Genomic DNA, 144,179 nt, shown 5'->3' on the forward strand with positions numbered 1-144,179 from the left:
AAAGAAAGGAAAAGGAAAACAAAAGGGTAGGGGAGGAAAAAGAAAAGAATATTTGCTGGGAATATGGCTCTGGGTTGCGCGTTTTAGGACCACCCCAGGCAATTCCCGAAGTTTCACAGGTGCTACTACACAGGGTGCTCTTGCCCATGACATTTGGCTGCCCTTCTGCCCGTCCATGGCTGGGTCTCTCCATTCCACCTCTCCATCCTCCCCCTCGGAAGAGCCCAGATACAGCTCCAGCCCAACCTAACCCCCCTCCAGTGAAATCCTCAGAGGAATCTTCTGCTTTGTGTGCCAGGAAGTGTACCCTAGGGAGCTCTGAGACAATTTGCCATGTTCCAGTCATTTCTGACCAGTGAGATGGGTCGTGGGCCAGGAGGTCCACTTCTTCGCACTGACGGCAGTTTCTCAACAGACACTGTTCCCACCCATCTGCCAGCCATCCTTCAGCTCTGCTCTGGCACTGCCATCTTTATTGGTCACAGGTACAGACAGGTTATTCTAGAATTACATGTGCCAAGTGCATGAACCTTCACAGCCCAAATCGTGAGCCTGTTCAGGGAAAGGCCGTCTGAGTGCCCTCCCCTGGAATGCCAGCTCAGTGCACAACTGGTACAGAGCGACTCAGTCCCCGCTGGTTCCCTGTCCCAGCACTACTCTCCAGCATCTGTCTTCATCTCTCACCCCGGGGTTGGCTTATGGGTCAGGAGGACCCAGGAGAGCAGGTGTTTCACTGCCCCCTCAAAAAACTCTCCCCCAAGAGAACAGACTCCTAACCAGTCCCTCCCCCACCTAATTCTAATCTTATTCTAATTATCAAAGCAATATCTTTTCACAGTAGAAAACCTGGGAAGCACAGGAAATGAACTGCATTATTAAAAGTGTATTTTCAACAACCCTATTAAAAAATGGGCAGAGGACATGAAGAGATTTAGATTTCTCTAAAGAGGACATACAGATGGCCAACAGACATATGAAAATATGCTCAACGTCACTAATCATTAGAGAAATGTACATTAAAACCACGATGAGATATCACCTCATACCTGTCAGAATGGCTATCATCAATAAATTAACAAATAACAAGTGTAGGCGAGGATGTGGAGAAAAGGGAACCCTCGTGCACTGTTGGTGGGATTGCAGACTGGTCCAGCCACCACGTAAAACAGTCTGGAAGTACCTCAAAAAGTTGAAAAGGAACTACCTTATGACCCAGCAATTCCACTCCTGGATATCCTTCCAAAGAAATCCAAAACACTAATTCGAAAAAAACATGTGCACCCCTATGTTTATTGCAGCACTATTTACAATAGCCAAGATACAGAAACAACTGAAATGCCTATCGATAGATGATTGGATAAAGAAACTGGGGTACATTTATGCAATAGAGTATTGGCCATAAAAAAGAATGAAATCTTACCATTTGCAACAACATAGATGGACCTTGAGAATAAGGATGGACCTAAGTGAAGTAAGTCAGACTGAGAAAGACAAATACCATATGATCTCACTTATATGTAGACTCTAAAGAACAGAATAAATGAACATACAAAACAGAAATAGATTCAGAAATATAGGAAAAAAACTGTTGGTTGCTAGATGGGAGAGGGGAAAGAATGGGGAAGAAGGTAAAGGGATTAGAAAGAGCAAATTGGTAGACGCAATGTAGTCACGGGGATATGAAATACAGTGTGGAGAATATAATCAATGTCGTAAAGATTATGTAAGGTGCCAGATGGGCCCTGGACTTCTCAGGGGGACCACTTCATAGACCGTGCAGATGCCTGACCACTGCGCTATATACCTGGAGCTGAAGTTAAATAATATTGTATGTCAACTTTAATTAAATATATATAGTCATAGGATGTGGAGTATAGCATAAGGAAGATAGTCAATGTTATTGTATAAAATGTCAGAGGGGTGGTAGCTTGGAGGAGGTGGGTTATCACTTTGTGAGGGGTGTAAATATTTAACTATTATGTTGCTTCGTACACCTGAAACTAATAAAAATAAAAAGTCTATTTTCAAAAAACCTCTTCTGCTGATTTCAATTTCATTCGTTCATTTATTCGTTCGTTCATTCATTCATTCAGCAAATACTTGAGCTAACAGTTCTCTCCCAAAACAGCATGAGAGAGGGAGAAAATAAAGGTCCCAGAGCACTTGTCACTCTGCATGGAACTACATGTTGATTTCAATTAAATATATATTATATTGAAATGTTCCTTGGACTCCTATTTCATCTTGGATGGAAAGACCCATTAACAGCCATTCCGTATTTCCTTTGTCCATTTAGATTCAGTTGTATTCCGAGCTTCCGACTCTCCTGGGCAGGGCACCGCACAGCTCTTAGTGCACACCCTGCTGCTGTCAGCCACGCCGGAGTTTTCCTTCTGCTGAGGGCTAAGAGGTTTGCGATCCCAAATGCTTTCTTTTCTTATAAAAATCTCTTCGCCCAACTTCTGCTGAATGCACATCAGGCAATGCATTTTCCTTTGAGCAGCGCTCTGAAAAGTGAAAGGTATTGTCTCAGGATGGCGCCTTCAGATTTCACTGCCAATGCTGCTGTAGGCATCTCTTCTTCTACCTGCTGTTTTTTTTTTTCTCTTCGAAATTATGAAAACAGGTATCAATTATGACTTTAAAACAATTGTCATTTAAACGAATGGGAATCTATTCCAAAGAGAATGTGAGCAATAGTGCACGTCTCCTGCCACCCCCACCCCCCACCATCTGATGCTATTGTAACAAGGAGCTTGGGGTAGAAAATGAAATCACGTCTCTTTAATGCGCTCTGATCTGTTCTCTGTAAGGGTGTCTTTCTTCCCTAGTGCCACCTGCTCATGCCAAGTTCAAGAATCCGAATGATGTTCACTACCCTTGGCCCATCCATTTCCAATCCCGAGGGGAAAAGTCATGGGATCAGTCTATTTCCTTCCAGATGGCTCTTTGTCCTCTATGCAGTGTCTCTCTCTCATCCCAGAAAACTTCCTGTCTCAGGAATTTGGGGTGGGAGGTGATTCAATGAATCTCATGCCTGCAGAGCCCCAGGCTTCCCCCCAAAATATCCTGTTATAACTTTCCACAGAGTACTAGGCATTCCAGGTCCTGAAGGGTCACAGATAAGTCTCCTTAGTGGCTATGCGTCATCTCCTTGGGTCTCAGCTAACCAGGACTTAGTCTTGGCTCTAGCACTTATTAGCTGTAACCTCTGGGATCACCTCCCTGAGCTCCAGGCTTATTATCCATAAAGTCGGCGCAAAAAGCATATTAAGAGTGGCGGGCAGCCACTCTCAGTCATGGTTCCGGGAGCAAGAGGGACCCCATGTTCCCTGCCTGAGTTAGGAGTGGCTATCCCTAGGGAAAGGAGCCCTGCTGGGGAAGCAGATCTCAGAGCCTCAGAAAGCCGGGTTGCCAGGGAGGGAGGCGTCCACAGCAGCCATCACCCTGTGCTCCTCCCAGCACAGCCAGGACCAGAGCACCCGTACACCTGCGCTTGTTAGGAATGGAGAACCTCACCTCACCCCAGTGGTCTCTGCATTCAGAATCGCTGGGTGGGGCCCGGAATGTGTGTTAACAAGCTCTCCAGGTGACTCTAATGCACACTGAGGTTTGAGAAGCACTGTTCTAAAGCATTCCATTTCATCTTCACCTTACCCCCCACCCCAGTCATTTTGTACCAAGGAACGCTGAGACGTAGACCCGAGAGACCAGGTCTCGGGTCTCTTGTGGGCTGTCATTCAGCATCGCCTTTCAAACCTGCTCCAAGATCCTCTGTAATTATCGCCAAGCCAGCTCATCTATGCTACCCTTCTCCACAACTCCCCTTGCAAGATTCTGCTTCAGGAGCTCCCCATGCCATGGCTTCCAAAACAGCACGCCCAGCATCCCTCTGGCTTTGCACGACTTCCCTCTCCTCCCTGCTGGAGCCCACAAGACTACATCCTTCTGTCTTTCTGTGATGCTGGTCCCTTTTCCTGGACCCTCTCCTAATCCCCTAACACCATGGTTGTGCAGATGGACGAGTGTAGATTCAAGTCCTGCCCCACAATGGCTGTGTGATCCAGGCAAGTGACTTAATACACTTGAGACTCTATTTACATCTCTGTGAAATGGGGATGACAGCACCTATCCCCCAGGGCTGTTATGGGGGTGAGATGAGTTCCTGGCTCATACCTGGTATGTCCTGGCTACTCAGTGAATGGAGATGACCATATTGGTAAGGAATTCGCTGTCAGGAGATGGAGAGGAAGAAATAGAGTCCACCTCATGACAGTATTTACAAGGGAAGAGAAGGGGATGCAGGCACTAGAGGAAAATTAGTCAAGTGAATTACGCTTCAGGTCCTACAGCCAAACTCCCCACCCCTCCCCCACTTTCACTGAACAGATTTCTGCTTATCAACCAGATGGGTGCATTTCTCAAGACTGAGGACAGTGTGTTTTCTTTTATATGTCACCTCTCCAGCCCTGAGGCCCCGAAAACAGTCCCCAGCCCTAGACATGGATGCTTAAGTAGGCAATGGGTCAGTGGGGTAAGGGGGTGTGCTGTCAGCCTCGTCCCTGGTACACGGGGCTCCTGGCAGGTAGAGATGCCTTATTGACAGACCCATATTTGCATGACAGTCACATATTCATCCCCCAAATCTTCCTGCAACCCTGGCACAGCTGTGGGAGCTGCAATGAGGAAGGAGGCCATTCTTCCTGGAGGAAACTTTCCAGGAGTTTATCAGTGCATCCTGTCTGTAGCTCCAAGTTTCACCTGCTCCACCGTTGTCATCAGCTCCATGGGCTGTCCTCGTCACCCCTCCTTCAGGGTAGGGACTGTGCCTCAGTCCTCTGGGTGTCCCTAGGTCCTGGCACAGAAGATATGTCCCATGTATGACACAGAAAGCCCCCCAGTTCCAAGTTCTTAGTTTGGGGGCGGGGGATGAGTTGAGGGACGAGGGCACCTGAAACTCGATCATTCTTCCAAAGACTCTGAGCCCCAGAGGAGCAGCCTGAATTGCAGGGCAGGTTTGATCTGGGGATCTGACCACAAGCAGCGTGCGCCCACAGCCGTCCCCATGGGAACCGTGTCAGGCAGAGCTCCAGCTCAGAATAAGCAGCTTGCCTCAGGCCTGAACCCGGTGGGGGCCGACGTGGGCACAGGGCTGGCTCAGGCCACCCACAGCCCTCCCCTCAGGGGCCCAAAAGGGGCTGCAGCTGCAGGGACCGGGTGTGTAGGTTGCCATGGAAACCAAGCTCCTCTACTTCCCTGGTGCCTTGGAGTTCTGAGAGGGAGCCAGACTCCACAGAACACCCTTACCCCTGGGCCCCTCCTCGCCCTCTCAGCCTGTGTCCAGGTCACATCATGGGCACAGAGACGGATGACAGAGGCTTAGAGGGGCCAACAAACTGGCAATGATTCTCTCCCTTCCACCTTAGCTGACCCAGTGGTTCCTGGGGATGGTTCCTAGGGATGGTTCCCGCCTGGAAGGAGATGGCTTACCCAAGGAGCAGTAACCCAAGAAGCCAACACATCTGAGAAATTTTTTTTTTTTTTTAAGATTTTATTGGGGAAGGGGAACAGGACTTTATTGGGGAACAGTGTGTACTTCCAGGACTTTTTTCCAAGTCAAGTTGTCCTTTCAATCTTAGTTGTGGAGGGCACAGCTCAGCTCCAGGTCCAGTTGCCGTTGCTCGTTGCAGGGGGCACAGCCCACCATCCCTTGTGGGAGTTGAACCAGCAACTTTGTGGTTGAGAGCCCACTGGCCCATGTGGGAATCAAACCGGCAACCTTCGGAGTTAGGAGCATGGAGCTCCTACCACCTGAGCCACCGGGCGGGCCCATGTCTGGGAAATTTTTGGTGTCAAGAGCCTTGGAATAGGAGAACTTGAGTTCTCTCCTTGTCCTCAGACTTCACAGCTGGGTGTCATTAGTGAAGCCTTCCAACCTCACTGCGCCTCATTTTCCCACATAGAAAATAAGGATAATTTGATCCACCAGATAGTCGTCAGGTATCATTATTCAAAGGGAAAGTGTAAGCTATAAAGTCCTCGTGCTTATGGGGGATTGTTACTACAGCAGGCTGAAAACATAACCTGTACTCAAAAGAATTAGATAAATCCAAGTGCTGATGAATTAAAAGGAGCAATTCCTTTATTCCTTCAATAAGTCTTAGCTCAGTGACTTTGTTGCAGAATCCAATACCGGAAAGAACCCAAGTGGCACTCAGAGAGTTAGGAGAGTCAGCTTTATTACACCGGCGGGCTCAGCGGGATCCTTCCCAAAAGGCTGAGCCCCTAGCAAGGTTTTGAGCAGGTTTTTATGGGTTGGGGACTTCCTTGAGTCGGGGAAGGGGTAGGTGTTGTCTGGTGATTAGCTCAAGGTGTGGCTTGGAGGGGCTTATGCGGAAGTGGGCAGGGGCTTAGGCTGGGGCCTTCTCTCTTCACTTAGGCCACCATTTTAGGGGGTTAAGGGGGTTGTTGCCACAAAGCTAAGTGGTCGGTTCCACGTGGCAGGGAACCATTTTAAGGTCAGTTTCCCCATCACCTTTCTATCTAGATAGGCACGGTGCCAGAGGCTGGAGACCCAGGGATAAGTCATGGACCCTGCCCTGAAGGGACTTCAGCCTCAAAAAAGGATTCTTTGTTGACCTACTGTGTGTCCAGCACTCTGAAGCTGGCCAGAATAAGCGTGGTCACCCTTTTCTCCAGGAGCACAAACACTGCTTCTTAGAGAGATGAACACAAGACAGGTATCTACAAAACACAGAAGGCAGGTGGTAACGTAATGGGGAAGACTTTAATGGGTGTTTTTACTTGTCACAGGAAGTTTCCTGAGATGAAACATGAAACGAGAAGCTTGAGTCAAAGGGGATGAAAATTGGTCTGTGTCATAAAATTCTCTGGTTGCCTAGATCAAAAGAAATCTTTGCAAAATATGTTGCTTTCTGGAAATAATTATTTTCCTAATATACTAAAAGTGTCCTGAGCACAAATTCCAACATGTATGTGTGGCGGGGGCGGGGGGGGGGCCAGGGGAGAGCTTTCCCTCACATTCAACAAGCAATTCTCTGACACTAGCTGAGTGTCCTACAATTCAATTCAATTCTGACTCTCTACCTGGAGACAGAGTCAGATTCCACAAGCTGGAGGCTCAGACGCACAAGAATGCCCTCTGCTTCAGACCCAGTCGCAAGCCCAGGTTGTAACCTGTTCTGACCAAATGGCTATAAATCAGAGGTTCTATTACTGTTTCTAGAGTGGCTCACAGAACTCAGGAAACCCGTTGACTCACTAGATTACAAGTTTATTGTGAAAGGATATAACTCGTATAGCTCAGGAACAGGCAGATGGAAGAGGTGCAAGGGGCAAGGTGGAGGAAAGGGGCGGAGCTTCCACACCCTCTCCCCCAGAATCCACATATTTGGAAGCTCTTCAAACCCTTGTCCTTTTGGATTTTTACGGAGGATTCATTAAATCATTGGATATTGGTGATTGACTCAACCTCCAGCTGGGGGTGGGTGATGGGGGGTGGGCTGAAAGTTCCAACCCTCTAACCACTCGGTTGGTTCTCATGGCAACCAGACCCCTCCTTAGGTGTGGTCTGAAAGTTACCTCATTATCATAACAAGAGACAGCTTCATCACTCCCTTAACAGGAAATTTCAAGGGTTTTAGGAGCTCTGTGCTGGGAATGTAGACAAAGACCAAATATATATTTCTTATTACAAATCACATCGCCTTTGCCTTTATTAATTTTTAACTGCTTATATTCTACCACCCCCCCTTTAGAATGTAAGCTCCATGAGAGCAGCGCTTCATTTTGCATTTCTGTAATCGCAGCACTCATCATATACACATAGCAGGTTCTTATTAAGTGCTAGTTAAATAAGTAAATAGTAGGGAAGACAGGCTTTAAACAAATGGCTTGGAGAAGTGTTTTATATCCTCATCGATACAAGAATTTCACTCCCTTTATTTTTCCTATTGCGATTGGTCGCCCAGTAAAATCCTGCCATGATGCCTTAAGTGAGACCGAAAAAGTTCATTCGTGTAGAAAGTGTTGCATTATCATGAGGCTTGAAGTGAGCCAGCTGCCAAGGATGAGAGCCACTCACTGATTGCTGTCTGTCGGAATTTGCATCACTACGGGGTATGTCCTCACAAGACACATTATCATGGTCATGTTCAGAATCCTTTGTTCAGTTTCTGTCTCCCCAACTAGAATGTGGGCTCTTGGCACACAGGTGATGCTCAGGAAACATGTGTGGAATGAATGAAAAAAGTAATTCATGTGAGGGTGTAATGTGAATATCTACCCTGGCTTGAAGGGCCAGGAAATATCTCATCAAGGAAGTGATGTTTAGTCTGAGGAGTGAAGGAGGAGTAGAAATTCCTAAGTGAAGGGGAGGGGAGGAAATTAAATATAAGAAAATAAGAAGAATCATCCGCTAAGTCTCTGAATTGGAAGAGAGCACAGTGTGTTCGAGCATCTGAAAGTAGCCCAGCCTCACTGGCGCATGGAAATGGGGGGGGCGGGGGGGGTTGTTGCCACAAAGCTAAGTGGTCACGGAGAGCTCATCAGCCCCTCCTGGGATGTGGGCTTTCATTGTGACAGCAATGGGCAGAGAGTTACAGGGCTTCTGATCAGATGTCTGTTATAAAGAACATTCTAGCCGCTGTGTGGAGAGTTCATTGAAAGAAACACTGTCCTGCCTCCTCACCCCCCATGGAGCTCTGCAGCCTCCGTCTACCCTTTCCACTGAGCTATGCTTTAGAGCAGGGGTTTTGGCTGCTCTTGGCCCATCCCTCAGAAAGCTGCCTCTACAAGGAGAGGTCAACAAATTCTAAGAACTGAATCCTGACCAGAAGAAGCTTCTTTTTTGCTTGATTTAGGAGGTTTCGAATAAATAAATTGTAATTCAATAAAGCATCCAGCCAGTTTTCTGCAGTATAAACTCCCATGCCAGCCCAGAGTGAGCCAGGTGGGCACAGAGGTGTCGGGATGGGTTGTGACCCCTCTGTATCACTTCCCCTGCCCTCTGGGTCCCATCTGAGGAGGCCATGAGGACGGGTTCTTTTCTCCTGCTCTTTTCTTAAAACAAATCTCAGGTTTCCGACATTTGTTTTTTCTTTGTAATATCATTTCAAACTATTGTTTCATAAGACCTAGCCTATTACTGAGTATGCATCAAGAATATGAAAATTACTCCAATGTGGTTTTCAATTAAATTTCTCCAAAAGTCAAAAAGTAAACATTTTAGGTTTTCGTTGTGGAAGGGGCACCAACACATTTGACTGCACGTGAGTGTTTGTGGTGGACAGAGGACCTGGGAAGGCACCTGTGCATCGCTGGCTGGTCAGAAGCTGCGTGTCCTGCGGTCCACGGCAGCCTTGCCCCAGGCTGAGAGTCTGTTGGGAATGCGGGAGGCGTTGTTATCTAAGTGCAGCTTCTTTGCTTCCTCAGGTTTCAGCATTTCCCATGAGATCATTTAAAATCACATTTGTTACTTTACCATCTAATCACACATAAGCTTTTCCCCCGCAACCCCCGCCCTGCTTCCATCCAAGGAGTGCACTTCTGGAGCACCCACAGCCCGGGTGGAACACGCGACGGGAAATGGAAATGGCACCCAAGAAAACACGATTTCTTGTAGTTCCGTGAGGTGCCCATCAGACAGGCCGCACCACCTTCACTGGGAAGGACGAGACAGTGGAAGTCTTTGCCACACTGGGGGTCTCAGACTGGCTTCCCCTACCAGAGCCGCTCACTAGCCTTTCGGCAGAACAGACGTCAGATGGAGTTTCTTCTTCCTGCCATGCTTGAAAATTAAGCTGAGCGGGTGTTCCAGGAGCTCATGGTTTCCAGGAGAGGCGAGCTGGGCTAGAAGAGAGGATCTCTTCCCTAGAAGACAAGCAAGTCTGAACGGCAAAGGTTTGGCTGTGGGACTCGGGAGCTGGTCTATGGCTAATGGTGTAAAGATACATGCTTGGGGTTCTATGGGAAGAACTACCAGTTTTCTGTCTGAGCCAAAAATGGGGCACATTTTGTAGGCTGTTTGACTAGGTGACCTTTTCAAAACACCCATAGTTCTTAGAAACATAATTGCTATTAACCTATTTGTATAGAAGACTAAACCCAAAAACTCAATTTCTACATGCCACATCAATGTCCAGTTTATGCTCTTCAAAGAGTCTCATTGATATAACGAGATGTATTATTAGCAGGTGTGATTTCAGAAATGTTGGTAACAGAGGTGAAATATCCCAGGAATATTGATGAAAATGATAAAACTAAATTTAAAAAATGGACATAGAAAGTGAAAAATCCGTGGTCTTTGGGTAGGAGATGGTACACCCCTTCAGAGATCAATTTTGCCTCAAACTCGAGGTAACAAGGACTCTTGTTAGAGAAGTAAGGGTGAGGTTGAAAGCAGAGGTTTCCACTCTCGGTCACACATCAGAATAAACTGGAGAACTTTTTAGAAACACGGATTCCTGCACCCCATGCTAGGCCTGCTGAATCTGAATGTCTAGGAGTGACAGCTAGGAATCTATATAATTTTTCAATACTCTCCAGAAAATTCTGATGAGCAACAAGATGGAGAAACCCCTGTTTTAAGATTGTAGTGAAAAACGACAGACGCAGGGGATCCAGGTGTTTTCCAAGCTACAGTGGGGCATTTATACATGTGCAGAAAGATTGCAACAGGTAGGATCAAAGCCACCCATGCTTTGTGTTTAGCCCCAAATCCAGAAGAATGACTCAGAAGTTTCTGTGGTTCTGGCTCTGTTTGACCTTTTTTCTCCCATAGCTCAAGCCTACTTATTGTAAGTTTGATTCTTGGTCATAATTTCCTCTTTAAGATTATCTGATTGCATTGGTGCCAGAGAAAGAAAAGATTTTAAAATGTAGTTTGACTCAGCTTTACTGGACTTGCAAAATAAACAAGTAGAATCAACCACGTGTATGTATTTTGAGTAATAGAAGCTAAAAGGTTGGGTTTTCTAGCCACATGGTGTGGGAGGAAGGTGGAAATGACACAGGGAAATGAACTGCTTTTAGTCTGACAGAAAAATTTGTTTTGAAATGGTATAAAGTTGGCTTGAAATGTTAGGAAGATTTTTAGAGTGGTCTTAAAAAGTAATTTGCTGGTTCCCCGTCCATTCACTTGGCAGTTAAGTAATGGCGGTAGTAACGATAACAATAATGAACAAACATTTAAAATGACATCAGCATTTTTTCATAGGCCTATGAAAGAGCATAGATCTGCAAGGATGGTTTGGAGAAAATCATTTGCAGAAGGAAATGGAAAAGGAATCTGAGAATGGTCTGTAATGGTAAATAGTGGATAAAGAGTCTTTCACAAATAAATACTGCCCAGGAAGTGCTGTTCTAGGAGGAGAAAAAACAGTGACCACGGACTTTGAGCAGGTACACAATCACGTATTCCCTTGTCAGAGCCCGGCCAAGTCAAGACGACTCGTGAGACCTCAGCTTCTCTAGTGAGCGGCAGCCCCACACTTCGCACTAGCTTCCCCTTCCTCAGGACACAGACTGGTCCTCAGGTCCTACATGCATGCGAATACCATGAGCTCGGAGCCCACGCCTCCTGAGCCCACGAAAGAAACACTATCCCTTCCCTCTCTGGGATTGTCGTGCATTTTCGCATACATTCCTCATCCAGGGTCTCGCCCTTTCTGCCTAGTCACTTCCTGCCCAGATCCTACAAAGTCCCGGTTAGAGGACATTCTCCCACAGGGCGCAGTGTCCTCTCTCCCTACCCCTGCTTCTGCCTCGCCTCTTCATTTTTCATTTATGTTCACTTGCATGACGCACGTCTCCAGTTAGAGTGGTGCATCTATTTGTCTCTCTTCCCACCACAGTGTGAGTTTATGAGTGCCAGGGTCTTAGTCTCCTTGACTTTTGTACCCCCATCAAAACTTGGTACACATTAGCGGCTCAGTAAGTGCTTCCTGAATAAACACCATGGCGTGGTGTCTGGATCACATGGGAAGCAGATTCAAACATGACAGTGCCTCCTCTTTCCTTTCCCTTCAAGCAAATGTGTTCTCTCCCTTGCCTGCTGGCATCGATTCTGAGAGGCTGAGAACTCTTTGTCCTCGGGGAGGCTGTCGCTCTGGACCGTCTTGCTCATTAGATCCCACAGACACACTCTTCTTGCTTCACTATTCATTGTCGTGCATTTCGCTGGCTCTCCAAACAGCACTAAAGCCGTGTTTTATGAACTGGTTCAGAAGAACAGGAGGAGGTCACAGTGTTCACCGCCAGGTCTGGAGGACAATGGCTAAGAGCACAGGCCTGTGAATTGGGCGGGACCTTGATTATCCATCCTCTCAGCTACGCTATTTATTGACATGTTCAACAACTCTCCCTCATCCATTTATTTCCTCAACTGCGAAATCGCCATACTACTACCTGCTTCACAAGATGATTGCAAGCTTTAAACAGGGGGATGTATAAAGGGCTTCGCCCAGCCTATTAGTGACTGTTCCTATTATTATTTAGTCTGATGCCCTCATTTTATAAAGAAACTGTGACCTGAAGTTTTAGGTTCAGTGACTTATTCAAAGTCACGTAGCTGGTTACTGGCACAGGAGCAGGACCCAGGTCCCCTGGCCACAATTCAAGGCGTTCCCTGAGCACCACATGGCTCCAAGGTGACAGGAAGGGGCCCCTGTTGGAGATACTGTGTTCACATTCTGTAGGGAGGGACGGAGGCACTTAAACCCAACACAAATGCGTCAGCAAGTGTGAGTTGACCTTGCATTAAACGCAGCCCTAGGAGAAAGGAGGTAAAGCGAGTATTTATTATTAGTAGTATTATTATTATGATTATTATTTTGAGGCACTCACAGAGCTGACCAGCAGGACAATTCAGGGATGCTTCAGGGAGAGGAGAATTGAGGGAATCCTTGAACAGAGGGTGGGTTAGATAGATGGAGAAGAGAAGGGGAGGTTACTGCACAGCAGGCCCAGTGACATAAGATTAGTGACACCTAGAAAGTGCTGACTCAGATGACAGAAGTCAGAATAGTGGTTACCTCCACAGGGGGCAGGATAGCCACTGGGAAGGGACATGGGGGAGTCTTCTAGGAGGCGGGACATGTTCAATACCTTGCTCTGGGTGGCAGTTACACAGGTGTTTGCATGGCTGAAAACCCATCAAACTAGAAACTTAAAGGCTAGTGCACTCTACACTTCGTGCATCCCTCTTAAAGAAATCACCAATGATACCACTCCCCAGGAATAATCAGTGCGAATGTTTTTATTCCTTACCTTCTGGGCAGGAGAGAGAAGCATAAGGACTTAGGTCTCCAATAGGCTCTGACCGGGGCTAAGCCAGCCTCAAGGTTTAATGCCTTTTCTGTAGAGATGGGTGAATAGTAGGTTTGGCTCAGAACGTCCTGGTTGGCTGTCGGGTTCAGTGCTCATCCAGGCACTGCACTCTATCTCCTGTTCCAGTCTATTCCAGTCTATTCTAGCTTTGTGGGAAATCATATGAACGCGAGACTAAGGGAATTCTGGGGAAACTGACAGCATCAGTGCTGGAGTATAAAAAGCATGGGAATACCTGGGCTGTGCCAGCTCTGCCTGTTTCTAGCTAGAGTCCTTTGGTAAGATCCATTATCTGCCTGGGTCTCAGATTCCTCACCTGTCAACTGGAGATAACGGTACTCCAGGAAGACTGTATGGGTGCTCTAGTCACTATTCTAAGCACTCATTTCATTCTCATGACTACCTTATAGTACTATTACTATGCCTGTTTTATAGATGATAAAACTGAGAACAGAGAAGTGATGTAAACTTCCCAATGTCACACAGCTTGTAATTTGTAGTGTGGGAATCGAAACCCAGATAGTCTGGCTCCAGAATCCAAGAACGTAGCCATTGCACTATGCTGCCTCTCTACACATTGGTTTCTTAACCAATGGGAACGATTTTGTTGTATGGGGGAGAGATGTGATCAGTGTAAAAATGTGTAAAGAAGATTTAGAGGACTCAAATATTAGATGCAATCCCACAATGCATTTTGACAGATAGGAAACACTAAGCATATGCCACATCGTTTTTAAAATGTGACAATTCCACTGAGACACCCTTTTTACCTAATGACAATATTTCACATTGTACGCTGTGCCAGGCATGGAGGGCACAGAGATGGGGACATAATAAATTTTGTTTTTGCCCTCACAGGACTTACAATCTAGTGGGGCAGACACATATTAAACAAACACAGAAATAGATATAATTATAAGCTGTGTTAAATGTCCGCAAAGAGAAGGATTCTTTGGGGGATCATCTTGAAGGCCCCTAACTTGGAAAGGCATAATCAAGGAAAGCCTCTCCGAGGAAGTGACATGTAAGCAGTGACCTAAAAGGAGATACTATTTTTGTCAGAGTTTGCCTTTTGGAAGCCAAATTTGAAGGCCAAATAAGAATGTGACTTGTGGACAAAAGACAGATTTTTTCAACGTCAGGAGCCATGCAGCAGCCCTGGATTTTCGGAGTACCCTTTGCTTCCCTGGAATAAACTGATGGGCTGCATTGTATTGTTTGTCATTTACATGATATTCACAGTGCTCTCGCCTTGGAAACTTGTCCAAAATTCTTTTCTATCTGTCAGAATTTGCATATTTTTTCTTTAGAAACTTAAAAAAGAAAAAGGGGGATTATTGTTCCGGAGAGACATATTTGGCTCTAAAATAATTAATGTTTAAGAAGAAGATTAACAACCATAGAATTGCCTTATGGAAAGGGGCCCGATATAGGTGCCCTTGCTTTTAGTATGTGTTCAGCCAAGGTCAGACAGAGAGAACAAGGGCCCCAGGGGGAGGCTCAGCCTGGGTGTGCATTTGAGTGTTCTTCAGGGAACCAGAGCCCAGAGTACACTGCGCCTCTCCCAGCTCGAGTTCGTGGCTTTCATCTTGTGACACATACAGTGCTAAAAGCACCCTCCCAACAGCTTCCTCCAGGAAGCCTTCACCAGCTTCTCTCCTATATATCGATCCCTCCCTTCTTCAATACCTTGAGGCATTTGTCTTTATTGTTAACCCCCCGTGGTCAGAACCACACAGTTTAGTCTGTATTTGTTTTTCTAATTATTTCCTGGTTGTAAGCGTTTCTTTTGTCCCTGAGAAGACTCAGAGGCCTCTTGACATGGCTTCTTGTTGAGATGGAAGGGCCTCAGTTTACACCTAGACCAATCCCCTCATTGCACAGATGAGAAAACTAAAACTAATACCAAAGATGGAACGTGCGTTTATTACAGACCTGGAGCTGGGAGTCCAGTCTCCTGACTTCTAGCCCTGTGCTCATTCGTCCACACCTCACCATCTTCCACCACACCTAGTAATGCTAAATGCACAGTAGGCCTTCAGCAATTGCTGTGAGTGAAAGCATTTTTGAATATTTGACAGAACGAGGACTAGCTAAGTCTTCATGAATCACTCTGCAACCAACCCCCAGCAGCTCAGCTGGGCACTTCCAGGCTGTGGTAGTTTCAAGAGAGAAGCCCCTGAACACTTAAAGGCACAAGGCCATGTTCACATTTGACTGTAGCCAAGAGAACACAGATCTGTTGCTTCTCATTCTCTAGGGAGCCAAGAACCAAAATATGAAGAGCAATCCTCTTACCCCTCAATCCTCTTACTGCATCCGGAAGGCAGCTGAACAGACCAGTCACGTTAGAGAGAAATGCTTCTGCCAATTACGTGATCAAACCCAGTCCTGATGTTTGCTATTGCAGTCAGCCCGTCTTTAGGGAACATACTTTGCCCTTAGTTAGACAAAACCTTAGTTGCTTAACAAGATCAGACTCAGAGTGAGTCAAAGCCATAGTGTTCTTCCAGATTCATAAGGCATCAGAACTCACAAATGTCACCTCAGAGCATTTTGTCATCCTCCTGGGTGCTAACTGCTTCTCAGAGACAAAACCAAAAAATACTCAACATCAGAAAACAAGTCATCAGAAGGGCTGAATCCAGGTCACCTCACTCCCAAATCATAGTTCTTTACATTGCATTGCAATGACTCTCTCTTAGTAAATGTCACTGAATTCTCCTTCAGTCGCCACCCCCATTTCAGTCTTCTCACCTCCAGGCTCCTCTTTGTACACCAGAGAAATCCAGTCATGCTCAGCATCTTTAGGAAGTGGGAACAAGTTTTCACCCTAAGGTCCAATCAGGCACATTGACCACAGAAACACTGGACTGAAGGGTTAGGGGTCACCTTCATGGTGATGCTCTAAGATAGCCTGTCTTTGAGAGTCAACGTCATTCATTCATTTATTCTCTCAGTCAGCAACTATCTATCGAACACTTACATGTGTCACATTGTCCCAGGTGCTAGGGATAACTCAGGGGAAAAGATGGACAGGATCCCTGGCTTACTCTCTAGCATAGCAGCAGACACTGAAGAGATAATTACTGAAATAAGTGGTCACCATGAAAAAGGCCGCTGTGCAAATGAGTAACAAAGAAAACTAGTTTAGTTCAGAAGGTCAGGAAAGGCTGCTCTGAAGAAGTGATATTTAAACTAAATTGAAGGAAAAATAGAAGACAGTCAGGGGAAAGGGATGGAAAAAGTATTATTGAGAGAAAAAAATGCATGTGTGAAACTATCAAAGCAGAAAGGAACTTGGTGAACCTGAGAAACTGAAAGAAGACCAGGGTAACTACTGGGGGAAAAGCCAGGGAAAGAGGGAGGTAGAAGGAGGTGATGGCAGGGACCTGATCACACCAGGCCTACGAGCCACGTGAAGGAGTTTAGACATTGTCTGAAGAGCTTGGGAAGCCTTTCAAAGGCATAATCACAGGAGTGATATGACCAGATTTGCATTTTTAAAAGATTATGTTGGTTGCTATGTATGTAGGCAAGACAGAGTATGCAGAGAGACCAGTTAATAAGCAAGCATAGAGGCCAGATAAGAGATGGCTGTGGCTTGCTAGTTGCAGCACATGTGGGGAGTGAGGAAGAGAGTGTCAATGGGTTTATGATAAGAGCAACTAGGTGCTTGATGGTGCCATTTAACAAAACAGGGAACAGGGGAAAAGCTCATTTCGATGGAGGAGATATCCAAAAAGAACCAGCAGGGAGCAGGTCTGGCACATAAGAGAGGTTTGCATGGAAGGAAAACCATGGGAGAAGATTAGATTTCCACCAGGGGATGTAGAAGAGGGGCTAGGACAGAACCCCAAGAAACTCCAATATTTAATGGCCAGATAAAAAAGAAACCTTCAGTGAAGTCTCAGATGGAGCAAAGAGAGGGGATTTCAATAAAAGTATGTGGTCAACTGTGTCCAATCCTGCTGAGAAGTCAGGTAAGTCAAGATCTAAAAGTTTGTCTATATTTGGTACCCTGGAGGTCATTTATAACTTTGTAAAAGCTTTGGTGAAAGGGCTGGGAGAGATGTATTAGAGTGTATTGCGACGTAATGACACATATTAAAGGAAGCATTTGTCATGCACCTTCTTTGTGATATTATGTCATTTAGTTAAATCTAGCTAAATCTGATGCTAGGGGACCCCAGCATCCCTAAAAATCCTTAATTGATTATTAAATTGACCACCTAAATTTTATTGTCTACCAGGACTTTACAAATGGCAAAAATTGTCCATATGCTGATTTCAATATTCTTGTGGAATCAAGCTTGCACTTTATCTTTACAAAACCTTTGGCTTAACTTAAATAAACCTGAAAATGTTAAGCCACAGTTTAAAAAATTATAAGAACTCACAATGCTTTCCAGTCACCGTCCCAAGAATTCTGAAGGTCTGTTAGTGGTATATTTTGATAGGGTCCTGAATAGGACAGGAATTCTATTGGGAGAGGGTATCAGGAATAGGAGAAAGGAAGTAGATTCTATATGTCTTAAATAATAACTCTTATCTACAGCATGAATCCCCTTCAAATTCTTGAATCTATTGTAATTTGTATTACCTCATTAAATAAACTTTTATTTTGGGCAGCTGAAACATATTCAAAGGTATTCACGCACTAAATAAAGATGGAGGATGGAGAAGAGAGTGGAAACATTATGAGTTTTTTTTATATTGTATTTAATTGCAAATGATCTCACATGTTTATTTAGCTTATATGCTGAGAGCTAGTGGTGTGGAATTGAAATAGGCTAAGTGGTACCGGCTATTAAATAGCATTGTAATGGGAATATTAAAGTCTATATTGTGCATTTGTACAGCACTTAGCTTACAAAACGCTTTCATGTACATTACTTGATTCTCTTCAAAACAGTGTCAGGTTAGCCGGGCTGATGTTATCACGTGTAGCTTACAAATCATAGAAGTGAGGGTCAGAGGGATTCAAAAACCAAGTGAGTGTCAGAATTCAAGCTTCCTGTCACCAAGCACGGTACAGTTTTGATAAAACCCACACACTCTCTCTGGGTTTTTTGAATAATTATAACTCAGAGTCTCTAGAGCTGACACAATCAAACATCCTGAGTTTCTGGGTCCACAACATTTCCAGACCATGTGATAAGGAACTTGCTTTCTTCCTTAGTGACAAAAATGTTTTCCCTCCTTAGGATCCCATTTTCAATAGGTTTGGGGAGATGGTAGGCAAAGACCCTTAAGAAAGGAATACCTTCCTCCTCTTCAACTTCATTTGGATCTCCATTCTGGTGGGTAGAGATGTTTTGATTTAATGCCTTTCAGGCACTTCCTTCCCCAAACTTGCAGATTTCTTTCTTCCTTCCTTGAATTTCTCCTTTCTTCCACTTTAGCCCTCACAGAAACTTGGCTATTCTCAGCATTTCAGCCTGGTACTCTCATTCAGCACTACATCAGTTATTCACCAAGCCCCACAGAAAACCATTCCCACTCAGTTTTCATCCATCACCCAAAGCTCTTGTTCAGAACCACGGACAGCTCAACGCCATGCCAGACACTGCCTTGCTCCTTCAGAACCATAGGCAGAGCATACACTTTCCTTCACACTGTAAGTACTTTGGTGGTGCTCCATCCCTGGACAGCAGATTGGCTAGCTATTAATCTCTGGATCATTCGGAGGTAAATTATGTTCGGCAAGGATTCCACTGCCTCCACTCCTTTAGCACCAGGGGCAAGTCAGGACTATTCAAATTCAAAGACAGTTCAGTGATATTTGTCTGGTGCCACAGATAGCTAAGTCTCAATCTCTGACTACCGGGCAGGATTATGGATAGTGTGGTCTCACCTTCATCATCACAAACAGATTATTACACTTTCCCAGTGGCATAGCTACTCTAACCTCTATCTCTTCCCTCATATGTCCAGTGCCCTGTTACTCCAATCAGATACCTAACAATAAAAGTTTCAAGGCAGTGGACAGCTCAGCTACACACGTCAGTACCACTGACTATCTGAAATGCTGATATCTCAGGGACTTCTCTAAGTCTTGACTAGTCTGTCCACATCCCCCAAACCAGGGGCATTTAATTCCATGTTCCCATTAACGTGGAGAGCCCAGCAATAACTCGTGCTAAACCTAGCTCTTGCTTGCTCATTACATGAACTAGAGAGCCCAACCATACTCTCCTTCCACCTTGGAGAACAACATTTATCCAAATCAGGGTGGATTTGGCAGAACCCTAAGCCTTAAATTGTTATTAAAGAGAAGACACTTTTCTCGTAACATGGGATATGGTCAGTTTCTACCCACCCGGGTCTCACAGTTCAGGCACTTGTGTTTTCTGTGTCCTGTTTTCTCCAAACTCTATCCTGGTGGCAGATGAAAGGCTCTAGCAGTGTTCAATAAATATCTGATACATACCTATTCAGGATCCCTTGAGTTTATTCATTCATTTATTCCTCAAATATTTTTGATCACCTAGTATGTGCCAAGCAATGTTTTCAGCGTTAAGTGTTCAGCAGTTAACCAAACAGACAAAATCCATAGCTTCAGGGAGCAAAAATTTTAGTTGAAGAAGATAAATCGTAAGTAAATTAAACTAAAATGCTAATATTAATTGGTTAAAAGTGTTACGAGAAAAAATGAAGAAACGTAAAGGGATATAGAGTGGCCCGGGTTTGTTATTTGGGAAAGGATGGTGAGAGGAGGCTTCCCTAACAAGGTGGCGTTTGAATGAGTCACATGGTTATAAATGGGAAGAGAATACCAGGTAGAGATAATAGCAAGTTCAAAAACCTTGAGGTAAGAGTGTTCTTGGTGTGTTGAAGAAACGACAAGGTAGTCTATGGGACTGGGTTGCAGAGAGCAAGGGAGAGAATGATATGAGGTGAGCTCAGAGATCAAGTTTATGGGAACACACTTGAAGACATATTCTTAGAAGATCATACTCACTGCTTCAAAAAGTATAGACTGCAAGGATTTGAGAGGATGCTAGCACTGAGACATGCTGAGAACATATATTAATAGTAGCCCCAGCAAGAGATGATGGTGAATTGGACTACGGCGGTAGTAATGGAGGTGAGCGGTAGTGGTTTGGTGACAGCAGTGGCTGTGATGAGAAGTAAACAGTTCAGAAGCAGGGTCACTGGAATTTTCTGAGGAGCTAAGTGTGAGATTTGAGAGAGAAGTAATCGCTAATTCCAAAATTTCAAGACTTGGGGCCTGAGCCACCGGCAGGATGAAGTTTTGACTTATTGAAACGAAGATAACTAAGGGAAGAGCACATTTGGGATAAAGAAGTTGAAAGGCTTTTTACATCTATCAGACATCCAGGTGAGGACTGATGGAAGGACAGTTCAATATAAGAATTTAGAATGTAGGTGAAAGGCCTAGGCTGGAGATGAAAATTATATTTGTTTAAATGTGACTCCAAACTACCCACGTTGTCATCAGAACTTTAGTCTTGTTCTCCTCTGGAAAGTGTCTTCCTGGAAAGCTGGCCAAGAAAGTTGTCGGAGACCCAGAGCTACATTTATGTGCCCAAACGTTATGGATTTGTAGCTTATTGACCAGTGTATCTACAGAGTCTAAAACAATGTCTGGCAAAAGGGAGGAAGATTTGAGGCCGAAGAGCCATAAAGGAAGACCTCTACCTTTCCATCTTAGAAAATTGGTGATGCAATTTATTAAGATAGAGCACATAGGAGGAGACGTTGAGATGGGAGGAAATGGAGAGATCATGGGAGATAATGATTTTGAGGTATCTATGGAGCATTCAAGGGTATATATACAAAGACTTTGGATTAGTGGGTCTGGAGTTCAGAAGAAAGGTTCAGATTTAGGAGTCACCTGCATGAAAATGGTAACTTCGGCTGTATAGATGACGACAACCATGAGACGCACGAGAAGATGTTATTCTACATGGGATGGCAGGGGGCTCACACTTTCAAATACTAATCAGGCTCTGAAAAAACTATAATTACCTGTTTGCCCTTGTCATATATGCCACACAGAGCCAAATGTTGTATTAGTGGGGAAAGTCCTCTATTGGAGTCTAAGAGCTTCAACGACCTAGATAAAACAAAGAGGCTGTTCTCTGAGGCCCCTGGAAATCTCACCACGTCTGCATCATACTGTTCAGTCTCTGCCTCTCTCAGATCCCAGAGCCATCCAATGATGACCCAGTCAGTAGGATTCCAGGACTCCTCCAGCCAGCCAGACCCATCCGAGAAATGGGGCAGCACTGCATATGGAATCACAAGACTCAGGGACAAACTTGTTTAATCCAGTTAATTAATGTCTTTATAGCCTAGACTTTATATAGACTTTATATAGACTTTATAGTCTTTATAGCCTGTCTTTAAGCACAGACGCTTCTGGTTCTTAGTTCTCTTATATGTAAGAAAATACTTTCTACCTACTCTACAGGATTTCCATGGGGATTAAAAGAGATCATTACCCCCACTGTTGTTGTTGCTGCGGATTAATAAATTGAGTAGATCTTCTCATGAGGCTCAGCCATCTTTGTGATCAACTCAGACTAGCTACATGATCAGAGACACATTTTTCCAAAGAACAACAGAAGCTGGGAGAAAGGACACCTGTTCTGCTAAGATGTTCTAATACCCAATTCCAATGTGTAGGGAGGAAAATAGGGGTGTTCCTCACACCACAAAGGAGCAATTCTTCATATATCAGCTGTTCTCCTATATGCAACTCAATTTTGACATCATCTACCTGGAGATAGCGTAAGATCCCATAGATTAAGGGCTCAGTTCTATAAGACTGCCCCCACCCTCACCACCACCCCCCCACACACACACACTAACTTCAGATACCAATTGCAAGCCCAGGTTGTTATCTATGCTTCTGACTGACCAGCTACACATTGGAGTTTCCAACGACCCCCCTCCCCACTTCAGGAAGCCAATCACAACCCCAGGTTGTTACCTATTGGCTATAAATCAAAGGTTTCCATGACCCCCTCCTTGTGTTCAATTAATTTGTTCATAGAACTCAGACAAACATTTTACTTACTAGACTACTGAATTATTATAAAAGGATATAACTCATGAACAGCCGAATGGAAAAGAGCTGGGGTATAGCACAGGGCATGGGGGAAGGAGTTTGGAGCTTCCACGCCCACTCGGAGGGCACCAGTCTCCCCAACTGTCACATGTTTACCTACCCAAAATCTCTTTGAATTCTGTCCTTTGGAGTTTTTTGGAAGCTTTGTCACATAGGCATGATTAATTAAATGATTGGCTATTGGTGATTGAACTCAATCTCAGCCCTTCTCCCCTTCTTGGAGGTCTGGGGTAGGACTGAAGATTCCAACCCTCTACTCACGTGGTTGGCTCCATTGGCAACCAGCCCCCATCCTTAGGTGAGTCTCAAAAGTCAACTCATTAACATAACAAAAGACAGTTTTATGGCCCTCATCACTTAGGAAATTCCAAGGGTTTTAGGAGCTCTGTACCAGAAACAGGGCCAAAGACCAAATACATCTTTCTTATTATAAATCATCATATCACACCTGCCCTGCCCGTTGTAGTCTCAGAGAGACCCTCATTTGCATCTTTATTCATATCCACCTCCATATAACAGTCCTGAGTCTGCTGGCGCTCTCAGACTATAGGTCTTGACCAAAAACCAAGCAAAGCTATTTCCATCACCAGTGAAATAATTAATGTGAAACATCTGTTTTCTGTTCAATCACCTTAAGTTTATCTCGTCTCTTCTTAGAAACTGCTCACTCACCAGAGCTAGAAATCCACGTTGAGATGCTTCTATGGCCCCAGTGGGTCCTCTTGTAGCCCAGCAATCCCAGACACAGAACAAATACCTACAAAAGCCTGATCCTCAGAAACAACAAAATTCCACTCTTTGTTTCTGTTACCTGAGGTAACAGGTAAGCTTCCTGATGAGGTTGTTATCCAGCAGTTGCCCTAATTCTGACAATCGAAGGGAGGAGGTCCCAAGAACTGCCCCCACAAAAACCTCTGAGGAATCAGTTTCTTGGGATGATCACTCAACAAGAACACCTCGTCACTTGATGTTAGTTCTCTTCTTCCCTAATATTCCCAATGCTAGCTTCTGACCTGCCTCCAGAATCCAGGAAGAATTTCGCTGAAGGTTCAGAGCTATGGGATTCAGTCATCAGATTTCACCCTGATCCTATAACCTAGACCTACACTCAATCTCACATCCACAGAGGTTTCCAGTGCCTCTCAAACACACAACATTTTCAGCCGCTTCATCTATGAGCTTGTAAAAAATGACGCTTCCTGGGCCTCACCTCAGACCTATTGAATGAGAATCTTTGCAGGCGGGGTCCAGGAATCTGCATCTTAACTAGCCCCCTCTGTGACTGTGATGCAGCCAGCCCAGAACCGAATTGTGAAGCGGCATTTGAAGATCTCTGCACTAGAGCAGGCGGGAAAATGACATTGTCCACAGAGCCAGTGGTTACTGCAGAGAACTAAGAAGATAGATGCTTGTTGTTAGCGCTTCAGATCTAGCTTTCCTACGGCACGTAGGGAAAATGCCCCAGAGATACTGCTCTACCCATCTGTGATGGCAAGCCATCCTGTTTTTTTTCCAGACTAGTCCTAGTCCTGAGAACATTGCAGTTCACAGAAAACCTAGGGAGTCATTGGAGCACCTTCCAGTCTCAGAGACCCTACCTGGCTGCATTAGAGACCACGTGGTAGGTCAGGATTTTGCAAATTTACGGGACCAGAGAAAAATTTTATTTTTATTTCATTTTTTTAACTTTTTTTATTTATTTAAGTGTGTTTTTCCAGGGCCCATCAGCTCCAAGTCAAGCAGTTGTCTCAATCCAGTTGTGGAGGGCACAGCTCACAGTGGCCCATGTGGGGTTTGAACTGGCAATCTTGTTGTGAAGAGCACCACGCTCTAACCAACTGAGCCAACCGGCCACCCGCAGAGAAAAATTTTTAAATCATCATGACCTGCTAAGTCATCAGGCTCTCAGGAGATGTTGGTGCACTTAGATTAAAATGAACAGCAAAAGTGGGCTCAGGAATCAATTGTCTAAAGAAATAATCAAAATCTTAGTCATATGATTCTTTTAAAGAAAAACTTTGTATTAGAAGAAATAAGCAACCAATTAGAAAAATTAAATAATTTATTTTATTCAAAACAAGAAAAAAATAGAAATACGCTGCAAGCTGGAGAGCATCAAGCAGACGGCACACTCTCAGTTGGCAAGTGCAGCGGTGTATACAGGAGCTGGGCCTTCTCCTCTACCTATCTGTCCATGTCACTTCTTAAAACGCTCCATTACATAATAAAAAGAACAATAAAACATGTTAGCGTCTTCCATACTTTTTGACAAATGCATTTCAATGGGAGAAATTTTACCAGCATTGTTTTTCCCGCAGACCACCTATACACAGTGCACTGAAATTCTGGGGGGAATGAAGAGTTAGACAAGTCTTCTCTGAAGGCTCTGAGGGGTGACACTGGTGGATTAAACCTCAGTATCCTTATCCTTTTCCTTCAGTGAAACAGTTCTGAGACCTTGCTGCCCACAAGAGTAGTCTGATCATGAAAACACTATTGGCTTTCTTCTTTCTATGTTAGTTTTTCACTCTTCTCTGAGTTTCCTGGAATTAGCTCTCAAATAAACTATTTGAACCTAAATGTTTTTCTCAGGGTGCCATATAAGAATCACTGGACAGTAGATGGAAGGAGAGAGACCACTGTCATCAAGAGACTCCATAGTCCAGAGCTCTCTACTGATTGGAAAGTCTTGGGAGAAGGACTAGGTCCCTCTAACTATGTCACACTTGTGAGCATAATTTCACTTCCCAACCCTGAGAACAAGCATGTCCTTAGCCAAAGGATTTATGGCAGCCCAGCAGAATTATCATGGGCATGTAGCATCAAGTCAGCTTCATGGCTGAGCTCGCTTGGATCTCAAGCTCCAGGCCTAGCACCTGGATTCTGGCTTAGACCTGTGTTCAATCCTCAACATTGCAGTCCAGTTTCACTGAGGAAGTCCTTGCATTATTCCTCCATAACTGAGTCCTGGGACTCAGATATGGCGCCAACACATAAGTATCTCTTCTCCCCAAAGAAGAGAAAGTTAACTTAGCTCTTATTCCTCAAAAGGGAAGGACAGATGGGATTAAATCAAGTCAAAAGTGTTTGAGCAACCATGGCATGAAAACATCATGTTAATCAGTACATAGAACTTCCAGGGAAGAAGCAGGTAGAAGATGGGTGCTGCATCCTGTAATGTAGGTTAACTTTGAAAAGTTCCCTAAGAGACAGAATAAGTACAAATGGGCAGAATGCAGAGAAATGGGAATGAGGCAGAGAAAGTTTCCAGAAAAAATCACAGAAAGCACTAAAAAAGAGGGATGGCGTCAGAGGAGTGAAAGCTTTTCCCAGGACCATAGGACATAGGAGAATTGGCAACAGCCAGCAGGGTCTCCATCAGAGGGGTACTGGATTTTTTAAGAACTGCCTCTGCCACCATTGGCTTGACTTTGGGGTGTGTTAGCTTAAAAATTCACTACTAGACAAAATAATCTCTTTGGTTCCTTCTATTCCTGTAATTGAATTTGTAATTTTTGATGTGCTTTTCCAAACAAAATGTTCTTTGGTTTTTCAATTTAAAATATTCAAAGTGATGAAAAGCAAGGACCTACAACCAAGACTACTCTACCCAGCAAGGCTATCATTTAAAATTGAAGGACATAAAGACCTTTCCAGACAAGAAAAAGCTAAAGGAGTTTGTCACCACCAAACCAGTATTACAAGGAATGTAAGACAGAAAAAAAAAAATCTAAATTATGAATAATAAAATGGCAATAGCTACATATCTATCAACAATACACACAAACAGAAAGTAAAGGGATGGAAAAAGATATTTCAAGAAAAAGCTAAAGGAGTTCATCATAAAATTAACAACAACAAAAAAAACCCAGAAATAAACTCATAGATACAGAAAACATTTTGATGGTTGCCAGATGGGAAGGTGGTGTCGGTGAAAAAGGGGAAGGGACTAAAAAGCACAAATTGGTTGTTACAAAGTAGTTATGGGGATGTAGAGTATAGTATAAGGAATATAGTGAATAATATTGTGAAAACTACATATGGTGTCAGAGGGGTATCAGATTTGCTGGGGTGATAGATGGGAGAGGTTTGGGGGACAGAGTGAAAAAGGTGAAGGGATTAAGAAGTACAAATTGGTAGTAACAAAATAGTCATGGGTGTGTAAAGTAAAGCATAGGGAATATTGTCAATGATATGGTAATAACTATGTATAGTGTTAGGTGAGCACTAGACTAGTCAATCAGGGGAATCACCTCGTAAATTATAGAAATGTGTTAATCACTATCCTGTATGCCTGAAATTAGTATAAAATAATATGGAATGTCAACTATAGTTGAAAAATTTAAAAAGGGGGTGGTGGAAGTGAAGGGGAATAAGAGGTCCAAATTTCCAGGTATAAGATAAATAAATCATGGGGATGTAATGTACAGCATGGGGAATATAGTCAATAACATTGTGATAGCGTGGTACGGTGTCAGATGGTTGCTGGACTTAGCTTTTTTCGGTATATAAATGTTGAATAACTATGGTGTACTCCTGAAACTAATATAATGTTGTATATTAGCTGCATTTTTAATAAAAATCTTTAAAAAAGAAAAGCAAACAGCAATTACAAATCGGGGGTTTATAGAGAAAAGACAGTGAGTTATGGGAGCTGAAATGAGCATCCAAACAGACTTCATATGGCATCAGAAATGGAGGAGTTATCTCAAATCCAAGGTTTAAAGAATGATATAGCGTAGGGAATAGAGTCATTGGAATTGTAACAGCTATATACAATGTTAGAGGGGTAGTAAACTGGGGGAGGGGCTATCACTTTGTAAGGGGTACAAATATCTAATTATTGTTTTGTACACCTGAAACTAATAATAAAAAAAAAATGATAGGGATTTACTCAGGCTAAGCAAGGTGAGGGAATAATTTCAAGCAAAGGAGATGGAACACAGAAAGTCCTTACAATGAACAAGAATGGGTCAGATTCAAGGGGGAACAAATAAAAATAGTGTGGTTGGCAACCACAATATTGGAGAGGTAAGCACACAGTCTGAGTTATCTTGGGTGCTGCGGGCAACTTTAGAAGGATTTTAAATAAGGATGGAATACAACCAGATCTGAATTTTAGAAAGATCATTTGGTTACAATTGAAGAATTTGTTAGAAAGGACTAAGGAAAGCAAAAGAACACGTAGGAGATCATCGGGATGACAGTGGCTGGACGACTGGTATGATAGAGAGGTTAAAGATACACGGAGAGAAGATACTAAGGAGATAGAATCAATGACACGGGATACCTGATTGGGTGTGGCAAAAAAATCGAAAAGAAATAATGATAATACCCAAGTTGTGGGCAGGCACAGAAATAGGCTACTTGGTGCCATTCACAGAAGGAGAGAGGCTTGGAGGAGAGGCAAGTACTGGAAAAGGAATGGAGAGATGATTATTAGCTCAGTTTGGGACATGTTGAGTTGGACATGCCCATTAGACATTCAAGTGTAGATGACAAATGGGGGGTCTCAGACCCAAAGACATAATGAGAGCTAGAGATAAAGACTTAGGAGTCATCTGTGTATAGATGAGAATTAAAGACATGGGAATGGGTGAATACTTGAGGAGATTGTGTCAGACAGATCTGAAATTGAGTACCCGTCCTGCCATTTATTAGTAACGTGATCTTGGTAAAGTTAACTTTGCCACTCTGGTTTCTCATTTATATATTAGAGATAGTACCTTATAGATTGCTACAGTGATGGATAATGTGGTAATGCATGAAAATTGCTTAACCCACTATCAAGAACATAGTAGAATCTCTGTAATGCTAGCTCTGATCAGTGCTGTTGATGTTCTTACAATTGTCATTATTCCAAAATTTTAAAAGCATTGACAATCACATCTGGGAGGAAGTGTGAAAGAAGAGGTTGAGAAGGAAGAGACAGAAAGTTAGAAAAACCAAGAGAGTGTGTCATAGCAGTTGAGGAGAGACCATGTTTCAAGAAGAAGAAAAGTGGTCAAAACAACCAACGGGACCAAGATAAGAACTGAGAAGCTCCCCACACCCCCAAATTTAACCACAAGAAGACCTCTGGTGTTCTTGCAAGGAGGCATTAAAGTTGAAGGAGATTTGGGAATCTCTAAATGCTGTTAGGAGGGAGCCGAGAGACAAGTAGGGAGAGAGAAATGAGGTAGTGAGGGGACAAGGCCCAAGGCACAAGGAAAAGAATGGCCTCAGCCAGAAAGAGAGGTGACAGGAGGAAAGGAGGGCAGAGAAGCGAGTAAGGAGGCTTGAGGGCATAAAGTTGGGGGCATTGTTTTCTTCATGAAGTACAGAACACGGTCATTGTCTTAGTACAGGGAGGAAGAAGGACTAATTTTAAAAGATGGACAGTATTTGAAATATCAGACTAGAAGAAACTGCTAACTAGGAAAACCACACGACTCCCAAGCAGCACGATGTCCCTCCATCACCCCTCAGCCGTCCGTATTCAGAGAAACCTAAATTAGACTCAGCTGCATGGACCCAGCCTTGGTATTTAAGACAAGGACAAGGGAGTGGTCAAAATGGTGACCATGAGGTCGGAGCTGGATATGGAGAGAAGTGTTTGGCCATGGACAAAAGAAAAGTAGCTTTGGGGTCCAAATGGAGTTCAGGGAGGGGGAGAAACATGGAAAATGTCAATAAATGAAAGACTGTGGTCAGAAAGTAGGAGGAGACTACAGATAAAGTAGATCATGAACCAAAGTCTTTGATGAATGTGGGAGAGTGCTTGTTGCTCAGTGGTCATGGAAACGAGGAGGGAGGACAGTACGGCTAGATCTGGTGGTGGCCATGGTGGTGGTGTGTTACAAATGATGAAGGAGCAATGACTTAGACGCTTGTGGAGAGCTTAGACGTGACCCTGCAGTACCCATGGTAGGATGGCATAAACAGCCTCCCCTGAGAGCGGTGCGTGGCAGTGAGGTCTTGCGGGGGAGCTCAGTGTGAGTTAAGGAAGGAACTGGAGAGGTGGGTGGAGGAGCTTTTCTAGTAAGCAAGGTGGGAAGGACGGAAGAAAGAGGGCTAGTGGGTAGGCTGTTATCTCTCTGTGTTTATGTCCACTCTCATAAGAGTATAAATTCTTCCTAAAGAAGAATGAGAAGATGGAATTCCCTTTTGGGTCCCCGGAAACTACCAACTTCCATCGATTCACTCCAGAATCCCTGGTGGAGACTGAAAAGAGAATTGCTGCTCAGAAGGCAGAAAAGAAAGCCAAAGGTAAGCACAGTAAGCAGGAGGACCAAGAGGAGAAGCCTCGGCCTCAGCTAGACTTGAAAGCCTGCAACCAGCTGCCCAAGTTCTACGGTGAGCTCCCAGAAGAGCTGGTTGGGGAACCCCTGGAGGATCTGGACCCCTTCTACAGCACACACCGGGTAAGGGCTACTGGGTGGAAGGGCTGTTCTCATCTCTGGGAGAGGAAGCCCCTGCCCACCCCTCCCCATCCCAGGGAGTCCCCCTGGACCCGGGGTCATATGGTTGTCAGTTAGACCTCAGTCAATGAAAAATGTGTCTAACTTTTTTGACGCTCTTTTTGAATCTTTATGGTATTCATGGCAAAGGCTAATTAAATCCAAATCCTCAAAGGCAGTGACAACTGTTGCGAAGTTTTCAGAGTAAGCTGGCTGTTCCCTTGGATGAGCTCTGGTCTAGGGTCTCCAGAGGTGTTGGCTGTCTTTGCAAATGGGGAGCAGAGATCTTGAGGCAGGGTGGTGGGGAGGGTAGAATAGGGAAAGGGAACAGAAATTAGGATGATTTTAACCAGTGGTCCTCAAAGTATGATCTCAGAACCCCTGGGGTTCCCCAAACATTTTTAGTGGGTTCCGCAGGTCAAAACTATTTCATAATAATACTTAAATATCATCTGTCTTTTTCATTCACACTCTTTTGTGAACATACAATAGTGAACATAGAGGTATTAATGGGAGTTTCTAGCATCACAGACACACACACAATGTAAGCAAAAAGGTATAAACATTAACAAAAGCTCTTTGGAGTCCTCAATAATTTTCGATCTTATAAAAGTGTGTGAAATCAAAAGCTTTAAGAACCACTAGTTAAAACAAGAGCTGTTTCATGACAATTATATTGTTTGTGTTGTATCTTAGGTGTTCTACATAGCTGAAAAAATGGTGTGTAGATGTTTGGGAGTTGGGAGGGGCAGGGATCAGCCATCTCAAATACAGTTTGTAGAGAAAATAAAGGCCCTGGAATGTCTTTCTCCTTCCTCTCATCTGCCAAGAGCCCTCACTGTCCTAGACACTCAGAGGAAGGAACTGGAGGAGGATTTGGAAAGGGAGGCCTAGGAGGTAGAGAACAGAAGGAACATCACAGGGATGATCCACTAATTAGAAGAGAAATTAAATGCAATCAGACACCATCCTCCTTCCCCAGACATGATGCAGCTTAATAGGCCCATGGTCAGCTGCCTACCCACTGGGCACTTGCAGTGGGTTCATCTCAACATACAGTCAGCCACACGGCCTGGGGTCTTGCTGGAAGGGTGAGGGTATGGCTGTTAGTCCCCAAACCTCCCTAACTCTTTGTTTCTCCATTTGGCTCTCATTGACTCAATGTTCCCAGAGCCCTCTTGCTCACAAGCCTGAAATGATGCTGCTCAAGCTCAAAAATATGGTTGTGTGAGGACGTATGTTTCTCACTGGAGGTCCACCTTCTGTTTTGTTTTGTTTTAGACATTTATGGTGCTGAACAAACAGAGGACCATTTTCCGGTTTAGTGCCACTCGGGCCCTATGGATATTCAGTCCTTTCAACCGGATCAGAAGAACAGCCATCAAAGTGTCTGTCCACTCATATCCTTTGCACAGTTGATTTTTCCCCATGTTAGAATCAGGTCTTGTCCACTATGTCCAGTACCTTCCTTCTTCAGTGATTAGCAATAGAGCCTTCCTCTAATCGAATCTTTTTTTCAATCATTACATTGAAAAAAAGTGTTTGGGGCTGTAATGTGTCCAACACTTGAAAGCAGTCCCAAGGCAGAGGTCTTCATGCAATGCAGGGGTGGGTTTGGGTTCACCTGGACTAGTCTGGACATACCTGTGGATGCACAACTTGAAAAATGTCCTCTTTATGCGGGGAGCTTTGTTGATACACCCAAGCACATTCTCACCATATGTGGCCTGCTCTTCCCACAACATAACAACCAGTAAAAGGGCCCCAAGTCTTCTTTGGGCAGATGAGATAAGCGTGGGTTGTTACTCTGTGCCCTAGACATCCTGGGGACTAGCTTCTTGTTGGGCAAAAGAGCAACACCTCTCAGACGGCAAAGAGAACAGACCACAATGGGCAGAGAGTAAATTGTCTCAATGGGACCGCATTGGTCACGGTGTACTGCCAACGTCACGTTACCCCCAAACTACCAGCAGGTTGAGAATGTCAGTGGTCTGAGGTCCGTGCCATTGGGGAATGTAATGATTAGAAACACATGGGTCAAATGTCTGTATTATATTAATTGCTTAATTGTGTTAAGCAGCTTCAGACACTGGCTTCAATTTTGTTTTTTTTTTGGGGGGGGGCCGGTAGAGGGGGTGTTTTGTTTTGTTTTTCCCCAAGGCAAGCCAAACTAGTACAAAAAAGATTTTGGCTTGGTTTCCAAGGATCTTCCCTGGTGACTGTCCAAGTTGGAAGTTCCTAATGATAAATTTAGCACTGGCTTTCAGGAGGTTGATTTGCTAGAACAGCCTTGCCTCAGCTGCCTGACAGGTGGTAACCAGCCTATTCTTAGGAGGCTCCAGTAAAAGGAGCTGTCTCTCCCCACCCTGGGGCAACTTGCTGGGTTGCTGCACAGCTCCCAGTGAGCCGGTTAGCCCAGGAAGTAATCCCCACAGGAAACCATGCTGCTTGACACAGTCGCATTGCATTTCCATGCTTTAGCTTTACGGCTAACCAAGGGAAGTACACTTTCTTAAGTGAATCTTGGATTTCTTGATTCAATAGAAGGATATTTAATGATAATAGTAGACTCCCATTTGCTAAATAGCTCCTAAGTGTCAACGCTCTCATAGGTACAGAAACCCTTGAAGAAGGGATTAACACCCCCATTTTACAAATAATGAAACTGACACTCAGAAGCATTCAGTAAACTCCCACTAGTGAAGAGGTCCAGGCTGCATCGTGCTTAGGGCAGTCTCAGCAATAAGAAAACAGGCAGTTAATGGAAATGAATTAGAGTAATTTATTTTCTCAGTACGTCATCTCTACTTAGGTTTTTATAAATACATATACAATTACATAAAATTACAAATAAAGAAAAACAGCAAATAGGCAAACTCCTCTCCACGCATCCTCGTTGAATTATAGCTAGATAAGTAAGAAACAGCTATTTAGAAATAAAATTCACTTAAAGAACCAAGTGACCCGTGAATACTCTTTTTATCTTGAGATTTTATGCGTAAATAATTGCTTAGTAGAGTCACAGCTGGACAGAAAAGCTGTTGGGCATCTCCTTATCACAGATTTATCAAAAGTCTGCATTTATATATTTAAATCTCACAAACTGGGTAACTCTAGCTCCAAAAGATACTCTTCAAGGTATGGAATTCTCAGTGTCTTATTTCATCAAAATTATAATTCTAATTAAATTTGCTGTGAATGTTGTCGTGAGTAATATTATATATAATATATTACTTTTAAAGGTTTGTGTAATTGAAGATAGGATTTTAAGGTAATCCTTGGATTAACATTTTCTCCCCATGTGAACACATTTCTTAATTTAATTGCAAGTCAACAGGAAAAGGTGATTTAATTAGCAGAATTTCCCTTTTCAAAATAGATGTGTTCCTAAGTAACTGTAAAACAGGGCACATTAAAGGCATTTACAGAAAACTAAAATAGATTTAAATACTTCTCCTCAAGTTGAAATGATGAAAGATGAGTGGTTCACTCACTCTGTAGGTCAAGTTCATCTTCAGGCTTTAGTTTTTTCAGGAAGTACTTGTTCAGAACCCAGTGAGTCTTGAGAAAAATGTCCAATGGAAGAAATTTATCTTTGGCTTTTCCTCACCAACATTTGTTCTCATCTCTTTACCCACTTCCATTTGCCTATTTTTTTTTCAGTGTCTCCTTCCCCTTTTGATAATCCACTTGTCTGACCTCTCCTCTATGATTCTCCTCTTTGGCTATTCAGAGTTCTCACACAGCCTAATCCTATTTGGAATTTTGTCCTTGAGCCAGCATTCACGTGCTTGTGCATGCCTCCGCCATTCCTGGCCAGGAGTCCATTTCCTCATTGTGACTGATTTCAGCTACATTAGGAAAACAATCAGACTAAACTAAGTAATTCCCACGAAAACTTGTACCCCTCCCCTTACCTCTAATTTCTTAGGAGTAGTCTCTTTTTCTTTTAGGAAAACAGAGACATTTGCTGGATGAAATTTCAGGGCATATTGCATAGTGCAATGAAGGCTTCAGGGCAGAAGGATATTTTGGAAGAGGGATTCCGTTTCCTTTCATCTTGCTCAGGGTTCTGTTATCAAATGATCTGAGTTCACATCTCAGCATCATGGTTGACTAACTGTGTAACCACAGAAAAATGATTTAAGCTTTTCCAGCCTGTTTTCTTAGTTCCATAATGTAGATAATAATATCCACCTGTAGGTTAATTGTATTAGAAATCATGTGGACGAAGTACTCAGGGCAGGGTAGGCGCTCAGTAAATGTTAGTGGTTATTAAGTGGCAAGACCATAAAGCTGATCCTATCTAAGACATGAATGTCATCATTCAGCGTCAAGCTGATCATCAATGTCATCAGCGAAACATGGTGTCTCAGCTTTTTCTTAACATAGCCTCTCAGATGGTTCAGTTCATTTATTACAGTCACTATTTTGGTCAATTGTGTGTGCATGACCCAGAACGACCTTCCAGAGAAACTGGAGTGAGTAGATTTGCTGTTATCCTTGTGCCTTCCTTTTTTGTCCTTTTCTCTTCCTTCACTCGGTGGCTTTTTTTCTTTTATTTATCCTGCTATGTCTCATTTGGGTGATGTGAATTCCTACTGTCTATTTGACTTTGTAACGGTCATAGACCTTCTTCTCTGTGGACTTCATTTTACAAACACACAAAGGATTTTCAGCTTTGAGGAGTTATATATTAGTGGTACTCATCCGCGGCTGTGCATTGGAATCCCCATCCAAACACTGATGCCTAGGTCTCCGCCCCAGAAGATCTGATTTCATCGGTCTGGGGTGGTCTGGGCGGATGAATTCCCCACCACATGGACCCACATTCATCTACTAGCTGCACACATGAGTGAAGTTCAGGAAAGGCCTACTGGAAAAGAGAGGCAGGAACAAAATTGAGACAGAATTAAGAACAAATGGTTCTGGAACATACTCAGAAAATAACGCATGAATGAAGCTGGTTAAGTTATCATGGCTCATAAACTTCAAAATAACCTTAATGTTCTGAGATGATTCTATCCTCCTGGTTAGCAGATGGAAGCTCTGTGTTTTAGAATGGGGGGGCTTTTCCAAAAACATTCTGCACCAACACATCTGGTAGCTGTGTCCTTGCCCCAGTGCACGCTGCACAGACCTTTGGTTTAATAACAGGAGTTCCGTAGAGCTTTCTCTTCTTCCAACTCTAATCTTTTTTTTTTTTTGCTGACTGTAATAGTAACACATGCATAATAGGAAATATCTTCTATTTCTATTAATAAATTAAAGACAAAAATCATGTGGTCATCTGAATTGATGTTGAAAACTCATTCCATAAAGTTTCATATCTGTTCATAATTAAAATCTTATAGAAAAGTAGGAATGAATGGGAATTGCATTACTCTGATAAAGGGTAATGACTTTAAAGAAAGTAGCAAACATCATACTTAATCGTGAAACATGGCAAACTTTTTATTTGAGACCAGAAAGGAAAAAAAAAAAAGCCAAGATATCTATTTCACAAGTTCTATTCAACTTTGTAAAAGAAATCCTAGCCAGTGTAGTTTGATAAGGAAAAGAAATAAAAGGTGTAAGAATAAGAAAAGAAGTATCAAAGATGCCGTGAGTTACAGATAAAAGGATTGTGTTCATATAATAGCCAGTATAATCAGAGATAAACTATTAGAGTTAATCATGGTATAGCAAGGTAGCTGGGTACAAATGAATATGTATAAATTAATTGTGTGTGTGTATATACACACCAGCAACAAAAGAAAATATTTTTTTAAATACCATTTATACTAGCATTGTAAAATATCAAGTATCTAGAAATATGATTATCAAAGTATGAGTCAGATCTCCAAAAAGAAAATTATCTAAAATGTTGAGTAATATTACAGAAAATCCTATAAATGGAGAGATAAGTTATATTCCTGGATTCAAAGTCACAATATTGTAAGACTCCCCAAAATGACTAATACATTTAATTTGATCCCAATCAAAACCCCAACAAGCTTTTTTTGTACTACTTGCCAAACTGATTCTTGGATTTATATAAAGATTCAAAGAGTAAATTATTACCAAGACACTTTTGAAGAAGAAAAGCAAAGTGGGAGAAGAGAACTTACTCTATTGGATATCAAGATTTACTATAAAGCTCTAATAATTGAAACAGCATGTCACTGGTGTAAGATTAGCCAGACCAGTAGAACAGAACAGTTTGCTCATTAACAGACCAAAGCACGACCAAACATTGAATTTGTGACAAAGGTGGCACTGCAAAACAGTGGGGAAAGGGCAGTGTTCAACCAATGATGCTGAAGAATTAGGAATCCCAATAAAAAAAATTACATTGAACATCTAACTTTACACCACACACAAGTCAATTGTAGTGGGTTAAGTTCTAAATTTCTTTGTGAAAGACAAAGACATAAAGCTTTTAGAGGGGGAAAAATAAAAAAACAAAGAAGAATATCTTCATGACCTCAAGTTACAGAAAGATTTATGACATAGGACACAAGAAACACTGACCATAGAGGGAAAATATGATACATTTTAGTATACTAAAATTAAGAATTTCTGTTCATAAGAAACAACTCTGTGAGAGTGAAAAAGCAAGCTTACTGAGTAGAAAATATTGGCAACATATATACCTAAAAAATGTTTATATCCAGAATAATGAACTTGTACAACTCAGTTAGAAGTATGTCAGAACAATCAATTTTAAAGTGCGCAAAAAAATTAAATAGATATTTCACAACAGTAGAAATCCAAATGATCAATAAACATGTGAAAATATTCTTAACCTTTTTTTTTCATCAAGAAAGTATAAATTAAAATTACACTGAGAGATTATACACTCAACAAACAAGGAAAAAAGTTTTAATTGTGACAATACCAAGTATTGAGAAAGCTATGGAGCAATAGACACTCATATACTGCTGGTGGGAATGTAAATTTGTACAACCTTTTTTTGAAAGCAGTGGATATTATCAAGTAAAGGTGAGGACACAGATACACTGTGAACCTCAAATTAGGAACATATTATTAGGAACAAACACACTCAACAGAAATATGTGCTTACGGGCACCAGGATACAGCTATTAATACAAGAAAGTTTATGAACATTGCCCATAAAAGGCAAAAATTGGAAACAACCCAAACGTTCATAAATTTTTGAATACATTAAATGTCTCCATTATATTCTTAAAATGGGATAATGTACAGCAATGAAAATGAATAAACTATAGCTCCACACAAGGATGAATCTTAAGGCATATAACACTGAACAAAAAAAGCCAGATACAAAAGATTACATAAATATGATTCCATTTGCACACAATTTAAAAAATAAATAAAAACTTACCTATTTGGCTTAGGGATGCATACTTAGGAGGTAAAATATAAATTAAAAAGCACAAAAAATACCCCAAATTAGGATAGTAGTAAACTCTAGGGCAGAGGAGGGAGGACAAAATTGGGAAGGGGCTAGTGGGATGCTCGTAATGTCCCATTTTGTGACATAAGTAATTTGCCACACAGTTGTTATGGACTGAATTGTGTCCCCCTAAAGTTCATATATTGAAGTCCTTAACCCTCCATGAGACTGTATTGGAGAAGAGACCTTTAAGGAAGTGACTGAGGTTAAATGAAGTCACAAGTACAGAGCTAGGACCCAATAGAACTGGTACCCTTATAAGAAGAGGAATGGACACCAGAGTTATCGCTCTAACATGTGAGAACAGAGCAAGAAATCTGCCATTAACAAGCTCAGAAATGGGCCCTAACCAGAGCCTGGGCATGCTGGCACCCTGATCTCTGACTCCCAGCCTCTAGAACTGTGAAAAAATAATTATTTGTTCTTTAACCCCTCGATCTATGGTATTTTGTTATGGCAGCCCAAGCTGACTAATACACAAATATTCATTCTACGACTAATTTATGTTTCATGTGCATTTTATTATGCATATTACATGTCATAAAAAGCTTAAAAATAAAATAATTTTTAAATATATGACCATTGCATTAAATGCAGAATACTGAAAAATATAAATAGAAGATAGTAACTAGGTAGAGAGGTAGAGAAATCAGTGTTAGTATTTTAGCTTACTGTCCTCTCCCTGTGTCTCTGTCTCTGTCTCTCTCGCTCTCTTTTTCTCATAGACATAGATATAGATAGATATAGATGATACACATATAGATGATATCGCTATATTGCTAAGCTCATATAGTATGTAAAATTTCTATTTTTCTTTTGAACTTTTAATGCAAAGCATTTTGTCTCAAAAGTAAGAGTTATCAGCAGATTCTAGTTAAATATGAAAGAAAGCATGCATATGTTTTACCCCAACCCTCTCAAATGCTAATAAACTGACAGTATGGGGATGAGACCATACAAATATATAAGAACAAAGAGAAAGGAAAGCACAGAGTACAGAAGATGTCAAAACAATCTTCTTTGAAGACCAAAAGTGGGTGGAGGATTGGAAAAGGAGCTGGCAGATCAGCGCTTGTTAAACTACAGTACCTGCAAAGATAAAAATGACTATCAAGGCATTTTATCCCCTAACGGCCCAGGGGCCCTAAAAATCTTGACATGGTACAAATAGAAAAAACTGAGAGTAGAAAGAGGGAGGAGCCTGGGAGCAGGATATGTTCACTTATTGCTGCTTCTCTAATCGCAAGAAGTTAAAGAGTATTCTTTAAAGTTGATAAATCAAGGGATGGAAAATAATTATATTTAACAGTACAAAGGTAAGCATGAAAGAAATTTTATCAAATATCATCAGATGATGAATAAAACAGGGGAAAGGAAAGAGAATTACCAAATGGAAATAAGAGATATTGTTTAAAGAGATAGCATACCAAGAACAGTGCTTAACATAGTTTTAATCATAATTATAAATTTAGACTTATAAAAGCAACCACCAGAACTAAAATAAAAAATGTACTAAATTCAGATTCATACATAGAAGATAAAGCAAACAAAGCATACCAGACAATGAAATATTTCAATTATTTAAATACATAACATAAAGTCATATAAGCGAACTAAGATCAAACAAATCTTTCATGTCAATAAATATAAATGGATTTGACTCAACTGTTTAAAAAATTCATATATATTCATATATAACAAAGCAATACCCAACTTCACATTTAATTAAAAATATACTGCTCAAGGTGATATAGAAAGGTCAAAATTAAAGAACGGGCAAAGATATAAGCAAAGGCAAACAGAAAGAGAGCAGAACCTTAATATCAGAGAAGATGGAATTTAGGCCAAAAATCATTAAACCAGACAAAAATGACATTTTGTAATGCGAAATAATCCGTAACAGTGATGCATATCTTTGCAACAAATAATGCGCAACAATGTCCATCAACTGAAAATTGTAAACATATAATGGTAAAAAGACAAAAACATTGTAGGGATAGTAAAGTTTAATTTCTTCCAGCCTATGACACATCAAATGTATAAAAAAGTATGTAAAAATTTACGTGACCTGAGTAACATCATTAATAAGATAGATCTAATTAATATGTATAAGACTACATTCCCTGAAAAATAGAGAATATACTGCCTTTCAAATGACCATACATATTGACCAAATATTAAACCACAACAAAACCTCAATAAGCTCCAAAAGCTATAAATAATAAAGAAAACATTCTCTGATCACACTGCAATAAAATTAGAAAATAATAACAAAATCAGAAAAATAGGAGAAGCTTCCCATTTGGTAATTTTAAAAACCTCTCTTGAGAGATCTAAGATGGTGGAGTAGATAAACACTGTGCTTGCCTCATCCCGTGAACACATCAAAATTACAACTAAATTATAGAACAATCAACCTGGAGAACCATCTGAAGTTTAGCTGAATGCAAGCTTTATAATTAGTGATATAAAGACGAAGCCAGGTCAAGACTGGTAGGAGGGGCAGAGATGCCAAACGGGCTGGTCCCACACCCATGTGTGGCGGTTGAAAATCAGGAGAGATACCTCAGCCACAGAGGTTCCCCATGAAGGAGAGAAGGACCCCAGCCCTACACCAGGCTCCCCAACCTGGAGTACTGGTGCTGGGAAAAGGAACCCCCACAACTTCTGGCTGTGAAAAACAGTGCGGATTCCAACCATCCAGGTGGGACAGAAGGCTGCAGAAAACTCATGTATCCTTTTAAAGCAGCCACGCAGGCACTTACCTTGGGCTCCAGCGGAGGGACGGTGACTCTGGGGGTATAGGAGACATATGGGGAGAGGCTGAGTTGTGTAACTTCAGGGTGAGGACTGGAGGGACAATCCCTGTTTTCCCTGTGTGGGGCCCTCTTCCCGTGCAGCTGGCAGGTGGGTGCAATTTCCTGTGTTGAGCCCGCCCCCACAGGCCAAATCTGAATCTGATTTGCCTGGTGGGCTCTGCTGCTCCACTCTGCTGACTCACTAAGACCCTGCCTCACCCTAATTGCATACTGCAAGAGACTTTATCAGGAGCTGAAACTGACAGGAGCCAGTAGGTGGTAGCAGACCTTGGTGTGTCCTGGATTTTGTGAAGCTACCCCAATAGTGGTGGCAGCTGGCCTCCATTCACAACATGGCTTCTCCCACATGCGTGCCTCCAGTTATAACACAGGCAGTGACCAACCATGGATAGCTTTGTAGCTCCTAACCAGGTAGTCCCCAGCTGGTCACAGGCAGTGGCTGACCTGGGCCTGCACCAGAGCCCCACCCAAGAGGCCCCAGAACCAACATACTTGGAAGCTGACTTAAGAACACAGCAGAGCACCACCCAACTAGCCCCACAAGCGGCACACACAAAGGGTGGTCTTAACAGGCTCCAAAGCCCACTGGGGCGAATCCCACATGGTGAGGTAAGATTGTGAATACATTGAATTTATTTAATACTACAGGAAAAATTTTCACATTTATAATATCAAGCCTTCCCACACATCAGCATGGTATATCTTCTAATTTATATAGGCCTTCTTTTATATTTTTCCATAACATTTTATAATGTCTTATGTAAAGTTCTTACATTTCTTTTTCCTAGGCACATTATCATTTTGGTTGTCCTTTTGAATATTTATTTTTATAGCTAAAATATATTAATATTATTAATTTCTATATATTGGTTTTACATTCAGCAACCTCCCAAACTCTTTAACAAGTTATGACATTTCTCTGTTGATTAACTTGGGTTCTCTATTTAAACAATTATATCATCTGCAAATGATGATGAACTTGTTTCTTCCTTTATGACTCTTATGCCACTTGTTTACTTTTCCTGTCTTATTAAACTGGCCAGGACCTCCAGCACAATGCTGAAGCTATAATAGTGAGCACTTTTCTTTTTCTCTTGAGTTTAAAGAGTATATTTCAAATATTTCTAGCATCATGATGCCTATGGGATTCTCATAATTACCCTTTATCAAGTTATGAAAATTTCTTTTCACTTCTGACTTGTTAAGAGTTCATAATGAATGAAGATTGGTTTTTTAGCAACATTTCTATATTAAGATTATCATGTAGTCTTTCATCTATTGACATAGTAGGTTATATTAATAAATTTGCTCATCCACTTTTAATGATTCTAACTTGATCATTGCTGGATTCAATTTGCCAATATATCAACTGATCTACCTTGGTAAATAAGGCTGACATAATCCTCTCTCATAAACTGTCCCTTTGGGTTGCTTTTCCATCCTGCTGCCTCATTGTCTTTCTTCTGTGTTATCCCTGCAAACTCAAATTCTTCTGACTCTGTTTTGCAGAGCAGTTCAGCAATCTCCATCCCTTCCAGTACCAATAATTAATCTAAAGATCTCAACTGGTCACTAAAAATCTCTTAGTAGCCTCTAAATCATTTGACAGATTCAGAAGGAAAAGCAATGTAATCATTTTATGCACAGATAATTTAAAAATCTGAAATGTGAGATTAATCATAATTTTCATAGACTTTCTGAATTGTTACATTCTTAAAAGCAGTATATTCAAGGACTGACTTAGTTCGTACTGGTTAACATGGAGTAGTTTATCTTAAATAATGGTTTTATTGTCATCTGACAGTTATTGTTTACATTCGTTAAACCTGCACTTGTCACTGTTGCTGTTGCATTGCGTAATAGCACAATTCATAAAAAAATGAACCAGCATTTCAAAAGTGGCTTGTAGAAATATAATACTAGTGACGAAAATAGAAAAATACATCTTGCAATATGAAATAAGGTCACAATTATAAGTAATGAATGGACTCTGTCATAAATATAAAGCTTGAATCTGTATGTCATGAGACAGATGGACAATGGATGTGGATAATCTCACAAAGGCAGATAAAAAGTAAATACCGTGTTTCCCCGAAAATAAGATCTAACCAGAAAATAAGCCCTAGCATGATTTTTCAGGATGACATCCCCTGAACATAAGCCCTAATGCGTATTTTGGAGCAAAAATTAATATAAGACCTGGTCTTATTTTCGGGGAAACACGGTAAGAAAAAGCATGACAATGAAAAATGATAATTACATTTTATTGGATCAATGACCTTTTTGTCCTCGTACCCAGTTTATTAGCTGTTAACACTTTTATCAAATAATAATATAAAGCTACCAAAACTCCCATATTATTTTCCAATAAAGCTTATCAACCTCACAAAAACTAGAGAAACCTATTGACTTTCTCTAGTCCAAATGAAAAATAAGTCTTTCCAGTACCAAACTGTTAAAAATTGATGTTAAAGGTTGAAAAGACATGAAAACTATAGTCATCATTGTAGAAAAAAAAGTATAATTATACTCTTGCTGGTAAGATATGAAACAGTCTTCAAAATCAATAACAAATATTGTAGTTGGAAAGAAAGCAGCAAACAATTGGTAGAATTCTTTTATTAGAACTACGTATTGGATTTCTTGTAATGTAACTGGCATTTAAAATCAATTACTATTATGTATGCAAACAAACAGACGTTTTATTTTATAATTTAATAAAACTGTAATAAATCAATTGTCAGTATATATTCACCATATATGTGAGAAAGAAGTGCTTAATAATTTCTGTCCTATTTATCATAAAGCTAATTTTAAGAGATTTCTGGTTTAAAGATTAGTTTCCACACTGTAAAGTTGCCTTTAAAAGGCATGTTGTTCATGAATGTTCATAGCATTATTCACAATTGCCAAAAGGTGGAAACAACGCAAATGTTCATCAACAGTGGAACAAAAAAGCAAACTGTGGCGTATACATACACAATGGAACATTATTCAACATTCATAACGAATGAGATTCTGACACATGCTACAACATGGATGAATCTTTAAAACATTATACTAAATAAAATAAGCCAGACGCACCAAAAAAAAATCCTACGAGTATGATTCCACTTATATGAGGTACCTACAGTAGGCAAATTTACGGAGACAGAAAGTAGAATAGAGGTTGTCAGAAAGTAGGGGTGGGAAGAATGGGGAGTTGTTTCATGAGTAGAGAGTTTCAATTTGGGATGATGAAAAAGTTCTAGATATGGATAGTGGTGATGGTTGCACTGCATTGTGAATGTATTCAATGCCACTGTGTGTATTCTTAAAAATGGTAAAAGTAGTAAACTTTATGTGATGTATATTTTACCACAATTGCAAAAAATAAAAAATGCATTGAATTAGTACTGAAGAAGCTCCAGCAACATGGTCAGCAAGGAAAGGTATCACTATACCAATGAAAGGTATGGAAGCTGATAGCTCCAACAGCTATCCAGCCAGATAGAGATTTCTTCATGAATTTTTTCAGACATTAATTCTCCTCTCACAGATATGAAAAACCATTATTGCTATTCACTTTTTAATTTGATTTTTACTTTTATTTAAGATATACAGGTTCATGGCTTAAAAGGTCATATAGTCCTATAAAAATTCTAACAAAAACAGAAATTTCATGTTTCTCATCGCCTTACCCCAATCCCATATTTCCAGAAGCAAACACTCTCAATTTTTCTTTTACTTCTTTCTTATTATAGCTCCCTATGTTTAATAATATACTTATACTACTATTTTTTTATTTCTCCTTTTTACATATTATCTATTGGCTTTCGGTAATGGAAAAAAAGAATTAGGTCCACATACGTACACTCATTTCCTCTCACACTAACTTTCCATTCGTTATATCGTAATTTTGGTTAGATAATCAGACAATATGTACATTGTCTGATTGCATATATGAATACATACTAGTATTGCTAAGAAAATACTGTTCACATCTGTGGCATGCAGTATACTTTGATTACATTTTCTTTTTGCACAATGTTTTTGCTTTCTCTGGAGTTAATAAGAATTTCACTTCTTCATTTGCTTAGTGTTCTATATATTTATAACTAATTTGTTCCCAAACTTTTCTTCAGACGTTTAATTATTGCTTCAATTTATTCAAACACATCAGGTTATCCACCATTTTCAAATTTTCATGAGGAAATCACTCTTAGAATCCTCCATTTCCTGCCTCAACCTGGCCTAGATATTCTCTAGACCTGATGTACAGCTCTTTTCTAGAGATTTTGTTGTTCTCCATCCTCTTTTGCATTCCGTTTGTCTCTCTCTACCTTCCTCTTTATTTGTTACTTTCTTGTTTTGGTGGAGCGCATCCTCTGGTAACCTTCTTAGAAGGGTAGATGGGAAGTAAACTTTCTGAAACTTCACTTATCTGTAATTGTCTTTATTCTACCTTCATCTTAACAGTTTATCTAGGGAAAAAATTCTATATTAGAAATGATTTTCCTCAAAATTTTGAAGGCATTGTTTCATTGTCTTATAACCTCCATGGTTTCTATCAAGAAATCTGATGATATTTTGATTCTCAGTTCTTTGTATATGACCTGTGATTTTCACTCCTTCAAAAAGAGTTTGGCTCTTCTCTTTCTGCACAATGCTCTGAAATTTTGTGATATTATGCCTTGATATGAGCCTTTTTCACTCATTTTCTTGAATACTTGTGGGTTTTTATAACTCAATACTTAGATCCTTCAGTTTGGGGAAATTTTCTTGAATTATTTCTTTGGTAATTTCTCCTGTTTCCTTCTAGATCTCCTTCTAGTCAGACATTGTACCTATTGGTCTGATTCTCTAATTTTCACACTTTTAACCACTTCTTATCCATTTTTTTTCCACTTTCTGTGAGATTTACTCAACTTTATTTCCAGCCCTCCTATTGTTTTACCTTTGCTATCATATTTTTGTTTTCAAAAATTCTCTTTGTTCTTTGAATATTCTTGTTTATAGCCTTCTGTTTTGGTTTTATGTATCTAGTATCTTCTCATCTCTTAACTCTCTAAAAATATCGATGACAGGGTTTCTTGTTTTGTTTTGTTTTCCTAACATATTTTTCTGCTCCCTGGATTGTCTCTTTCTTTCCTGTTTGGTTTGTTTAGTCTTTGGTGTTAGAAGCATTCTTCAAATTCCTTATGCTCATTGGCTGGCTGTCCATATAAAAAGTACAGCATCTTGGGTATTACCTGACTGCCAGACTTCTAGGAACTTACTTGGGGAAAGAAGCGAGTGGGTGGGAGGGTTGTCTGCCTTTTAGTATGTAAGTTTTCCCTTTATACTCCTGCTTCAGTAGGCAACTCTCTCTCTCTCTCATTCAACTATTGAGAGAATGAATATCCAACCCATTTCCTGAGCAGAGGAGGCAGTTCCTCACTTAACAGGTGGTGTGGAGTGGTGTCATACAGGGTGTCATGTGGGGTCTCTGGTCCCGCTCCCCACACAAGAACGCAGGATATGGTGAGGCCAAAAAGGAAAACCCACGGAGCCATGGATAGGGGTGTCACACCACTATAATTCTTGCTGGCGGCTGGGTTGGAGACACAGGGAACAGAAGCCACACAATCCACAACCTGCTGTCCGCTTCTCTCTGCCAACCAACCTCACTTGCTAACTGCAATCCGTGCTTGCTAGCTTAGCCACGGCAGTTATATCAGTGGCTAATGGCTAACCAGTAACAGCTGATGGCCAACTAGTCACAGCTGACGGCCATCTATTACCCGAGCCTGCACCTTTCCACGTGCGGCCAAGAGCCTGGAAACTGTTCTCTGGGACTCTGTCCCCACAAGTGGGATCTAGAAAACTCAGCTGTTTCTTGTAAAGACTTTCAAACTGTTTCAGCCCCACTTTTCACCCTCCCCACTAAACCCCATTTTCAGAGGTATTGACCATCTCTAAGTCCTAAGCAGTTCTGCCGTGTGGGTTGGCTTGCTTATGGAAACTACCCACTTCCAGCTAAGGTTTCAACTTTCTTGGGTCTGCTCTGTCACTTACCACTCACCCTTCTTCACTCTCATTTCCAAAATGATGTGTTTTCTGTTATCTTTGTCCTAGTAGGTTTATGCTCTTAAAAAAAAAATATCCTTTTACTGTCATTTAAGAATTTCAGAAAAGATGGAGGTAAATACATATGTTCAATCTGCTATATTTAATCAAAAGTTTTCCCATTTTTAATACCAGTGTTTACATTTATAATTGTATAATTTTAAAAATTTAATGTATCTAAAATTATGTGTGCATCTGGATCCCTTTGGTCAGTGGTTCTGAAAGAGTAGTTCCCCAGGCTAACAGCATTAGCATCGGCTGGGAACTTGTTAAAAATAGAAACAATTGGGCCCTACCCCAGACTTATTGAGCCCAGAAACCTACTGCGGGTGGAGCCCAGAAATCTGTTTGAACAAGCCCTCCAGGTGATGCTTCTTGTGGCGCAGGGAGCCTCTGGGAACCCCGTGTAATAGGAGGATCCTTGTTCTGAACCTTGCGGTGCTTCTTCACCTACCATTGCCCTCTTCCTACCATCAGAGCAGCAGATGCTGCCAATCATCTCAGCCACTTGCATCCCTTCTCACCCCACCCATCTGTGTGGCTCCTTTGAGTTCCTCGGTCTGCGTCTTGTCTCCATACCGTGCCTTCCTCCCCTTGCACCTTCGCCACGATCGTTGCATGTTTTCCTTTGGAGCATTCGCAGCAGCTCTGAACTCTCTCGTGGCAGTTAATGCTCCTTTTCTACCTCCCCTCCCAGGTGCGTCTTCACTGTCATTTATACCTTTGAGGCCTTGATAAAGATACTGGCAAGAGGATTTTGTCTAGATGAGTTCACTTACATGCGAGATCCTTGGAACTGGCTAGATTTTAGCGTCATTACCCTGGCGTGAGTATTTCTGCACACTGATTTGTTTGTGTGGCTGTGGGGGGCTTGTGAGTGTGCCCCGGCTCACACACTGGTGGGTTTACTTATCTCCATCCAGTTTTCTCATTTGAAACTGCATGGCCTGGGGTTTTGTTGCCATAGACTGTTACTTTGGGAGTCACTTTCCAGGGTTAGTCCCACCCCCTCAGGCGAAAGTCAGAGACCTCAAATCTGAGCTGGTGACTGGTCTGTCAGAGTGGATCAGACATGGCTCAGCCTCATGCCTACCTGACATGAAGGTCTTTCCGTGAAGAACCAGTGTCTAAGAAGACTGGTTGGCCAAACTCACATGCTTGAATATCCATCCATACAGGTAGCACCTGGAGCCCCCTAGACCCCAATACATCTTCTTAAAGGGGCCATTCTGAAAGGTATTGCAACCATTAACACAGTGTTAGTCTCAGTCTACAGGTGAAAGGGCTACTAGATTCTCTGTGTATTCTGGGTCCTTCCTAGGCTTGTGTTACCCCAAATTGTCCTTATCTGTGCTGCATGCAGTCCCAGAACCCTCTCCTTGCAGAGATGCTGACTGACTTCTGGTCCTGCAGATACATTGGTGAAGCCACAGATCTCCGAGGGATCTCAGGCCTGCGCACGTTCAGAGTTCTTAGAGCTTTAAAAACAGTTTCTGTGATCCCAGGTGAGCTCCTTTAACCAGCACACTCATTCACAGAACACGTGCTGGTGGCCACAGCCTAATGTCCTCCTTTGATTTTTCACAAGAGCCCTGTAAAGTTCCAGGGCACGGACTGTTGTCCTCATTTAAGAGACAAGGAAACTGAGGCCCAGAGAGTAGAAAACAATCCCAAGTCCTCATCACTAGTAAGAGGCAACGTGCGACCCGGAAACCTACTGTGTCGATTACTAGGCCAGTGCTCCGTCCACAGTAACTCATGGCCTTGCCATCGATACCTGACAAGAAGGTCATGTCCTCATTCAATGTTCTTGTCGTGGGTATCCATCGAGCATCCAGTCAGAGTCTCATGTATGCCTTAAACCAAAGGTGTCAACTTGGAAAAAGGGAGTAGGGAGAAGGCAGTCCAAGGCTCTGGTGAGTGTCTTCACCATTTCCATGGGCCTGAAAGCTTGAGCCTCAGCCCTGTCTTGGGACACACAGAGGAGAAAAGAATTAGGCGATTCTTGATGACAGAGAATTCAGAAAAAAATGTAGTCTATCAGGGCTCATCTTATTGGTCCCCTAAGATCTCCATTGTCACCAGCAGCCCAGGGATACTCCTCATCCCCCTCTAAGGTGGTGGAGGCGATGGTGAGGCCAGAGACCAGGTAACCACACTGAGACAGGAACTAATGCTTCCCCCTTGGGGCCTGATGGATTAGCTCCTCTCGAGGAAGGAGATGACGGGTGAGGTGAGACCCCTGAGAATCCATTCCCTCACCTGGAAACTAGAAACACTCAAATCAGGGTGGGAGTCCCTTTCTACCACACTCTGTCTGGCTCTGCAGGGAAAGATTGGAAAGTCTTTTCCAGCTTCCATTGGACAAGCACTTCATGAAGACAGCCATTGCAATAAATAGTTCTAACTTTCGGTATCTCTCTCACCTACTGTTAGCCAGGAAGACCCTGAGTCTTGTTCACAAGACCTGACCTGTCCAGACTCTCTCTCCTGCCTCACCTCTCTCTTTTACCCACCTTGCATTGTGTTCCAGAATCAACCTGTGGTTCCACAAATACTCCAGGCCTTTGCTCACCTCCCAGCCTTGCTGCTCCTTCTAGCAGGAGAGTCCTTCCTCTTCTCTTAACTCATCATCCCCCCTCAGGGCTCTGCTGAGGTTTGCCCTCCGCCAGGAGACTCCCTGGTCTTTCCCAACTCCCCCACATTCCACCCCACCCCATCTCTCTCCCCAGGCTTTGGTTAGTGGATGCTCCTCTAGGTTCCCACCTGTGCAATAATGCTATGGAGTCCTCCCTCAACTATCAGACAACTCCACATGCCAGCGCTTTAATCATGGCTCAGCTCCCAGCCCAGGGGTCACCACAGGCAGTGCTCAATGGGTTATTTGTTGACCAAAACAACAAGGCAAGGATCGATCCCAGACTGCTTCTCTGGTCAGAGCTCTTTCTGCCACCCATGAAGCTGTTTTCTCGGAGAAGGAGATTTCATTTGCTGGAGCAGCCAATCATCCTTCCTTAAATAAGCAGGGCCCCATCTTCGCTGCCAGCTGTGCTGGGCTCTGACACAGCTTCTTCTCAGATGCTTTCTGTTTCTGCCTCAGTGACTCTCAAAATTTCACTTTTGTGCTATGTTCATCTTTCTGTGTCTCTCTTTTTCTGTCTCATTCTATCTCCCAAGCTTCTCTCTCTCTCTCTCTCTCTCTCTCTCTCTCTCTCTCTCTCTCTCTCTCTCTCTCTCTCCCTCTCTTCCCCCCCTCTCTCCCCCCCTCTCTCTCTGAGGTTCATGTGTCCCCAGCCTCAAGCTGCCTCCTGAAAGTGAGGTGAGTGCAGAAATACAGGTGCCAAATGACTGGAATGAGGTTTGTAGCCTCATGATTAGTTCAGTGCCTGGAACATAGCAGGTAGTCAACAATTATCTTTTAAATCACATTGCAATTGTCAGGAATGCATTAGCCTTAAGATGATAAGAAATGTATTGCCAGGGTCTCAGTTGCCTCATCTTTACAAAGGACAGTAACAGTATTTACCTGCCTGCCCACCTTCCAGGGTTATTACTAGGTTTATGTGAGGAACTCGGCTTGGAACTTCCCTAGAGTTGGTAAAACGTCTCGCAGCTGTACGTAGTGAGAAAATAGAATGGCTAAGAGGCAAGCATGCCAGGCTCATCCATGTGCTGTGTGTGGTGCCTTATCCACGTGGGAGTGTTGCTGTCATCTTTCCACAGGGCTGAAGGTGATCGTGGGGGCCCTGATCCACTCGGTGAGGAAGCTGGCTGATGTGACAATCCTCACCATCTTCTGCCTGAGTGTCTTTGCCCTGGTGGGCCTGCAGCTCTTCAAGGGCAACCTCAAGAACAAATGTGTCAAGAATTGCACAGCTTTCAATGAGACAGCCAATTACTCCTCTTACGAAGAACGCGAGTGGAATTTCTGCCGTGGTGACGCAGGTCTGGTTGGCAAGGGGTGGGAATCTCCTGTGTACATGTATAGATGTATGTTTTGGTTCCTCCTTCCTGCTCAAATGCTTTCTTCTGTGTTGAGTCTTACCTTTGGGCCCCCCATTTCCTGTTGTCCAATGTCCCTTTTACAAGGAAATGAGCTATCAATTCAAGGACAAGGCCTCCTGCCTCTGCTGGGAGAGGCTGGGAGCTGAAGTCACTGCTCAGCTTTCTCTTCCCAGATGGGACGTTTCCCCTTCTAAGTGTCCCAGCATGCCCACTGAGTGCACGTAGCCAGGAGAACTCACCTTGCTCAGGCAGAAGACTTAAGTGGTGCTGACTTTACCATCCAACTCTTCAGTTTTAGGGTTCAGAACCACATGCAAATCTCTCATTTCTTCCTTTCTTTTGCAGACTTCTATATCAATAAGACAGGTACTTCTGATCTCTTACTGTGTGGCAATGGATCTGATGCAGGGTGAGTGTCGAACCCATGACATAACACCAATGCTCAGTAGTCATTTTTCCTTCTTGTCATCAGCATTTTCTGGGCAGAGACTGGGTTGCAGGTCCTGAGGAAAATGTAGAAATGAGTAAGTCATGGCCTCTGCCATCCCAGGCTCATGGGGAGGGAGTGTATGGGTTAGCTTTTGCTGTGTAACAAAGAGCCCCAGATTTTGTTGCTTAAAATACCAGTCATTCATTTAGTTCAGGATTCTGTGCATCAGCATATTGGGCTGAGATCAGCCTGGTATTCTAGCATTGACTGGGTTCATTCGTGCATCTGTAGATGGTGGACAGATTAGCTGGGGGCCAGCTGATCTAGAATAGCCTCAGCTGGGGTGACTGTCTGCTCCATGTGGTCTCTCATCCCCCATCAGAGCAGCCTGGAGTTGTTCTCATGGCAGAGGCAGGGTTCCAAGAGAAAGAGTGGAAGTGTGTAAGTTCTCTTGAGGCCTAGGTTTAGAACTGGCACAATGTTACTTCTACTGCATTCTATTGACCAAAGCAAGTCACAGCCCAGTCTAAATCCAAGGGGTGGAGAAATAGACTCTACCTCTTGATGGGAGAAGCTGCAACATCATATTGCAAAGGAGTGTGGATACAGGATCCTCTCCCTGTATCCACACTCCTTTTTTGTGGCCAATTTTTGCAAACAGTCTATCCCAGCAAAGAACTAACATTTATTAAATATGTTTTTAGTCGAATGCTCCACATTTAATCACTACAATTCCATCAATGGGTTTCATTATCCTCATGTAACAGAGGAAGAAGCACATGCATCAGACTTTGCAATTTCAAATTCTTGCAGAGACCAGACACATAACAACAAATGAGAGGAATGGACTGTGTGGGAACCACGGCAATGAGAGTTCATGCCCCATTTAAAGGGGACAGACACTGTTCAGTCCAGCTTTTGGTTGCTGAGTGAAAATGTGGGTCCATCGCTTCTAGCTCTTTCAACTTTTAAAAGAGAGATGGGAAATTTAGATTTTTATGTGAAATCTCCCAGCTATACACATTGGCTACCAATTCCAAAAATTGTCTATGTATTGTAGGCCAAACAAAATATTTCTGTAAGCCAAATTCAGCCTGCAAGCTGCCAGTTGATGAGCTCTGATTCATATACATGAAGATGCTACACTGTGAAGAACCAGGCTGTGCTGGAGGCTCCAGGGGCTGGGGAAACACAGCGAAGTGATGGTGCGAGGCAGGGGAGGTTCGGGAAGGTTTCCTGGAGGTAGTAGGTCGGGTGAGAGTTGAAGGGGAGACAGGATGTCTCCAGGCTAGGTCAACAAGAAGAGATGGTTTGGATGGCGGCCATTCCAGATGGCAGAACAGAATGCGAGACTAAGCAAAGGGGTAGGGGACGCCTCAGGTCTGCCTGCTGCTTTGACCACTGGAGCAGATGTGAGCAGAAAGGGTTCAGGCAACAGATAAGAAAGGCTTGCCTCTCCCATCCCCATGGTGGGGGCCTGGAAGATCAGAGCCCATGTGGTCTCATTCCCTGAGTAGCTGACAGCCCTACGTTGCCCAAGTGGAATTGGGTGGGACCTGTAGGGAGCCCTGCCTTAATCATCTCACCAGGAAAACCATCTCAGATAAAGCCGAAGGGTGGGGGCAAACAGGAGAATTTCAACAACATAGGCTCCTTGGCCTCTTTCTTCACAATTACCCTTGGCATTTGGTTCTTTGGCTCAGGGAGGGGATTGTTCCAATGTCAGCTTTCATTTGCTTTTGACTTAAGTTTAAACCGAGGACCCTCTTAACGTCCTTTTCCTGTCTGGATAATGGCATTTCTCATGGCAATGGCTCCAGAGTAGCCCAAGCACTGTCTGTGGTAAAGTTGTGGGGTCGATGCATGGAGGCCAGACCTCCTTCTGAGCAGGTCCTGGTCAGGTGGTGAAGGAGTGGCTAGAGCTGGGCCGGCAAATAGAGGCCAGCTCAGGACAATGGGCAGAGTGAGCCCCGAAAGGCATGCTGTGAAAACCAAACCGGTGCCTGTACTGGGCCATGGAGAAGCAGAGCCCTGAGCAAAGGTCCACACCGACCAGTGGCACGGCAACAGGACAGCCTGGTGGCTTGCAGTGGAGAACGAGTCCTGGGAAGTACTTCATTTTCAGCATTCTGTCACATATAGTATTCCAGTCCATTCTTTTGGAAGCTTCAGGTTAAAAACAGCAGGATTTTCCACTTGCATATTACATATCATATTTCCCATGCTAAAGGCACCACACAAGAGGCTTTGCACCATGGTCTCATGTCATTCCCAGAGCAGTTAGCTGTTGAGGTGTAGCAGCTACAGTGGGGTTCTAGGGAAGACATAGAAATAAGGCTGCCCTCAGAGCACACTAGCAAACCTCCAGGTGGTGTGTTGACTAGCTCCTTGGGAGATAAAACCAAGAGGCTATTTTTAAATGTGAGTCTGCAGAGTCTGGGAACTAAGGTTGGATATAGAATTGGGATTGATTGTAATCAAGTTGGCAGGATCCTAATTAATTGTACGGGTCCTGGGATTGAGTGTTCACGTGGACATCTGGAATAAGGAGAGCCCAAGAGAACTGTGTTGACGGAGGAATTCTGGAGTAGTAGAATCCTAAATACAAACACAGCGTTACTGTTTCCTGGAGCAGGCCCATCCCACTGGGATGGATGAGAGCACCTCACCTGCCCCGAACTTAGAGAGATTTCCTGACCTCAACTTACCTCTTTATTATGAGCGAGAGTGCTCTCCTAAGAGAGAGAGCCCACCCCAGCGCTCACAAAATAGTCCTCTTCAATTTGGCCTTCCTTCATAGGTCAGTCTTCAAAGGCTACTTGACAGTTACATTTTTCCTTTTAAGTAAATACGTTGGCGTCTGTATGATTTTAGGAACTGACTTATTCTCCCTGAATCCCAGCTTCCACATCTGTAAAAAAAAAAAAAAAAAAAAAAAAAAAAAAAAAAAAAGGATTGTGAAGACAAATTATAGCATTTGTAAAGCACTTAGGAGAGAGAGAGAGAAGCACGCAATATGTGTTTCGTAAGAGAAAAATGTTGCTTTCATTGTTACATGTAATTGGTCAGTGAACTTGGCTAATATGAGTCCTCCTCTGATAGCTCTGCAAGTGATGACAACTGGCTCAGGTTTGAAGTCCACATAATTGATACTGATTCTGCCTCCTCAGCTGTGGGCCATCAGCTGGCCTTCCCAGGCCACTCCCTTCTGCATGAAACTCTGAAGTGGCAGTATTATCATCCCCACTTAATAGAAACTGAGACCTAAAGAGACTAAATGTCCAAGTTCATCCAGCTCATAAGAGGAAGGCCAGGCCTTGAACTCCAATCTTCCTGCAGCCCGAGGCTGCCTTGCTCCCAATAAGAGAGGCCTGCACAATTGATGATGACCTTCTGTGTTCTTGCTGCAGCCACTGCCCTAAAGGTTATTTCTGCATGAAAACATCTGACAACCCGGATTTTAACTACACCAGCTTTGATTCCTTTGCTTGGGCTTTCCTCTCAATGTTCCGCCTCATGACACAGGATTCCTGGGAACGACTCTACCAGCAGGTATTGATCTGCATGTCCCCAGACAGACTTGGTTGAAGGCTGAGGGGTCAGCTCCAACATGGCTACATTTTTCCTGGAGGCACCTGACAACATCAGGGGCCCATGTACTCTGAATATATGTCTCTCTTCTTTCTCTTGAATCTGCAGACCCTGAGGGCTTCTGGGAAAATCTATATGGTCTTTTTCGTGCTTGTCATCTTCCTGGGGTCTTTCTACCTGGTCAATTTGATCTTGGCTGTGGTCACCATGGCATACGAAGAACAGAACCAGGCAACCATTGATGAAATTGCAGCCAAGGAAAAGAAGTTCCAGGAGGCCCTTGAGATGCTCCGGAAGGAGCAGGAGGTCTGTGAGGGGTGGAAGCTTTGTGAAGCCTGTTACAGGCTGTATATTACTGGGTACAGGTCTAGACTAACCACTTAGGCTGTCATTCTTGGGAACTTTAGGAAGGGTCATCTTATTTGAAGAGCCATCGTACATGTTTTTCTCAAAAAAGAGAATGAGTGCAGATGTAAGGCAGGTGATTTACTGAAGGATGCTTTCAAGAAGGAGAATGAAGGAAGCAGGATGACAGGGGCAGATTTTAATAAGAAAGGTGGCCTCCGCTGAGACTACCCTCAGCCTGATCCCATGGGAGCTCTGGGGGCGTGACTTGTACCACAGAGTTAACTCTACTGTGAGGCAAGAGGGCTGGCCTCTGTACCCCCATACCTGCGCCAGCCAGGTGTAGAAAGGCAATTGTCTGCAGAATACTGCAGCTGTGAGCCATTAGCAGCTAACACTCAAGCAGCTGAGATGAGTGTACTGACCTGGTAAACGGGATCTCGGCAGGGCATCAACAGGGTCTACTCCAGGGTGTGAATGAGGGAGGTGACCCACAGGTGGCTCTTCCTGCCACGTCTCAATCCCACCATGACCCAGGTGTTAATCCTGACCTCCTCTCTTTCAGAGGTCCTCACCTCTGTGACACCCCATGGCTGGGGGACACATTTATACTAAGCTCAACCAGATACTGTTGGCTGCAGCTGCTGTTCTCTCTCCTCAGGTGCTGGCAGCGCTGGGGATTGACACAGCCTCGCTCCATTCCCACCCTGGATCACCTTTAGCAGCCACAAATGCCAACGAGAGAAGGAACAGAATGAAGCCAAACGTGTCAGAGGGTTCCACAGACGACAGCAAATCTCACCAATCTGAGCCTTACAACCAACGCAGGATGGTAAGGGGCTCAGGTTTGTGCTCTAAGGATTACCTGCCTTTGCAGCTGTCACAGACAGTAGGTTGAAGTGGAAAGAGGTTTGTAACAGAGAGAGAGCTGGAGGCCCAGAGATTAGGAGGATGCTTTAGTAATGTCCCCAAAATGGTGGCCTAGACTAGGACAGAGGCATTATGGATGGGGGAAAGGGTGGATTATAAAGACTTTTATGGGTAGGGGTGGGATCCAAAAAGACTAGGACTGTGGAATGTGGGAAAAGGAAAGGGATCTAAAACGGCTATTAGGTTTCAAGCTTGGGGAATTAGGTGGGTGGTGATCCTAAGACAGGAGCATTGGAGGAAGAAACCAGGTTTGTAGGGGAGGTGGTGAACCCATATGGGACATGATAACTTTGAGGTGTCCGTGGAGCTGTGGACATCAAGGGTCAGCTTCCTTCCCATACACTGATCGGCAATTCTGGAGCTGCGAAGGGAGGTGCTTGTCCACGGTACTGAAATCATGTATAAGCTTCTTTCTTACTTCATGCCTCAGCCCCTGCAGCTCAAAGTCCCACCTATTGTTGGCACAGAAGATCCCAACACCCAGCTCTGTGATACAGTCCAGCCCAGGAATAACTTCAGTACCTCAGTTCAGATCCTGGAGCAATTCCACCACCCCCATCATAACCTCTGACACCCACTCCAAGATTCCCGATGCTAACCAAGTTTCCTTCCACGACCTCCCTCTTTCTTGGAAGTCCTGTGTACCCCACATATGCCCCTTCCACAGGCCTGAGAGACTTTGACCCCTTTGTGGGAGAACAGTTCCCCCAAAGATAGTATGGGAAAGGAAATAAGCATGGCTATTTTACAGGCTTTCTGACCCTCGGTTTCTTCTCAGTCTCTTTTCCTGTGCTCCTCTGAAGGATGTTCTACTTTTTGGAATATCATTTCTACAACCTTCAAACTTATGTGTGCATATAAGTAACACCCACACTTCAGCATTTATCAGAGCTTGTGCCCTTCCCTTCCTTGCTCTGCCTCTTTTGAACAGCACCTGGCATGCACAGGGCACAGTTCAGAAGATATTTCAAAGGGGGTTTGACTAGGGCTTTGACAATCATCAAACAGAATGAATCACAGCTTCCGTGGAAATGTCAATGACACTCTGAATTGAGCTTTAACTTCCCACATTCAGTCAGCCCCACATAGATTAACACCTGGATGCCCAATAATTGTTTGGCGTGTGTGCTTGTCTCTCCAGCTAGGCTCACCTTCAAAGGGAAAAAAGCAGAATTTTGTCTTGTTAATTCAATACTACTAGATGCTTTGTATAAAGCGATGACTGAAACATGGTCCCTATCCCAAGGACTTCCATTCAGACGGAAGAGACAAATATAAAAACAGCCATGTGTTAAATACTATATTAGGGACACGTACATGGTGTTTGAGGAATAGAAGAGGAAATAGGACGCTTATGGGGGTGGAGGTGCATTAGGAAAAACTTCACAGGTGAGGGGATAATTGAATAGTAAATAGTGAGTAGGGATTCCTCCAGTAATTGAGGACTGGGAGGGTTTGGGGAGGACTGTTTTCCAGGCAGAAAGAAGAGCATATATGTGCAAAGACAGGAAGGCACTATTTGGGTAGTTCTTGAATACTAACTGATGAGAGTTTATTCAAGAAGGCATTCCCTTCCTCTTTTCCCAGATGTATTGATGTGGCAAATAGACAATTGGCAGTCTTTATAGAAAGCCATTTTTTTGACCAATAGAAATGAGAGAATGGCTGAGGATAGCAGCTAGGAGAGACACAGCAGGGGTTTCAGGTAACATACACGAAGCCAGCTGGCCTGCTTGGATGATGCATTTTAATGCAAGTCCAATACTTAGATTCAGAAACCATTGCCTACCGTAGGTGAATTCTAAAATATTAATGACCAAGAAGGCACTACTTGTCAAATATGGGGCCAAATTTTTCTTCCAAGTGTCTTTATTGGTTAGCTTAGGGTCCAAGTGCAAATAATTCACCCATCCCATCTTTAATAAGGATTTTCTGACTCTGTTCCTTTGCTTCAAAAGTGGGAAGGATTTGAGGATTTTAATGAGTTCCATAGTCCTTGGACCTGTATTCTATGCAAAGAGTGCTCTGTTTATCATGCCAGGATTGCAATGATGGCTGCTGAACAGGATTGGGCTCCAAATTATCAAAACAGAAAACGTTAGTTCCGTATGATAGGCGGCTAAGTATGGAAGACTCTAACTGACAAGATGTTCCAACTTTAGTAGTTTAATAAATAAAAGGAATTAAGGAAGGGGGAAATTTTCAGCAGGATGATCAGAATTTGGTAGAACGCTAATGTTCAGAGTTTAGAAATCCTTTACACGACCCTCTGGACAGAACGGATTACTTGTTATGGTCAGGTTTCCATAGTGGTCATGGTAGTGGCCAACCCGGCATATTGACTGTCCAGGAGCTCTGCACTTATGGATTAGCTCCTTTTCTCTGGCAACTGTGTGCCACACAGTTCCCTCACAGGAAAATTCTGATGAGAAATGTTTATCGATTTGGAGGAATGGCATTATTCTTCCAGGAAATTAGGCTGTAACTCTCCCTTCAATCTCCCCATTGTTGGCTGTTCAAAGTTTGCCTCGAGGGATCCTGCAACCTCATTACATGACAAAGCCCTTGTCTCCTTCACAGCGCAAACACTCACACCCCTGTAGGCTGAATCTAATGAATTGTAGAACCTAATTTTCAGACCATAAAGTGCACTCATTCATTCAACAACCATTTACCAAGCCTGTTCCAGAACTGGATGGTGAGCGTGACAGTCTCCTTAGGTCACAAGTTTGCCTGTGGAGCAGCCCGATGGTCAAAGGCTGGCAAACAGCTGACCCATCCGAGTGAGCCCCAAAGTGGTCCTCTGCCGTGTCCTTGGCCATCATGACCTATTTGCTGATCATAAGCCTCCTATAATCTCTCGTCCCTCCTGGCTTTTTCCCAGCCTGTGTCAAGAATATTCTTGTTCCTTCTTTTCTCCCCATGTTTACCGAGAATACCCCTTAGATCTGTATCTTTAATTTGCTGCTGGGAGGTCATGAGACTAAGGTCAAGGAAATGGGAGTGAGTAGAGGGCAGTGCTGAGCTCTAGATTTGCCTGCAAAACCAGCTTCCAGCCTCCTTCTTTCCTGCTCCTCTGGGGCAATGTCTAGTCTTTCCTAGGCCTCACCTCTGGGAGACGCCGGGCTAGCCATGGCAGTGTGTTCCATTTCCGGGCCCCTGCCCGCGACGGTTCATTCCCTGATGGGGTCATAGATGATGCCGTCTTTCTTGGAGATCGCGAGAGCCGTCGGGGCTCCCTGCTTCTGGGTGGGGGTGCTGGCCAGCCACGCCCCCTCCCTAGGAGCCCGCTTCCTCAACCCACCAACCCTGGTTCAGGGCATGGAGAAGATGGACACCCCACAGTGCCCACTGGTGATCTTGGCCCTGGAGTCGTGGACGTCTCGGTGAGTTTGTGAATGTTCCAGAGTCTATGCGGCTGCCCTCCAGCTAGAGCTCAGCCCAGAAGCCCTGAATGTCACCCCTGGAAGGGTCCTTTAGCTGTCATTCTGCCTAACACCTCCCATCTGCCGCCATTTTACAGACAGGGAAGGTGAAACGCAGAGAGAGAGATTGGGTTTACCTGAGGTCAAACAGATTTTCTGGTTTACTTTGTGGTACAATGAGACTGATTATTTTCCAGTTGATCTCTTTTTTTTTCTAGTGTTTCTCTGTCCCCACTCAGTACCACTGCGTTAGAGATAGGTGTGCTTGTTTTCTGGATGAGTATGAGAAAAATTGAAGGTTCTTCTCTTCCTGCCTGTGGATCTGTGCAAGCTACCTTGGGCTTGGCAAATGGGACCCAGAGAAATCCCGGGAGGTACCCCGGACAGATCTTAGCAGAAGCAAAGTGTCCTTTGCTTTATTCAAAGAAGCAACAACTTGCCAAAATGCACAACTTAGGCAACAGTGACTAACTGACCAGCACTCTTTATTAATAGAATAAACACAGAGTGTAATGACAAACCAGGGGCTCCTCCCTGGGGTGGGAGCCATGACTTCATGTGAGTTCCCCCTCCAGGTGCAGTAACGATGCTGCCAGGGTTTTTCATTTACCCTCTCTGGCTAGCCAGGGGCACAGAACAGTGTGCAAACAGACTTGTGAACAGACCACTGTGTGGCTCTACTGACTTGATAAGTCTTACAGAATTACCTCAATTCCCTCTCTGATTGGATGTCAGGAAGAAACAGATGAACCACTCCAATGGTCAAGTGGAGAGAGTTTAGTGAGTATTTACAGAGGGGTGGGCGGGGCTGCAAGAACTAAGAAGGAGCAGTGAGGCCCCTAGAGACTAGCATAGTGGGAGGCTGCACCGCCTTGCCTGCAGGGGTGAAGGAGGGAACCAGAACCAGGACTTAGCAGGAGCTGCCTCTGTGTATGAGAGGTGGCCTGACAGAATTGGTAATCTCAAGTAGAGGACTGCAGTCCCAACCCAGCCACTGCCCAGCAGGGAAGAGCCAGGTGGTAGATACCACACTCCTCTCTCCTTCCAGCCTCTGATCTGCTATCTGCGCCTCCCAATGACCAAACTGACCAGACCAGAGAGTGACTGTGATACAGTTTGTAAAAGTCACCGTCCCCAGGCACAGAGCTGGGCAGAGCAGGGAGAGTAGTTCTCCCAGGACCCACAGAGAATCACCAGCGGTCTTAAAGTCAGTCTTCAGGGCCCCCTCAGCAGTGCTTTATCATTCTAGAAAATGCTTCATTCAGGATACCTTGTTATTGTTCTCTAGATTGCCGCTTAGATAGTCCAAACTTGATGCATTTTAGTTAAATTATTTGGCTTGTGCAAGATTAACTCTATAAGCCCGTCTGTGTCACGCAGACCTGGGTTTCAATCACAGCCATGCCATTTACCAACCATCACTTTTAGCAAGTCCCTTAAATGCTTCAAGCCTCTGTGTCTCCCCTTGTCAGAAGCTTTCTAAGTCGTTGAAGAATTACGTGTAATAATAAAGTACCTACATTTATATACATGTGTCTGACAAATAACAGCAATATCTGCTAGTATCTTTTGTTGAGTCCTCATGGGTTGGAAACTTTCTAAACTTTATGTTTATTACGCACTTACCATGTGCCTAGGACCTTCGTCTCTGGTAGGTGTTCAAATGCTTGTTAAATGTGGACTCTGAATGGTTTGTGCAGTGTGAATAGACGCTGTGGGCCTTGGACTCCCCACGGGCAGGTTATGTGTGTGACTAGAGTTAGGAGCCTGGCTCAGAACCCAGACAGAACTTCCAGGGAAGGCCGAAAGAAGGAATCATCAAAAGGATTGTGTCGGACAACTAACAACTGGACATTTAAGACACGCAAATGTTCCCTCAGAAACAAAAGAGATTGTGTGGAATTAGAACTGGGGTGTACGCTGGGGAGGGAAATAGGCCTATTAAAAGGGAAGTTGAGCAAGTCGAGAATTCCTGTGGAGCAAGAATTCTGTGTAAATATCAGATGCACAACCCAGAGGACATCTCATAATGACATCCTGATCCACTGTTCCTTCTCCCTTTGGTAGAAACCTCAGAGACCCTTGAGGGAGTCCCATCCCCACCCTGGTGCCCAGGTCCAGGGGTTTGCAGAGCCTCAGGTGAGCCCAGGTTACTCTGTTAGCTGCAAACCTGGGCTCTCGTTGCACCCCAGCTCTGTCCTGGTTGTCGTTCCTGAGCTCCCACCCCAGGTTCTCCAAGCACAAGTGCCTTGGCTCATAGTTTCCCTGGGCAACTCACAACCACAAGAGACTGACCAATGAGAAGCTGAGTGACCTATCTTTGCCACTGAAGACTTCAGGTTGGGGGCATGTCCTGACTGTTTGTCTCCCGGCAGGCATATGATGCAGCACAGAAGACTTTCTTATCAGCAGAATACTTGAATGAACCTTTACAAACCCAAAGGGCAATGAGTGTGGTCAGTATCATCACCTCCGTCCTCGAGGGTAAGTGCTCCGCGTACCAAGCTGGGATGGGTCCCCAGGTGAGCAGCAGTGGCGATGCCCCAAACGCACGTCAAAGGGCACCCACCTCTGTGTCCTGGGATTCTAAATACCCCTTTTTGTGTGTTACCTTTGGCCCCATTGACCTTAATCAATGTGAGTTTTTCTTAATGTGCATAATTTCTCAAAAACAATAAATGACATGTCTGGGTCCATCTCAAAGTTGTTCAAATTAACAACTGCTTTAAAACTACATTTTAAAAACTGATCCGGCGGGCACCAGAGAATGTAAAGCTACCGCTCAGGTATGTGAGATAGTTAACAATCTTTAATTTTCAAACATGGCAAAATTATCCTGCCATTTTCCTGGCTGTAACTTTTATGGTTATAACTTATGTCTAAGCCCCACTATGCTGAGCATTGGAAGATAATTTAAATAACTTCATCAGTCCATTTGACTAAATTCTTGTTGACTCAGGGTTTCATCAATCTCCCCAGGGATGATGTCCCACATAGTCTCCCCAGGGATGTGTCTAAGTTCCGGTTGCTTACCCCAAGCCAAGGGAACAGCACTGGGTCACGGCCACCTGACACTCAAGTTCCTAAAGACCGTGGCTGCATCCTCCTCACCCTGAGTACCAGGCCTGTCTTCTTATCCAGCCTTTATTTTGCCTCAGGATATGGAAAATATGGCCTTAGTCATATCCAGTTATTAATCTCCCTTAGACCGATATAAAATGTTGTGGGCTAGAGGAGGGAGAAAGGAGCTTGGATGTAAGTATTTTCCTAAGAAGGGCCCCTGTGTGCTCTCCTTCCAGCCCTGGGCTAAATCCTAACTGCACAGGCTGGACAATAGAAACCAAAAAAAGAAAAAAAAATGAGGCTGTACCAACTTGTAATCCCACCAACAGTGTATAACGGTTCCCTTTTCTCCACATCCTCACCAATGCAACTGAAAAAAATAATTTTTTTTAAATGAGGGATTTGAAAACAAAGCCAATCTGTGCCTTACTTTCTAGGTGAAGCCAGAGGTGGCAGGCTTTAGAGAGAAACCCACATGCCCAGCGTGGCACAGAAATTGTAGGGTAGAATGGACCGGTAATGTTCCTGTGTAGAGAAGGTCTGAGGGAGACGTGGAGAGTGCCCTGTGGCCCCAGCATGACAGGAGAATAACTGGATGATGACCTCGACCCCATCGAAGGCTATGGGAGGAAATGAGTGAGAGCCTAAAATAGGGAACCTGGAGAGGCAAAGAGGGAGCAGCCTCTCCATGGCTCTCCCACCAGAGACCAGATGGGAATTACAATGACTCAGATGAAATACACTTGGCAAAGATTAATGACCAGCTCAACCCTCCACCAACCATGAGCCCCCAGAACTCAGATACAGCTTCAGATAATCAAGTAGTAGCAGACATTGAATTCACCACAACAAAGTCCTCAAGTTGGCTACTGAAAGGATAAATCGAATGCAGTTATGTGGGGAAAAACCCATAATGTACGTTTCTTGAATTCCTGAATTTGTCTTTTGAGAAGTGTGTGCACATTCCAGTGATAGCAGTGTGTATAGACTCTCGTAATCTTTTTTCTCACTGATAATTATTTAACAATCACTTTTTATTGTAATAGTGTCTGCACTCCTAACATTTTTCACGGCGGCATAAAATTCACCACGTTGCTATGCCCATGATTTTTTTTTTTTTTTTTCTTTTGTGAAGTCTTTTGTTATCTTATTCTGGAAATGGAATCTGAATATTACTTTTAATTTTGCCAAAGCAGTGAGATGACTCGATTTTAACCTTTGAAGCATAGCAAATTTCAAGACAGGGAGATTGAAAAATAATCTAAAAATAGTTAAAATGGTCAACTTTATGTATATTTTATCACAATGGAAAAAAATAATCTGAAGTAATAGAAAAAAACCTTTGTAAAGCTAAACTGGAATCCTCCTTAGTATTAGTTACAGGATATCTGTAGTTCAGGCTGAGTTAGAATAACATACATGCTATTTTAGAAATTATTGTTCCTTCACAGGTTTAAGAATATAGTGAAAGATGGTGAGGGCATTTAAAAACAGTTAACCATGCTGGACATCTTTATGTAGTGTGACGCTCTTAAATTCAGTGTCAACATGTCTTCTTTTCTAGGACTCTTCCATGAAATGGAAGAGTCTTTTGTTTTTCTGTTCAATAAGGACTAGATGAACTTACTAGTTAGAGCGATGCTGAAAGAAGTTTAAAATTTGTTTTGCATTTGTTGTATTCCATTCTTGTTCTTTCAGGGGTCCTTCGCACACAGATACATACTTTTTCAAAATTTTTTCTCCTACTTCTCGGAAATCCAAGGGTTCTTTGTGTGTAGTGTAGCTTGCTCCAGAAACACCAGTATCCACTTCATGATTTTCTGGCTGTTGATCTGCACAATGCTTCAATCCCCAGTAACACATTTCTCCACTGTACATCATAGCCAGCAAATGAATGTCACTAAATATTCCTTCACTCAGTAACTTAGCTGTGTCTAGGTCTTGGAAAGAAACTCCTTCATTTAATTGGATAGGACACCGATAATTTAGCATCTGTAGCAAGTAACTGATTCCATCAACAAGGTACTCTTTAAGCAAACTAGATTTTCTCGTGAGCCACTCTCTCCTTTTGGTCAGAGAATGACAATACATATAAAGTAGGGCTCCTCGTCGCCAAGAAAGACATTCCAGGAGTTCATCCCCAAGCAATTCACAGTGTTTTGGATGCATATTATTTTCTTTAACTAAAATTTCTGGTTCAGAAAGAAAACCGATCAGCTCTTTTACTTTCTCTGAAGAATCTTCAGGAAAATCTTCATCTACTAGTTTGTTCTCCTCAAAATATGTCATGTCCAAAATAGCCTGTGTGTACAGTTCTAGTAGATTTGATGGTCTTGAACATTCTTTGTCTTCTCCACACAAGAGTTTCAATTTTTCAAGAGCTGCAGAGGCCCGAATTAAAAAGTGATCGTCTTCACCGGCGGCTTCGCTAAGTTGCTGTATGTGGGCCTGAGCTAGGTCCCCGAGTTCCTCCACTCGCCTCACCACACTAGAGCCTGAGGCCGCCATAGCCACAACAAGCGGGCGTGCCCCCTGCCCATGATTTTTTATTGGCCAGATGATTGCTGGGAATTTTTTTTTTTTTTTTTTTTTTTTTTTTTTTTTTGCTATTAGTCATCAAACAGCAAACATTAATATACAAACAGCTTGCTTTTTTATTTACTCCCCAGGACTCTCAGGAAGGAGGGAGGCTTCCTCCTTCCCTCTTTTTCAATGTATTTACTCATCAACAAATATTTGTTGAGCACTTGCTATGTGGCTGGCATTGTTCCAGGTGCTGGGGATTCAGTGGGGAAGAAGACAGAAGCCTGTTGTCATGGAATCTACATCCTGGAAGCCAGGGTATACAGATGATAAACACAAATAGATATTCGGGTAGTGATAAGAAGTAAGAGGGAAAAATTAGGCAGGGAAGGAAATGGTGAGTAGGGGGTTGCAGAAGGGGCTATTTTAGATGAGGTGGTTGTAGAAGGCCATTCTCTCTAAAGAAACCAGAAATCTGAACGAAGTGAGGGCATCAGCCTTGTGAGAACCTGGGAGAGAGCGCTCCAGCCAGATGTATTAGGTTGGTGCAAAAGTAATTGCAGTTTAAAAGGTTGAAACTAATTGCAAAACCCGCAAGTACTTTTGCACCAACCTAATATTTTGCAGAAATGAGGCAGGAATGAATAAAATGTGTGTCCCAATTTAGAGAAGAACAAAGAAGGTCTTGGGTGGATGAGAGGCAACAGAGGATAGGTTAAGAACAAGCCTTGGAACCCAACTGCCTGGGTTTGCATCCTGGTTCTGCCACTTATGGTAAGCGGTGCAATCTTGGGGCTCCATGAACCACCCTGAGCCTCAGTTTTCTCCTCTTTAAAATATACACTAGGTTGTAAATTCCACAAAGGTGTATCTGGTTTGCTCACAGCTGGCTCTTCAGTTCCTAGAAGAGCAGTGCCTGGCACATAGTTGGTACTCAACAAACAGTTGTTGAATGAATGGTGAATGAGTGTGACACCCAAGGTGATGGGGACGGGGGCAGGGGAGTGGTACTAATTTATAAAGACCTGAACTGATGAACAGGAAGGGAATAAGGAATTATCAGATATCCTAAGGTAGGACAGACTTTCCCTTAAGGAAGATACTCTGAGAGGAGGCTGGGAAAGGCAGGAGAAACAATGACATTTTTAAGAGAATCTGGGTAAAGGTGACCTTAGGTTAGGTCAAAGACGTCAAAGGTTTTTGAACCTAGGGCAGATGACCCGTAATCTGTTTGGCCATTATTTATATCTACTATGCCCATGAGATACAGGAAAGGTGCTTGAAGCTGTCAGAGCTGTGATAGGATTTGTACAAGCCATATCTTTGGAAGTGATTGTGCCTGAGACAGTTTGACCCAAGCCAGTAGAACTTGGTAATTCCCTGAAGTCAGGGCGCGTAGATACTTTATGCTTAGCATGCAAGCTAAGACTTGACAGTTGTCAAAAGCAGAATAAGAAGCAGGAGCACAACAGTCAGCACGATCCAGCCTCTGCCCCGAGGCTGTCTACGAGAGGAGGACATAGAAAAGTTATTGCTGGGGTGCTGAGTGTCTTAAAGGAGAGTGCAGGATGCTAAGGGAAATACGGTGAGTTTAGCCTGGGTTAGGGACGTATTCCAGACAGAAAGAACAACAAAATCCCTGAAGCAGAAGAGAGCATAATACTTGAAGAAGTGAAAAAGCCTGATGTAGCTGGAGCATAGAGAGCAAGGAGGAGAGGGGCTTAAAATAAGCCCAGAGAGATGGGCCGGAGCCAGACCCACAGAACATCCTGGATCATAACAAGGATTTTGGACTTCATCCTAGGAGCAGTGAGGGGCCACTGAAGGACTGGAGGCAGGGGAGCTACATCTGCGTTTTATAAAGGTTATGCTGAATATGCGTAGAGAATGGAATTAAGAGGGTAAGAGTGTTGGCAGGGGAACCAGTTGGGGGGAAACCAGATGAAAGATGGCGGTGCCTGGACTCTGAGGGGTGGCAGTAGGGATGATGGGAAATGGAAGGATTTGAGAGCTGTCTAAGGGGCCTAAGGTTCAGAACTTGGCGGTTCACATGGTTCCCCTATAAGCAACTGAAAGGATGCTGGTGCAGTGACATAAAGGGGACACATTAGGAGGAGAGGGGGATTCACTGGGAAAAGACGAGGGGAAGATTATGAGTTGAGTCTGGAACATATTGGGTTTCAGGCACCCTTGAGACATCCAGGTAGGGATGTCCAGCAGGAAGTTGGCTTTATGATAAATGGGACTAGAAATTCGAAGACGAGGGTGACCTAGAGACATATTTGAAAGCAGTTTGAATACAGACGGCAATGTTGGAATGGTGCAAGAATTAATAGATAAATAACAAAGAGGAAATCAAGTAAGGAGAGAAGAAGGCCTGGGACAATTTTCTAGGAAACTACAATGATGAATGATTGAGCAGAAGAGATGGAGCCAGCCAAGGAAGTTGGGAAGGAATGCCTGGAAATCAGAGAAGACTCACAAGAGTACAATGCAGAGAAAGGGTCTAAATTCTTCCAGAAAGAACAGAAAGGACAAAAGAAGCAATGTTATAGAAAGATGAAGTAAGATCAAGCCTGAAAAGGGTGCAGGCGCTTTAGTCACATGGATGTCTCTGGTGATTGAGCAAGAGAGGATTTGTGGAGCACAAATTCGTGGAGTGGGCAGAGGCCACATTGGAAGGGGTTGAAAAAGAAGTGAGAGGTGAAGACATGGAGATATTGTATATAGACAAATTTTTCCAGAAGTTTGCCTGTGAAGAGGAGGAGCTAGTAAAGTGACACTAGGGTGAAAGTAGAGTTAAAGGGAGATATTTTGGGGTTTCATGTGTGACTTTTTTAAAAGCATATGTACATGCTATCGAGGAGGATCTGTGAGAATAGGAAAGGCTGAAGATAGAGGAAAGAAAGGGAACATTCAATAGATTCCTGAAGTGGCTGGCAGAAGAGGATGCACAAGTGGAAACGCTGGCTGTTAATAGGAGAACGGACACCTCTTTGGTTGTAACAGAAGAAAAGAAGGCAAGCTTTTTCTGGATTAGCTTTTTGTAGGAGATTCTTCTGGGGGAGGAACCGTAATCATGTTGCAAGCTAGCAAGTGCATGGTTCTTTTAGCCTCTGTATCTCCAAGACAACCAAGAGCAGCAACGTTAAGGTTGTTTACAAGGCTGTGTCTTCCTGTCCTACCTCACAGACAGGCTGCTCCCCGCCACAATGGCATCTCTGGAAGAGTCTTCACTCAACACTGCGTCCTGTGCTGCTTTTTAGTGTCAGAGAGAAGTGGAGAGGGGGAGATGAAGGTTGGAGGAGAGAGGAGGAAATGAGAAAGAGTAATCTGGAGGACTGACGGAGTAGACTGAAATAGAGAAACATGGCAGGATTCCTGGGCACTGACAAGTGGCGACTCATGAATCGCTAGTGGGGCCAGTCAGCATGGATGTGTACTGTTTCCAACCAGGTCCAGCTGGTTGGATGCAGGTGCAGAAGTAGTCTGCACATTGGGCATATTAAGGGTTGGGGTTCTGCCAGGCAAGTACAATGGAGGGGGAGAGGGGCAAAGGAATTGAGGATGTCTGCAAAGGAAGAGACAGAGGAATGAACGTGAACTCTAAGCTGGGTAAGTTGAGAAGTAAGGACATGACATAGGTGATGAGCAGTTAAAAAGGGTAGGGTCCGGGGTTTGGACAACTGGATAGGGACAGAGACGGGATTGGAGTTGCTGAACTGAAGGAACTTCAAAAAGTAGCCCATGGTCTTCAGAGGGAGGGAGGACTGCAGTGGACAGTGGAGGTGGTGGTTTCTAGTAACGACAAGGTCAAGGGGAGGTCCCTGGGGAGGGGGTCTGAGGTGGCGTATGGCTGACACCTGTCACTGACTACACCTGTCACTGATGCAGAACTCGAGGAGTCTGAACAGAGGTGCCCACCCTTGTTGACCAGCTTGGCTCAGAAGTATCTAATCTGGGAGTGCTGCCCCACGTGGGTGAAGCTCAAGAAGCTTCTCTTTAGGATTGTGACGGACCCCTTTGCGGAGCTCACCATCACCTTGTGCATCGTGGTAAACACCCTCTTCATGGCCATGGAGCACCACGGCATGAGCCCAATCTTCGAAACCATGTTCCAGATAGGCAACATTGTGAGTGCACTGGCAGCCGTTGCCCATGCCCTCATGGCTGTGGGGCTTTGGGTGGGCTGGCAGCATGCCCTCATTGGTTGGACTATTGGTCTAGCTAGCTGAGAGCAGAGGAGCAGTGCAGGAGATGTGTGGACTCTGACTTCAGGAAGCCAAGTCTAGAGGACCAGGCTGGGCTGGTGGGAATTGCTTTGGGATAAATAAGCAGAGGCAAGTGGCCTGAGGAAGTGGCCCTGTCCTAGGGCCCCCCTTTACAGAACTCAAGACAGCCACTTGAATTCTCTGGATCTCAGCTGCCTCTACCTTGAAATGAAGATAAGTGTCACTTCCCTTTTTAAAGATAATTTAGGACTTGCCAGTTTCCTTCCAGAAATGGAAAGAGAAGGGAGAGCATATTTCTAAGAAGTGAGCATAGACCACAGAGCGCTTTGTGGAAGAGATTGTTGGGCCCACACCCCATTTTACAGTTGGAGAAGTTGAGGTGAGAGAGAGAAAGTCCTTTCCCACTCAGACAGAGCATAGTGCCATTTTTAAAAAGGAGAGAAAGGCAAGCATTTCTTGGTGCCGACCATGAGTCAGGTACTTTATACGCGTTATCTCAGAGTCACAGCAATGCTATGAGGTTATCATCACCCAAAAGAGAGTGTCAAAACTCAGAGGTTAAGTATCCTGCCCAAGGTGGCACAACTGAAGGTGGAGCCAGAGTTGACCCAGGTTTCTCTCGGGCCCAGGACCTCAGCCCCACCCCCCACCACACCACACCGACTGCCTACAAAAGGCGCTCGATAGATGCTCTTTGAATTACACAGTTGCAGTCTGGGGGCAGTAGGCAAGTCCCATAAACTCTCAGCTTGTTCTTTCTCTGTAAAAGGGGTGCAATAGACTCCATTTCCCAAGCTGGCAAGAGGCTTTGATGAAAGCAAAGGAGAGAAAAGCCCCTGACCCTGATCTCTGCTTTCTTCTTACCTGCCACCCTTTCCTGCTGGTTGTTGTGTGAACCAAGCCAGGTCCTGACCTCTCTCAATGTCAGAATTCTGTCCTAAGACAATTAAAGACACTCAGAGATGAAAGTCGGAATCTTAGAGACAACGTATTACTTTTGTTTTTGCTAATAGCTATTATTTATGAATGCATTACTACGTATCTGCCAGGACCTTTGCTAAGACCTGCACGTTCATTATCTCGTTTTTATGCCCATTATACAGATGAGGAAATTGAGGTACAGAGAGGCTGCATTGCACTTGCCCAGGCTTACACAAGCTAGGAAATGGCTGAGTTGGGATTTTTATCTGGGTCTGTGTTGCCCCACAATCCATGCTTTTAAACTACTGAACCAGACTGACTTCACATTTCCATAATTCTGTAATCATCATTATCCTAGTAATTATCCACTTACTCCTTTCTTCACCATTCACATGGAAACACTGAAGCATGGGTTCTCATGCATATGCCCTGAGCACACTGGTCCAGAGATTTCTCTCTGTTGCTACATTGAGTGTTCCCAACCCCAATCCTTCGGGAGCCCGCAGATCATACAGAACCTGAATAAGAGCAAGGTAAAAGGATTTGCTGTTTTGCAAACAAGACACTTCCCTGCTGCCCTATTGGTCATTGCCCCCGGCCCCACGGACCCGGCTGAGATGGATCCTTGTTTCCATCTGCAGGTCTTCACCGTGTTTTTTACTGCGGAAATGGTCTTCAAAATCATTGCCTTCGACCCCTACTATTACTTCCAGAAGAGGTGGAACATTTTTGACTGCATTATTGTCACCGTGAGCCTGATGGAGCTGGGTGTGGCCAAGAAGGGCGGCATGGCGGTGATGCGGTCCTTCCGCCTGGTAATGTCTCGGCGACTTCGGGAAACTGCTTCCACCCCCAAGGGAGGTGCATCCCTGGGAACAGACACTGCCCTTTGGGGACCCCACCAGACAGCTCCCTCTTCCTTCCCTGGCCCTGTGGGAGGGAGCCAGGGCATGGCTCTTGGGAGCTGGAGACGTGGTACTTTCCACTTACTCAAAGTGGAGCTGTGCCTTCTCCCCTCCGGGCCTGGGTCCCCTCATCTGCACCAAAGGGGGACTTCCCAGCACCCTCATGTTCTCTTAGGGAATAACAGCAACAAAGATAATCATAGCGGCTCCTGTTTCTTGAGCACTGACAATGTGTCAGGCACAGCGCTAAGCCCTTGACAGAACAGGCCTCAGGTTATACTTAAAACAACCCTGAAAGAGAATGGTTTTTAATATCCCCATGGATAGGTGAGGATAACTCTGACGCAGTGTGGTTAAACGATGACCCAGAGTCTCCAAGCTCCCGAACGAGCAACAGACCTGCATCGCAGAGCCAGGTTGCCTGACTCCAGAGTCCCAGATCACAGAGATCATCCTCTGATTCCCTGGTGTCCCAAATCACAGCCCTCAGGTTTCACACACCTTAAAATCTGCCACCTACTAGCTTCTCCGCCCGGCTCTTCTCCAAACTCAGCTCCGGGGAGCCCTCTACAGGAAGAGTTCCCCTAGTCAAGTCGCTGCTGCCCCATTGCCCACAGGCCACCCAGTCTAGTAAGAGCCACATCTGTCAGATCCCAGGGGAGTGTGGGGTCACTGGGGTCTCCCAATTTCCCAGGCCATCTGGAGGAAGCGTGGTGCCTCTCTGACTCTTGGGAGTGGGAAAGAGGCCCGAAGAAATGGCAGGGTTTGTTATCACGGGTCGCTTGTTCTCAGTGCTCTCTGATTGCCCGCTGGCGGCCACGTCTCTAGCTTTAGAGAGAGATGACTAAATGAAGGAGAGAGTGGCCAGCAATCTCACGAAGTCCACTTCTAGGCCAGAAAGTCTGCTTGGGGCTTTACTGGGGGGCCAACCACACAGCACTGGAAATGGTTTAGCTGCCTCTGGGGTAGCACACTCAAACACCTACAGGACCTACAGGAACCATGCTAGCCAAGGAAGAGATTTCAGCCCTGGATATTTGTCCCCTGAAACAGGCAGGGACGACTCAGTTCGGCCTAGGCTGACCCGGCACAGGGCCCAGCTCCAGGGAGGTTCGTGTACACGGAAGTCAGGGTGACTCCTGCCAACAGGTGACCCTGTCCATTATTGTCAGTTGCCAATTTTTTATGAGAAACCAGAAATTCAGATTTTTAGGTGAATATGTTTAACATTGGCTAGTAATTCAATTAAAAAAACCCGCACACTCTGAAGGCCAAACCAAGCATGTCCTGGGACACATTTGTGCCATGAACCACGGGTTGAATACATCTGCCTGTGCTGATGGTGCTATCACCATCCCATGGAAGAGAAGGGCACGGTGGTCCCACAGGGCTCCTGGTCGGTAACCTGGAGACCTGAGAAGGTCAGAATCCAATCACGTTTTTGGAAAGACAGATATATCTAAGTATCTAGAAAATGATGACAAGAAGCGGGCACCTAGGACCTGGAGAGCCTGAAGTTAGTTTCCTAATAAAATGTGAACATTTTTGTTATACTTGGGGAAATACAAACTTGGTGTTTTGAGCTCTATGTGCTACGTTTGTTCTGGTTCCATGAAGCCTATAGACTCCACCAAAAATAGGCAGATTTCCTCCACAGCCTGGGCCGACAGAATTCTTCCCCCACCTCCCCAATCCTAACAGGCCGATCACCGCCCCGTTCCCTAACTATGCCCTCCAACCCCACACTTTCTTGGGTCTTTTAGTCCTCCTCTTTCACCATCTTCACTTCCCTCATTACCTGGTTTAGAGTTCACGGTCCATCGATATTATTATGCTCTTGAAAACAAACGTAACCACCTTTGCCCTCTGCTCCTTCACATTTTTGTGTTTGACAAAACCGTATCCTGGGGATGAAGCCAAATATTGCCCTTTGCCATGCCTATACCTGAGTTGTGGACACTACTGCAGAAAATTCACACAGCCCAGCTCATGACTTCCATATTTTTCTTATTAGTAGGCTTTATTGTTAAAAAATAGTTTTAGATTTTTTCAGAAGCATCGAGCAGATCATACAAAAAATTCCCATAGCCCCCCATACACACACACACACACACACACACACACACACACACAGAGTTTCCCCTATTATTATCCTCTTACATTAATTAGTATGGTACATTTGTTACAAGTAACTCGTCAGTGATTTCCCATGGCTCTGAGAATAAAATCTGGAGACCTCATGATGGTCTACAAAGTTCTGCGTAATCAGGGCCTGCCTACCTCTTCAATCTCCCCTGCTCATTTTGTTCCGGTCAGAGAGGCTTATTTTCTCTTCCTCACACATAGCAACTGTTCCTGCCTCTGGACCTTTGCACATGTATTCCCTCTGCTGGGAACGCTTTTCCCCTAGCCTTAGCTCATTCCTTCTTATCTTTCCTGGCTCTCATCACACATCACCTATTCAGAGAGTCCTCCTCAATCACATTATCTAAAGTTGGATTCCCTCACCAAATTAACCTGTTTTTCACAATTTACAATCATCCTGACATTCCATGAGACAAAAACCGGAGTTTTTTTGTTTAGCATTCTATCCCAAGGGCCTAGCCCAAGGCCCAGCACATACCGGAACTCAATGAACACCTGTTGATTGAAGGAAGGACTGAAAGAAAAATGTAGAAAAAAAGGAAAGAAGGAAGAAATGATCATTCTGTCTTCATTCTTGCAGTTTTCTCCCTCTCAAAATAGCATCACCTCTTTTCCCATCTTTTAAAGCCTACTTCCATTAATGTGTCTATTGGTCTGTCCTTGTACCAATTCCACACCGTCTTAATTACTGCAATTACCTTGAATATGTCTGTCTGGAAGGCAAGTCACTCACCTTGTTGGACTTCTTCAAGAATATATTGGCCCCTGTACTTCTATATTCATTTTAGAATCAACTTGCCAAGTTATGTACCCCCATACACACAAAACTGTTATGTTTTGTTTTTTCCCCTATTGAGACTACAATAATCTATAGATCAATTCTGGGAAGAGAGGTAACCTTTACATCAGGTAGTCTTCTATGACAATAACATACTCTCCATTTATTTCACTCTTGCAATGGTTTATAATTTCTGCATAAAGTTTTATAATTTTCTCCATTAAAGATTTTCTCCATATCTTTTGTTAGATTTATGCTTAGATATTTCCTAGTTCATTATGCTATTTTAAATGAAATCTCTTTTAAAATATCCTTTTCTGGTGTTTTTTTTTTTTGTTAGCACTTTGGTAGCCTTAGTACTTTTGTATTCAGAAACCGCTCATTAATTCTAACAGTTTACCTATATAATCTTAAATTTTTGAACACAGTCATATTGTACGCAAATAATGACTTTTGTCTCTTATTTTCTAATCCTTATACCATTGCTTCTTTTCATTACATGATCATGCTAATTAGGACATCCAGTGCACTGTTGAAACAATGTGTTCATGCCCTGTTTCCCCGAAAATAAGACCTAACATTATATTAATATTATATTACATTACGTTACATTACATTACATTATATTACATTACATTACATTATGTTACATTACATTACATTACATTACATTACATTATAAAGACCAGGTCTTATATAATAGTAAAATAAGACAGGGTTCTTCTATTAATTTTTGCTCCAAAAGACGCATTAGAGCTGATTGTCTGGCTAGGTCTTATTTTCGGGGAAACACGGTAGCACACATCCTTGCTGTTTTCCTGACCTCAAAGAGAATGCTTCCAATATTTCACCAGGTCTGATATTTGTGGCAGGTTTTTTTTTCTTAAGATAAAAAAACATCTATTGGTGTAGGAAGTTCTCTGTTATGAAGAATATTTATCATGAATGGATAGTTAATTTTATCAGACAGTTGCTCTGCATGTGTAAAGATAATCACAAGATTTTTCTCCTTTAATCTATTAAAGTAATGAGTTATATTAATTGATTTTCTAATGTTAAGCCAACTTTGCATTACTGAGGAAAACCCATTTTGATCATGATACAGTTTTTGTACATTGGAAGATTCAGCTTGCTAAGAATTTGCTTAAAAATTTTATGTCCATATTGATGAGTAATATTTGGCCTATAATTTTCCTTATTTGCATTTTTGTTGCCAATTTTTAGTATGCTAGTTGCCAAGTTATGGTACTCTCCATAAAAAGAAGTGAAGAATATTTCTCTTCTTCTACACCCAAACTTTGGGTAAGGACAGAATTATTTGTTCCTTATAGGTTTGGTAAAATTCACTAATGAAGCCATCTGGAGGTCAACATTTTTTCATTATTTTCTTAATGGCTGTGGAACTAGTCATGTTCTCTATTTCTCAAATTGGTTTTGGTAAGTTACATTTTTCTAAAAATTTTCCTTCTTATCTAAATTTTCAAGTTTATTGCACAAAGTTATATATGCTATGCTGTTATCTTTTAAGAATTTTCTATATCACCTTACTTATGTCACCTTTTTCTTTTCTAGAAAATAGTGATTTGTGCTTTCTCTCATCTTTTTTCATTAGTCTTGTCAAAGATCATCAATTTAATTAGTCTTTTCAAAGAACCAGCTTTTAGCTTGTTGATCCTCTCTACTTCATTGATGTTTTCTGTTTCTATTAACCCTGCATCTTATCTTAATTACATCCTTTGTTCTACATATTTTATTCTTTTCTAACTTCCTAAAATGGAATTTTTAATCTATTTTCTTATCCAATATATTTATTTAAGACTTCAACTTCCATCCAAGAACTGCTTTTATATGTAGACTTTTCCTATGGCTTAGTTCTAAATATTTTCTAATTTCAAATTTGAATTATTCTTTGACCCTAAGTTTAATTAGATGCATGGTTCTTAATTTCGAAACGTGTGGTCTTTCTAGTTATCTTCATGCCATTGACTTCTAGCTTAATAGTATTATAGTTCAAGAACATACACTGTATGATTTTAATGCTTTGAAATTTATTGATAATTTCCTTTGGCTCAGTGTATTGAAAGTGTTCCTTATGCACTTGAAAAGAATCTGTCTTCTGCAGTTGTAGGCTGCAATATTCTGCATAATCCATTGAGTACAGAAAGTTCTTTGTGTGGTCCAAATATTCTACATCCTTGCTTATTTTTGTCTGCTTGTTCTAGCAATTACTGCGAGAGTGGTGTATAAAAATATCTCCCACTATGATTATGGCATGGTTTATTTTTCCGTATGGTTCTGTCTTGAGACTGTGTTATTAAATGCATACATATTTTAAGTTGTTATATCTTCCCAGTAAAGTGAAACTTTATCGTTGAGAGTTGACCTTCTTTATCCCTGGAAATGCTTTCTGCCTTAAAAATCTCCTTGCCTGGTGTTAGAATTTGGTTTGGTTTAGAATTTGCCTTTTATATCTTTAGCCATCTTTTTACTTCTAGCCTTTGTGTATCCTTAGGGTTTTTTAATATGTCTCTCAAAAATAGCATAGTCAAATTTTAGATTCTCATTTAGTTCTGACAATCCAGTCTTTGTCTTTTAACGAAAGTATGTAGTCCACTTATCTGGTAAATATTGATATATTTTTCTATGGGTCTGTCATTATATTTGGGGTTTTTTATTTGCTTCACCTGCTCAAGTATGTTTGCGTTCTCTCTCCCTCCTCCATCTCCCGCCCCCAACTTCTTGATTTATTTTGAATTGTTTATTTTCCCGTGTTCCATTTTCCCCTTTATTGGTTTGAAACCTAAATACTCATTTTCATTCTGAGTGGTTACCTTAGAAGTTATAGCATGAGCAGTTAACGTAATCAAAGTAAAAAGCTAAAATCTTTACCTTCCTCCAAGACCAATTTTCATTTGTTACCCTTCCCAACTTACTATTGTGTTAAGCATTTTAATTTTCTTGTTTTTAAAAAGCTATATGATGTAATTAACAATAATTCTAGCTGTTGTATAAATAATCCCCAAACTCAACATCTTAATCCATAAAGATTTATTCCTCACTCATGTCTGAGTATGATGCAAGCCCGGCAACACAGATCAACATTTTCCAAGCCTTCTTATACCAGTTTCCTCATTGTTTACCACCTGCTCACCAAGCCAGTGCCACACATTTGACATTTTTGAAATGGTAACACCTTTCTTCTTTTTTCCTTTTTTGACACCTTTTTTCAATGTACCAGTTTTTACATTACTCAAGATACCTACAACCAATTACAGTGACTATCTCTAAATATGTGAGTTAATGTGGTTGAGGTCTATGTTTCACAGGACATTCCTTGCTGGCTGGAAAGCTCTTCTGGGAGTGTCTGCTCCTAATAGTGACTCAGGGATCCAGGATGTTTTGATTCACTATCTTCAATGGTTCGCCTCTATGGCAGCCATGGAAAGGGAAGAGAAAGTGCATGGTGTTTTATGGCTGTGTCTGAAAAGAGTGTATATTACTTCTGGCTCCATCTCCATTCCGTCAGCCAGAACCCAATAACATGACCTCAACTACCTACAATATTTGCATATGTTTCTATACAAATACATCTCTGTTACCAACTTGGTTTATTTCCTTCCAGTGTCTTTCCCCCTAAATAGAAAATTTTGTATTAATTATGAGATTAACTAGAGAAATGGTTAATTAAACATGAAGGAATATTCAGCAGGTACTAAAAGCAATAGTCTATAAATTTTCTATGATAATATGAAGTAATTCTTTTGATGTAATGCTATGCTGGGCAAAGACTACAGAGAGCAATTGGATAGGAGTGGAGATGAGGGTCAAAGGGAACATGGATGCAGGTGGGCTGCTCTCCTGGACCATTCATTCTAGGTATCAGCAGGAGCCAGCCAGGTTGTTTGGCAGCACTACAATTCAGCAGCAGACACTCTGTAAATGTTTGTTGACTGACTGGCTAACAGTAGGGGTCCCCAAGCCCCAGATATCTCTAGACTAGCAAGTGGAAGAATTCTGTTTTCCTGTCCTTCATAAAGACAACAAAAAAATTAATAGAAGATGACTCAATTCATGTCTTATAACGAGAATTATATACCATTTGCTTAGTTTAGTACAATCTTAATTATGGCAACAAACTTCTATCTAAGGGGATTCTAATACACTTGACCCTTGAACAACACGGGTTTGAACTGTGTGGGTCCACATATGTAAGAACTTTTTTCGATAAATGCTGTAAATATATTTTCTCTTATGATTTTCTTAATGATATTTTCTTTATCTAGTTTTACTTTGTTCTAAGAATATAGTATATAATACATATAACGTACAAAATATATGTGTTAATGGAGTATTTATGTGATTGGTAAGGCTTCCAGTCAACAGTAGGATATCAGTAGTTAAGTTTCAGGGGCGTCAAAAGTTATGTGTATTTTCAATTGCATAGAAGGTTGGTGCCTCTAACCCTCATGTTGTTCAAGGGTCAACTGTATTAATTTCTAAACTCTCATCACACACATACATAACCCCAACTAACTAAGGAACCAGTGGAAACCATTAGCCAGGTGTGGTTGAGGCAAGAGTCAACGCCTGGTCTCCTTGCCCATGTGTCCCTCCTTGTCAGGCCCCACAGACACTGTGCTGTGTTGGGTGGCTGTCACCCTGTTTTAGGGACCTACTCCAGCCTTCTTTGCTTTTGTTCTTATCCAGAGTTTATTGTGAGAATGGAAACATCAATCATTTGCTAAGGACATTTTGCATTCTCCCAATACCCCCCACAAAAGGGCTCCACCTATTAGGTTGGTGCAAAAGTAATTGTGGTTTTAGCAATTATTTTTAACCTTTTAAACCACAGTTACTTTTGCACCAACCTAATAGTTACCAACACTCAGTTTTTAGTAGTGTTTATCTGCTGCCTCTATGTCCAGTCCACAGAATTGGTGTTTGAAGCTCTGTTTCCAGTATGAGGAAAATAACTTCCAGATTGGGTCTAAGAGAAGTAGATGTGGAACTTCCCATATAAGAGGATTAAAGCACCTCCCTTGGGACTTACTGCTGTGTGAGTGATAAAACTTGCTGCACTGCTCTGTTCTATACTGCGTCCTAGCAGTTGATCCAGAGCCTGGCTCTTGGTGTGCTCCAGAAATACATGCCAGCTGAGCCCAGCTCTTTCTTTCTAACAAATTAGTGAACCACACTAATGTATTTTTAAAACATGTATACATCCTTATACATGGTGCTTCTGCTGTCTTGTGGGTCTTAGCACATTTGGGTGTGCTATGAAGACTTTGGGGGTCTTTGCCTTGTATCTCACTAAACCATTAGGTCCATGAGGACAGGAGCTTGCTGCACACACCTCCCAGGCTAGCACAGTGCCATGCACATGTGTGGCTGGCATTCAATACGGTGGTCAATTAAATGCATATATGGGTCAATTAATGCTGGGTCCATGAAATCATAGCTACTCACCATTTCAGAGCTGGTGGGGGCATCAGACGTCCATGGCCGCAAGATGAGAAATGCCTTAAGGGAGATGGTTAGCCAGGACCTCTCCAATGCAGGAGGCTAGCCTCTCTTCAGGTCAAAAGTGGGCTGTTCTCGTTCATTTGTGAGCTCCATCATACCCTACTCCACCCTCACGGAACAGGCCTACACTCAGGAGGCCTGTGGCTATAGACCAGCGTACCTATGGTAAGGCCCCCACCCCAGTATAAGACCCCAGACTTTGCCACAGTCAGTGAAGCACAATGATATGTGGGACCACCGAGACTGAGCGTGTTTTTGAGTAGCTGATGACATAGGAGGGAAGGTCTCTGAAAGCACCTTCCTGGGAGCACCCCATCTGAATGGGATGAGCCCCTTGGGCTTTTCCCAGGCCTTTGGTTTTCAGCCAAGACTGGAGATGAAAGGTGATGAGAACAGCTACCAGAACCTGACCCAATCTCTTTCTCGGCAGCTGCGGGTTCTCAAGCTGGCCAAGTCCTGGCCAACCTTAAATACCCTCATCAAGATCATCGGAAACTCGGTCGGGGCGCTGGGGAACCTCACCATGATCCTGGCCATCATTGTCTTTATCTTCGCTCTGGTTGGCAAGCAGCTCCTCGGAGAAAATTACTGCAGCCAACGGCAAAGTAACTCCTCGTGTGAAGAACTGCCACGCTGGCACATGTATGACTTCTTCCATTCCTTCCTCATCGTCTTCCGGATCCTCTGTGGGGAGTGGATTGAGAACATGTGGGCCTGCATGCAAGTCGGCCAGAAATCCATATGCCTCATCCTTTTCTTGACAGTGATGGTGTTGGGGAATCTGGTGGTAAGTGCAGAGCCCCCACTGGGGCACGGTCTCCTGGGCAACAGAGGAGCCGGTCAGCTTACCCTGAAAAGCTTTGACATGCACATTTTTAGGAGGCCCCTATTGGACCTCCTGCATTAAAAAGCCTTGAAATTTTGCAAAGTCATGGGGGATACATTTTAAGAACTGTCTCCTGGGGGGGCAGCCTGAATGGCAGGAATGAGCACATATGGTAAAGAAGGAAAGACCTGGTTTAGAATCCCAGCTCCACCGCTCGTAAAGCTGGCTGACCCAGCACAGGAGACAATCTCCCTGAGCTCTAATTTCCTGAAAATCAAGAAAATAGTGCTTGCTCATAGGGATAACTGGGAGAATTAAATTACAGGAGATGATATATGCAAATTGCCTAGTGCAGTGTCTGGGCTATGCCAGGAACTCAATAAATGATAGTTGTTAGTAGTTGAAGGAAAAATTCCCTTCCCCACTCCAGGGAGTTTCAGAAAATATTTTTCTTCAGGGGAATAAAAGCTGACTGATTTCTCAAAGCTGCACAGGTCCTAGCTAGGAGCAGGGGTGGGCACGATGGCCATGATGACACAGGGAAGCTGGATCGTGGGCAATATCCAACATCACAGTGACAACAACAAAATCTGCCGTCAGGTTTGAGGGGAGCCCTTCTGAAGGCCTTCCTGCCATCGGGCCCTAGTACCCCTTCTCTGTCCCAGCCTGGCTCCTCGCCCTCAGCTTGTCTCCATCCACTCTAGTTCTGGGTGTCCTTGCTCTCACAGCACTGGCTGGCTGGAAGGGGAAGGTGGACTTCCAGGAACCCGTTTCTTATTGCTCTGGAAGTCAACCAACTTGGATTCTTTCCTGTAAGAATTTTACAGACAACAGAAAGCTAAACTAATACATCTACACTCTTCAAAGGCTTTCCCACCTGGGTCCCTGAGCTAGATGCCTTCCGCCCACATCCTGCATCCCCGAGTGAGGGGCTGGCTGAAATTCCTTTCTTCCAGGCTGAGCTCCACATCCCTGCAGGGCCACAGGGGCCCCAAACTCTCAGGCAGGAGGTTTGCCTCTCTGCACATTTTTACATCCCATATGTCATTTCCTCTTCAATCACCATGAAAGGTAGAGAGTCCCCACTCCGTGCTGACAGGTAAAGAACATGAGGAGATGTGCCCAGGATTCCAGAGTGAGGACTAGAACCCAGGGCTTTGGCAGATGAGGGTGTTCCCAGGGCAGACCCATGCTTGTCCTCACTGTTGTCACAGAATATCCTTTTGCTCAACAGGGGTGACCCTCTTCTGTAGTGCAGAATGTACTTCAAACTTTGTCCCCACGAGGCAGGTCACTTGGGACGTCCCCGAGACTCCCCTCAGAAGGTCCATTCCCCCAACAGGGAAAGCATCCTGGGAGGGCCTGGAGAGGCCCGGCTGTGGCTGTCCTGCCATCCAGCTGCCGACCTGGGGCGCCATGGATGGGCTCCGCTCCTGATTGAGCGCTCTTCTCTTCCACGCTTCTCTCTTCAGGTGCTCAACCTGTTCATTGCCCTGCTGCTGAACTCTTTCAGTGCCGACAACCTCACCGTCCCAGAGGACGATGGGGAGATGAACAACCTGCAGGTCGCCCTGGCACGGATCCAGGCATTTGCCCATCGCACCATGAGGGCCCTGCGCAGCTACTTCCACAGGCCCTGCCTGCTCCCCCGGACCAAGGTGGAGCCCCAACTGGCAGTGAAAATCCCACTCTCCAGCTCCAAAACCGAGAACCACATTGCTGCCGACCCGGCCATGGCAAGCTCTGGAGGGCCATCGGTTCCCAGAGGCCCCAGCGAGGACCAGAGTGACTTCATCACCAATCCTCACGTGTGGGTCTCGGTGCCCATTGCCGAGGGGGAGTCTGACCTCGATGAGTGGGAGGGTGACGAGGAGGAGGATGTTCGGAGCTCGCCACAGGAAGTGATCCCCCCCAGGCAGGTGAGAGTCCTCCCACGGGACAGCCCCAGGGAGCAGGGAGGGGCCTCAAGCTGGGAACGATAGGAAGGAGGGGAAAGGGAAAGTACGATGAAGAGATTTTCCAAAATCAGGGGTGGCACAGCCTTGAGGAGCCCTGGGCAAGCTAGGTAGGCGAACCCTTGATATAAGAAGTAAAAGCCATGCCCGGCTTTCCGGAGAAGGTGGCATTTGAGTCAGAATTCCCCAGGCAAGCAGGGAACAGGGGCAGCCTTGAGCCCCAGGCCACGTGGAGGTCCTTGGGATTGTCTTTCATACCACTGCCCTCTTTGCTCCGCCAAACCCAGGCTCTGTGCATGAGATGCTAATGAGATTTCTCTAAGAACAGGATGTTGTCCTAGAGCAAACTCCTCTAATCTTCACCAGAAGCCTGAGGAGTCCTAATCATTATGACTCATTTATTCAGCTTTTCCCACCGACAAGGGATGTCACAGGGAAATGACATTTGTTCCTTTTGGCACCAAAGAATTTAAAGCACATTGCAGCCTTTTGTTAATATATATTTTTAAATACTTTGCACAATTCCCTATACTTTAAGCTGATGTATCAACCCTCGTTAACCTCTTCCCAATGACTGGGGGCATGCACGTCTGCACAATACGGGAAGGCAGGGATCCTTTGGGGCCCAGGGACCCGCAGGGCTGCTGGCCAGGCCACTAAGTGGCCTTAGACAGCTGTGCTTTGAGTCTAGCTCCTCCATAGCCTTCTTCCCCTGCAGCTGTCACTTTTCCTGTGTTCCAGCAGCTGCTGTTATCAGCTGCCATATTTTACATGTCTGTGTCTGGGTGACAGCCAAGGGTAGGGCGTCACCATCCCCAGAGTAAAGGATGTGAACTCTGTGATGGCTGTCTCCACTCAGAGGTATTTTCAGTCACTTTGGGGTTCTTGGGGGACTCCAGATGGCCACGTCCGCTACCCCCCTGACATCTGGACAAGTGATTATGGTCATGGCTAACATCTCCTGAGCCACGCACTTCATGCTAAGTGTTTTCTAAGCATTAATATATTTAGTCATAAAAATAACTGAATGAAGTAGATCTTGCCTTCTCAATTCTGCAGATGGGAAAAATGAAGATCAAAGAGGTTAAATAACATGCCTAAGGTCACACAGCTTCTAACAGATCTACCAGGCTTAGAGTTGCACACTCACTTCACACAAGTGTATATATGTACGTGTATGTATGTTAGTTGCGTATATTAGGTCCTTAGTCCTGGCAGACTGTGAGGTGTAAGATCTCTTCAAATTTAGAAGTGGTTGGCTGAGGGTGGGCACAGGTACCTAATTGGGACCCTCTTTCTCTAACAGGAGCAGATGCAGCAAGTCAGAAGGTGTGAGGACCCCCTGGTACCCAGGAGCCCATGTTCTGGAAGGTCCTCTGAGGACCTGGCTCCATACCTGGGTGAGAATTGGAAAGACAAGGCTGCTACTCAGGCCCCTGCCGAGGTAGGTATGTGAGCTTCCTGGAGAGGTGGGGTATTCCAGACTGCACGCCGCAACCGCAGAACCTCATGTCACATCCTGAGACTAAAGTCCCTCCTAACCCCTGGGCCAATCAGCATGATTTCAGCACCAAGAGTGAGGCTCCCCAAGCTGGCGGGACCCAGGAGCAGTTGCTCAATCTCTCTGAGCCTCTGTGACTTCATGTATAAAACTGAATGGTAATGCCTAGTTGGTAGGATTCTTTGGAAACTTAAATGAGATGCTGCTTGTCAAATGTTTAGCTTCTGCCTGAAATGGAATAAGTGCCCAGAAAATGACAGCCAAGGAAAAAGGAAACAAAAGACAACGCATAGAGAACGTTTAATCTCTTTCTGAGCCAGCAGATAAAAGTCAGACTTGCTCGTGGGTGAAAGTCTTCCCTGTGACTCCCCACCCCCGCTTTCTTTTGTCCACACCTGACTCTCTAGCCAAAAACATTCCAGTGCTCTGAAAAGGCTGTCTGTACTGAGAAGTGTACTGACAGCCTTACGCAGACTGAGCAGGAAGAAGAACCTGAGTTTAGGAATGTCTCAGAAAAGGTAAAAATAAACTTGGTGGTTTCATTACAAATCTCTGAAGAAAACAGGCTATAGGAAAAGAGGCATCTGTAAAGATGTAGCGTCTTTATTAAAATCAGGAATATAATTTGACACATAGCCAATGAGTGCTGACGCTGTGACAGGCACTGGGCTAGGGAAAGATAAGGAAGACATCATTCGTCCCCAAAGTAATCGAGCCCTTCAGCTTCAGGAATGTCGCCACTGGCTGTGTGCCCCTGGGCAGGGCTGACCACAGAAGGTGGGCTGAGATGGGAGCTGGGAGCCCTGGGTGAACACAAGCCACCTGGTTCCAGCTAGATGAGGATCGCCACCTTCTACATGTGGATGTCTTGTTTTCTGCTGAGCTTCCTAAGGACGCCCCTGGCTAGTTTTCTCTACTCCTGTTTCAATACAAAACTGTTAGGTATTGGCTTTGTTTGGTTTGGGGGTTTTGTTTTGTTTTGTTTTTGTCCATGACCCTGGCCAGGCAGGGAGGGGCCTGACAATGACAGATGGGGATGCAACCTACCATTTGGGTCCATTAGCCAAGCTATCAGGTTTACTAATAGGAAAGCAGCTTCAGCTCCTAATTGAATTCATCTGGAGACATTACAGGGCTGGAGCTGCCAGGAGGGCAGCCGCGCCCCTGCAGCATTGCTCCATGATTAAATATTCAAGCCGAGTGAATGCTCAGAGTCTTTATGGGTGTAATTACGGTGTCTCGGGCCATCGCCAGCACTCCATCAGGGGTCTGGAGGTTTAAAGCCTCGCATAGCTAAACCTCTGGGGCTCCACAGAGAGCATCACCACTCTGAGCCTCAGCTGGAGAAGCACTGAATACATGTGGGAGGCCATGGCAGGGCCAGCCCTGAGGGGCTCTCCCTGCATCTTGGAGCTCTTGGCCAGTCGGACCTGCAGTGACCGTGTGCAGATTCACTGGGCCCCTCAGAGAGCTGGGTTCACTGCCCTGGGCTTCTGCCCTGCAGGGCGTGCGTGACACAAGCTCCTCAGAGGGCAGCACGGTGGACTGTCTGGATCCTGAGGAGATCCTGAGGAAAATTCCTGAGCTGGCGGATGACCTTGACGAACCAGATGACTGCTTCACAGAAGGTAACGTGGTGGCCACAGGCCTTCTCACACTGACATTAATTAGGGCCAGAATCTGGTTCCATAAACACTCATCTGGGCTCCTCTGTGCCCAGGGCCCTGGCCTGGGGTCTACAGGAGAGAGACAAACATGGTTCCTCGCTGCCTCACTCCCTCGCTTGAGGACCAGCATCAAACCCAAATGCCACAACTCTCAGCAGCCTAGTGGTGAGATCTGCATCTCATGCCATGTCAGACGTGATGGACAGATGCTGTGCCCACCTCATCACCCTTGAAAACACCTCACTCAGTAATAAACCAGGTTCCTGAGGTTGAAGAGAGAGAAGTCACTACTGTCAATGCTCTTGATTTGGGACAGAAAGGACCCAGGGGAGGGCCACGACGTGTCCGGATCCTTCAATCTTTTGTGTAACTCTTGAAGGCAGAAACTGCATCTTACTCTTCTTTCTCCTCAATATTTAGAACAGTGAGGTACATTATGTTCTCAATAAATATTTGTGCAATAAATGAATAAACATATGGTTCATACTATGAAATTGTGGCCTTAATAATAACATTAAATTTTTGTTTAAAAATCCAAACACTTCCAGTTTCCAGTTCCACATGACCCTGGGCTGGGCTGGACCCAGGTCCCATCCCAGGCATGTGGTGGCCCCTCAGTTCAGCACAGGCTCAGGGTTTAGCCCCTCAGACACCACCAACCAGGCCCTGGCCGCATGGCATGTCAGGCCTTCTAGAGATGGGTGGACATAAGGACAGGGACCACTGGTATCATCTGTAAGAAGGAAGATGGTTGAGGAGGAGATGAGAGTGGGCGAGACCCATGGTGGAGAGGAACACCTGAAGGCAGCATTGAGACCCCGCTTCTCTCATATTCCAGGAAAGAATTCTTTCCAAAGGGGTGGCAAGTGGTTTTCCCAGCAGAGTGCTCCCCCGGCCAGGCTGGAGCAAAAATGCGCCCCCTTTCCCAGTGGAACATCACTCACCATCGGTCACCTCTTCCCACAGGCTGCATGCGCCGCTGTCCCTGCTGCAAAGTGAATACCACCAAGTCTCCATGGGCCATGGGCTGGCAGGTGCGCAAGACCTGCTACCGCATCGTGGAGCACAGCTGGTTTGAGAGCTTCATCATCTTCATGATCCTGCTCAGCAGCGGGTCCCTGGTAAGGGGATGCGGCGTCCCTGCCCCAGTGCCCTCACGTGGGGTCTCCCACAATCCAAAGGCCCTGGAGCTGCCTTGGTGGGTTCCCTTGACTCTTGGGATGAAAATCCCCAACCTGTGGTTGGAAAGAGCTGCAGGCCAGCACGTGGGCTCCTGTTAGCAGCAGGGCATGGTAGGTGCTTCCAGTGCCCATGCCATGGCCTGCTAAACCTGGCTGCAGGTATTTGAGAGTTAGTGTTGCATCCCACTTTCTAGGCGGGGAAACGGACACTCCAAGGAGTAAAAGGGCTTGTCCAAGTTTACCCAGCCTGTCAGTAGCAAAACCTAACTTTGTTCTCATTTGACCCCAAAGCCCTTGACCTGCCACCCTCTGACCTCCCAAACACACTGGCCTTCTTTGAAGGCCATCATCCTTCCTTGTGTTATCAAGCAGCTTAACAAATACTACCATTACTCATTCAAAGCTCACAGCAAATCATTAGCAACGGCACTTCTCATACTTTAATCACCTGAGGAGCTTGTTAAAATGCAGTTTCTAATTCAGTAGATCTGGGTTGGGGCCTGAGAATTTGCATTTCCAACAAGCTCCCAGGTGATACTGAAGCTTCGGGTTCACACTTTGAATAACAAGTCCTTGCAGGAAAAGAGATTCTGAGTCAGGAGACACTTTCTAAGCCCCTTGTTGAATCCGCAGCTTTGTAGGACAAGAAAGGATGCTTCTCTGTGTACTGTGGCTCAGGGTCACTCCACATTCTCAACAAACCCTCCCAATGGACCAAGGTAGACATCAACACAGGAAGGGACTCATGCCCAGTTGTCCCCATTCTATGCATGAGGAAGTCATAGCCCAAAGACATGAAGGGGCTGGCCTGGGGTCCCAGCCCGTTAAAGGGAGGACCGGAGCCCATTCTCCTGGCTCATGGCTCCAAGTATTTTCACTTGTCTTGCTCCTCCTGTGTCATTTACTCCCGAAAACATTCTACTGAGTGTCTGGGCACCCACTTAAGTGCCAGGTTTCCCAGGAAGGGTGCCAGAATCACTCAGTGTTGTAGCTTTAGCCTTAGGGAAGAACAAAGGCAGATGAGAAGACCTGATCTGAGAAGTGAGAGGAAAATCAATCCGCCAGAGATACTAAGCTGAGGAAGAAGAAAGGTTCACAGCCAGGGCTGGTCTGCCATCTTGAGCGAGTGGAGAGAGAGTGGCAGCATCTGAAGGTGCCTATTGCCCTGGCACAGGGTAGTGACTGTCCACCTGGAATAGCAGTCTCTGTACAGTGCTGGGTGCAGAGGCCACATTTCAGGGAAAGAAGAGGCTGTGCTTTCTTCATACATGTTTTCTCCCTTCCCTCCATTCTGTCCTCCTTTAAAATATTAACCACATTTGCTGTTGACCAGGTTCTTTTGTCATTACCTCGTTGGCTCATGTCTTCCGCCATGGGCCTTCTCTCCTCATTTCTCTTCTCCACTCTCCCTTGTTCTTTCCCTCTCTCTCTACTCCCTTTTTCCACATACCCCAGCTTCTCCCCGCTCTCTCCCAGCAGGGAACTCAGATCCTGCCCCAGCAGCTCTTCTCTTCTCCTTCCCCAAGGGACTGAACAGGCTGGCACCAAATTTAGTCTTCCTTATGCTTTTACTTTGAGTACTTTTAAAAAAAAAAAATAGCATGAGTTTTCATCTGACAAAGTGCAAAAAAAAAAAAAAAACCCTTAAAAATTATGGGAAAATGCAAAGAAAAAATATCACCTATTTTGCTATCACTCAAAGAGAATCCCACTTTGAAAACATTTGGTACACTTCCTTCCCATCTTTCTTATGTATGTAACACACAAATATTACACAACTGAAACCATTCTTATGCGTTCTGTAATTTCTCAGTCAGTCAATTTTCTCAGTACCTGTGCTCCTTGTATCTCATTTAATGGTGGCCATGTATTCCATTCCAGGAGTATGCTGTAACTGATTTAAGAAATTCCTATGTTTGCTTCTAATAAGCGTTGAAGAGCCTATGTGGTTATATGCCTTTGGAAACCTTGGCTTGTTTCCTGTCTGATCCGGTTAGAAGCAGAACTGGAAGGAGGGAGTCTGGTGCAGTTTGTGAGGGGTGCGCTCTGAGGTGGAGCCTGTGAGGGAAGCAACAGAGAACAGGGAAAGGAGCCAGGAAGACCTGGGTTCTGATGAAGTCCAGCCTCAGCCTGATCCCATAGGATCTCTAGCACAAAGGGCGCCACAGAGCTATCCCACCTTGAAGGCTTTGAACTCCACAGTCAGTCACTGGCTGCTGCAAGCTGACCCTAGAGGGGACAGGTAACGTCCTAAGGTAGCGGCAGTTCCTTCAGCCCAGGGACGTCCTCAGGAAATGGGGACATTCAGGAGCTGTTAGCAGCCAATAGTCACAGCAGCTGGGGGTTGGGCACACTGGCCCCTAAAACAGGAGCTGGGTGGGACACCCACAACATCTAGTGTCCTTAGGATACGTTCTTGAAGGCAGAATTGCTGGGTTTCTAAAAGCTTTGAGTCGTATTACCAAATTGGCTTTTGAAAAGACTGAACTGGTTTACACTCCCCTTCCACCCCCCCCCCATAGGAGGCTTAACCTCTTCCCCACCGCAACACTGGGGTTCCCTATTCTTTCTCACCATCACCAATCTGCTCAAAGAAAAATGGCATCTTCTTTTCATTTGCATTTCCTTGATTACCAGCGAGATAGAGCATTCTTTTTCAGAAGTTCATCGGCGATTCTTACTTTCATTTTTGTGAGCTGCCTCTACATCCTTTGATGCTTTTATTTTTCAACCAAGGGATGCAGAAAGCATCCCTTTGATTCACTTCCAAAATCGAATTCAATAAGATTTCCTTTCTCACTTGCGTTCAGTTCCCCTGCAAAGTCTGAGCAGGGCTGCATGTCCCCGTTGGCTCTGAGGAAGGCCTGGTTGCCTTGTCCACTATCCCACCTTCCGTCCCCAGAGCAGAAAAAACGAAATAATACAGGCAAGCTGGTTACCAGCACTCTCCCTGGGGCTGAGGGCAGGGCTGGGCGTCCCTCCCCATCACTGGGCCCCAGTTCTGTGAGCCCAGACAATCTGCCATTTTGCTCCCTCCCTTCCAGGCCTTTGAAGACTATTACCTTGACCAGAAGCCCAAGGTGAAGTCCTTGCTGGAGTACACCGACAGGGTGTTCACGTTTATCTTTGTGTTCGAGATGCTGCTCAAGTGGGTGGCCTACGGCTTCAAAAATTACTTCACCAACGCCTGGTGCTGGCTGGACTTCCTCATTGTGAACGTGAGTGGCTTAGTGGGCACGTGTGGGGTGTAGCGGGCCTCACCTCTGACGGCTGACTGCTGCTGTGCAAGGAAGCTCGGAGGCCTGGCTGTCAAGGGCTGCTCCAAAGAAAAGTCTTGAGCACTTAGCGAGGGATCTGAGACTAGCTCTGTACACCTGTGAACGGTAAGCTCCGGGCAGGAATGATTCTGGCACAGTGATGACCCTCAGGTGAGCCCACAGTCCCTAGGCCTCCGTCCAGAAAGACCACTTACTGTCCTCTGTATTTTACGTCTGAAGCAAGATGGCACAGGAGGCTCTGAAAGGTCTTATGACCTTAAATCCACTGACAGGGCTTCTGGACTTAGGGAGCTGAGGGCTGCACAGCACAGATCTGCTCACCCGCTGACTCAGAGGTTCTCAGCCCTGGCTGCAGTCTAGAATCACCTGGGCAACTCTTACAAATATAATGAACAGACACTACTATTCCCAGAGATTAGGATCTTTCTGGTCCTGGGGTGGGGGGCTGGGGGATCCAGGTATCAGTATTTTGTCAAAAGCTCCTGGAAATGTCCAATGTGCAGCCAAGATTGAGAACCATTGAGCTAACACCACTGGCTTTTCCCCAGTGGCGCTAAAAGGGAGAATGAGCCCCTTTGGAGAGGTGATGAGCCGGAGCTCATGTGTCAGACTCACACGGACCTGTGGCCACTAACCCCTGCATTAGGGGACTTACCAAGTGCCTCCCACACATTAGACTTGTGATTCCTCAAAGCTGTGAGAAAACGATCATCCATAAAGTCTCCTAAGAGCCTTCCTACCCTGCTCCCCCAACGCCCCAGAGCTAGGAGTGATCCCTCCCTTATCTTAACCACTACAGCCCTCTATCTCTGTGCAGGCCTTTGCCCTCTTGGCTATGCAAGATGGCTGACTGAGTTAGTTGCTCACTGATGCAGAGCTGAGGGTCCCCTGCAGGCAGGGGGAGGCACATGTCGTGTTTGTCTGCCTCCCACACTTCAACAACCACCAGCACTAAGGTCTGCACATCAGAGGTGTCAGGAAATGTGTCTGTATTTGGTACTTGCCTCCTGAAGCTGGATGGGGTCCAGTACAGAACATTGTGGGTTGGCAGGTCCTCCACTGCAGGTCTGTGCACTCAATTCTCTTCTTTCCTAATACCAAACCGCTAGCAGCATCAGGTCACTGTACCACAGGGATGAGCTGTAAAGCCTGAAATCTGAGTCACAGGTGATAATTTTGTGCATATAAAATAATTATTCATAAATGAAAGGAAAATTTTTATTCTGGTTACCCACCCTTGTTAGGGGCACAGTCACTCCTACCTATGTACCTCTCACTAGCTTCAGTCCTGATCACTTTAAAAAATGGTCACCTACTCATTCCACCATCCTCCTACTAATTCTTCTGACCATCCATCCTTTCCTCCATATAGTCCTCCTTTCATTTATCCAACCATTCACTTTTCCTTTTTCCTTCCTTTCGAACATCCATTCATCTTAACTTCTTTCATTTATCCTCTCCATCAGTCCTCTCCTTCCATCCATCCATTCTTGAAATTATTTTCTTCCCTTCTGCGCATCCATTCATCCTAACCTTCCTTCCATCCATCTAATCCACTGGTCCTTAGTCCTTCTATCTTCCTATCTTTTGATTCATCCTTCTATCTAACTATCCAAGCATCCTTCTATTCATCCATTTTTCTTTTAACCAATCCACCTATTTTTCCTTTCTTCCACCCATCTGCCCATTTGTCCCTTATCCATCCATCCACCCATCCTATCCATCTACTATTCCATATTTTTTATTTTCTTCTTTGCTTTCTTTCTTCCATCCTTATTTTCAACTATCTATTCTATCATCTTTGTATCCTTTAATCCATTCTTCTATATAACCATCCTTCAACTTTCCAACCAGCTGTTCTTCCTTTTTTCTTTCCTTCCTTCCATCTATCTCAACATGCTTCTATATTTTTTCAATTTATCAAATGTTTATTTGTAACTACTGAATATAAGATTGTCTTATGAGGTGCTCTGGGAGAGATAAAAGCCAATAAATAAAAAATTCCTATCTCCAGGAGTACACACTTCAATATTCCAGCAGATACTACACACAGAGAAAAATAAACATATTATAAGAGGGGATGTGGTGAGCACTGCTGGAAATAATTAGTATCTTAGGGACAGAGAGACATGAGCCTGCTTCCATTCAGGGAATGGGTTTCGGGAAGGCCTCATCTAGGAAGTGGCGTTAGATATAGGGCTTAAAATGAGCAGGAGCAGTGAGGTGCATAGAGGACTGGGAGAGGCTAATCTCAGTTAAAAGATGACCCTGAGCAAAGGCACAGACACAGGTACATTTAGGGAACAATTTGATTTGGGTAGAATGTATGGATGAAACATGACTGTAAAAGTAGGCTGTGACTGTATCATACAGGCTGAGGGTGGAACTTACCCTACGGGTGATAAAGCACCAGTGAAGGTTGGGAAAAAGCAGGAGACAAGCTCATAATCATATTTGCAGTGGAGAAAGGATGGGATGGATGTAATACTGCAGCCTAGAGACCAGTTGGGAGACCTGAGCAGTTGTAGCGGAGTGGGGCTTGGGTGGAAGGGCTTCATGGAGCGGCCCCAGCCAAGGATTGCTCCAGCTTCAGATTTTGCACATGAGCAGCCTTCCCAGGCGGCTGAGCAAAAGACTGAACAGGATCCAGCCTGGAACTGGCCCCAAACCTCCCTTCCCTCTGTCAGCCAGGCCGTTAGGTGCCACCTGCTGGTGTCTGGAGCCTTGCATGGATGAAGGAAGGGGTCCCCCTACTTTTTGTCCTGGTGTAATATGCCACCCTTTCAGAAAATAGGCATCGTTTGAGGCTCTAACACCGAGTATAAACCCCGCCCCTCCTGAGGTTCCAGTGTACATCCCCACCTAGCCACCAGGATTAAGCTAAGCTTTAAGTCAGCCCACCAGTCATGGTGCAGTTGGGGTCTCCTAGGATTGGTTCACTGTCTCCAAGAAGCTCAAGCCTATGCATATGGTATCTCCCTGACACCTTCAGAAGTCCTGGAAGGAGTGACCATTCTTCCATGTCAGTTTGTGTCCTTTGCAATCCTTGGAAAAACAGACAGGCCAGCAGAAACTCACAACTCACTCATTATATCTCAGCTTCTGGCAAAGCCGGGCCTGTGCTGACTGAAGGGCCTTGGAATTTTCTTAGAATGACTCTCATTTTACAAAGGGTGAAAGTATGACCTGGACACACAAGGCACTAACCCAAGGCCACAAATCAGGAGTCAATAGGGAACTAGACCCCACCCAGACCAGGACACTTTCCACTTTGTTTTACTGAGCAAATAAAACTGAGACTACTTTATATTCCTCAAAATAAACTTTCATATAACCCCATGAAAGAACATCATCTTTCCAAATCTCTGAAAGTCAATCAAAGTTTTAAGGCTGTTTGGGCCCAGCTGGTGCCCTAGAGGGGAATGGAAAGGTTGATTTAATACATTGGGAGCTTGGCCACCTACATACCAGGGGCTGGCCATGAGGGAGACTGGGTTTTTCTTTCCCAGAGGTTCAGCTAAGTGATGAATGAGGTCTTTAATAGAAAGGAAGGGATTGGACTTCCTCTAGACCTCTCACTGGATTTCAGAGTAAGGTGCCAGGGTGATGGCTTAGACAGAGTAGCAAGTGGGAGGGATTTCCTGTCTCCTTCTATCAGGACCTCCTTCCTGGAACTCTAAAGTGATGCTTTTGCTCTCTGCCTGCACTCAGATCTCACTAACAAGCCTCATAGCGAAGATCCTGCAGTATTCTGATATAGCACCCATCAAAGCCCTTCGGACCCTCCGCGCCCTGCGGCCACTGCGGGCTCTCTCTCGATTTGAAGGCATGCGGGTAAGACCTATCTCCAAATTGCTCTGGTCTGCAGCAGGTGGTACCCCTTCCTCCCTTATGTTCTCCATACCACTAACCCTAGACTCTGGGCCCCACTCCCACAGGTCAGCTCTGGGTCCTCACTTCCCACTTGGACACTGGTGGTGCTGTAATGTCCTAGCTCTCCTAGTTCCCCTCCAGGTCCCTTTGTGAGCCCCTCTTCCCTTCTCACCTCAAACATCACATCTGCCAGGACTCGACCTCACTTCTCCTGCTCTTAGTGATCCTGTATCATGACTCTACAAGCATCTCTTACCTCAGTCTTCCCACCCTGCCAAGACGTCCTCATTGCCAAAATCTTCAGAACATCCGAAGCTCCTCATCTTTGCACGACAAATGAGCCTTTCCTCTGAAATTCCTTTTTTTTTTTTTTTTTTTTTTAAGGAGGGCACAGCTCACAGTGGCCCATACGGGCATCGAACCAGCAACCTTGGTGTTATTAGCACCACGCTCTAACCAACTGAGTTAACCGGCCACCCCCTGGTACTCCATTTAAATGGAGTGACGTCATCAGCTCAGCACCTCAGCCACCGCCCATTGAATGCAACTCCTCTCCAATCTAACACGGTCGTAGGTCCTATAGATGTTTCCCTTTCCTTACACATCTCAACATCCACCTCGCCCCCAGTGTCTTCCTCAGGACAGAACGCTCACAAGCCTGGCCCTTACCTCGTGAGGGGTGAAGGACTACTGAGTTTCCTCTCCCTCCCCTTCCTCATAATTACACAAGTCTCCTGATACAGAAAGTGAAGTTTTGCTTTCTTCCTCTATCATTGACTCAAAGAAGACATCAGATCTTCAAAGACAAAAGTGGACTTTCAAAATGAACTTGTAACTTTACAAACACTAGGAGCTTATGACTGAAATAGTTTGATATTTATTTTATCTCCAAGTTGCTGATACACAAATAAGCAAGTTTGTGAATATGGATTTAGGTTGTCACTGATTCTTGACAAATGCATACTGTAAACCATATTTAGTGTGTTGTATTTAAGTAAAATAAAGCAAGATTCTGAAAGTCTGTGACAGCACAACACATATACTCACACCCCTAAATAAGCATGTATGGATGAGGTGTGATCAAACAATACGGTGAATGTTAAATAAAGAAAATTTATTACAGTAAAAGACGCATTGCCATTAATCCCCCTCAAAATACTCCTCCTCTTTTTGACCACACTTGTCCAATTATTCTTGCCACTTTCTGAAGCAGTTCTGGAAGTCCTCTTTCATGAGTGTCTTTAGTTGCCCTGTTGTGGCTGCCTCAATGTCCTGAATCATTTTGACTTTGGGGAAGAGCCAAAAGGCTCATGGTGCCAGAGCCAGTGAATAAGGTGGATGAGGGCACACCATAATGTTTTTATTTGACAGAAATTGCCGTATACCAGGAGCGTTGTGTAACACAGAGTGTTGTCATGACGGAATATGATTTACAGCACATTTTAAAATACACCTTCTCTCAACCATAGCTCACACCCGACTGACTGCACCAAACAAGTTAAAACTTGTCATACACTGTTACTAAGGTTGGATGTGCTGCTTCCCAAATTGAAGATCCCTGCCTTCCATTGGATGGCACTCGGCAGCAGCATTCACCGTATTTTGTGATCACAATGGAAAGGCTCCGTATCATACATTGCTTCTGGTACGGCAATTTCTGTCAAATACAAACATTATGGTATGTCCTCATCTACCTTATTCACCAGATCTGGCACTTTGTGACTTCTGGCTCTTCCCCAAAGTCAAAATGACCGTGAAATATAAACGTTTTAAATCAATTCAGGACATCAAGGCAGTCACAACAGCGCAACTAAAGACACTCACAAAAGAGAGCTTCCAGAACTGCTTCAGAAAGTGGCAAGAATGATCAGATAAGTGTGTTTGAAGTGAGGGGGAGTATTTTGAGGGGGATTAATGGCAATGCATCTTTTACTGTAATAAATTTTTTTATTTAAACATTCACCATATTTTTTTTATCACACCTTGTATTTGTAAACTCGTCCATCTCCTCAATCCTGAGGGAATACACTGAAACCTGCCCTGAATCAAGTTTAGAGAGAAGGTATAAACTCATCTTCAGTTGCCCAGTGTCTCTCAGACTTCTGAGTCTAACCCACTTCTCTTGCTTCCAAAGGCCATTGGCTCTTCATGAAGCAGCCTGAGTGAGTGTAAAAAGAAGTTGGATCCAGCAAAGAGAGTGGGGCATTTGTGAGGTTCTAGGTCCTTTTGCATTTTTCCCCAGGTGGTGGTGGATGCCCTGGTGGGCGCCATCCCTTCCATCATGAACGTCCTCCTCGTCTGCCTCATCTTCTGGCTCATCTTCAGCATCATGGGCATGAACTTCTTTTCAGGGAAGTTTGGGAGGTGCATCAACATCACCACTGGAGACTTTTCTCCTGTGCCTCCGACTACCGTGAATAACGAGTCTGACTGTAGACTTCAAAACTACACTGGCAACCTCTTTTGGGTCAACATGAAGGTCAACTTTGATAATGTTGCAATGGGTTACCTTGCACTTCTTCAGGTGGTGAGTCCTGAGATCAACCATTCTCTTCCTTTGGCTGCTCAATAACATGGAGGGTCTGGGGTCTCCCAGCAGATGCTATTTTAGAGACTTTGCAAGGGGTAGCACTCAGTGTGAGCTGAGGTCATTCCCTATTCCTACATACCACACCATGAGGTCAGAGGGCCGGTCAGTGAGTGTGATCTCCTCGTGGTGCAATTAGACCAATGTAGGCTAGTAGAATAAGATAAAGGGATGGTCCTATCATGGGATTGTATCAGGTAATAACTTACGATTCACTGTTTGTACAAAAGAGACATGGTATCGCCACATGATCAGTCTTACAGTGCAAATTATCTCCTAGAGGGTAATAAATCATGTTCCATGTCTATTATAATGATAGATAATGCTGGTGATGATGACAGTCAGATACATGTGTACTGCTATTCATTTATTCGTTCATCCCTTGCCTTCATCTGCTTGTTTATTCAGTACTCTATGTATTCAAGTGTGGATGCAATTGCTTATACCTTTGTCATGCAGTTATCCACAAGTGCCTCCATCCTACCATTTGTTCATGCATTCATTCAACAGATAACCCATGAGTACCTATGGTGTGCCAGGCACTGAGCTCAGCCCTGAGCAATACAGAGACAAGTCACAGGGCCAATGCCCTATGAAAAAAACAGACAAATAAGTGAATCAACACAGAAGTCAGTGTAGACAAATGGTCAGATACTGAGTGTCCTCTGCTACTTGTTTCCAGGCAACCTTTAAAGGCTGGATGGACATCATGTACGCAGCTGTCGATGCCCGAGGGGTGAGTCTCAGCCCACCATGCCTCCTGCCTCTCTTCTGTGTGTGCTGCCCATTTCAGTCTATTCCAATTGGAGTGAAGGTGGCCTAGGTACCGTAAGAGGTGACCACCCAGCAGCCTGGCACTATTCCTCTCCGGAGCAGTGTCCAGCTGGGCCTCTGTTGGATATGACTGTTCAAGCCAACCTAGCCTGTTCTCCTTCCGTGCACACTCCTCAGGCTTCTCAAGCTCTTCCTCTGCTCACCATTGAGAAAAGTATCAGATAAAGAACTGTGTGTGTGAGGGCAGTCCCTTGGCAGAGGTGGGAGCAGGGGCAGTGGCAAGAACACAGGGGCATCCGAAGGAATGAGATGGAATTGCAGGACCCATCATGGTAGCCAAGCAGAGGAGATAAATGCTACTGAGGAAAGACCCATTCCCACTGTAGCAGACACTGCTGAGGCCCTGCCCCATATCCCCCGAGCCACCTCCGAGTTCACCCACAGGCTGTGTTTCTGATTCTCTGTCTGAGACGTGACTTTCTTCAGTGCCTCAGCGTTTGCTCAGCAGCCCCTCCCACAAGGGCGAGGGATTTAATGTCTGCAGTGGCAACCCTCACAGAAAAGTACTGGGAGTCTGTAGATAACTGCTCCAGCTTCCCTGTCCCTGGAGGGAAAGTTCTGAGGTGTGTTTGACACAGTCCCTTAGAGGGCCTGACCCGATGGAGCACCGGTTGTCCACAGCCCTGGCTTGCGTCACAGCTTCCCCTCCGTTCGCTTTTCTCCTGTTCCTGCTTACACTCCTCCTCCCCCACTCCTGCTTCCTGGGATCACCTCCCACATGAGCCACCTGCACCCTGCAATCCTTGTCTCAGGGTTGGATTTTGGGGTGAACCCAAACTAAGACACCCGCCTCCTCCCCACACCCCACTTTGTCTGCTCACAGGTGAACTTGCAGCCCAAGTGGGAGAACAACGTGTACATGTACTTGTACTTTGTCGTCTTCATCATTTTCGGCGGCTTCTTCACACTCAATCTCTTTGTTGGGGTCATAATTGACAACTTCAATCAACAGAAAAAAAAGATAAGTGGCGCTTGGGTGTTTCTGCAGTAGTGGCCAATCCTACGCTTCATGTCCCCTGGCCTCGTGACTAAAGCCATTACTACTGACAGCCCTTTGTGCCTGACTGGGAGCCCCATTTTGTCTTCCAACCCCAACCTTTGCCCTGTGATTGCAGCCCTCACCTCTGTTTGGTGTCTGGGGCTGCTGCCAGAAGCATTGTATTTCTCTGTTTCAGCATTGCCCCCCGACCCCTGCCTGGGGTCCACATCCTCTCTCCCAGAGTTCTAGTCCTCCTAACTGGAACCAGGTGTGTTGGGTGTATCTCAGGTGACCCCTTGGGAAATATCAACAGAGAAAGAAATGGCTCCAGCACTTTCTGCCTCTTTCTGGAGCCCTGACACCTAGAGCTCTGAGCCAGGACACTTCAGGAAGGTCCTCAATGTTGGAAGAATCCCAACCCTCCTCGGGATGAGGAGGAAACCCCTTGCCTCCATGGGTCCTGACTCCGATGAACAGGAACCCAATCCCAGATAACCTCTCATATTTTTATTAATGGTATAAAATGCTTTCATGCTATCCTTTCATTTAACACCCTCCATATCTCGGAGGTAGATAGGGTACCATTTTAGATTTGTGTAAACCCAGATCCAGAGCAAAAAGGGGTCACATGGAGGACTCACAGCCCAGCACTGAGAGCCCAGCATTGGTTTGGGGTTTGCACAGCAAACTCAACCGCTTCCTGGATGGATAGCCCTGGCAATTTTTTAAACCTCTCTGAGCCTCAGTTTTCTCTTCCTTTCAATGGGGTCAACAATACCTACTCACGTGATTTTGGTGAGAGGTAAATAAAACCCTGTAAAAAAAAAAAAAGCACCTCCTTTAGGGGTGAGCACACAGTAGTCACTAACAAAAAAGTGTCACTGTTATAATTTAGAATGTATAGCTAATGGGGCAAGCATAGGACCTGCAGGAAGTCCTTGGCCAGGGTTCTGGGGATGAGACGGGGCAGGATAGATCTGTGGGAGCCCCAGAGGTGTTCAGCAAGACAGAACCCCTCTGACCAGTGTCACCAGTGCCCCAGGGGCTTTGCGATCACTCACACAACGCTTTCCCCATTTTAGAGCTGAGGAAACCTAGGCCCAGACAGGGAGCTGGCCGTGTTAGGGGACAGAGTGATAAAAGCCAGTGATCAAGCTGGAGTGAGAAACTATATTTGCTTTCCTCTTGCCCTGAATTCTCACTGTGGCCCCACTCAATAGTCACCAACTCTCTACCCCTGTCCCCACAGAGATGTTCTTCCCATGAAGTCCTCTGTGTCCACAAGTTTTCTGAAATCTCCTCTCAAACCCTACAGAGCTCAGCCCACTTCCCCAGCAGTTGCAGTGACTAATTCTTACAAACATGCTATTGAAATGGGAGGCTTTCAAATTATGTCAGGAAGTAAAAGGTGAGGGGTTGAATGAAGGATATTTAAAGGGTCTCTAAAGGAAACTAACATCCAGTCCTAAGAGAGGAAGGCATCTTCAAAACAATGGACACTGAAATAGCAGACGACCGTGCAACTGGTAGGGCCTTAAGAGAACCAATCAAGCCTTCTCTGAGGACCCTTAAATAAGGCAATGACTGTCCTCAGCTCCTCCCCTCCAGGAACGGGTCAAGGGGCTGTGTCGCAGGGTCTTTGCTCCAGAAATCTCTGAGGGAAGCTTTGCTCCTGGCAGGAAGTGGGGTCCTAGAAGCCCAGTGGATTTGACTGGAATGAGCAGGCTGGATTCCAGGCTCAGATTTGTACTGACTTGTACTTTCTAGGGTCCTGTTCCCAAACCCTCCCCACCTCTGTCCATGTAACATCTCTGGGTTCCTAGAGACGATAAACAGGCTTTGCTCCAGAGACCCAGGCAGTGAGTCAGAGCTGGGACTCAGTCCCCCCCACTCTGTCACTGGTTGTGGCACCTGGGCAGGACACTGCTTGATCCTGGCCTTGGCATGTCTTTCTACAGAGCAGGGAAAAAGTTGAGATGCCCTTCTTCTCCAGCATGCGATGGTTTTGGTATCCCTAGGGGTTCCTGTTGCTTTAATAACAGAGGTGTGTGTTATTCTCTCCTATACTTAGGGGGCCAGGACATCTTCATGACAGAGGAGCAGAAGAAGTACTACAACGCCATGAAGAAGCTGGGCTCCAAGAAGCCCCAGAAGCCCATCCCCCGGCCCCTGGTGAGCCTCCGAGTTTCCCTCTAGCAGGATATATCTGTGAATCCAACCTGACGGCTTCTGCCTGTGCTGGGTAGGGGCCTGCGCAGTGCCCTTTGTGGAGGAGGAGCTCTGGGTTGGATTTAGGGATGAGGGTAGGAGCGTTCCCAGGTCCAAGGAATGAGAAGTCCAAAGGAAGTACCGCTGGTCTTCTGGCGTGAGCGTGTCTTCTACAGTTACTCCAGACAGAACTGTTTAGGGAAGCTCCTGGCTGCATCCATATGGCAGGCCACATCTTGACCACGTAGTGGCACAAGCTTGATCACCTGTCCTCCTCAAAGGCCAGCGCCAAGAAAGAAACCCCAAGAAAAAGAGAAATTCCCTCTGCCACCTAAGACTCACCTTCCCAGGTCCAGCTTCCTTTTCACCAGATTATTGGACTAGAATGCTCACCTTCTTCCCTGAGGAGTCCCAACAGGACAAGCTGATCGCATAAGCGTAGTGTTGGCACAGTGCTGCCCCACAGTTGCATGGGTGCCAAGTAACGGCAAGCCAACCTGGGCAACACAGGGACCTCCAGCACATACTCAGACAAACCACTCCTCACCTCTGGTGAGGCCCAGGGTTAAGTCTTACGCTTGATCCATAGCAAAGACTAAGGCTTCCACAAGGCTGAGAAATTTTATTCTATAACATTCCCTACAATAGAAATCACTAAAAGCAGGTTTCACATGCTCCACTTTATAGGAAAATAATAGGCTCTATAATATCACATCATCAGTCACCCACTTCATCATCTCTGAGAGTATTAAGGGTTCCAAAGGTGTGATCCCTTCCCACAGGCTAAGCCAAGAGCAGCTGGCAAGCTGCTCCATTCATTCCCCAGCGTCTGTAGATCCAGGACACATTCAAAGCCCAGAACTTAGCAATGTTGTCACCTGTTCTGCTTAACTAGAAGTCGTGTGGCTATGAACAGGCCTCTATTTTTTTGCCATTTTCAGTGATAAAATGGAAGCTATTAGTGTCTCAGCAATACCCCTCCCACTCCAGGAAAGATGTGAGCCAGCAGTTATGCCCGGAGCCAGGCCCACTTGGGTCTGCTGCTTTGCTCTGACCCCACAGCGTAGCCACTCATTCCCACCACAAAGCAGGAAGTGGGAACCAGCCTCTGCCACAGCCCTTTTCTTCCTCTGCCTGCTTTGCAGCTCCTGGGAGCCCCCTGGTGAGACTCCCAACAGCTTCCTCCCGTCCTCCCTCACAGCGACCCATGTAAACCCTGCACATAGTACACATTCAGTCAGCATCTGTGTGCAGAATTAAATTCAATCAAATTTAAATTTAGTAGAGTGACTTTATAATTTTATATGAGGCAAGGGTGACACAGCTGGCCATTCTGTCACCCATTCATTCATGTATTTATCGAGCATCTAACACATGCCAGTCACTATGCAGATCCTGGGGACAGAGCGGTAAGCACGATGGACAAAGTTCCTGCCGTCATGGAGATTACAGTCCAGCGACTCAGGAAAATAAGTAGTAAAAATCACACACGTATTAATTTACAAGCTTGAGACTGAGCCTTGAGGAACTCTAACGCCTAACAGTTCGGTAAAGAAGACTCAAAAAAGAACATCTAGAAAGTCAAGAAAAGAACCAGGAAAGTAAGGCATGATGAAAACTAAGAAAGGAGAATTTCAAGGTGGAGGGGTCGGTCAGCAGTGCCAAACGAGTGTCCTTGGAGTTAGCATTATGAAGGCCATTGGGGATCTTAGCAAGAACTGTTTCAGTGGCAGGATGGGGACACAAGCTATGTTGGAATGGGTTGAAGAATGAATGAGAAACAGTGACTGTACACAACTCTGTCAAAAAATTTTGCTGTGAAAGTAGGGAGAGAAGTGGGGTGGTAGCTGGAGGAAGATGTGGGGTTCAGAAAGATTTTTTTTTACGTTAGGAAAAATTCAGTCATTAGAGGTTTATCAAAGGAACCAAGACATCATAGCCAAGAGTGGCCACATGTGGCCAAGAGCCCAATTCATCGGTAATGAAGCAGAGGGATCAGGAGGGTGGAAAGTGGCAGCGATGAAGACAAGGTGAAGGTGGGCTAACAGGAACGGTTTTACAAGATACAGGCGGAGCAAATGTCTGAAAGTGACAGTGGGGAGCAAGAAGGATGTTTAGTCCTGCCTCCTCGCCCTGGAGTACGTGGGGTAGGGGAGAAGAAGCAGCCACTGAGTGAGAGGAGATGTTTGCAGATCAAGGCAAGGAGCTCTACAAAGCTCAGGAGAAGGGTTCAGCAGAAGGTGAGTGGTGGGGGATGGAGTTCAGATCACGGAGTCACAGAACAGTGTGATGTGAAGAGAATAGGAAAGCCAAGAGGGCCGTACTCGGAACTTTTTAAAAACACCATAAAGTAGCCACAGGCAAATGATCTCTTGGTTATCAAGGCTACTCTGCCTCTCCCCAAGAGTACAAACAATCAAAACCTGACCCCATGCCCTGTAGCTACGTTTGCTTAGACAGCTGCAAAGCCCCAGGAATAAAGAGAACATTCGTGGGAATAAATTGCACCATCACACTTAGCTTTACCCTTGAATCAATCATTTTGCAAGCGGTTCTTAAACTCCTACTATATGCAAGGCACTACAGTAACACAAAGTTAAATAAGACATGGTCCCTATCCTCAAAGAGTTCAATGTCTAGTAGAGAAGAAGAGAAGCAAGCATACACGAAATGTTAGAACTCAAAACTGACTGTAAAGGATGTGGGAATCCAAAGAAGGGACAGATATGATATGATTAAGGAAAAGTCTCTGGAGGAAGCAGAGCTTAAGAGAGATGAATCTTTCAAGACCACCAGGATCTAGATAGCCAAGAGATGGGCATTGCAAATGGAGGGAAACGTATGGACACGTCCCTCATGACTTTATAGAGGCAGGAGAGGCAAAGAGGACTTGAATGGAGGCAATGAGGTAGAATCAACTAAGAGTGACATTTTAGACAGGACGTGGCTTCTGTTTGGATGTGGAGTGTGAGGGAGACAAAAGAGATAGGCTTTAAAAACCCACGTATGGAGAACGCAGCTTCTCCAGATGCCTGGTTTACATTGGCTGAAAGGCCCTGATGTGCCGTCTTTTGTCTTCGCAGAACAAGTACCAGGGCTTTGTCTTTGACGTCGTGACCAGACAAACTTTCGACATCATCATCATGGTGCTCATCTGCCTCAATATGATCACCATGATGGTGGAGACTGATGATCAGAGTGAAGAAAAGACAAAAGTCCTGAACAAAATCAACCAGTTCTTTGTGGCCGTCTTCACAGGCGAGTGTGTCATGAAGATGTTTGCCCTGAGGCAGTATTTCTTCACCAACGGCTGGAATGTGTTTGACTTCATTGTTGTGATCCTCTCCATTGGGAGTAAGTGAGCCTCACTCATGGCGGGGAAGCCCAGCCTCTCCTTGGGGTGGTTTTGGCTGCTCTCTCAAAACCAAAAAGACAACCGACAAACTGTTTTAACACATGCTGTACATTCGAGGAGCCCGATATTTGCTGTCTTCCAAATGCAGCAGATTTAAAATGCTTCTGGGTCTCTAAATGACATGGAGAGTTTCCATTGGGCTTCTCCAAGCTGTCATGAAGTATCTTTAGGCACCTACTGTGTGCATAGCCATCACCAGAACTTTGGGGGCTGATGGGGAATAATTGCTCCTCCAGAAAACCTAAGATGATGGAGTTTCCAGTGGGCCTTCTTTTTATGATCTTCAAATTGGAGAGTGCGTGGTATGATGTAAAGTGAGTCATAAAATACTTTTTGGAAAAGGAGGTGGGTTGCCAACTGAGTGAGGAAAGTCTAAGAGGAGATTGTTCCAAAGAGATTTGTAAGTCAAGGATCTGGAATTAAGTCTCTGTACAACTGTCCGCTTAGGGAATATGAGTAATAGAACAGTCAAGAGATCAATGCCAAGAGGTCAATGCTATTACGGTCTAGTCTGGGTGTTGTTGAATGACAGGCCAAGTATTTCGGGGCCAAAGGTGCCAGAGTGGGGGATGGAGTGGCCATAATTGAGTGCTTGCTGAGTTCTGAGCACTGGGCTGGGCTCCATGAGTCTTCATAGCAGTCCTGTGAAGAAGTATTATTATCCTCATTGTACACATCTAAAATTGAGCCTCGGATTAAGAATATTATACCGTACAAGGTCATACAGTTTGTAAAGGGTGGAGTTGAGTTTCGACCCAGCTAGTGTTCTTAGCAGCCTCCCACCGACAACCAAGAGACTGTCCCTAGCCTTCGTGTTGTTTAGCCAAAGTTTGGCCTCATAAAGGCCAAATCCCAGCACACCAGCTTTACTTTGCATGATAAATATATCCTGACCTCTTATATCATGACCTGCTTACTCTTCATGTCAAGGCATAGCTGTAGATTTAATTTTCCATTGATTTACGTCAAAGGTTAAAGCATCTAAATAGAATTTGGCAGCACTTAATCAATCTCCCTACCCTAGTGCTGAAACACAGCCTTGGATTGTGTTTAGTTGTTTGGGGCGGGGTGGGGGGGTAATTTTTTTTGTTGTTTATTTGTTTTATTTTATTTTATTGCTGCTGCTGTTTCTTATGGAAGGCTTGTTTTGTTTAATTGTTTGGCTTCCAAAGTGACAGACTCTAAATGCCATTTTGATTTTATATTAAAGATGGGTGCTTGTTTATGTGACTTCCCATATCAGTAATATAGCAAATAAATATACTTAAAACACTCAGTTGTATAATGTGGACACCTTAACTATCAGTTCCAATGACCTACATAGAAACACCTTCCACTGGGCAGAAATCACTCATAGAGACATCTAGAAAACAAGTGAAAGACAGATTCCACCTGTCCATCCTTCTCTCCTCCTTCCCTCTCTCCCTTTCTTCTTTCCCACCAGCAAGTCATGTATTGAGTATCTATTTGTTACAAGTATGAACACTCATTCTTCCTTAAAGTAGATGTTGACCAGTTGGCTGAAAGAATCTTAGGAGATTATATAGACATATAATGTATCCCACACTATGGAAAAATGTCTATTATGTCACTAGTTAAAGTAGACTTTAAGAGAGGGGCTTTTATAAAGGTTGTATAATCCAAAATTATAATTATTTCCCAAGTCTCCTCCATTTCCTTCCTCCCTCCATCACAGTACTGTGGTTACCCACGTTCATATGACAAAAGGCAAGTAGAAGAGGATCAAAGGAACCCTAGCAAGGAAAGAGAGCTTGCTCCCACACCCCTCACCATTTGTCCTGAGAGGTTTTCAATCCTATCTTACCTAAAGGCCTAGCCTAATCTTTGGTGCTCCCAATAGGCCTCTGCAGGTCCCCAAAATCAAGCTTCACAAATCTTCAAGTTAGATCACAGATAGGGAGACATAAACATCCTTCATCTTTCCAGCCTTTTTCATCGTTGGGGTGAAGGGCTGCAACTGACCTTAAACAAGCCCATCTCTAGGCCCTAACAGAGTTGAAATGCAGCTGGAAATGAAAGAAAGAAAGAAAAGCCATTATACAGACAGCTGGCCACTCAAAGCCATTCTGCTTTAGCTGTCAGCAAGTAGCCCAACTCCTCTGGCCCCCTTATAATTAATACCAGGCTACGTACAATTATCTACAGGACCATGTGCCAGGAACTGAGTTAATCTTCACAGTAGGAGATAGGGAGATGAATCACAGGGTGTCCTGGCCTTAACAGAGCACAGAATCAGCGTGGAGGAAAAGGCATGACCAGAAGGCTGAATTCTTGGGGAAGAGCAGGGCCTGTGTCATAGACAGAAACAGACAAAGGACTGTGTGCATGTGTAATACGGCACAATCACTTCCAGCTGAACTAGGCAGCAAAAGGCCACGGAGGTTGGCTAAGAAGACCACATTCTGGGTGGAAGGAAAGATAAAAACATGGTAGGAAGGGCGAGACTTACTTGAGGGAGAGCGGATTTATGCAGTGAACACTTGCCGAGCCCCTACTCTATGCCAACCACTGTGCCAGGCTTGGAGGGCCCAGTCCTTGAATACAGGTGCTCCCTTGGAGGTCCATATAAAGCAGAGACGAGGGAGTGTGATCATAGCCAACTGTGTCAGGACTCATGGCTGGAAGTACTAATTAGATCATTTCCTCTCCCTCTTACAGGCCTGGTGTTTTCTACAATTCTTAAATCATTTGAAAGTTACTTCTCCCCCACGCTCTTCCGAGTCATCCGGCTGGCCCGGATTGGCCGCATCCTCAGACTAATCCGAGCGGCCAAGGGCATCCGCACCCTGCTCTTTGCCCTCATGATGTCCCTGCCTGCCCTCTTCAACATTGGTCTGCTGCTCTTCCTCGTCATGTTCATCTACTCCATCTTCGGCATGGCCAGCTTCCCCCATGTCAAGTGGGAGGCTGGCATCGATGACATGTTCAACTTCCAGACCTTCGCCAACAGCATGCTGTGCCTCTTCCAGGTCACCACCTCGGCCGGCTGGGACGGTCTCCTCAGCCCCATCCTCAACACAGGGCCCCCTTACTGTGACCCCAACCTGCCCTACAACAATGGCACAAGAGGGGACTGTGGTAGCCCAGCCGTGGGCATCATCTTCTTCACCACCTACATCATCATCTCCTTCCTCATTGTGGTCAACATGTACATCGCAGTAATTCTGGAGAACTTCAATGTGGCCACGGAGGAGAGCACCGAGCCCCTGAGCGAGGACGACTTTGACATGTTCTATGAGACTTGGGAGAAGTTCGACCCAGAGGCCACCCAGTTTATTACCTTCTCTGTCCTCTCAGACTTTGCAGACACCCTCTGTGGTCCTCTGCGCATCCCAAAACCCAATCAGAATATATTAATCCAGATGGACCTGCCCTTGGTCCCTGGAGATAAGATCCACTGTTTGGACATCCTTTTTGCCTTCACTAAGAATGTTTTGGGAGAATCTGGGGAGTTGGATTCTCTAAAGACAAATATGGAGGATAAGTTTATGGCAACTAATCTTTCAAAAGCATCCTACGAGCCAATAGCCACCACCCTCCGGTGGAAGCAAGAAGACATTTCAGCCAAGGTCATTCAAAAGGCCTATCGGAGCTACGTATTCCATCGCTCCAAGACAATCTCCAGCCCTCCAGGCGTGCCCAGGGCTGAGGAGGAGGCTGTGTCACTCTCAGATGAAGGCTTTATTGCATTCATGAGAAATGAAAATTGCGTGCTCCCAGACAAATCTGAAACTGTATCTGCCACATCTTTCCCACCATCTTACGACAGTGTCACTAGAGGCCTTAGTGATCAAGTCAACATGAGCACATCTAGCTCAATACAAAATGTAGATGAAGCCACCAGTAAGGAAGCAACTGCCCCTGGGCCCCAGTAAGGACACTCCCGCATGGGCATGTCCGGTTCTGATGGGTCCTTCTGCTCCTTGATAACTTTTCCCCACTACAGGTGGCATCCAGCTACCACCTCACCAATGCATGTCACTGGTCACAATGTCAGAACTGAGCAAGGGAATGCAGTTGGTACCCACCTTTGGAGAAGGTCCCATACACCAACAGGAGTCAGAAGACCAAGCACATCTCCATTGTGACTTCCCTTTTCAAGTTCAATATCAGATGATGGGTTTCCTTACTTTCCAAAAAAAAATGTCCCTGGTCTTTTTATTTTGATTGTGACCAGAGCTTTCATTTTTCAAGACAAGCTTCTCAGGACCAGAACTTCCAAAGATATATGGCAAGGATGTCGCTAAAGGTCCAAGGTAGTCCTCTGGGAAACATCACATAGAGATTGGTAATGTTATTTAGGATTTTGCATGACTGCATGTTGAGAGCTGCCAGACAACTTGCTCCAGCCCAGGGTAATACCTGTGATCTATGTCATGAGAGACCTTTGAGATATCCATTAAAATCAATATTTTTAAAAGTATGTCAAGATCAATGTTATATCTTAAAGCATCATTTTTTTTAAATTGTGTGATATGGATATGTCATAAATCACTTCTCCTTTCACAGTTCCTGATATTTTGCAGTTTGAGTGTAAGGCTGGGTAGTGCAAGAAGGAGCTTGGAGCTTGTTCTAATCCTAACTCTTCCACTGATTGCTTGGTTGACTTGGGCCAAGCTCATTCCCCTCTAAACCTGGATTTCCACACTTGAAGAATTGGTGGGGGGTGGATGGAATGGACACTCCCTATGTAGCGCTTGCATTGCATGTTGCAGAACTCAGTGGTGCCCCATCCCAATTTAGATGAGGAAAACACTCTCTGTTCTAAAGCTGCAATGGCCAGACCTCTCTGCTGTGTAGCTAAACAGGCAGCTCTTGGATATATATATTCCAGAGCCTGTCCCACCTCTCCTAGTCAGACTTAAGGAGGAAGTTTTTCATATTCCTCTGGGGCTGGGACTATAATTAGCATCATCAGAAAAGAGATATGTTGAGAAAGATGATCTGGGAGATAAAATGTATGGCCAATATTTTTTTTTAATTCATCCTCCAAATGTTATTAAGTACCCATTATATGACATACACTGCTTTAAGCTCAGAGATAACTGCTCTAAGCTCAGGGAATTAAGCCCCAAAAGATTAATTGGATTTATACAGTGAGTGGAGTAAGGGTCATCAGAGAGAATATTCAGGCCAAAGTCATGTGGCAGGTCTTGAGATGAAGGAGAGCAAGGAGTTCATGCAACAACATAGAACATAAAGGGTCTTAATGACAGCCATAATCTTCTATTAATTCTTCACCGTTCCCTGTCACACTGACAAGGATCAGCTCAATTTGTTGATATATATTTGATCACTTCATAAGATTTTCCATTTACACAATTATACAAGTAGAGGCTAGCCCACCTTGCATACCTCATGGATACAGATTTTCTGGGGGGCCTTGCTCTTCTTTCTCCATCACTGTTGGCCCCTCAGAGGCCAAAGAGGCTTTCGAGATACTTGTTGAGAGTTTCCAGCCTCACCCCCCAGATGCAGGTTAATAAAATGATGATGAAATAGCCAAAGGCACAGGCTGTCCCAGTACAAATCAGGTTTTCTCTGGATGCCTGGTTTGTATCTAAAAGATGAGCTCAACAAAATGGCTCTTCCTCCCTACTTCCACTGAACAAGACAGCACACCTATTGACTGTGCAGCTTCTTCAGCATCTAAATCTAATGCAGTCAATGAAAATGCCATCTGAGAGGATGCTATCCCAAGTGTTTATAAGACAGCTGAGTGGACAGAGACTTTGAGGACTGGTTTACTTATACATGTTGTGTGGAAGAATGAAAGGCACCCAACCACCACCAGGTAAGTTTTATTAGGTAGATGATATTAGTCTCTAAGATAATCTTATTACCTTTTATTTTTTGCCCCGTGTTGTAAGTTGAATTGTGCCCCCCCCAAAAAAAAAAAAAAAACATATGTTGAAGTCCTCACTCACAGTACCTGTGATTGTGACCTTATTTGGAAAAAAGGTCTTTGTGGGTGTAATCAAATTAAGATGCAGTCATACTAGATTAAGGTGGACCAGTGGTGTCTTTATAACATGAGGGAAATTTGGACATACACACAGAGAGAGGAGAATGTCATATGAAGAGGTAGAGAGAGACAGAGAGACAGAGAGACAGAAAGATAGCTATGGGAAGACAGGCATAAATAATTAGAGTGATGAAGCCACAAGCCAGGGAATGTGAAGGATTACTGGGAACCACCAGAAACCCAGGAAGGAAGAGGCAAGGAAGGATTCTCCTCTAAAACCTTCAGAGAGATCACAGCCCTGCTCACACTTTGAGTCAAGACTTCTGGTCTCTAGAACTGTGAGAGAATGTCTTAAGCCACCCAGTTTGTGGTACTTTATTACAGCAGCCCCAGTAAACTAACACAACCCCCTTTTTTCCCCCACACAGATGTATTTCCCAAATTATCATGGAAAACGTTGGAAAAGTGTTGAGCTATACACACCTTGTATTACACAGAGTTTTCAGATATTTAATATGAATGCAGGATTGGCCCTTGAAAATTTCACTAGATCTAGTTCCAAAGTTCACTTGGTGATCCAATTACAAGATAGAAACTAGACTTACACAGAGAGAAAATCTGAGATGTCCCAGGCAGTTGGAGAGCCAGAGCTTCTTTCCCTCACCCATAGGAGATGGCACTAGAATCTCCCTGGCCCAGAATATGTGGGATACCTTGGTGCTGAAGGGCGACGGACAGAACACAGGTGTTGACTACATGACTATCTGAATGAAACCTGCAGGTTCTTTAAAATGTGCTTCCACCATAAACACTACCCTGACTTTTAATCCATTAAACTGCATAACACAGAGGTATAGATGGCCAAGAACATTCAGGAACATTCAGCCAACACAGATGGGAAGGTACAGGCAGGGGCTTGGTGTGTTAATACATTTGCCTTAAGACAAAGGTGAAGTTACTTTGCCAAATGCTAGGGATATAAAATTAATATGACAGATTCTCAGCCTAGAGCTGAACAGAGGCTGAAGGTTTAATTTAAAAAAAAAAAAAAAAAAGGCAATTCCAAGATTTCCAGCAGTGGCAGGTTAGGTTATTTGAATCATCGCTTCCATTGAAAATCATAAAAAAGCTGGCTAAATACCAGAAAACAATAATATGTAAGTTGTGACAGTGTGAGTAGGGTAAGAGGTCTAAAGCTTTATTTTTATCTTGGAGGAAAGTAAAAGTTTTTATTGTGCCTTAGTAAGTTAAGAATGAATGCATGCCTTAATTACTAGGATTGCCACTAACCAATAAAAACAGTGTATATCATTTCCAAACTAAGATAGGGGAAAATATTCTAAGAAATAATTAAGTAATCAAAAAGGTAACAAAGGGGATAAAAAAGAAATGTAGAACAAGAGGAAAAGTTAGAAAAGACAGAATCATATAATACATTTGAACACAAATATATTGTGGAATATATTGTGGAATAAATATATTGTGGAATTATATTAAACGTAAATAGACTAAGTGCACCAAAAAATAGACAAAGATTGTCAGACAGAATTTTTTAAATTCAGATAAATGATGTTTACAGAGAGACACAGCTAAAACATAAGTTTACCACTGGGGTAAAAATGAAAGGATAGAAAAAGATATACCATGTAACTATTAATCAAGCAGCTGCAAAATACATGTTCTTTTCAAGTACTCATGGGACATTTATAAAAGTAGTCCATATACCTGGCGATGGAATAAGACTTTAAAAGTTTTCAAGGGATTAAAATCATATAATATATGTTTCCAGACCATAATATAATTTAGCTGAGAATCAATAACAAAAGGAAACAGACCACAGCATATAAAGACACCTAATATATGACAAAGAGCACATAGCATAGCAGTGAGGAAAAGATGGTCTTCCTAAAATGATGCTAGGACAACTGTGTTTTCCTCAGAAAAAGAAACAAAATTGGATCCCTACCTAAACTGTACTTAAGAATCAATTCCAAGAGTACCTAAATGTGAAGGCGAAATCTGTAAAGCTTTTAGAAGATAATAGAGGAAAATATCTACATGACCATAGACTAAAGAAAAAAACAGATACATTTGAGTACATTAAAATTGAGAACTCAGTTCATTAAATATATCATTAAAAGAGTGAAAAGGCAAGCTATAGAGTGGGAGAAAGTATTTAAAACACTTATCTCCAACCAAAGTCTAATATTCAGAGGAAATTTTTATTAACTTCTACGATCAATACAAAATAGACAACCCAGTAGAAACAAAATGGCAAGAGATTTGAAGAGGCACTTCACACAAGAGGAAACCTGAATAACCAATAAACATATAAAAGGGTACACAGCCTAATTAGTAATCAGAGAAATGCAAATTAAAACCATCGTGAAATACCACTACACACCTATCAGACCTGCAAAACTTTTAGAGTCTCACAAATAACAAGTGTCAGGAAAGAGATAGTGCAGTGGAACTCTCACGTGCTGCTGGGTTGTGTAAATTGGCAAAACCATTTTGGAAAACAATTCAACTTTATGAGAAGAGTTGAATACACATGTACCCATGACTCAGGTTTTCCATTCTTGGGTATGAAACCTAGAGAAATCCACACACATGTGCTCTAGGAGACGTGTGCAAGATTTCTTATCAACAGTGTTTATAATGGACCCAAATGATAAACAACCTAATATCCATCAGTAGTAGGATAAATTAAATTGTGGTAAATTTTTTCAATGTCATTTTATGCAGCAATAGAATGAGGTATCAGCCCAGTTCCAGCAACAGAAGGGAGGGGCATTTTTATTGATAGCTCCAACTAGTCTGCAGTCAATTATCTTGTCCCACTACTCCCACACACACCCCCAAAATGTTAATGCATTGTTACTGAAGTAATGGTAGGGTGGGCAGGCAAAACATCCAATGAGTATTACAAGTTGGATTCCTGTTTTGTAAAAATCTCTCTGGCCACAGTGATGAATTACCAAGAGGCTGAAGATGGGAGCAGAGAGATTATTAGAGAAGAAGTTGTGCCAAATGGGGACCAGAACTGTGTATTTTTTAAGTCTCTCAAGCACATTGATGAAAAGTCACTATGTCTGCTCAGATAGAACCCCCACAATACGGACTAGGGTGCCCACTTCCATTCTTGTCTCCGGTGACAGTCCAAATCCTTTTCTTCCAGATAAAATGCTCCCTAGGACCCAAATATCTGCAATGCATTCAGTCTCCGGAAAATTACTCAGACATTCCCCGAAGTGGAAATACTTTTCAAGTGTGCTCTCCTGAGAAGCCCCAGATGAATCATCATCCAAGAGAGTTCAGGCAGAGAAAGGCAGCATTTGCCTGTGGGCATCAAATCTGCACCAAGAAAGTTCACGTCTACTGTTGACTCTTTAAAACACCAGTTCTGACAATTGAACTAACAACGATAACAAAAGTCGGTCAATATGATTCGATGTACAAAGATAACAAATTCTAAAGGGGCATGCAAGAAGAGAATTCTTTTCTTTTTTCCTGACCAGAACTGAGTTAACTGATTATTACAAATGTGGCTGCTCCTACTTACAGATTTAATTGTGTTATAAAGGTGTGTGTGTGTGTGTGTGTGTGTGTGTGTGTGTGTGTGTGTGTGTGCCTGTTGAATAATGATGCTTTGTGTAGTTAGAACAGGGAGCCCTAGAACCACGTGGAAGCTGAAAATGTCTGCAAATGATCCACACAGAAAACTCAACTCATAGGCCAAACAATATGGTGCTCTGGACCAAGTTCCGGAGGAGAAGGTAGAAGGTTCCAGTTTGATTCCAGGTCTTCTCTCACTCACGGGCACAACTTCTCTGAACAACTTTCCTTGTCTATACAATGGGAATAAAGATTCCTGCCCTGCCGAACCCGTCAAGAGGTTTGATGGAGATTAAAAATGCCCTCTCTGCCCACTGAAAGCAGCAGAAAGATAGAGGGGGAGAAAATTAAAGCACCCATCCTGCCACACTGTGTCCCAGGGTGGTCCTCACAACGGGCAACGCGGCTGCCCATCTCCCACTGAGTATAGAGGTTTTCAGTGGTTAACACGGAGCTTCAAATGCACAGGAGCATCTAACGATCGGCAGGGTCCTCCCTGGACATGGCCATCACTTTGACTTGTAGTCAGGATGGAGGGTATAGCCCATCCCACACCCACTAGGGGATGTCCTGCTTGGATCCTACTATTTTGACTCTGTAGCAGACATTGTTCCTGCCTCGCACCACATCCCTTGCCTCATCTGACTTTGCATAAAACTATACAACTTTGTTAGGGCTTTAGCCAAAGCCACTGGGCTTTTCTCCACACGAGCACCGCAGCCCAGAAGTGGAGGTGGAAGGGGAGATGCTAACACCCTCAAGGGCAACCCTTAACCAGTGGGGGCCAGGAGTTGGAAAATAAATCAATACCCTATCCCCGTCGTGCCTTGGAGGAACATTTCTGAGTCAAGCGTCTCAGGCAGCTCCTACAAAGTCTGAGTCCTGGTTATAGGGCCAGTTCCTCACAAACCCGAGAGTACGTGCCCCCTTACCTATTGTACTCTAGGCGACTCTCTGCTCACCCTAGCCCCTGCGCTGCCCAGTTACGCACAGCACGAACCAGCTTCTTTTTGGAGTGTCTCCCTTCCTTAGCTAACTCTCCCTGGTTCTTCCTTCACTTTTGCCTCCTGGAATCACCTCCCAAGTAAACTACCTGCCCCCAAATCCTTGTCTCAGTTTCTGATTTGGGGGAACCCACATGAAGACAAACTCCTAGATCTCCTCCTGCTCAGAATTAGGAAGCTGTTTTCTTATGCTGTCCACGTGCCCATCACCCCATTTGGAGGCTCGCTGTCTACGGCTCCGGGGTAAAGGTCTACAGGAAGGGAATCACTTCCCCTAGGCGATGTGAGGTGTGTGGAGGGTCCCACCCAGAAGCCTCGCTGCCATCTCCCCCTCCTAGCTCCCTACCTGTCACCCACCTGCTTCTGATTGATGAAGTAGGTGAAGCTCCTCTCCTCACCCTCTCAAATTACTACTGCAGATTCATTTGGGTGGTAACTACCTTGGAACCAAGTGGATCCTTACCTGCCCTTCAAATCTGTTCTAGGACGAATACAAGATTAATTACAAGCTCTTCTTTCAGCTTCTCACTGCATCTTATAAACTGACAAGATTCTTGAAAAGTGGTTACCTATGTCCCATTTTCCATCAGTTTATTTGTACTACATTGGGCTACTTTGGAATTCCATCATTTCCAACGAGAATGCTCCAAATTAGGACTTTACTCTGAAGTTGTCTTGGTGGCTTTTTCTAGCACACAGCATTATGCTAAGCAGCCATCAGCTAACAAGCAGCTTGACTTGTGCCACTCAGAGCAGCAGGGGACTGTGGGAGGAACTCCCTGGCTTCCCTCTTGTTGTCCACCACATGAAAGAAGTCAATGAGCGTCCAAAATTCTTTTCTGAACACCGAGAAATAAAGGGTCCAAGTGGTGGCTTCATTCCAGTGGCTCATATGTGTGGACGATGACAGCCACTTAACCTGCCCAGTATCCCTTCTCTGGACAGAGCCTCCACTGTGTTTTACAAAGTCCTAAACTCCCTGGATAGACATCTCCTTGAGGAGGATAGAGAGCTCCTCTAGATGGCTTTATCCTGCCAGTTGAAACACTTCCTGTGCCACCAGTTCTCAGAACCCCCTCCCTGCCCTCTCTGGATCTCTCCCGTTAGAGAATCTACAGACCGAGACAAACTTCTCCCACAACATCCTGCCATGCTGGGGAGAGGACTGCTGTGTCCATTCCGGTCCTCGGAGAGATGATGCCAAGTCAGAACTAGATGTGCAAGAGATGTACTGGGGGAACGTTTATGAAGAATAAAAGGGAAGGAGGCGGAGTCAGCAGGGAAAGCCTCAGGCGGTGACGCAGGTCTAAGGCAGTGAAAGGAGAGAGGAGAGGAAGATTGGATAGGAAGACCCTCAGACTGCACAGCAGCTGGAAGAGTCTCAGCCAAGTGGGTGGGGAGCCCCAGAATAAAGACTACCCAGTGGAGGACTCTTTGCTGGTCAACAATGGCCCAGCTCTCGTGGCCACACCATCTGCAGTCACTGGTGAAAGAACATAGCTTCGGCATGAACATTGCAGCAGATCCTAAAGACGCCGCAGCTGCAGCTCGCCGGAGCAGATATCTAGCAATATATTGTCTGAGAATCCTTAGCCATCTTGGATCTTCCACGTTGTTTTCTAGTTAGATCTAGCAACACCTCCTCCCTGCGTGCCTACAATCACCATGAGCAGCCCTAATACGGCAGAGCAACGTTTCTGAAGCAGAGTCCCCATTCAAGAAGCTCCCGCATCATAATTTTGACCTTTTCCAAATCAGTACTTGAGGAGTAGGCTTATTTCCTCCTCTCTAATGGGGATTGTGCTTTCTCCTCTAGTACTGTCTACCAGAGCGCTGACGAGAAGGAGGCAAACGAGCTGGGCACAAAATTTAGAGAAGCACTCGTTCTCAAGCGCTGACCTTGCACGTGTACAAAGCTGAGAATGAGTGCGTCCTTACATTTTTCACCCTGGCATATTTTTTGCCTCATCTCAGTTCCGGCCCTGAGGACTACTGCTTTTAATCCACCCACTGACCTCTGGGGTATCATCAGCAGTAAAAGTATGAGATTATTCTCCACCACTCATGAATGCTATGGCCTCTGGCTCCCTGTGCCCAACCCTACCCCGTCCTCTGTTGCAGAGTGAGATTCATTCAGGACACAGGTTTCTCAGATCCCGTGATCATATCCTCTACCCTACATCCACTACCCAGTCAGGTGGTCACGTCCTGAACTCCGCCCTCACTATGAACACCAGTCTCATCGTTTTGCTGACTTTCCTCTCTCCAGGACACGTAATACCTCCACTAAGTAATTCTCCAAATGCTGCAGGTCCTCCGTCCTTTGACTTTCCATCACTCCCATTCTCTCCTTACCCACTTTGATGTCATGGTCTACCTTTATAGTCACAGGCTTGAAAACACTTTCAAATCTTTTGCCACCTTCTCCCTGCATCTTACATGTCTGGTAAAACCCTGAACGACTCCAGTTAAACCCAAATGTCTACCCTCTCTGTTCCTGCTCCAGGCAATTGCTGGTCTGACTCCAATTTCATGACCACAGACCTTAGAGGGGCTCTACATGCTGTACAATGTTCCTGTTGCGTTTCCCTAGAAAGTTCATTTTCGCAACAACCAAATGATATATTGGTGCCTTTTCCTCTTGTCTCAAACCTCCAAGCCTCCCAACTTCTGCCTTCTTCCCCTCCTTTGTTCTCAGTCCATGCTCCCAACTCTTACTTCTTTCTCTATTCAATGAGGCAAATAAAAGTCCCTCCACTTTTATTCAGGATAGAAGCTGTAACACTTCTGAATGAAATCTTGGATTATCTCACACCTTTTCCGATCACTCTTATGTAGTAGAAAGTCCATTGGTCACTTTAAGTCCCCAAACACAGTTGATTTGATATTTAGAATATCGGTCCTACGTAGTAGCCAAAGTTTCCAACTTCATTCAGAGTTCTGGTTACCTGCTTCCTCAAGCTGAGGGCTGCTACAGTGGACTGCCAGCTTCCTGGGAAGGGGGTATCGATTATTTTCTCACTTACCCGCCTTCTCCCTCTCTCCTAGATGCTGTCTCCTACTCATACAGGGTTTGGGGGTTGGAGAGAAAAGGGAACTGGAACATTCTCCTCTCTGAGCCTGGTCAACATTTAAAGATGACTCTCTGGAAACTTGTATGAGTTCATCTAAAAGCTCTCGCTCCTGGAGATCTCTCACCTGCAGTTCCTTTATTTGAAGTAATATACTCTCCTCCTCCAGCTCGTCTGCCCCCTCACTTCCTTCCACAGCCCTGAGAAACCCCGCGGTGGTCCACCTCCAGCTTCCATCTGCTGAGGGGTTCTGATAGATGATGTCTCTCCCTCTCTCTCTCTCTCCCCCCACCGCCCCCCCACCCCCACCCCCACCACCGCCTAGATGTGATGCATGTGGACACTCACAGATCTTTTACCTTGACAAATTCTGGGAGGCCATGTCTATCACAACACAGCCACCTCTTTTTCAGTTTCTCTGCCAACAGCTAGGCGGCCCATCTTTAGCTGTTTAATGTCCCAGGCAGTAGTGAGACACCAGCCACTGCAGCTCTCATCCACAGGGATCCCCAAGTTGGCCTCCTGAAATCCTCCTCACATGGTTCAGATAAAAGACAGGCACCCAGCCCTCACCACCTCCCCACTGGAGGTGTGGACGGATCTCTATACACTCTCTCAGTATTCTCATACTCTAGCCTCTCCCATCAGAGAATCATCCTCAGAAATCCTTCCACCTTCATTCTGACAGCCCTACTCCTTCCTCCCTCAGTGTAGGTGGAGTTTAACTATTTCTTCAAAACTTTGCTTCTTGGTCTAGCACCTCACTTTAGCATGTCAAAGCCATTATATTTTGGTGTCTCAATCAACACTTACGATTTAACATCCTGTTACACTTCAATGAAAGAATAAAATTATCAGACATCTTCCCACCAGCAAATAGATGAATCTACTTGCTTCTATAAGTATATGCTCTGCATTTCCTCCTCTTTAAATGGAAAAAGTGTTTCTGTTCCAGTCAAAAGTCAGTCTCTTCCCCAGGTCCCATACATCCCTATCTACCCTATAGTTACCCCTTCTCCTTCATTATCAAGGTCACCATTCTCAGCAGCCTTCAACTATGTTCCAGATCCCCCATCTTAAAACACACACACTCTCTTTTTGCTCTCCCCCACCTCTCCCTCCCACCCCATCTCCCCAGCAAAAGTTACCTATTTTTTTTTTAGCCAACTCATTGAACTTTTGCTTGTTTGGTTGGTTGGTTGGTTTGGATAAGGTTTCTTTATTTCTAATTTTTATTCTGACTTTAAATAGAGAGAAAAGGACAAGGAATAATTCCACAAACAAACCCCCATTCTTCTCTGAATAATAAATGCCAGCTCTTTCCTTGTTACGGGCAGGGCCCTGGAGACAACCTGCCTGGATTCAAATCCAGGCTCTGCCGACTGTGGGACCTTGGGTAAGTTCTCTAACCCTTCTGTGTCACCTTCCTCCATCATCTGCAGAAAAGTATTGTTATGAATGTTTAAGGACTGAATCGAAGACTCAGTTCTGTGCCTGGAGTACTGTAAATGTTTCACCACATTTGCTTCCAATCTCTTCCTTTCTTCTTGAAAGAATTCAAACATAAAAGATCCCAATCCAATTCTCTCCTCCCCTCCCAGAGGCAACCACTCTCATAAATTCCGAGCCCATACATTCTTGCTGGGTTTTATATTACATTACATAAATTTTTAATGACTGGTATATGATATCTTGGGTATTTTATGAAATTTGCAGAAATGGGGTAATATTTCATGTATCTTTCTGCACCTTACTTTTTTATTCAACATTATTTTTTGAACTCATCATTCATTTTAACTAATTATTTTCATCTTATGAATATAGCACAATTTAATAAACCATTTCCAGCTGGTGAACATTTACCTTGTTTCAAATTTTTATATTAAAAACAATGCTGCCCAGAACAATCCGATGTATACTTTCTTGTACATATAAGTGAAAATTGCTCTAGGGTACATACTCTCAAGGGTTGTATATACTCCAAAGTAGTCAAACCAAATTATACCAGAAGTATAAAAGGTTCCTGCTTACCCTCATCATATCCACACTTGGATGTTGTCAGAAATGTTAATTTTTGTTAAGACGATGAAAAGGTAAACCATTGATATTTGAATCGTACTTTCCTGATTCCTTTTTTTTTTCTTATCACTTAGAATTTTTTTTTTTAACTTATCACCCTTGTAGATTTTTTAGACATGGATTACATACCACTTCATGAATACACGAAATAGAGTATGTAAAAGAAAACCTAATCATTTAAGGTACAACTTCATAGAGTCTGACTCTTCTGAATCATGTAAAAAAAACAAAAAACGAAAACACTTTTTATTGTGAGGTAATTGTAGATGTACACGCCCTTGTAAGAAATAATTCAGAGAAATCCTGTATGCCCTCCATCCAGTTTCCCCCAAAGAGAATATCTTTCATAACTATGCTACAATATCACAACCAGGAAATGTATGTTGATACAATCCACTGCTCTTATTAAGAGCTCACCAGTTTTTCATGCATTCATGTGTGTGTGTATTTTGTTTTATGCAGTTTTATCACAGCGATTTTTATGACGACCGCAGTAAAGGGCACAGAACCATTTCGTCACAAGGATTCCTTGGGCTCCACTTTATCAGGCACACTCACCATCCTCTCCACTCCACCCCTAAAACCTGGCAGCCATTAATATGTTCTCCATCCCTATAACTGTGTCATCTCGATAACGTTACATATTATAGAATCGTGCAGTATGGAATCTTAAATTGATATGTAGTTGGTCTTCTTCACTCAGCATAATTCCCTTGAGATCCATCCAAGTCATTGTGTATCAATAGTTCATTTTTTTCATCGCCGAGTAGCTTTCTGTGGTATAGATGGATCACAACTGTGTAACCATTTACACACTAAAGGTCATCTGCGTAGTCTTTAGTCTTCAGCTATTAAGAATAAAGATGCTGTGAACACTTATGTATAGGTTTTTGTATGAACATAAGTTTTCATTTCTCTGGAATAAATGTCCTAGAGTGCGCCCATAGACTGAATGCTTGTGTCCCCTCCCAAAAATCATATGTGGAAACTGAATTCCCAATATGATGGTATTTGGAGGTGGTGCTTTTGGGAGGTGATTAGGTCATGATGGCAGAAGCCTCATGAATGGATGACTGCCCTTATTACTAAGACCCCAGAGAGTTCTCTTGCCCCTACCACCATGTGAGGATACACTGAAAATACAGTCATCTGTGAACACAGAAGCACATCCTCACCAGATCTCAAATCTGCTAACACCTTGATCTTGGATTTCCCAGCCTCCAAAACTGTGAGAAATAAATGGCTATTGTTTTAAGGCACCTAGTCTGTGGTATTCTGTTATAACAACCCAGATGAACTAAGACAAGTGCCATTGCTGGTTCATATGGTTACTTTTATAAGAAATTGCTAAATTATTTTCTAGCATGGCTGTACCATTTTACTTTCAATGTATAAGTGATTGAGTTTCTCCACATCCTCATCAGTATTTGGTATTATCGCTATTTTGTATTTTAGCCATTCTGATAGACACATAGTGATCACAGTATGATTTCAATTTGTACTTCCCTAATGGTTAATGATGTTGAACATCTTTTCATGTCCTTATTTGCCATCTGTAAATCCTCTTCAATGAAATGTTTATTCATATCTATTGTCCATTTTTCAATTTGATTGTTTGGGTGTTTGGCTTCCAAGAGAGTGTTGCAAAAAAAAAATGAAGGCAGAAGCTGTAGATTTCTTAAGGTGCAGCCTCAGAAGTTACACAACATCCCTTCTGCTAAATTCTATTGGTCAAAGCAAGTCACCTGGACAACCCAGGTTTCAGAGGAAGTAAAACATACTCTGTCTCTTAATGAGATTTCCCAAAGAATTTACAGCCATTTTAATCCACCACAATCAAGGAGACACTGCAACTGCTGCATCTTGCCTCTTTAGACCATAAATCTAGTAACAGGTCACTAGAATACTGATATAGAAAAGCCCAGGGTGGACGGATGACTCAGTTGGTTAGAGCACGAGCTCTGGGCAACGGGGCTGCCAGTTCAATTCCCACATGGGCCAGCAAACTGCACCCTCTGCAACTAGAATGAAGTCAATGAGCTGCCGCTGAGCTCCCGGGTGACCAGATGACTCAGTTGGTTGGAGCGCGGGCTCTCAACCACCAGGTTGCCGGTTTGACTCCCGCAAGGGATGGTCGGTTGCGTCCCCTGAAACTTACAATGGCAACTGGACCTGGAGCTGAGCTGCGCCCTCCACAACTAAGATTGAAAGGACAACAACTTTACTTAAATGGAGCTGATGAGTCCTGGGAAAAACACACTACTGTTCCCCAATAAAAAGTCCTGGAAATACGCACTGTTCCCCAATAAAGTCATGTTTAAAAAGAAGGAGAAAAGCCCAACGTCACCCTGACTACACTTGCCAGCAGTAACAGCCAAAGCACCAGGAGGATGGTTTCAGGAGGATGGTTTCTGCTATTCAAATCTCATGTCATCACATCTAATGCATGGAACCTAAATTCAAGCCCAGAACTCTATCTGCAAAGGAGTCTGGGAAACGTAGTTGCTGACTTTCTGGCTTGAGCACAGAAAGGTGTGGTAGAGGGATGTTAAAGTGGAAGTTGAGTGCCTAAGCTATTATGTCCATCACAGCAACGATTGGATAGTGTCAGAAGCATCAAACAGCTCTATTTTCCTCCTTGGTGTAGTACCACAGGTATAGACCAGGCACGTGAGCCAGGAGGCAGAGGGAGGGCTGCTCCTGGCTGTCCACTCCCAGAGGCCTGGAAAGGAGAATGCATTCCTCCTGGATGTTTATCTGCCTAGGCAGGGCATCCCATCTGGAGCCCTTAGGTTACAGATAAAGGGCTGACAGCTGAGGTCTGGACCCTGGGGATAGATGCGAGCCATTCAGTAGGGACTTCTAAAAGAGCAAAAGCCAAGCCAGTGTTCACCCTTATCTTACCCTGGAAAGGGCCATTGATAAGAGTGTGGTTCTGGTGTTGGCCCAGGCGGAAGCCAAGCTCCCCAGGAAATGTGGCTGGTCTGGTCCCAACACTCCTTTCCCAGAATGGGGACCCCAGAGATCCTGTTCTGCGCAGCCCTCAGAAATGATAAGGCCTTTCAGCAGAGGAGTGCAGACAATTTTGTCCTCCCCCAGTGCACATTCAGGATGCCAGATCCCCAGGCCCTCCCCCAGGGACCCCTGCAGCAGCCACTGCCACTTACAGACCCTAGGCAGGTCACTCCTGGTCCTGTCTCCCACCATTGGAGCAGTGAGGGGCCTGGAGAGATTGCCGTCTGCGCCCTGGCAGCCCAGAAGCTCTGAGCCTGTGAGAGTGGGAGGCAGCTCTCCTGTTCTCCTGTCACCGTTCCCTTGAGAAGCCTGCACTCCAGCCCCTGCCGCTATCTCCTCAGAAGCTGATACACTTGCAGACAAGAGGCAGCTTTTGTCAGCCACTGCCAGTTCTGAGTATTTTCTGGCCTGAAGCATTGACTTCCTGCGAGAAAACCAATTTCCCTACAAAGTCTTCTAAATTCTCCTGTCAGGTCTGGCACCTTTGTTCACCCACTTCTCTTGGGAGTGTGCAGGTGGCGTGGGGGTAGGCAGTTTACCAGCCAGGGCCTCCCAGGACTCAAGTCAGTGTTTGGATGCCACGACGGGGGAGGCAGCCGCAGGCAGTCCCTCTTTGGATGCCTACAGAGCTGTGGGCACCCTTCCTTCGTTATTGCACATTCTTGCAGAATGTTAGAGGAGAATCTCGTAATCCCAAGGCTTTTCTCTTAGAGATGGGGAAACTGAAGCTCGGAGGAGTCTAGCAATTAGCCTGCACAGCACGAGGACCTGGGTCAATTAGGGCTGCTGACCCCACATCCAGTCTTCTTTCTGTACCAGGGCGATTTTCATTTTTAAGAAGCCATGGGTACCGGGGAGGGGCAGAAGCTCGGGAGGCTCAGAAGCTCCCTAACCATGGGACAAGGATGCAGTCGCGGGCCCTCTCCCCTTTTCTCCTCCACCTCAGCATTGGGGAGGAGATGTCTGACCAGAGAAACAAAGCAGAACAGAACCAAAAAATAAACTGTCTCTCGTTTCAAAGTCCACGACACCTGTTTCTGGGCAACCATCCCTCCAGCGGAAGCTCATGCACAGAGCAGTAGAGATTGAATACCTGAAGTCCAGGACTGTTCCCGTTCTTTGGGGCTCAGAACAGCGGCTCTGACTACCATTTCTTCGAGAACCACACCTACCTCTGGTTTCTCTTCTCCACACCCACACAGCCACACACTCACCCATCCCTGAAGGAAGTACCACTTCTGTTCAAAAAGGTAAAGATGCCTTCCTTTTTACCTTTTAAATTTGTATTTACTTACATCTTAACTTACATTCAGGAAAATTCATCCTTGTTGCTGTACAGTTCTAGGAGTTTTTGACAAATGCAGAGTCATGTAACTACCACCACACAGTCAAAACACAGGACAGCTCCATCACCCGAAAATGCTCCCTCCCTCGTGCTGCCCCTTTGTAGCCAACCCCACCTCTCCCTCCATGCCCACCCCCTGGCAACCCCCGACCTGTTTCCTGTTCCTTTAATTTTGCCTTCTCAAGAATGCCATGTAAATGGAATCCTATAGTATATATGTGACCTTTTGAGGACGATTTCCAATGCACCTAACAGCACATCGGAGATTCATCCATGTCGTGTGCGTCAACAGAAATGCTTCTTCAAGGTATAAAAATCAAACTGTAGTGGAAACTCAGTACCCAAGCACAGTGCCCACCTGACCGCGGTCTGCAGCTCTGAGCACAGGTCACCAGCTCCCTATAACCCACGGCATTCTCCCCGCCAATCTCAGTCCCATCCCTGCCCCTGATGTGCTTGCTCGTCACGATACAGCCTGCCCAGAGCCAGCATCCCCAGCCTACTTCCGATTGTCGTTCGCATGGCCACATTGGGGGCTCCAGAGTTCTCCTGGGGCTGCGTGGCCCTAATCCAGGAGGGAAAAACTCAAAGGCCTGCAGTGCCAGGCAGATAATGTTAATAAACACGATACAATAAGGAGTGGTAGAAACCGACGAGAACTGGAGAGTGCGTGTCCCACCTAAAGACATTCGCGGTGTAGTAAACTGTTTGACGACACACTGTCCCTACCTTGCCGCCCCCCAGCACACACACACACACACACACACACACACACACACACAAATGCATCCGTGGCTGCATTCTGCAGCTGGGACTCCAGTTTGCAGCCTCTGAATGTGTCACGCTGGGCCTTTTCCTCACCTCTACCACTGCATTGGCGTGAACTATGACAGGACACAGGGCAACCGTGTCACCGTTATGAAGGTGGCAGAACTCAGGGTGACCAATAGAATATGGGGAAACGGGATAGCCCATGTGGACTTGGGGTACTTCTAGGGAATGTGCTGTGTGGAGGGAAAGCTGTCAGAAAGGCCAGCCAGGTGGAAAGGATAATGCCTGGCGATCACACCCCAGCCGCAGCAGTCTGCTGCTTCTTACTCTGCAAAACCCAAAGCCAGGGAGTTCCTCCATGTAGAGAATCCATCTGTGGCTCTTTTCTTATACCTGTCATACTGCATCCACCAAGAGCACTCCTGACTGCTTGGGGGAGGAAATGTCTGACCAGAAAAACGAACCAGACCGGAACCAAAACATAGTCTCTTGTTTCAAAGTCCACAACCCCTGTTTCTGAGCAACCAGAGCGTCTAGTTCAAGCTCAGGTACAGAGCAGTGGAGGCTGAAGACCTGACGTCTAAGACTGTCTAACACACACTCCCCCACATATACAACCGAGGGTAGAGGGGATGCTGCAGTGAGCTGCCCGGACGCCCTTTCCGGTCGGTCAGAGGTACTGTTGTCCCTCCAGCTGCCAGGAGTGTGGCTGCTGACGGCTCACAGCTGCGTCCCTGTCCACTGTCCTAGCCTCAGGGGAGCTGCCCCCTCCAAGCTTTTGGCCCCTCAGCAGGTGCCGTCCACCGCCAATGACTGGTTAAAGTGGAGGCAAAAAAGCTTGCTCACTCTCCTCTGGCCTCAATTTGGGACAACTCCAAGGGGTCATCGAGCTCCAGAGCTTCCTGTGCTGCAACTGCCTTGAGGGTCCACTTCTCCCTCTGCCGAACCTGCTTCCCTCACATCCTTACGGATGTTGTTCCCAGGTGTACCCTAGAAACCTCCTGCATGCAAATCTCCTTCTCGGGGTCTGTTTCTAGGGAACCCAACTGAAGGCAAATCGCGGATAGGCTTTAGTTAGTATTACTGCTTGGTTCTGTAAAATATTTATTCCATTTCAAACACTTTTCCACATGTTATTTCATTTGATCCTCTCAACAACTCAGTGAGGTGAGTATATAGTTATTCCATTTTATATGTGAGTAAAGAAAGGTCCGGAAATATTATGTGTCTAGTCCAAGGTCACATGGACAACAGCAATAAATTTGATCTAAGCTTCTGGCAGGCTGCCACATACAGTTGTGTTTCACACAATCTTGGGATACGACGCGCATTCCTGGTCCTGAGAGATTTGGGTCTATTTCCTCCCCACTCTCCAGCAGATGGCAGTCAAGTGTCTCGAGGACTGGACAGCTCTTCCTCTTTTGGAGACCGGCCTCTTTTGGGCTGGTGGGGAGCCAGCAGAGGCCAGGGGGGTGTGTGTGTGTGTGTGTGTGTGTGTGTGTGTGTGTGTGTGTGTGTGTGTGTGTGTGTGCGGGCACATGCAGGAGACAGCAGAGCCCATCTGGCAGAAGTCCCTCTGATAAGGGTATCAGCCTGACCATCACGTAGGTATAAAGGAGAGATCAGCCCCTTTGGAAGCAGGTCGTGCCCTTGCCCTGGACCATGAACACATTTCTCTTTTTCTCTGCCTCTCCTAAGAGAGAAGACCTCGACTGCTCAAGCATTCAAAATAAAGCAAAGTCTCTTCCCAGGAGAACACTGAGAACCCACAAGAGTAACATCTGATTACTCCTTAAAAGTAGCTGCATAGAAACTGAAATGGGAGACTTTCTTCAAAATATAGTAGATTCGAAGATATCTCTTGAGACTTCACCCAATGACAGTGAAATAATTTTGAAAGGCATAAAGCTACAAGCACAAAATTTACAGAAGAGGAAGCAAGAGCAGATGTGACTGAAGTAGGTCCTGGTGGGGACCCCGTAGGAGAGGCCTCCGTCGTCTCACAACGTCCCCAGTCCACCTTTCCTTGGCCTATAGCTTAACAATAGATCTTCCCCCCCGCGGCTTGAGCTCAGAATGTCCTCTGTCCCAATTCCCTGTTTTAGAAAATTACCTCGAAACTTATGATTAATACCCTTCGACTTACTGGCCACAATCTTTATGGTCTAGCATTCTTTCCAGGCTACTCCCATTATTGTTCCTGGGTTGCTGATGCCACCGGAGAGCCAGGTTGCCAGAGGGAAGGCTCCATGCAGACCCTCCCGAAGCAAAACCTGGCCTCTGGAGGAAAGCCCAGATTTTCCCTTAAATACCCTAAGCCGGTCTGAGAATGTTAAGGCAGTTTTTGAAGGTGTTAACCTCCTGCCTTCTCAGATCACTGCTGCTCTGACAATAAATGTTTATCCTATAGCTCAATTCCTGTGTTGGTCTATTGGCTGAGCCGTGCAGGCAGCATGAGCCCCGGACTCTGTTGGCCCTCTGGTTTCATGACAACTTTTTGGAAATGTGAATGGAAACTGATAGGGAAGGCTGAATTCGAAGTGCCCGCAGAGGGAGAGGTGCCAAAAGAAAGCAAAGGATGCCCTCCTCAAAACCCTAGAAAGTTTCTGGAGCTCTGGCACTAGGTACCTTTGAAGACGGAGGAGAGTATGGCTAAAACCAGAAGGGCTGGTAAACAGTTTGTATTATGAGCACCTGGGCTTCCAGATCACTCCCCACCCAACACAATCTGACTGCAGTTACAGAGAATCCCTTCTCATTTGTTCACACAAAGAGTGGAAGAGAAGTCTGGAGGTGCGGGCTCTGTGGCTCACTGTCATCGGGCCAACATCTGCACATCTCCTGCCCTTCCCCTCATGGTTGTGCGACGGCTTCATCAGCTCTAAGCATCGTGGCCCCTTTCAAGGCAGGAAGAAGGCCAAGAGGGACGAGAGCTCACCCAGCTGCTCCTGTCCTCTTTTACCAGGAAAGCAATACTTTCCCAGAAACCACCCTTCCCCAGCAAAGCTTTGCTTGTGACTCGTGGCCATTATCGAGTCACATGGCCAGTGCTGAGTACAGGGAAAACTGGAGAGGCAAATACTTAGCTTGTACAGCCTTCGTAGGAGAGATAGGCAAGGAGCAGGAGGTGGGAATGCCTGTGGAGCTAGAGTACTCCTTGGCAGGTAGGTGGGCTTTGCAGTAGGGGTGGGTGGGTGTGTGCCCCGAATCAGAGGGTTTTTCTCTTAGGCTGGTCATGTCTCAATGAGGAATTCCCCAAGCCTTTGCCAGAGTTCTGGCACCTAGCAGAGGTAGGGAACCAGGGGTCTTGCCAGATCCCCTTACTCTCAGTAAGGTTCCTCACTCATGCCAGATGCTCCCTGCCAGAGCCAGAGGTTGTGGGGGTGGGGGTCGCGGAGTAAGTGTGGGGGTATCTATGGGTCTACGGGTTTTCCATCAGCCCTCCTGTTTTCAGCCCCAACCTGCACCTCTGCGTTTTAAGATGCCTAGTCAATTGTTTATGGGTTCTGAAACCCAAATCAGCTTGCTTCTTCCCTTCTCTCATCTCAGGCATTATCAGAGGGAGGAAATGAGAAACACAAGCCAGTTACTACTCTTCTATCCAAGGGCTGTCTTCAGTCCTACCTCCCATCCATCTAGGGGAATGGATACATTTGGGTGGGTACATACCACAGAACACCCTGCAGCTGTCAGAAGCAAGGGACTGGCTGCCTACACCCCCACATGGATAGAGCTCAAAAGCAGAATGTTGGGGGAGAAAGATAAGGAAACGAATGAAAGTTAGAACAATACGCATTTCCAAAAATGAAAAGCATATAACACACAAATGCCCAATAAACCATGAAAGAGCGCTCAATTTCATTAGTCGTCAGGGAAATGCCAATTAAAACCACAATGTGAAACCTCTGCACGCCCACTCAAATGGCAACTATGGAAGATAAAAATACCAAGTGCTGGAGGGTACAGATGAACCACAATTCTCACACGGTCACTGTTGATGGAGTGTGCATTGGTAGAACCACTTTGGAAAACCGTTAGGTAGTGTCTACTGAAAGTAAACACACTCTCTCCATGAGCCAGCGATTCTGGCTCTCAGGTATGTACCTGGCAGAAATGCATACATATGTTCACTGAATTCCTGTATTTAAATATTCATAGCAGTGCTATTCCTAGGAACCCCAAACTAGAAACTACCAAACAGCCATCAGCAGTAGAATGGATCGGTAAAGTGTGGTGTACTCACACAATGGAATTCTATACAGCTATGAGAACAAACGAACTAAAACTACAAGTGATAAGGATGCATCTCACAAACCTAAAGCTGATGAAAAGAAGCCAGACACAAAAGTTCATACTATATGATTCAATGTAAATAAATATCAAACAGGCAAAACTAGTATAGGTCGTTGAATTTGAGTTTAGTAGTTAACCCTGAGGGAAAGGGGTGGTGACAGGAAGAGGGCATGAAGGGGACTTCTGGGTGCAGGTGATGTTTAGGATTCTTGACCTGCATGCTGTTTGTAGAAATGTGTTCAACCAGTGAGAACCCTTGAGCTGAACACTTAGGGTTTATGCACTTTTCCATGTGTGGGTTACCATTTGATAGAAGTAAAACAGAAAAAGAAAAGCATGGGTCAGTAAAAATAGAAACCGCATAAGCACAAACAACAATACTACATATTTTACAAAGACGTGTACATATTTAAAGACCTGCTTTAGCTATTAGAGAGGACGCCTGTGTGGGGAGAGACATGGCAGTGAGATCATGGGAGCAAAGGAAGAAACAAAAGTAATACCAGAGAGGAGTCTTGTATGAATGCATGACAACAATGTCCTTAACCCAACTTTGAACCTGAGGTAAGGGGAAGTGGGGACTAAAGAAAACACTGGTTTTAAAAACCTTTGAAATCTCTGTTGACTGCATGTTCCTTCTTTAATTAAATGGGGTCTGGAAAAGAGGAAGGACTTGTCCAGATCTTGGCAAGGGCTCCTTGTAGGCGGCAGTGACCCAGGCCCCCTGCCTTTCCTGCCGCTGCGGCCTCAGACCACCAGATATATCGGCTGAATCTCCACAGGGTCACAGCTCTGGTTGCTCCTCCTCGTGGGTTTCTCTTTTAAATTTAAGGTGCATGTACATTCATAGGGCTTAGCCCTCCTCTCCTGCTGGCAACACCCTAGCGCCCAGCGCAGAGGAGGAAAGTGAAAAGCGCACCTCTGCTCTATGTAGATACAGCAGGGGGCTCTCTAATGCCCACCTCCTGCAGCCTCCGTTCTAGCTCGTCTCCTGCTTGGTCCAATATCCGTTTGCTAGTTTGAATCCTCATTCTGGGTCCCAGAAGCCGGTGGCGGAAGACTTCAGAGAGAACTCCACTTCTGCCCTCTCCTCCCACCAGGGGGTGAACTAAGGAAAGGTGGTCGGTCCCGCCCCCGGGGCTGTTTGAGATTGCCTGCACTTCCCCCTTTAGCCGCTAGTGGGAGATGCTGGCCAGCCTGAGGCCCTTTAGGGGGTTGGAAGCTTTGGCTGCCAGCCACCCAACCGGACACAAGGCCAGAAAGGGTCCTGTGTCCTGAAATTTTATGTAGACTGATTTTCTTCCTGATTCAGGCCCCTCCTGCAAGCACAAGCAGCGTCTCAGTATATATGTAAGGCACCCAGTGACCCCTGGAGCCCCACACGCTCAGGTCCCAAAGGGACGGTGGTCCCTTGGTGACTTCTCCAAGATCCCAGTACTGGAGCGCAGGTCACAACCTCTGAGATCCCAAACAGCGCTTCATTGCTTTCTGAGACCTCAACACCCTTTTGCCCTCCAAGAACAATTCTTACTTCTAGGAGCCTTGAAATTGTGTCAGAAGAGTAAAATGCTGCTGGGGAAGAAGACAAAGCCTGTGTGTGTGTGTGTGTGTGTGTGTGTGTGTGTGTGTGTGTGTGTGTTTGGGTGCTCCTGTGACGCTCTGGGGAGTGACCACCTTCAGGGTGAAGCATACCAGCCCTTCCAATGACGTTACTGGCCCGTGGGCAAAAGATGGTGGCCTGTTTTGTTTAAACAAGGAGTTGTGCTCCTGGGAGTGTTTCCCTGTGGGTCAGCTTGGGTGTGTGTGTGATTGTTTGTCAGTGTGTGAATCCCTGTGTCCCTGTGAGAGACGGTATCTGTCTCAATGTCAACATGTGAGTGTCTCCCTGTGTCAAGGTGTGCGTTGTTTGTAGCTCAAAGCGGTGGATGTCTCCGTTATTCCTGTCCTTGTTTCTGATCAGGGTGTGCATTGGCCATCAGCACGTGTGTCCGTGTGTGTAAGTGTCAGTACAGGTGTCCACCACGGTGCAGACTTGGGTACTGTCTGGGCTTGAGTCTCTAGGAGAATGTGGTTCTATGTGAGTGTGTGTCTCTGTGTCAGTGGGTGTGTGTCTCCGAGTCATGTGGGTGTCACTGAGTTTGTCAGTGTCTGCCTCGGTGACAGTGTGTCAGTGATGTATCTGCCTGTGTCCATGTGGGTGTGTGTGTGTCAATGTGTGTCTGTCTCAGTGTGCAGGTGTGTTTGCCTCAGTATGGGTGTCTGTGTGTATCAGGGTGTGAATGTCAGTGTACATCCGTTTCCGTGGGGGAGGGTGTCTGGTGTAGGGTCCCCGAATCAGTGGGGATGTGTGTGTGTACTTCGGCCAGTGTTTGTCAGTGTGTGCCGGTCCATGTCTGCGTGGGTGGCTCTCTGTGGCAAAGCGTCCCCAGGTCGGTGTGGGTGTACCCCAGCGTATGCCGGTATCCACGTGTGTCTGTCCGTGTCCTCGTGGGCGGCTGTCTGTGACCGGGCGCCGCCGGGCCAGCGTGGGGGTGTGCTCCCCCGCGGGGGCTGAGGTGTTCTCCCTCTCAGCGGGCGGAGCGCCACGTGCGGAACCCGAGGCGCGTCGCTCTGGGGCGGAGCCAGCCCGGGGCCCCAAGCCCCAGGCCGATCCCAGGCGGGGCCCGCCCCCGACCCCGCCCCCAGCCCTAGCCCGCGCCTCCTGCGGAGCCCCGGAGCCCGAGCTGAGCCGCGGAGCCGAGACGGCGGCGGCGCCCGTGGGATGCAGGGATCGCGCCCCCGGGGCCGCTGAGACTGCGCCTAGTGCGGTGATCCCGGCTCTGAGCGGAGTCCGCACCGACCCGCCGCCCATCCCGGGGCCCCCGCGGGGGACCAGCAGGTGAGCGAGCGCCCCGGCCGGGCCCGAGCCCCTTCCGCCTGCCGCCGCCCAACTTTCCTCCCCGAGGGTCGCAGCCTCCAGCCCCTGCGCTCTTCCTCCTCTGTCCGGGTAGTGCCTGGCAGCTCTCTCCCCCATCACTGACCCCGAGGGTGGGAAGGGGAGAAGAAGGAGCGCAGCTCTGCCTGACTGGAGGGGATCCCCCGGAGGAGGGCGTCTCTAATCGCCGCGCGCCCCCTCCCCTTCCCTTTCCTTCCCGGTTTCCCTGTGCGCTGTCGAGGGCCGGGGGAGGGGGAGCTGCGGCCCCGGTTTCCCCGCCGACCCCGCCGCAGGCTCGGGGAAAGTCTGAGATTGGGGCCCGGATTCCCGAGGCCGGAGACCCCAAGGTCAGAGCGGCGACTAGGCGCGCAATGAGTGTGGCTCCAGAGAGCGGTGAGCTGAACGAGCAGGGATGGGGATGGGGGAGGGGGTCAAACACCCCTTTTCTGTAGGTGGTGCGGAGCCGTCCGCCCCGGGTGTCCTCCCTGGGACGAGATCTCTGCCCATCAAGACCAGAGACGGATTTCTGTGCGCCCTGATGGGGGAGAGATCTCTGTGTGTGTTCTATCTCTGCGCACTCCGACTACGAAGAGATCTCTGCCTTCTGATACCCTAATGAAGCGGCATCTGGTCTCTGTGCGCCCTGAAGGCGGAGAGATCTGCGTGCGCTCTCGCCGAGGGAGATCTCTGTGCGCTGGGACTGGGGCGAGCTCTCTGCCCTCCAAGCTCTGACCTGGGCAGCTCCACACGCCCTGACGGGAGGCGGCTCTCGCCTTCTCTGTTATTTGATAGTCTTTGGTGGCGTCCTAGGAGGAAGTGGAGGTGCCTCGCCTTGTGGGGGCCGGAGGTGTGTAGAGTGGCAGTGGTGGAGGAGTGCTGGGGACAAGGCCCTGGCGGTAGGCCCGTCTTGAAACACCTGTTGGAGGTCAGCGCAGAGCCGAATCAGGAAGCCATGGCTGAGGCTGTGGCAGGAGTCGATCTTCTCTCTCCTTAGTGCCTTGAGACCAGCCTAGAGTGTTGGGATCAATTTCCTCCTGGGGTGTTGGGCTAGCACTGCCCTCCCTCAGCTGGCTCCTCACCTCCTGCTGAGACCCCAAACCCCCGTGCGCCTGGACAGCCCCAGCAGACGGCGCACGTATGACCCTCCGTGCTCCAACACCTCCCCCCTCTCCCTGCTTCCCACCATCCCCTCACAATCCAGAGGGACCCTGAACAGCAAAGGCTCCACCACCGTGGCCCAGGCCCTTGCTGCTCCCTCAACTCCATTTCCTTGCCCTCAACTCCTCCCAGTTAGAACTGGGCAGGTGCATGTGAGTGACAGATAATGGCACTGGAAGGTGGAATGAAGGTGGCGCAGGCTCAAGCCAAGCCGCCATCACAGGAGAGTGGGGAAGGGACTGTGTTATGCTAGAATGTCCAGCTGTGTACAGAAATGAGTGTCACTGAACTTTTAATCAAGTACATTCATCACCACCACGTTGTGCAGGGGGAAACTGAGGCTGAGAGTGGGTCAAGAACTTATACAAGGTCACTTAGAGAGTCAGTGGATTCAGGGCACCATTTAGGGTAAAGATTCATTGAGATCTACTTCCTGGGGACCAAACCGACCTAAGACTGACCAAGGAGGAGCTGAGCAAAAGGAAACGGACCCTAGGATGCCAAGAACAAGAATTCAGCCCAATGTGGCACGGGCAGCTGCTGTACCTCTGGGGTGCTTGGCCAATCTCTGTGCGGTGATCGAAAGTCCTCTGGAAAAATTCCAGGATTGACTCAGCAGGAAGAGCAAGCTTAGAGGAGTGTTGGGAAGCGCCCGAGACAGCTGGGAGTTGGGGAGCAGGGAGGCTGGTGTCTAGGCAATCCAAGGAGAAGGGAGTCCTGGGGGCAGCCTGGGGCAGCGGGCAGTGGCAGTCCCTGTTCTGTTTACAGGAAGCTCGTTCCTGCTGACCCTTGGGAAGGTTACTGGGAAGGTAGGCATTCAAAAGAGGAGCGATGACCTTGGCCAGGAGAGTCAGGGTATCTATCTAACAAAGAGAACCTTCCACCTGGGTTTTAAAGGATGAATAGGAGTTTTCCAGGTAGAGAAGGTACAGTCCAGCCATTAGGACTGGCATGTGCCAACAGTACACAGAAATGTGAAGCAGCACAATTGTTAGTTCAGTCCCCTGGTGAGAGAGCCATTAGATCCCATGGTGTGAGGGAGAGAAGAGCAGAGGCCAAAGCCAAGGTCAGGATCCTAGGGGCCCTTCTGAGCTCTGCTCAGGAATTGGGAATTTATCCCCAGTAATGGTACTAAAAATAGCCAACGTTCACTGAATGCTGTCTGCTGGCCTGGCAGAGCACTACGTACTTTATATGGCTCTTCTCACTGAATCTTTGCATCAATCCTGAAGGTAGAGACCATGATAAAAATCATTTTGCAGGTGATGAAACTGAAAGCCCAGAAAGGTTAAGTAACTTGCTCATTGTCACACGTCTATTAAATAGCAGGACTTGTTTGAGCCCAGGTGTCAATATTTGTCTTCTCTACAGACAGTTGCTCTCCAGTGCAGACCACAGGTGCTGTCAAAAGTCCTTTCATTGAAGACAGGGATAGCCAGGTTACCACGAGTGTTAGAACCTGCAGCGTCCCAACGTCCTTCTGTTAAGTGACATGCCACGCTCCCATTCCTAACTTTGATGGCTCATTAAGTGAGGTTCATGGCCACCATATCACACTGTGAGAGAAGGAATGGGCGAGTGAAGTTTGTGTTGGCAAGCTCAATTGATGAAAACAAAGGAGAAGCGATGGGTGCTTCAGCGTTCTGACTTGAACCTGTAGTACTTCCAGGGAGAGATGCCGACATCCAGCTGTCCGTTGGAGGGAAGGGTCCAGTGTTCAGGAAGGAGAACTGGGTGAGAGGTGGAATCTTGCAATCATCAGCAGAGGCTGATCGTTGGAGCCACGTTAGTGAATGAGATGGTCCAGCAAGAGTGTCGACCCGTGGTTCTCAACCCTGGCGACATCAGCATCACTTAGAACACTTCAAAAACAAAACAAAACAAATCTATTCCCAGGCTCCACCTGAGATTCTAATTCACTTGATTCTGGGGTGAGGCCTGGGCACCAACGGTTTTGAAAACACCCAGGTGGTGCAAATGTGAAGAAGGTGAGAGAGGAAAGAGTGGCGCCCGGAGGGAGCCCTGAGGCACTCCAACCTTTGAGGCAGGAGAAGTCTGCAAGGAGGTGGGAAGGAGCAGTCACAGCAGGTGGGAGGAGAGCTAGGAGTGGGAGGTGTCACAGAAAGCAAGGAGGATGCACATCGCAGAAGAAAGGGGGTGTCCTGTTTCTTTCTGCTGAGAGAATTAAGAAGATATGTTCTGAAAAGTTCATGGATACATTTTTATAAAAAAGAAAGCATGAAAGCATAATTCAAAAACGAGTGTCCATTAGATTAGTGTCCATTGAGCAACAGTGAGGGTGCTGGTGACTTTGGCGACAGAAATTTCCCTCTTAACATTTACAGCATATGGTGCCCAGCACAGATTGATGAGTGAATGAGTGAATGAATGAATGAAAACGGAAGTCAGTTTGGAGTGGGTTGAGGAGTGAGCGGGAGCTGAGGACGTGGAGACAGCATGCGTAGACAGCTCTTTCAAGGAGTTTGATGGTTTAAGAGGGAGGAGAGAGATAGAGGGGAGCCAGCAAAGGGTGGAGTCAAGGGAGGATTGTAGGGAGAGCCTGACGTGGACGCTGTAGGCATGTGTGTCCATGCAGTGCACCCATGTGCAGGTGCTTATGGAGAAAACGCCTTTCCCTCACAGCGAGGGGCCGGAGATCTGTGAGTTAAAATTATGACCATGGGGTCTCAGTTGTTCTGGTTTGTTCAGGAGGCCAGTCAGGAAGGCCCAGGGTGAAATGACTCTTCCTATGAGTCTCTGAGATTTTTGATGGCAGTGATTCAGGCTGGGGGTGAGGGACAGGAAGAGTATGGAGATCTTGCTCTGAGGAGAGAAACATGTTCCAGAAAGCCGTGTTTGGAGACATATGAGGTCACCTAGAGCAGGTATCCAGGAGTAGAGGGGCTGGAGTAAAAGTCCTGTGGCTAAATCCACAAAGAAGCATAGAGGGGAGAAGGTGAAGCCAGGGGGCAGCCTATGGACGGAGGCTGGACATTGCAGGGAGCAGAGCAGTCACAGGAATGGCTGGGACTGCAGAGTGAGCCTAGGACTGGATGCCCACTGCCTTCTGCCAGTCCAGACTGACCTGCGGCGGAGATCTGAGGCAGAGTTCAGCCTGGGATGGTGGGAGAAAGCCCAGATAGGATATTCAGCACCTTACTCTGTGCCATGGAAGATTCTAGAAGGTGTACAATTCGGATACAATAACTGCTCTCGTGAAGTTTACAAACTACTGGGGAAAGACAGACTGAATACCACTAAACAGATAGATATAGAAGATAATTTTAGATAGTGACCAGTATGGTAAAGAAAATAAAACGGGATGATGTGATGGAGAAATGAGAGTGACTCTTGCCTGGCTGATCAAGGAAAGCCTCTTAAACTGAGACCTGAATAACAAGAAAGAAGCAATCTTGAGATCTGGGAAAAGACTGTCTTGTAAAGAGAGAACTGCAAGTGCAAAGGCCCTGAGGCAGGGACAAACTCCTGAGGCAGGGTTGGCTGCTGTAGCTGGAGCAGAGGAAATGGGGCAGGGATGGAGAGGTTCCTTGCGTCCATTTCCCCCACTCTCTCAGTGACCTGCCCCTTCAGACTGCCCCTTTGGTTATGTACAGCTTACACCACTGGCCTCGGGCTGGCAGCAGTTCCTCGGGATGAGACTATATTTAGACACAACTCTCCTTTCTGTGGGCCTAGAACATACCGTGTCTTTTTAAGATGATCAATATGGAATGGGTGCTATTTATAGAGACCCCACGTCAATTCCTGGGGCCTGAGACCCTCAAATGGGGGAGGGAGTCCAGGACCAGGCTTTGCAGGGACAGGCACCGAGGCTGTCACGACACTGGACTCTTTGAAACTTGTAGTACCTTCCCTGCCTGCCATGCCACCCTCACTCCATCCCCTGGGCTGAGGAGCTGGTGCCCACAGCTGCCCCACCTCCAACCTCATTTCCTGGAGAGGTATCCGATGTGCCCCAAGCCAAAATTTTAGCTGTGATTGTTGACATCAGAGTCCAATGGGACAATTCATCAAATCTCTCGTGCCTATTCCTCACTCTGTTTACTACTCTGGGTAGATAGGAAAGGATACTGAGGACCCTCAGGCCTCCCAGGTTCACCCGCGGGCCAGAGAGAGATCCGCCTGGGACAGAGAAAATGCAAGGTTGGAGTCAGGAGTTCAGTCTCCGTGGTGGGAGGTTAATGTGGCCCAGAGCAGCCAAGGGAGGCTGCCTGGAGGAGGTGGGATTTGAGCTCAGCCATGGAAGATGCACAGAATTTGGAGAGGTGAAAGGGATCAGATAGCCTTTGCAAGCCTGTTGTAGAAAGAAACTGTTTCTGCTCTGAGGCTGGACTTCTCTTTCTCTTCAGTTTCTTCTCCTGATTAAATCTCCCAGGGCAGCAATGGAAACTTGAGTCCCCACGGGGCATTAACCAAGTAGAAGGACGGGGCTGCTCTCATGGCCTCTGTGTGGGCCCAGGGAGGTCCCTCACCCACTTGGAGATGCCGCTGTTGTCATCTCCAAGGGCTTTCACTCCTCTCCTTACAGCCCTGGGAGGCTGAGGGTCGGCACTGGTCACTGCATAGGCTCAAGGTCACCCAGGGCTGCAGGGAGCCCTAAGCCCAAGGCCCATGTCTCCCTGGCCCCACCTAGGTCTTGCCCACGCAGTCCCCGTGCTTTCTGGGAATGGATTTTGATCAGTAGAAAGGCTCTTCCTGGCATCAGAAGGGTGGTAAACGCCTTTGTGGCGGGTATCGATTCCTCGAAGGCCTGTGTGAAGGAAGGGCCTGGCTCAAGAGGCAGTTTGCAGAGGGACAGCCAGGCAGGGAGAAGTAATGTGGCTGGAGGCACCAAACCAGTTCTCAGGCTACATTAGCCGTCTCCCTCATCCGGGCTGGGCTGAGAGGTGCCCTGGACCATCTACGATGGGAGGGAAGATCAGACCAGGGGAGGGACAAGCCCAGCCCAATCAATACCTCCTGCATGGCCATCAAAGCCCCAGCCTCATCGACCCAGGCCGATAGCAGGAAAGTGGTCCAAATGAGCCCTTGGGAGCCCAAGTGCCTGCTCTCTGCGACCCAGTGCTGCTGGCTGCCCCTTGACCTATACCCCGGAAGATCCCATCCCGGAGTCCATTCCCCGCTGGGCCCAGGCCCACCCAAAGGACACCCAGCTGGTGTGGGGTGCAGGGAGGCTGAGGGACGGAAGCCCGCCCATCACAGCCAGACTTGAGTGGAGGAAGGTACAGGAACCACTGCCGTGGGTCAGACCCAGCACAGACTGCCAGTGCAATAAAGCACCAGCTAGTTGCTAGTGAAACTAGAAACCGAGGGAAAGCCCCCACTTGCTTGCTGGGCCTGGGTGCCTATTAGATGTATAATTGCTGAGCTCCTGTGTCAGGAAATGTCTGAGAGGAGAGAAAAAACTCCAAAGGATCCCCTGGGGCTGACCATGCCCAGAGATAGCTGGACTTTGGGTCCCTTCCAGCCCTCGCCTTCATGATTGAATTAAGGACTTGTCCCCAGATGGGTCACTTGTGTTCACAGTGCATTGCACAGGTAATTTAGATGGCTCTCACCGACAAATACAAAGTAAAAATCTCAAAAGCATTATGTTGACCGAGGACAGTTGGTTAATCCACACAGTATGATCAAGCCCATGCAGTATGATTCCATATACGTGAAGGTCTGGAACAAGGAAAACTAACCTATGGTGATAGAAATCAGAAGATTGACTGGAAAAGGGACAGTAGTGGGTGATGGGACTGTTTACTATCTTAACTGGGGTAATAGTTACACAGGTATACTCACCCAACTGTACACCTAAAATCTGCGCGTTTCCTTATATATATATTATACCCCAATTTAAAAGTATTAAGGAAAAAGAGTTGTACGTTTGGCTATCCTTTCAGACACTTTTTACGGCACAGGTTCTGTGTATTGGATTGGCTTATCCCCCTCTGGGGGCCAAGAGAGCCTATAGTGTAGACCTCCCAGGTTTCTTTGGGGGCATTTCTGTCTCTCTCATTGCATACAGTAGGTGCCCCTTAAATGCCTCAGTTGCCAAGGCATCAGTGCACAGTTCCCCTCCAAAGCCCTTTTTTCAGCCCAGGTAATGAGAAAAATAAGTTGAAGAAAAGGGGATTAGCAGAAGACTTCAGATGCTGATTTCTGTCACGTGGACACCTGTGTGCCAGGAAGAAGGGCTTTTCCTGGGCCATAGGTGGGCACCTTTCTGGCTAGATTGTGTGCACTGTGTGTATGTATTATGGATGGTCCAGGGTCTGGGGCAGAAGTGCCCCTGGGTGACTGAGCCAGCTCTATAACTTCGGGGAGTAGTATAGTACTTGCCCACCTCCATCCGCGGTTTCGCTTTCCACGGTTTCATTTACCAAACGCAGTCTGAAACTATTAAATGGAAAATTCCAGAAATAAACAATTCATAAGTTTTAAACTGTGCACCATTCTGAGTAGCGTGATGAAATCTCACACCATCACTCTGTCCTGCCTGGAACGTGAATCATCCCTTTCGTCCCTTTGCCCAACATCTCCACACTGTATATGCTTGCGCCCTTTAGTCACTTAGTGGCTGTCTCAGTGATCAGAGAACGAGACCACAGTCACATAACTTTTATTACAGTATATTGTTATAATGATTCATTTGATTATTAGTTACTGTTGATAATCTCCTACTGTGCCTGATTTATAAATTAAACTGTATCATAGGTACATATGTATAGGAAGAAACATAGTATATTCAGGATTTGATACTATTCGTGGTTTCAGGCACCCACTGGGGGCCTTGGAATGTACCCCCTGAGAATAAGAGGGGACTACTATAGCTCATGCAGATTCACACCCTGGAAACCTAAGACCCAGGGGCAATGTTGGGCCTTGACTGACAGCTCAGTGCTGCTCAGCACATTATAGCTCCCCTATGCATGCAGCAGTAAAGGAAGACTCAAACTTGGGGAGAAGGGGGTGCCATGTGCCCTATGGAGGGGGTCCTGAATGACCTGGGGAGTTTGCAGTTCCCCTGGCCTGGCACCAAAACACCAGTGAACGCTCAGTGAGACGAGTGAGCTGCTTCCAGGCCCCCAAACCCTGTCCTTATTGTGGGGAAGATGGGATGAAAACACAGGGCACTTGGGCTGAATCCAGGGCTCAGGCCAAAGGTGCCCCGCCCCCCATACCAGCTCTCCCCTCAGCTCCCACTCCAGAGTGGGGCCTGGTCTCAGGGACCCCTGGTTCATCCCTGCCTGGGGAATCACTTCCACAGAGCAAGCCGGTGGGGTTTTCGTGTCAGCTGAATTCACCTCGGCTTCAGCCTGAGTGTTGGAATACATGAGATGCAAATGTATGCAAATGAGGGCATTCCCGGCTTCTGAGGTGGGCGTGTGCACCTCCGGCAGGAATGGGGGTGATTCTGGAGGACTTCCCCACATTGCTGGGGCTGGGATGGAGATTAGAGCAGGAAAGCCCCCTCAGGATCCCCCTTCCCGAGAACCGGACTCCGGATTGGACAGGGTTAATGCCTGTGCAGCCTCAAAGGAGTGGAGCTGCAGGGAGCCGGTTAGCTGAGGCCCCACACAAGGACATGCCAATGTGCCTTTGGTCTGGGAGCAAGGACCTGAATGCACAGGCCACGAGCACCAGCTGGCACCACCGCCGAGCCTTTGTCCAAGCCGTTACCCCGAGACAGCCAGGATTGTGCAGATAATTGCCTGGGAGGGAGAGATGGTCTTAAACATGCTGTCCACCCCTCCCCCCACCATCCCAACCTGTGGCTTGAGCCTGCACAGCCACCACGCCTGGCCACTGCCTGAAACCAGGGTGGCCACTTTCTGGTCTCTGAGGACAAGACAAGTTCAGCTCCCCACCCCACCCCCCACCCCCGTCCCTCCTCCCCCTTCATTTCCCACTCACTCCCATCCTCCACTCCCAGGTCTGCAGGCTACCTAACCCCAAAGCAGGTGGAGTTCTGTAAGGGTTTAGGATCTGGTAGCTGGAACTCTATGGCAGCACCAAACAATAGAGGTATAAGGTGAACTACAAAATGCAAGTCACACCCGCAATTTTACAGTAGCCACATTTGACAAAGTAAAACGAACCAGGTGAAATTAATTTTAGCACATTTTCTTTAGTCAAGTATATCCAAAATATTACCAGTTTAAATTCTAATCGATATTTAAAATAGTTGACATTTTTTATCATACCAAGCCTTCAAAATCGGTGTGGATTTACAACCTCACATCTGGATTGGCACTAGCCACATGTGCTGAGTGGCTACCCTTTTGGACAGGGCAGCTCTGTGGTGCCTGAGCTTGAGAGAAAACCTGCTAGGGAATCGTTTCTGTCAGGGAAGCTGCTGACTCTTTGGGAGACAGGCGGAAATCGGCCACGTCTCCCTGGGAGCATCTGCCCAGGCGTGGGCACAGGTGGGCCTGCCCGGCTAGGCTGCACAGAGGGAAGACCAGCCCTCCGCAGAGGCCAACAAGGCCACTCCGTGGCTTTGGAGTGAGGAATCTCAGACACTCTCCATCCAGGTGGGAGGGCCACACTTCCTGGGTCCAGAAGGCCATGAACGTTCTTCCAGGCTGTCTGCCGCCTCAGAGGTGGGAGGCAGTGCAGTGCAGTGGTTAGGCTCGCATACCTGGCTGCACACAGACTGCGGCTTGCTTACTTAACCTCTAAGTATCTGCAAAACGGGGCTAACACCCACCTCTCCCCGTAGGATTGTTGCAAGAGTAAAATAAAATGATCCACAAACATACTTAGAAGACACTTAGTACAGCCCCTGGCACATAATGAGCATGTGAGACTGCTGGGACGACCCACCCCAGTTCATGGTTGAGAAAACTGAGGTTCAGAAAGCGGGGAAAGGTCGGGGAGGAGGGACTACGGCGGTATCCAAGGTCACAGTGTGGGTTAGTGCCTGGGCAATAGAGGTTAATCGGGCACTTATTCATTCATTTGTTCCTTCGTTCACCAGGCCTTTGTAGGCCCCTCTGTTGGGCCTGATCATGCTTGGGGAGCTCTGGATACGGACGGCCAAAGAGAGAGGCAGGTGTGGAAGTAAATTACTCTGCCCTGCACTGAAGCCTGTATGGGAATGCAAGTGTGCCAGGAATGCAGAGAAGGGAAGGGCCAGCTAGGCAGAGAGGACTGGTATGAGCAGCAAGGAAGGCTTTTAAGGGTTCTCTGAGCTGGATCTCTTAGGAAAATAATGACAACAATAAACACAACAATAATAGCAAATGATGTTCAGTGAACATTTCCTGTGTGCCCAGCATATACAAGTATTATTACATTTATGCCTCACAATGGCCCTGTGAAATCAGCTCTCTTATTAACCCCATTTTCCAGATGGGAAAACTGAGGTAGAGAACCATGAATTAACTTGCCAAAGAACACATGGCAAGTAAGTGGTCAGGAACCAGATACACAAGCAATCTGGGTTCTAAGCCATAGCTCTAACCACTTCCCTGTCCCACACAGGAACAGGAATCTTCCAGATGGGGAGCTGGCGGGAGGGGAACAGAGCTGGACACAGGACTGGATTCTGTGGCCCAGGGCATTTCCTCATTGCCAGTCTCAGAACGACTGAACAGAAATTTCCTTACAAGCCACTATGGAGTCTCTTTGCTGAGGTCTTTTCCTCGTTTTCCTATCATCACCTATTGATTTGGGATGCATCACTTTGGGAAGAAAAGTATTCTCTGCTGTCATTTGTAGGACCCTGTACACAATGGGTGCTTATTAAATGTTCAATGAATCATTTAATTAAAGAGTCCATAAGTTGAGATGTTAATTAGTTTTAATGTGTTATCCTCAGGAAGAAATGAAGTGGCTCCTGGTACCCTTATGTCCCCCTGTGTGGGGTGAGCCGCTGCCTCAATGGTACCCACACCCTCTCCCTAAAGGTGAAGAGGAAGGCAGTGCCAGGGGCCAGGGCATAGGTGGAGCCAGTGCCCAGGGTGGTGGATGCTCCAGCCTGAGCTTCCCCCAGACTGCAGGGCAGGAGAGAGGGGCATGGCCCGAGATTTTCTAGGAAGCCTGGGAACCACTTCCACAGAGTGCTTTGCATAAATTTACATGGCAAAGAATATTCTTTGCCTGCTGTGTTCCCAAGGCTCAGATTCCTAGGCAATCAAAATGCCAGACATGACTCAGGATGCTGGTGTGTGCTTGCCTTCGGGATCTGGAAGGAGAGTGGGCAAGGCAGGGGCTGCAAGATGGGGTTAGGTTGGAGTAGCATCCTCACTGCTCCGTAGGATGACCCGGTGTCCTGGTTTGTCCAGAAATGAAGGATAAGGATATGTTGGGAGGCAGGAATTTTAGTGCTGCAACTAAGGAAGTCCTGAGCCTCACTCCTCTACCTCAACAGTACCCACGGCTTCATGTTCTGTGTCGTGGTGGTGTAACCACCATTGATGGAGCATCAGCAGTGTGCCCCGTGTATTCAGAAAAACCTGCCTTCAGGAAGAGATGAAAAGAGGAGGCGGTACAGGGGGAACCAGTTTCTGGTGCGAGCAGTCAATAGTCTCCCCCCATAGCACCTCTGCCCCATATGAATACCATACAAACAGGCCAGTGACTCCGAGGTGGGTGTCCCAGCCCTATCCGAAGAAGAGGCATTCAGGCTGTTTGGGGAGACCAGGCCGACCCCATGGACTGTCAGAGACAGCTCAGGCCAGCCAGGAAGGGGGCACAGGCTGCATGTGGGGCTTAGCCTCTTAGCCAGAGGAGGGAAGTCAGTGTGGGGGGGTGGGGCAGTCAGAGACGGGGTCCTGCAGGAGGTGGGTAGTGAGGAGAGCACGAGGTGACTGCCATTCACAGGGCAGGAGAAGTGTTTGGGAATATCTGCGCCAGGGAGCAGCGGGTGGGACACGTGGGGGTTGGGAGGAAAGAGGAAGGATGCTGGTGGGATGTAGGGATCAGCATGGTCCCACCTGGGGTGAGGAGGCCTGTCCCAGGGCAGTGGCACTGGGGATGGAGGTCGTGATGTTTGGTGAGGGCGGGGGGTAGGGTTTGTGGCCAGTGTCCGAGGAAAGGATATCAGGAGGAAGCAGTTTGGAAAGGAGAGTTCACCGGTTGTTTCCGTTAATTCTTGGGAGCCAGCAGAATCTAGGGAGAGATGTACCTGGTGACCAGAAGCTGATGAACTCGGGACAGGATGGAATAGCGGGCTCCTAGAGCTTGAACAAAGCTGACAGGATAGGGAACACTAACCCAGGAGGAGTGGTCAGCTGGAAGAAGCTCTCCCAGACTGGGAAGGACATGTAGGGCTGGTGCAGATGGAGAAGCTGTCCTGGGCCGGGGGTAACATCTAGAAGAGTGGCTGTGGTCTTGTAATCAAATCAGAGCCAGGCTTCCTCCCATGTTGGACTGTGCGAGAGAAGCCCCCTGCTCTTCCCCAGCCAGAGGTGGGTCCTCCCTGGGGGTGGGGGTGGGGCGACCTCCTAGGCCTGAGGGGTATGGCTGAGCCTGAGCCTGGAGCATGCTCAGACACACCCCCTCCCTTCCTTACCCTGGCATCACCGGAAACCTTGCAGCCAGGCTCAGCCAGTCCCAGCCACGGTAGGGCGTGGGC

At 45.5% G+C, this 144,179-nt stretch overlaps 2 protein-coding genes across 2 annotated transcripts; one reads left to right on the plus strand and one right to left on the minus strand.

The window, feature by feature from the left end:
* Positions 1-9,570: 9,570 nt before the first annotated feature.
* Positions 9,571-107,684, plus strand: SCN10A (sodium voltage-gated channel alpha subunit 10). Its single transcript, XM_033133226.1, has 28 exons — positions 9,571-9,921; positions 29,569-29,850; positions 31,168-31,286; positions 34,287-34,367; positions 46,910-47,038; positions 47,626-47,717; positions 49,936-50,157; positions 50,563-50,626; positions 54,058-54,199; positions 54,347-54,544; positions 55,245-55,415; positions 58,606-58,899; positions 61,314-61,422; positions 68,419-68,657; positions 70,319-70,492; positions 79,459-79,815; positions 81,327-81,773; positions 83,116-83,253; positions 84,815-84,938; positions 85,944-86,098; positions 89,203-89,376; positions 93,148-93,270; positions 95,552-95,836; positions 96,579-96,632; positions 97,554-97,691; positions 99,777-99,881; positions 103,001-103,271; positions 106,012-107,684. Exons 2-28 carry the CDS (start codon positions 29,581-29,583, stop codon positions 107,226-107,228), a joined length of 5,892 nt encoding a protein of 1,963 aa, XP_032989117.1. The 5' UTR covers positions 9,571-9,921; positions 29,569-29,580; the 3' UTR covers positions 107,229-107,684.
* On the minus strand, positions 63,153-64,519 carry LOC117037298 (UPF0600 protein C5orf51). Its single transcript, XM_033133225.1, has one exon. The coding sequence runs from the start codon at positions 64,507-64,509 to the stop codon at positions 63,628-63,630; it is 882 nt and encodes a 293-aa protein (XP_032989116.1). The 5' UTR covers positions 64,510-64,519; the 3' UTR covers positions 63,153-63,627.
* Positions 107,685-144,179: the final 36,495 nt, after the last annotated feature.

The sequence above is a fragment of the Rhinolophus ferrumequinum genome, chromosome 17 (genome assembly GCF_004115265.2).
Source record: "Rhinolophus ferrumequinum isolate MPI-CBG mRhiFer1 chromosome 17, mRhiFer1_v1.p, whole genome shotgun sequence".
NCBI classification, from domain to species: Eukaryota; Metazoa; Chordata; class Mammalia; order Chiroptera; family Rhinolophidae; genus Rhinolophus; species Rhinolophus ferrumequinum.

Coding starts and splice junctions, on each gene's coding strand:
- SCN10A (XM_033133226.1), top strand. CDS start 29,581: ATGGAATTCCCTTTTGGGTCCCCGGAAACTACCAACTTCCATCGATTC. Junction 50,158..50,562: donor TTTCTGCCGTGGTGACGCAG/GTCTGGTTGGCA, acceptor TTTCTTTTGCAG/ACTTCTATATCAATAAGACA. Junction 61,423..68,418: donor CATCACCTCCGTCCTCGAGG/GTAAGTGCTCCG, acceptor TCACTGATGCAG/AACTCGAGGAGTCTGAACAG.
- LOC117037298 (XM_033133225.1), bottom strand. CDS start 64,509: ATGGCGGCCTCAGGCTCTAGTGTGGTGAGGCGAGTGGAGGAACTCGGG.